Genomic DNA, 107736 nt, shown 5'->3' on the forward strand with positions numbered 1-107736 from the left:
AGGTTACTTGTGGTGGTAGGGGGATGGGGGGGGTGATGTATTCGTACTTGAACGGCACAAGGATAAATACCACACAGAGCGCTGCAAACGTGTTGTTGTATCACCTCGGGACATCTATTTGTATCGGCTCTGTGTGATGTTGTGGTGCAGCGCCTCGTAAAGAAAGTGCTAGGCTATGTCCATCGCGTTATTAACCCTTTCACTGCGACACTACAGAAGGTTAACCCTTTTCACTACCACACGACAAAGGGTTAACCCTTTCACAACCCACGTTTAACCGTCTGTAGTGTGGTAGTGAAAAGGGTTAAAGGGAAACTACACCCAATGAATGAATTCATAAATGTTATTCCTATAGTCTTAAGACAGTCCAAACGATATTAGTGAAAAAAAAAGAAAGAAAAACTAACTCCCGAAACCGAAAAACGATAAAGTGCTAAAACTCACATTTGTGATGTTATCAAGTATAAAGTCTGAAGGTGCTCAACAGGGAGATGGATACAATTTCTGTTCCAGAACTGCGAACGCTCCAATAGAATACAGTTCATTTGTGTATAAAAACTCAAACAGACATTCTGCGGGGGTCCACCAAATAAAAAAAAGTTTCTTGTGGATCATTAAAGAAAAACTCCACCACTCGCCACTTCAGCCTCTGATTCTTGGGTCAGGAATCTCACTTACGATTTTATACGATAGTGATTCTTGGTGTCGTGTTTTAATTAAAGGTTTTTTTTAATCAATACTATCTGCAAACAATTATGTGAAGGAGTAAAGCTCAACAAGCCATTACGAGGTCTGGCCATTTATAACTGCTATCTTGAAAAAACTATTAAAGATAATCATAAAATTCAATCAAATGTCTTCAGGGATCTTAAAGCCGGCAAGTAACTGTCCAAATGTTAGTACCTGGTTGTATTATACTGCCCTGCAGAAGCTACCTGCACTAACTAACTAAATCTTTTTCAAAATGGAGTTGTAAGTGAAATTTAACTTCTCCATTATGTGTCATCTTGTGACAAAGTTCAATCTTGCTCTGTTTTAGAGAAAAAGGGTATAGCTTCTGAATTGTGACTCTGATATTCCAAGAGATGAACACAGTGAACCTAGAAACATGTGGTCAGGTGAGAACAGGAGACCCGGGCGCAGGTGCTCATCTGACAAACCTTGCACTCGATTGAACGATAAGAAGTTTGATCGAGCTTAAAAAGAAAAAAAATAATCAATTAATAAATTGAAATAAATAAATAGAAAATGAATTGTGATTTTCCTTCGACCCTCGTGGGCGGGGGGGGGGGCGGTGTTGGGGGGGTCATCCTAGGCTAACTGGGGGGTCTTTACTTAGACACCACTTTTAAGTAACTGAGGCCATCCCTGTGAAGGTGAGAGCGCTTCATACGTCTCCTGCCGAGTGGTAGGCAGCGGAGGACGGCCTCTGTCTCGGAGGCTGGGGGGGGAGACACTGGGGGAGACACTGGGACCCCGACGACAGACAGCTGGAGGAGGACGAGGTGGAGACGTGTGGAGGCTGCGGTGCTTGGTACCTGTGTGGAGGGTTAGGGTTAGACAGACAGACAGAGTGAGGATGTTAACTTGGCCAAATAAACCAATCGCTTGAGAAAAAAAAAGTGGTTGAAGATTACAAATGTGAATAATAATTGTTTTGTTATTTTCTTTTAGAATACTGTTTTGGAGTCTTCATTTTGTTAAGAATATAGGACAGGCATATATGAGCATTATGCTTCAGCACTGTATCCATGTCTCCAACCACTGCACTTTTACTGTCTTATTGTTGTCTCACTGTTTTCTCCTGTTTTGCACTTATTTATTTATTTATTTATTATTATGTTATTCCTATTTGTGAAAAAAAAGAAAATCTTGCACTGTAATGTCGAATCACGTTCCATTTGTATATACAGTATGGTGAATAAAATAATCTGAATCAGAATCTGAACAGAATGTATATCCTGGACCGTATTTTATCATTTATTCTTATTCTTATGCATGACTTTTGTTTCTGACTAATGTGTTTACTGTGAGTGATCTGTAGTGCTGAATTTCCTTCGGGATAAATAAAGTATTTCTATTCTATTCTATTCTATTCTATTCTATTCTATTCTATTCTATTCATAGTGCAGGGCTTTCCCTACACAGTGGTACAGGGGTGACCACTATGACAAAGCACCAGCGCCACCATGTGGTTTTGAAGAAAAAATACAATAAATGTATGTTTATTTGGGCCAGTTTAGAAACAGACTCATTTACATTTACATTTAGTCATTTAGCTGAAACGCTTTTATCCAAAGCGACTTACAAGTTCTGTACAACAAGTCATCAGGAAGGAAGGGCACGACTATCAGCTGAGTAACAATGTTCATCAAAGTGTTGAGTGCTACAGTGTAGGTTAGTTTATTAGGACACGTGCATGACAGTAAGGTTAGTTAGGGTTAGATATCTTTATTTAATTTTTTATTTATTTACTCATCATTGTCTAACTAATACATTATTGCTTGGTCCTCTGTTCCTCTGTGTGTGTGTGTGTTTTCGTGTTCAACATTAAACTATTATGCAACCTTATACACTACTGTTTTTAAGTTGCAGGAACTTACAGCAAATGGCTTTCTTTATTGCAAATGTGTTTGCCTCCTGGCTGGGGGACACAGCCCCCCTCCGGACCACCCCCCCCAGAGTTGAGACTCAGCACCATCTTAACCCTTTCACTGCCACACGACAGCCGGTTAACCCTTTCACTGTGACAATACAGAAGGTTAGCCCTTTACTATCACACAACCGACGGCGATGCTCCATCATTAGCATCATTAGCTCCGCATTTGCATAATGATGGAGCATCGCCGTCGGTTGTGTGATAGTAAAGGGCTAACCTTCTGTCGTGTGGCAGTGAAAGGGTTAATGATTAATGTAAGTGAATAGTGGGGTATAAGGCCGAAAGAAAGAGAGACAGACCACACGCTCTAATGTTCTACCGGACCGCGTTTCAAGCCTACTGTATATATACAGTATACCTTATATACCTACTTATACACCTGCATATAACCCATATAGCTCTGTATGATAGCATGTACATTAATGCTGTATATACCGTATACATATTTATTCTACCATATATATATATCTATCCACATCTGTCTGTACATACCTGCATATAGTCCTTGTTACATAGCTGTAGATACTATATCTGTACATATCCCTTTAAGCGACCTTGGGTCTTTTGAAAGGCGCTATATAAAATGAAGCTATTATTATTATTATTATTATTATTACCTACTCTTACTAGTTACGCTGCTGGCCAGTATGACTTACTACTACCATAGTGTATTTACCTGTATCACTGTACATATTAATACTACAACTCTGTACATCTGATTAGCACTATTACTCAGTAGTACTGAGTATTATTATTATTATTATTATTATTATTATTATATATCCTATACCCAGTTTAATCACCTGTGCCATTGTACTTTACTGTTACATTTGCACTCTGGTTCAAGTTCAAGTTTCTTTATTAGTTGTCATACAGAAGTACAGAATACTTTTATACAAAATGCTTCTTTCTGTTACCCTCCAGACTGTGCTAGACAAGTTAGTATAAAATAAAATAAGTATAGCAAGTATAAAATAGAAGTTGGAGGATGCCAAACTTCTTTTTGTTGTACTGTACGTCTTGTGCTGTATGATGACAATACATTTGAATCTAATCTAATCTACTGGCTCTTCATCATCAAACACGGGTCCCGATGAAGATCTAGGAGCAGAAGAGGGTGCGTTTTCCTTTCTCTCACTTTGTCCTCATGTCCTGCAGAGGAGGTGCCCTACTCCGGTACTATTCTATTATTATCCCTCCTGCCTGTACCCCCCCTCCCCCTCCCCCTCCCCATGCTGCCATGACACCTGCAGTTCCCCCAAGAGGATTAATAAAGGAACGCTTCACTTGACTTGTATTATCTTCTTTTAATGATCAGGAGAATGGGCCTGACGTGATGCACAGGAGCCAGGCCGACCCATAACCACCCTCCTCCAACCTACCACCCCCTCTTCCCCTGCCCTACATTCTTCCTCTCCCCCCTTCCCCCCCCCCCCCCCCCCCCCCCCCCCCCTCGGTTTCCCTCCCTCACTTCCCGACCGTCTCCCCTTCTGGCTCCTGTGTTTGTCGTCTGTTACTCGTGGGTTTATGTTCTTGTGTATTCATCATATTGTTCCCTGTGGTTCTTTGTTTCTTTGTTTTTTGCCTATTGTCAGCGACTTTGGGTCAATGAAAAGCGCTATACAAAATAAATGAATTATTATTATTATTATTATTATTATTATTATTATTATTATTATTATTATTATTATTATTATTATATGATTTATTATGACACTGCGGTTACTATGTTGTTACATATTATGTTGAGTCTCGCTGTGTGGACAGCAAAGAGTTACTGCACGTTAAAGGCCCGATCTGTGATCCAGATGTAAACAAAAGGGCAGCCCCACTGCTTGGGGGGGGGGGGGGGGGGGGGGGGGAATGAATTGAGACATATTTTCACTGTCTTGTCAGTTGCCTGTGTCTTGATACACAGGACTAACACTAGCCAACAGGAAAATATGAGTTTTTCATTTTACTTACTGTATTTTGTGGTAGTGAAAGAAAGGTTTGTTTCCGTAAAACAGACCTATATTTTGATTTAGGTTTATATATAATTTAGCAATTTAGTCATTTAGCTGATGCTTTTATCCAAAGTCAACAACAAGTCAGCAGGAGGGAGACATCTCTGGCAGCCAAGGGTCAGTGTTGGTCAAACAGTGTTGAACTTGAGTGTTACCCTCTGAGTGCACAGCGGTATAAACATACAAGACAGGTAGTATAAGGATAGTAGCATAGTAGTAAGGTACATAATAGTACAAAGAGGGTTAGAGGGTTAGTTTACATTTTCTAACATTTTATTTTAGGCCTACAAAGTGCACATTTTCCATCCACAAATCAAACTACTCAACAATATTCCGGTATATGAATAATAATACCTCACATTCATACGGTGAAAAAAAAGTTTATAATAGACCTATCTCAAACCACGCCCTCTTTCCTCGATCCTCCAATCGCAGCCGCCGCTTTCCGAAGCAACGGTTTGCGATTGGAGGATGGAGAAAAGAGCGAGTCAGTTGCGTGAGTATAGTAGTAGTACTCTCTGCCTTTAGCGTTCCCTCACCAGGACCTGGACTTGCGGAGGCGCGAGGCGGCGCCCCTCTCCCTCATCAGGGGCACCGTGGCCAGCGGGTCTCGCAGCAGCGGCCGGGGGCAGAAGGCCCGCTCCAGGTGGGCTCCGTTAAGGTTCAGGGTGAACATGGTGGGCGGACTCATGTCCAGCTCCAGCAGCATGATGTTCTCCGCCTGGACAGTGGGAACGGTTTTTTATTCGATTTGATTTAAAATCTTTATTTCGAAAAACATGTAAATACAAACAATATAGAACAAAAACAAATCATTGATCTCTAGCAATGCAACACATAAAATAAAATAAAAAAGAACATAACTCAATTTACATGTTCAAAAAGGAGTAGGAAGAAGACTTATTTAATCCTACCCCTCTTCCACTACTCAAAATGAATGTAATTCCTTACTAATTTAAAACCTTACAAAACAAATATAAATATATATATATGCAAAAGAAATTATAAAAATGTAAACATGAAAGAAAAAGAAAAAAAATGTAAACACCTGTGAATGTCAAATCCCTTCCTCATCCCTGTACCTCGTGAAAATTATGTAAGGGATAATGTATAGCTACGAGGTCATTGTCGCAAAATAATTGACCGACACGGAGTTTAGAACACGAGGCGCCTCGCAGAGGTGTTTTAAACGTCAGTGAAGGTCAATTATTTTGCGACAATGACCGAGTATAGCTATACATTATCCCGCTTATTACATGGCTAACTTACTAACAATATACCTAATTCATTTTACACCATCGACAAGACGAGATCAAATGCAGACGCAGTTGTTCTGTGGCTCTGTCAGCCCAAATAAAGTGATTATTATTATCGCCGGCAGCCGGCAGGTGTGTCTAATTGCACTGAAACAGTGTGTGTCAGTGGGGCTTGATTGCTCCAGCTGCGAAAAACAATAATCACCGGTGGTTATCGAAAAATTATTCACCGCTGTCAGGGGCTATTGACCAATCACAATCAAGCATTTCGGCGAATGTTAAAACGCCATGTAATAATTCTTTATAATTCAGTTTGAATTGTCTCATGTTTGGACATTGCTTTAGCACCACATTCAGATTGTTCCACAGTTTGCGACAGATGGGAGACATGGCGATGGACGGAGGTCAGTACGGGTCAGTACACCAGTCAGTACACCGGCAGCAGGTACACACGGGTCAGTACACCGGCAGCAGGTACAGTACGGGTCAGTACACCGGCAGCAGGTACAGTATGGGTCAGTACACCGGTCAGTACACCGGCAGCAGGTACAGTACGGGTCAGTACACCGGTCAGTACACCGGCAGCAGGTACACACGGTGTGGCAGGACTGGCCGTGAAGAGGAGGATGGTCCTGGTGTGACTGGAAGGTTGTCGGTTTGAATAAGTTACTCCTGTGCATCAGTGTTACATCTACTGTATGGCTGCTTGTTTCTTTTTCCTCATTATATACTGTTCATATGTTATTCTCCTCTCCTTTGCCTTCTTGGAATAAAAAGAAATTAAAAAGATTGTTCTTGTTATTGACTCTATTGTCAATCTTCCATGTTTTCGTTATAGTGTCTGCCTTATGTCTCTGATCCTGTTTTGTAGTTTATTTTCTAGACCGTGTTTTCATGTATTTCGTTCATATTGTTTATGGACAATGAGATGGGAGTGGAACTTTGGGCTTCGTTCCCTCCTAGCACTGTTTTTTTTTAAATAATGTGCTAAATAAATAAACTAAACTAAACTAATACCCCCCCCCACACACACACACACACCGACAGGGAAATCCAGGCGGGGAAAGTAAATGAATAACACTCTCTAACCCTCCTTCAGTGTGGGGGGGGATGTTGGGAACTGAATGAGTGTGTAGCAGCTGAAGAATACAATACAGACGGTTACCTTCTGTAGTGTGATAGTAAAGGGTTAACCTTCTGTAGTGTGGTAGTGAAAGGGTTAACGTTTAGGGCCTCGCCCCCCTGAATGTAGATCTCACTCCACCACTGTGTTTTTTTTTTTCTTTTTATCCACTTTTTTCTCCCCATTTTCTATTTTTCTCCCATCCCAATTTCGTATTTCCAATTCTCCCCTCCCCTGTCTTGAACGTTGCTAGACCATGCCCCCCACTGGTCGGCTGTAGTGAGGATAGAAGCCTTGCAGCACGTGTCCCCTCCGGTACACGAGGAGGCAGCCTGTCGCATCTTTTCACCGCAGCAGCTCGAACTCTCGGTGGCGAGGAGTAACGCGTGAGAGGCTCACGCTGCCCCCGATACTTCCTGTTTCCGCCGCACCGGCGTCACCTAACCGACCTGTAGGAGTCGCTGTCCACAACGTCCAATCCCCACCCACCGGCTTTCCCACCCTCTAACACTGCCAATTGTGTTAGTATGACGGCCGGCCAAGCCGGTAGCAAGTCAAGTCAAGTCAAGTCAAGAGTTTTAATTGTCACGGCATACAGGTATACAATGAAATGCGGGTGGTCTTGCCCGCAACGATGTGCAATACAGTGGTACATATAATAGAATCAAAAGAAGGAAACAACATTGTGCAGTAAACAGGTAACAGGTAACATGGAGTGACATCTCGGTATCTGTACATAGTTATTTACAGAGCATGTGGGGACATGCTAGTTAGCTTTGGTAGTGCAATACACTGTTCCTGTTATTCTAATTTAAAGTGTCCTTTCCTTTGGCCATAAGTGTGTGTGTGTGCGACATGAGTGTGTGCCCGCTCATGTTAAAGTGTTAAGTGGCTGCTTGTGTGTGAGCGTGCACAGTGTGCGTGTCGTGTGTGTGTTCATGTGTGCTTGTGTGTGGACAGTTCAATGTTCTGAGCACTCAATGTTCATTGTTCATGGCTCCGATGGCCTGGGGGAAGAAGCTGAGCCTAAGCCGCTCTGTCCTAGTAGCTGGGGTTCGCAGGCGCAGCAACGCCGAGAGCTGGGCTCGATACCAGCATCTCCTGCGTTAGTGGCGAGCACCTTGCCCACTGCGCCACTCAGCCGCCCTACTCCACCACTGTGTTTCCTAAAAAGATATAATTCACAAAACAACCCAACAAGGACCAACCTGGTATCTAGAAGGGGGGCCTGTAGCCGTGGCAACAGCCATCTGTGCGTATTGGCTGATAGGTCTCTTGTATCCCACCACAGAGGACGGCCTCCTCCTGACCTGAGTGGGTGTGCTGGCAGGAAGACACGGCGGAGGAAGGGTTAACACGTGGAGTGTCATGCCAGGAAGATGGAGATGTGCCAATATTATGTTACGCCTACTGTTAATATGAAATATGATAGCTGTTGTGAAAGTGAAAATGACCATGGCGTGTTGTTAAGGTGACTAGATGGATGGATGAACAGACAGACAGACAGACAGACAGACAGACAGACAGACAGACAGACAGACAGACAGACAGACAGACAGACAGACAGACAGATAGATAGATAAATAGACAGACAGACAGACAGACAGACAGACAGACAGACAGACAGACAGACAGACAGACAGACAGACAGACAGACAGACAGACAGACAGAGAGACAGACAGACAGACACACAGACAGACAGACAGACAGACAGACAGACAGGCAGACAGACAGACAGAGAGACAGACAGACAGACAGACAGACAGACAGACAGACAGACAGACAGACAGACAGACAGACAGACAGACTGATAGACAGGCAGACAGACAGACAGACACACAGACAGACAGATAGACAGACAGATAGGTTGTGTAGATTATTAATGCACATCTTAAAGGGGCCCTTCACCAAAAAACAATGATGTATTTTGCACATTATCTCTCACATCCAGAAACTCTAAACCGCTTTGCACACGTTAATTTAGTTTGACAGTTATTGAGAGTAAATGAGTTTGAACGTGGCCACCAGTGATGTCATCAGGGACAATGAATCCTTGTGTCGTGTTAATCACAGCACCATGAAATGATGTAGAGGAAAAAATAGCAATACCTCAAATTAATTTACTCAATAACTGTCAAACTCATCTGTGCAAAACGGTTTTGAGTTTTTGGATGTGTAATGTGCAAAATAAATCAGCATTGTTCGAGCACAATAACTGTCAAAACTGTCAAACTAAACCAATGTGTGCAAAATGTTCTTGAATGTGCAAAAAGAAAATGTTGGGGGTGAAGTGCCCCTTTAAGGCATCTGTTCTGAGCTCACATCACGAACCTCTCTGACGGGATGAAGGGTCGAAACCTCCACTGATCCTCCTCGCTGTCGAAATGCAACCTGTTCATGACCTTGTTCTTCTCCTCAGGAGGTATGAAGTTCTCGATCAGGAGATATCTGCAATCAATGCAACACTATGACGAGTAACACAACACAGCGTGTATACGTACGTGCACGAGACCACACGGGATACGTGCACGAGGCCATGCGGGATACGTGCACGAGGCCACACGGGATACGTGCACGAGGCCATGCGGGATACGTGCACGAGGCCACACGGGATACGTGCACGAGGCCACACGGGATACGTGCACGAGGCCACACGGGATACGTGCACGAGGCCACACGGGATACGCCCAGAGGCATCCCGAGGACTTCCGATTGGCTGCTGCATGTGACTGGAACACGTTACAAAACACTTAAACTCACTGCGCTCACATCGCTCACATCGCTCACTGCTTTTAAACTAAATCTGCAACAGATCTTAACCGACTGTTGCACCTGCTGACTAGCTCCCAATCGCACTCATAACCCTCAGACTCTTCTCTCCTCCCCCTAGGCCCCCTCACCTCCTCCCTCCCTCTCCCCCTGTCTTCTCTCTCTCTCCCTCTGGTTCTCACTCTCCCTCTGGTTCTCACTCTCCCTTTCTCTTTCTCTTTTTCCCTCTCTCCCTTTCCTTCTCCCCCCCCTTATTTATTGTTGTCCTTGTATGCTATTGCTACTGTCATTTTGTATTTTATTTATTTGTATGCATGTACTGTACATAACCTTGTTTTTGTTACAGCCTCCCCCACCCCCCTTCCCTCAAAAGGCCGTTGCTTTTTGGACAGGCTGCTTTTGTATATAAGAATTTTTTCTTAATTGCTTGCCTGGGTAAATAAAGGTTCAATAAAAATAAAATAAAAGGACACTCTTCTGCCGTTTAGAGAAGATCCTGACTTTGCCGATTACCTGGCAACCCACTCCTCTAGAAGAGAGATCTATAACCAACCCACTCCTCTAGAAGAGAGATCTATAACCAACCCACTCCTCTAGAAGAGAGATCTATAACCAACCCACTCCTCTAGAAGAGAGATCTATAACCAACCCACTCCTCTAGAAGAGAGATCTATAACCAACCCACTCCTCTAGAAGAGAGATCTATAACCAACCCACTCCTCTAGAAGAGAGATCTATAACCAACCCACTCCTCTAGAAGAGAGATCTATAACCAACCCACTCCTCTAGAAGAGAGATCTATAACCAACCCACTCCTCTAGAAGAGAGATCTATAACCAACCCACTCCTCTAGAAGAGAGATCTATAACCAACCCACTCCTCTAGAAGAGAGATCTATAACCAACCCACTCCTCTAGAAGAGAGATCTATAACCAACCCACTCCTCTAGAAGAGAGATCTATAACCAACCCACTCCTCTAGAAGAGAGATCTATAACCAACCCACTCCTCTAGAAGAGAGATCTATAACCAACCCACTCCTCTAGAAGAGAGATCTATAACCAACCCACTCCTCTAGAAGAGAGATCTATAACCAACCCACTCCTCTAGAAGAGAGATCTATAACCAACCCACTCCTCTAGAAGAGAGATCTATAACCAACCCACTCCTCTAGAAGAGAGATCTATAACCAACCCACTCCTCTAGAAGAGAGATCTATAACCAACCCACTCCTCTAGAAGAGAGATCTATAACCAACCCACTCCTCTAGAAGAGAGATCTATAACCAACCCACTCCTCTAGAAGAGAGATCTATAACCAACCCACTCCTCTAGAAGAGAGATCTATAACCAACCCACTCCTCTAGAAGAGAGATCTATAACCAACCCACTCCTCTAGAAGAGAGATCTATAACCAACCCACTCCTCTAGAAGAGAGATCTATAACCAACCCACTCCTCTAGAAGAGAGATCTATAACCAACCCACTCCTCTAGAAGAGAGATCTATAACCAACCCACTCCTCTAGAAGAGAGATCTATAACCAACCCACTCCTCTAGAAGAGAGATCTATAACCAACCCACTCCTCTAGAAGAGAGATCTATAACCAACCCACTCCTCTAGAAGAGAGATCTATAACCAACCCACTCCTCTAGAAGAGAGATCTATAACCAACCCACTCCTCTAGAAGAGAGATCTATAACCAACCCACTCCTCTAGAAGAGAGATCTATAACCAACCCACTCCTCTAGAAGAGAGATCTATAACCAACCCACTCCTCTAGAAGAGAGATCTATAACCAACCCACTCCTCTAGAAGAGAGATCTATAACCAACCCACTCCTCTAGAAGAGAGATCTATAACCAACCCACTCCTCTAGAAGAGAGATCTATAACCAACCCACTCCTCTAGAAGAGAGATCTATAACCAACCCACTCCTCTAGAAGAGAGATCTATAACCAACCCACTCCTCTAGAAGAGAGATCTATAACCAACCCACTCCTCTAGAAGAGAGATCTATAACCAACCCACTCCTCTAGAAGAGAGATCTATAACCAACCCACTCCTCTAGAAGAGAGATCTATAACCAACCCACTCCTCTAGAAGAGAGATCTATAACCAACCCACTCCTCTAGAAGAGAGATCTATAACCAACCCACTCCTCTAGAAGAGAGATCTATAACCAACCCACTCCTCTAGAAGAGAGATCTATAACCAACCCACTCCTCTAGAAGAGAGATCTATAACCAACCCACTCCTCTAGAAGAGAGATCTATAACCAACCCACTCCTCTAGAAGAGAGATCTATAACCAACCCACTCCTCTAGAAGAGAGATCTATAACCAACCCACTCCTCTAGAAGAGAGATCTATAACCAACCCACTCCTCTAGAAGAGAGATCTATAACCAACCCACTCCTCTAGAAGAGAGATCTATAACCAACCCACTCCTCTAGAAGAGAGATCTATAACCAACCCACTCCTCTAGAAGAGAGATCTATAACCAACCCACTCCTCTAGAAGAGAGATCTATAACCAACCCACTCCTCTAGAAGAGAGATCTATAACCAACCCACTCCTCTAGAAGAGAGATCTATAACCAACCCACTCCTCTAGAAGAGAGATCTATAACCAACCCACTCCTCTAGAAGAGAGATCTATAACCAACCCACTCCTCTAGAAGAGAGATCTATAACCAACCCACTCCTCTAGAAGAGAGATCTATAACCAACCCACTCCTCTAGAAGAGAGATCTATAACCAACCCACTCCTCTAGAAGAGAGATCTATAACCAACCCACTCCTCTAGAAGAGAGATCTATAACCAACCCACTCCTCTAGAAGAGAGATCTATAACCAACCCACTCCTCTAGAAGAGAGATCTATAACCAACCCACTCCTCTAGAAGAGAGATCTATAACCAACCCACTCCTCTAGAAGAGAGATCTATAACCAACCCACTCCTCTAGAAGAGAGATCTATAACCAACCCACTCCTCTAGAAGAGAGATCTATAACCAACCCACTCCTCTAGAAGAGAGATCTATAACCAACCCACTCCTCTAGAAGAGAGATCTATAACCAACCCACTCCTCTAGAAGAGAGATCTATAACCAACCCACTCCTCTAGAAGAGAGATCTATAACCAACCCACTCCTCTAGAAGAGAGATCTATAACCAACCCACTCCTCTAGAAGAGAGATCTATAACCAACCCACTCCTCTAGAAGAGAGATCTATAACCAACCCACTCCTCTAGAAGAGAGATCTATAACCAACCCACTCCTCTAGAAGAGAGATCTATAACCAACCCACTCCTCTAGAAGAGAGATCTATAACCAACCCACTCCTCTAGAAGAGAGATCTATAACCAACCCACTCCTCTAGAAGAGAGATCTATAACCAACCCACTCCTCTAGAAGAGAGATCTATAACCAACCCACTCCTCTAGAAGAGAGATCTATAACCAACCCACTCCTCTAGAAGAGAGATCTATAACCAACCCACTCCTCTAGAAGAGAGATCTATAACCAACCCACTCCTCTAGAAGAGAGATCTATAACCAACCCACTCCTCTAGAAGAGAGATCTATAACCAACCCACTCCTCTAGAAGAGAGATCTATAACCAACCCACTCCTCTAGAAGAGAGATCTATAACCAACCCACTCCTCTAGAAGAGAGATCTATAACCAACCCACTCCTCTAGAAGAGAGATCTATAACCAACCCACTCCTCTAGAAGAGAGATCTATAACCAACCCACTCCTCTAGAAGAGAGATCTATAACCAACCCACTCCTCTAGAAGAGAGATCTATAACCAACCCACTCCTCTAGAAGAGAGATCTATAACCAACCCACTCCTCTAGAAGAGAGATCTATAACCAACCCACTCCTCTAGAAGAGAGATCTATAACCAACCCACTCCTCTAGAAGAGAGATCTATAACCAACCCACTCCTCTAGAAGAGAGATCTATAACCAACCCACTCCTCTAGAAGAGAGATCTATAACCAACCCACTCCTCTAGAAGAGAGATCTATAACCAACCCACTCCTCTAGAAGAGAGATCTATAACCAACCCACTCCTCTAGAAGAGAGATCTATAACCAACCCACTCCTCTAGAAGAGAGATCTATAACCAACCCACTCCTCTAGAAGAGAGATCTATAACCAACCCACTCCTCTAGAAGAGAGATCTATAACCAACCCACTCCTCTAGAAGAGAGATCTATAACCAACCCACTCCTCTAGAAGAGAGATCTATAACCAACCCACTCCTCTAGAAGAGAGATCTATAACCAACCCACTCCTCTAGAAGAGAGATCTATAACCAACCCACTCCTCTAGAAGAGAGATCTATAACCAACCCACTCCTCTAGAAGAGAGATCTATAACCAACCCACTCCTCTAGAAGAGAGATCTATAACCAACCCACTCCTCTAGAAGAGAGATCTATAACCAACCCACTCCTCTAGAAGAGAGATCTATAACCAACCCACTCCTCTAGAAGAGAGATCTATAAATGGACTGCATTCATACGACGCTTTTATCCAAAGCACTTTCACCCACATTCACCCGTTCACTCACACACTGATGGTGGAGGCAGCCGTGCAAAGTGCCAACCTGCTCATCGGGAGCAGTTAGGGGGTTAAGTGTCTTGCTCAAGGACACTTTGACACGCTGCCGTGGGGAGGAGTGGGAATCGAACCGGGAACCTTTTGATTGCCAGACGACAGCTCTACCTCCTGAGCCACTGTCGCCCCTATCTCCATCTACAGGAGAACAGCTGAACAATTACGCAAAGCAGACACCAATCAATACCTCAAAGACACAAGTCAAGTGCAGGAACTCCACCAACCCTGCACCTATCAACTATCAACTATCACTGCCACCTATCATCTATCACCTATCACTGCCACCTATCACTGCCACATATCATCTATCACCTATCACTGCCACCTATCACTGCCACCTATCATCTATCACCTATCACTGCCACCTATCATCTATCACCTATCACTGCCACCTATCATCTATCACCTATCAACTATCAACTATCACTGCCACCTATCATCTATCACCTATCACTGCCACCTATCACTGCCACCTATCATCTATCACCTATCACTGCCACCTATCATCTATCACCTATCACTGCCACCTATCATCTATCACTGCCACCTATCACATATCACTGCCACCTATCATCTATCACCTATCACTGCCACCACATATCACATATCACTGCCACCTATCACCTATCGCTGCCACCTATCATCTATCACCTATCACTGCCACATATCACCTATCGCTGCCACCTATCATCTATCACCTATCACTGCCACATATCACCTATCGCTGCCACCTATCATCTATCACCTATCACTGCCACATATCACCTATCACTGCCACCTATCATCTATCACATATCACTGCCACCTATCATCTATCACTGCCTGCCACCTATCACATATCACTGCCACCTATCATCTATCACTGCCTGCCACCTATCACATATCACTGCCACCTATCATCTATCACTGCCACCTATCATCTATCACTGCCACCTATCACCTATCACTGCCACCTATCATCTATCACTGCCTGCCACCTATCACCTATCACTGCCACCTATCACTGCCACCTATCACCTATCACTGCCACCTATCACATATCACTGCCACCTATCACCTTCCAGGCACTGTACTCAGATCAGATGGTAGCAGCAGATCTGTGCGACGCGGGGCCCAGACTGCTGGCGCGGGGTAACAGGAGACACGGATCAATGAGGACAATCTGACGCATCTTCTGCTCCGACAGAATATCACACGAGGAGCTGCACTGGCAAACTGGCTGCACTGGTGTGGTCCTTGAGATGACTCTTCAAGGATGTGAGTCACTGAGTACAGGGAGGTGTAGTCTGACGTCACTGTAGTTTCCTACAGGGAGGTGTAGTCTGACGTCACTTTAGTTTCCTATAGGGAGGTGTAGTCTGACGTCACTTTAGTTTCCTATAGGGAGGTGTAGTCTGACGTCACTTTAGTTTCCTATAGGGAGGTGTAGTCTGACGTCACTTTAGTTTCCTATAGGGAGGTGTAGTCTGACGTCACTTTAGTTTCCTATAGGGAGGTGTAGTCTGACGTCACTGTAGTTTCCTATAGGGAGGTGTAGTCTGACGTCACTGTAGTTTCCTATAGGGAGGTGTAGTCTGACGTCACTTTAGTTTCCTATAGGGAGGTGTAGTCTGACGTCACTTTAGTTTCCTATAGGGAGGTGTAGTCTGACGTCACTTTAGTTTCCTGTAGGGAGGTGTAGTCTGACATCACTTTAGTTTCCTATAGGGAGGTGTAGTCTGACGTCACTTTAGTTTCCTATAGGGAGGTGTAGTCTGACGTCACTTTAGTTTCCTATAGGGAGGTGTAGTCTGACGTCACTTTAGTTTCCTATAGGGAGGTGTAGTCTGACGTCACTTTAGTTTCCTATAGGGAGGTGTAGTCTGACGTCACTGTAGTTTCCTATAGGGAGGTGTAGTCTGACATCACTTTAGTTTCCTATAGGGAGGTGTAGTCTGACGTCACTTTAGTTTCCTATAGGGAGGTGTAGTCTGACGTCACTTTAGTTTCCTGTAGGGAGGTGTAGTCTGACGTCACTTTAGTTTCCTATAGGGAGGTGTAGTCTGACGTCACTTTAGTTTCCTATAGGGAGGTGTAGTCTGACGTCACTTTAGTTTCCTATAGGGAGGTGTAGTCTGACGTCACTGTAGTTTCCTATAGGGAGGTGTAGTCTGACGTCACTTTAGTTTCCTATAGGGAGGTGTAGTCTGACGTCACTTTAGTTTCCTATAGGGAGGTGTAGTCTGACGTCACTTTAGTTTCCTATAGTGAGGTGTAGTCTGACGTCACTGTAGTTTCCTATAGGGAGGTGTAGTCTGACGTCACTTTAGTTTCCTATAGGGAGGTGTAGTCTGACGTCACTTTAGTTTCCTATAGGGAGGTGTAGTCTGACATCACTTTAGTTTCCTATAGGGAGGTGTAGTCTGACGTCACTTTAGTTTCCTATAGGGAGGTGTAGTCTGACGTCACTTTAGTTTCCTATAGGGAGGTGTAGTCTGACGTCACTTTAGTTTCCTATAGGGAGGTGTAGTCTGACGTCACTGTAGTTTCCTGTAGGGAGGTGTAGTCTGACGTCACTGTAGTTTCCTGTAGGGAGGTGTAGTCTGACGTCACTTTAGTTTCCTACAGGGAGGTGTAGTCTGACGTCACTTTAGTTTCCTATAGGGAGGTGTTGTCTGACGTCACTGTAGTTTCCTATAGGGAGGTGTAGTCTGACGTCACTTTAGTTTCCTATAGGGAGGTGTAGTCTGACGTCACTTTAGTTTTCTATAGGGAGGTGTAGTCTGACGTCACTGTAGTTTCCTATAGGGAGGTGTAGTCTGACGTCACTGTAGTTTCCTATATGGAGGTGTAGTCTGACGTCACTTTAGTTTCCTATAGGGAGGTGTAGTCTGACGTCACTGTAGTTTCCTATAGGGAGGTGTAGTCTGACGTCACTTTAGTTTCCTATAGGGAGGTGTAGTCTGACATCACTTTAGTTTCCTATATGGAGGTGTAGTCTGACATCACTTTAGTTTCCTATAGGGAGGTGTAGTCTGACGTCACTTTAGTTTCCTATAGGGAGGTGTAGTCTGACGTCACTTTAGTTTCCTATAGGGAGGTGTAGTCTGACGTCACTTTAGTTTCCTACAGGGAGGTGTAGTCTGACGTCACTTTAGTTTCCTATAGGGAGGTGTAGTCTGACGTCACTTTAGTTTCCTATAGGGAGGTGTAGTCTGACATCACTGTAGTTTCCTATAGGGAGGTGTAGTCTGACGTCACTGTAGTTTCCTATAGGGAGGTGTAGTCTGACGTCACTTTAGTTTCCTATAGGGAGGTGTAGTCTGACGTCACTTTAGTTTCCTATAGGGAGGTGTAGTCTGACATCACTGTAGTTTCCTATAGGGAGGTGTAGTCTGACGTCACTGTAGTTTCCTATAGGGAGGTGTAGTCTGACGTCACTGTAGTTTCCTATAGGGAGGTGTAGTCTGACGTCACTTTAGTTTCCTATAGGGAGGTGTAGTCTGACGTCACTTTAGTTTCCTATAGGGAGGTGTAGTCTGACGTCACTTTAGTTTCCTATAGGGAGGTGTAGTCTGACGTCACTTTAGTTTCCTGTAGGGAGGTGTAGTCTGACGTCACTGTAGTTTCCTATAGGGAGGTGTAGTCTGACATCACTTTAGTTTCCTATATGGAGGTGTAGTCTGACATCACTTTAGTTTCCTATAGGGAGGTGTAGTCTGACGTCACTTTAGTTTCCTATAGGGAGGTGTAGTCTGACATCACTTTAGTTTCCTGCACGGTCCACCCGTATAGGGATTTATCATCGGGAACATTTATTATCGGCTATTGTAATAATTCTGCCTCATGAACATTGGCAAGCTTTCCATTTTTCCACAAAATGAGTTCCCTTCTATCACTAACATTATTGTTTAAGCATTTTAGGTGAAAAATGTTAGTTAAAAGGTTGTTTAATTTGTCGTTAAAAAATAACTACACTCACCAGCCTGTCGTTCAGTGCTGTTGCCTGACACACGTCACGGCCATCGAGTAGTTTCTCAGTGAACTCAGAAAACATAAACGTTGCTATTTTGCTACTTTTCCGATTAATTCGAAAAAATGTTCATGTTGAGCTATGGAATGTGGACGAATACACACGGAAAGGTGCACCATGCCAACGTTCATGCTTTATTTGTTTTAAACGAGACGATTTAGAAACATGGACCGCGCGGGAAACAGCAATGACGTAACCACTCATACACCTGACATCTGCAAGCACCCTACGGACCTTTAAGGCCACGCTCAAAACACACCTAGCTAGGTCTGAGCTCCGCCCTGAGCGCCTGGGTACTGGACTTTCTGAGCGAAAGACCCCAGGCGGTCAGGGTGGGGGGTCAGACCTCCAACACCATCACCCTGAGCATCGGGTCCCCCCAGGGCTGTGTTCTGAGCCCCCTGCTGTACTCACTCTACACACACGATTGTGTGGCCAAGTTCAGCTCTAACTCCATAGTGAAGTTTGCAGATGACACAGTGGTGGTGGGGCTGATCTCGGACAACGACGAGAAGGCCTACCGGGAGGAGGTTGAGGTACTGGAACGCTGGTGCCAGGACAACAGCCTGCTCCTGAACATTGGTAAAACCAAGGAGCTGATCGTGGATTATAGGAGAGGACAGCAGGAGACGCACACACCACTGATGATTAACGGGGCCACCGTGGACAGAGTGAGCAGCTTTAAGTACCTGGGGGTCCACATCTCAGAGGACCTGACATGGTCAACACACATAGACACAGTAGTAAAGAAGGCGAAACAGCGCCTCTACCACCTGAGACAGTTAAGGAAGTTCAGAGTATCGGGGAAGATACTCCAGTCCTTCTACTCAGGAGCTGTAGAGAGCATCCTGACCGGAAACATCACTGCCTGGTATGGAAACAGCACGGCACAGGACAAGAAGGCCCTACAGAGAGTGGTGCGCTCAGCCGAGCGTACCACGGGTATTGCACTACCCCCCCTGCAGGTTCTATACAACAAGAGGTGCAAATCCAGAGCCTGCAGGATAATGAAAGACCCTCACCACCCCAATAACAGCCTGTTTCAGCTGCTGAGGTCAGGCAGACGCCTGCGAACCCCAGCTACTAGGACAGAGCGGCTTAGGCTCAGCTTCTTCCCCCAGGCCATCAGAGCCATGAACAATGAACATTGAGTCCTCAGAACATTGAACTATCCACACACAAGCACACATGAACACACACACGACACGCACGCTGTGCACGCTCACACATGAGCAGCCACTTAACACTTTAACATGAGCGGGCACACACTCATGTCACACACACGCACACTTATGGCCAAAGGAAAGGACACTTTAAATTAGAATAACAGGAACAGTGTATTGCACTACCAAAGCTAACTAGCATGTCCCATATGCTCTGTAAATAACTATGTACAGATACCGAGATGTCACTCCATGTTACCTGTTACCTGTTTACTGCACAATGTTGTTTTTTCATTTTTGATTCTATTATATGTTGTACCACTGTATTGCACATCGTTGCGGGCAAGACCACCCGCATTTCATTGTATATGTAACAGAGGCAACTCGCCCCTGCCACGAATTCGACCATGCCTTGAGTGGGAGTCGAACCCCAGGCGTCCGCACTGCGGGCGACATCACAAACCGCTGCGCCAAGAAAGGAATTCCCTCCTAAGCGCTCAGTTTGGATGCCTCTGGGGAGTGAGTTTTACACCCGTTACATATACCTGTATGCCGTGACAATTAAAACTCTTGACTTGACTTGACACCTGTTCACCATAAACAATCCATGAGCTCGTTTTTGTATTGTAGTACGTGTGGTGTATTATGTCTGTCTGTTCTCTATCTGCTTGGTTGGCCTGCATGTATTTTTTTCTGTTTTCATATTGTTCCTGTCTTTTTTGTTTCTCTCTCTTTCCCGGGATGCGCCCCGGGCCGATGTAACTATTGGTTGAGGGGCGCAATATAAATAAATGTATCATATCATATCATACATCTCCCTGTACCCCCCCCCCCCCCCCACTGGCAGAGTGGGTTCTGCTCACTTGTACTTGAGCTCCCTGGTGAGCTCCGTCTGCGTCTGCCCCCTGTACCCCCCCCCCCCTCTGCTCACTTGTACTTGAGCTCCCTGGTGAGCTCCGTCTGTGTCTGCTCCCTGTACCCCCCCCCCCCCCCCCCTGGCAGAGTGGGTTCTGCTCCCTGTACCCCCCCCCCCCTCTGCTCACTTGTACTTGAGCTCCCTGGTGAGCTCCGTCTGCGTCTGCTCCAGCTCCTGCCTGGTCATCACGTGCTCATCGATGACATCATCAATCTCCGCCTTCACCTGCTGCAGCTTGGCGTACAGCTGTGTGACGGGGGAGGGGAACACAACACAGTGTGTCTTTATGTGAATCTAGGCTGGTGAAGATATGCCTCCTAAAGTGTGTAGACGGAAGTACAGGAAGTACCGGCTACAGGCGTTCCGGTTTCGACAAAACAATTATAGAAACGTGTGAAATGCACAATATCTCCTCGTTTAAGCCACTGCAGCGGCTTTGCCTGAAGAAGTTACTACATGACCGGGACGTTCTATAGCTTGTTTGCCGACAGGATTTGGGAAAAGTTTGGTCCGTTCGGAGGCAGCTTCCAGGGGAAGTACATACACCGGACATTACCAGGCTTTATCTCACGGAGGAGATAGAACTGGGAACGAGGTTAATATGAATCATACGACTGTTAACCCTTTCACTGCCACACGACAAAGGGTTAACCCTTTCACAACCACACTACAGAAAGTTAACCCTTTCACTACCACACTACAGACGGTTAACTGTCTGTAGTGTGGTAGTGAAGGGGTTAACCTTCTGTAGTGTGGTAGTGAAAGGGTTAAAAGGTGCTGTAAGTGGTATTTTTTGGTTTGTTAAAATAAGTGGTCTACAGGTTAAAATAATAGTTCTATCAGCCATCACTGATATAGAGTGTCTGGTCAGTAACATGGGTCTCCCAGTCCCTCTGCTCTGCAGTAAACAGTCATCACTGATATAGAGTGTCTGGTCAGTAACATGGGTCTCCCAGTCCCTCTGCTCTGCAGTAAACAGTCATCACTGATATAGAGTGTCTGGTCAGTAACATGGGTCTCCCAGTCCCTCTGCTCTGCAGTAAACAGTCATCACTGATATAGAGTGTCTGGTCAGTAACATGGGTCTCTCAGTCCCTCCACTCTGCAGTAAACAGTCATCACTGATATAGAGTGTCTGGTCAGTAACATGGGTCTCCCAGTCCCTCCACTCTGCAGTAAACAGCCATCACTGATATAGAGTGTCTGGTCAGTAACATGGGTCTCCCAGTCCCTCTGCTCTGCAGTAAACAGTCATCACTGATATAGAGTGTCTGGTCAGTAACATGGGTCTCCCAGTCCCTCTGCTCTGCAGTAAACAGCCATCACTGATACAGAGTGTCTGGTCAGTAACATGGGTCTCCCAGTCCCTCCACTCTGCAGTAAACAGTCATCACTGATATAGAGTGTCTGGTCAGTAACATGGGTCTCCCAGTCCCTCCACTCTGCAGTAAACAGTCATCACTGATATAGAGTGTCTGGTCAGTAACATGGGTCTCCCAGTCCCTCTGCTCTGCAGTAAACAGCCATCACTGATACAGAGTGTCTGGTCAGTAACATGGGTCTCCCAGTCCCTCCACTCTGCAGTAAACAGTCATCACTGATATATAGTGTCTGGTCAGTAACATGGGTCTCTCAGTCCCTCCTGCTCTGCAGTAAACAGCCATCACTGATATAGAGTGTCTGGTCAGTAACATGGGTCTCCCAGTCCCTCCACTCTGCAGTAAACAGCCATCACTGATATAGAGTGTCTGGTCAGTAACATGGGTCTCCCAGTCCCTCCACTCTGCAGTAAACAGCCATCACTGATATAGAGTGTCTGGTCAGTAACATGGGTCTCTCAGTCCCTCCACTCTGCAGTAAACAGCCATCACTGATATAGAGTGTCTGGTCAGTAACATGGGTCTCTCAGTCCCTCCTGCTCTGCAGTAAACAGCCATCACTGATATAGAGTGTCTGGTCAGTAACATGGGTCTCCCAGTCCCTCCACTCTGCAGTAAACAGTCATCACTGATATAGAGTGTCTGGTCAGTAACATGGGTCTCCCAGTCCCTCCACTCTGCAGTAAACAGTCATCACTGATATAGAGTGTCTGGTCAGTAACATGGGTCTCCCAGTCCCTCCACTCTGCAGTAAACAGCCATCACTGATATAGAGTGTCTGGTCAGTAACATGGGTCTCCCAGTCCCTCCACTCTGCAGTAAACAGCCATCACTGATATAGAGTGTCTGGTCAGTAACATGGGTCTCTCAGTCCATCCACTCTGCAGTAAACAGTCATCACTGATATAGAGTGTCTGGTCAGTAACATGGGTCTCCCAGTCCCTCCACTCTGCAGTAAACAGTCATCACTGATATAGAGTGTCTGGTCAGTAACATGGGTCTCCCAGTCCCTCCACTCTGCAGTAAACAGCCATCACTGATATAGAGTGTCTGGTCAGTAACATGGGTCTCCCAGTCCCTCCACTCTGCAGTAAACAGTCATCACTGATATAGAGTGTCTGGTCAGTAACATGGGTGTCCCAGTCCCTCCGCTCTGCAGTAAACAGTCATCACTGATATAGTGTCTGGTCAGTAACATGGGTCTCCCAGTCCCTCCACTCTGCAGTAAACAGACATCACTGATATAGAGTCTCTGGTCAGTAACATGGGTCTCCCAGTCCCTCCACTCTGCAGTAAACAGTCATCACTGATATAGAGTGTCTGGTCAGTAACATGGGTCTCCCAGTCCCTCCACTCTGCAGTAAACAGCCATCACTGATATAGAGTGTCTGGTCAGTAACATGGGTCTCCCAGTCCCTCCACTCTGCAGTAAACAGCCATCACTGATATAGAGTGTCTGGTCAGTAACATGGGTCTCTCAGTCCCTCCTGCTCTGCAGTAAACAGCCATCACTGATATAGAGTGTCTGGTCAGTAACATGGGTCTCCCAGTCCCTCCACTCTGCAGTAAACAGTCATCACTGATATAGAGTGTCTGGTCAGTAACATGGGTCTCCCAGTCCCTCCACTCTGCAGTAAACAGCCATCACTGATATAGAGTGTCTGGTCAGTAACATGGGTCTCCCAGTCCCTCCACTCTGCAGTAAACAGTCATCACTGATATAGAGTGTCTGGTCAGTAACATGGGTCTCCCAGTCCCTCCACTCTGCAGTAAACAGACATCACTGATATAGAGTCTCTGGTCAGTAACATGGGTCTCCCAGTCCCTCCACTCTGCAGTAAACAGTCATCACTGATATAGAGTGTCTGGTCAGTAACATGGGTCTCCCAGTCCCTCCACTCTGCAGTAAACAGCCATCACTGATATAGAGTGTCTGGTCAGTAACATGGGTCTCCCAGTCCCTCCACTCTGCAGTAAACAGCCATCACTGATATAGAGTGTCTGGTCAGTAACATGGGTCTCTCAGTCCATCCACTCTGCAGTAAACAGTCATCACTGATATAGAGTGTCTGGTCAGTAACATGGGTCTCCCAGTCCCTCTGCTCTGCAGTAAACAGCCATCACTGATACAGAGTGTCTGGTCAGTAACATGGGTCTCCCAGTCCCTCCACTCTGCAGTAAACAGTCATCACTGATATAGAGTGTCTGGTCAGTAACATGGGTCTCCCAGTCCCTCCACTCTGCAGTAAACAGTCATCACTGATATAGAGTGTCTGGTCAGTAACATGGGTCTCCCAGTCCCTCTGCTCTGCAGTAAACAGCCATCACTGATACAGAGTGTCTGGTCAGTAACATGGGTCTCCCAGTCCCTCCACTCTGCAGTAAACAGTCATCACTGATATATAGTGTCTGGTCAGTAACATGGGTCTCTCAGTCCCTCCTGCTCTGCAGTAAACAGCCATCACTGATATAGAGTGTCTGGTCAGTAACATGGGTCTCCCAGTCCCTCCACTCTGCAGTAAACAGCCATCACTGATATAGAGTGTCTGGTCAGTAACATGGGTCTCCCAGTCCCTCCACTCTGCAGTAAACAGCCATCACTGATATAGAGTGTCTGGTCAGTAACATGGGTCTCTCAGTCCCTCCACTCTGCAGTAAACAGCCATCACTGATATAGAGTGTCTGGTCAGTAACATGGGTCTCTCAGTCCCTCCTGCTCTGCAGTAAACAGCCATCACTGATATAGAGTGTCTGGTCAGTAACATGGGTCTCCCAGTCCCTCCACTCTGCAGTAAACAGTCATCACTGATATAGAGTGTCTGGTCAGTAACATGGGTCTCCCAGTCCCTCCACTCTGCAGTAAACAGTCATCACTGATATAGAGTGTCTGGTCAGTAACATGGGTCTCCCAGTCCCTCCACTCTGCAGTAAACAGCCATCACTGATATAGAGTGTCTGGTCAGTAACATGGGTCTCCCAGTCCCTCCACTCTGCAGTAAACAGCCATCACTGATATAGAGTGTCTGGTCAGTAACATGGGTCTCTCAGTCCATCCACTCTGCAGTAAACAGTCATCACTGATATAGAGTGTCTGGTCAGTAACATGGGTCTCCCAGTCCCTCCACTCTGCAGTAAACAGTCATCACTGATATAGAGTGTCTGGTCAGTAACATGGGTCTCCCAGTCCCTCCACTCTGCAGTAAACAGCCATCACTGATATAGAGTGTCTGGTCAGTAACATGGGTCTCCCAGTCCCTCCACTCTGCAGTAAACAGTCATCACTGATATAGAGTGTCTGGTCAGTAACATGGGTGTCCCAGTCCCTCCGCTCTGCAGTAAACAGTCATCACTGATATAGTGTCTGGTCAGTAACATGGGTCTCCCAGTCCCTCCACTCTGCAGTAAACAGACATCACTGATATAGAGTCTCTGGTCAGTAACATGGGTCTCCCAGTCCCTCCACTCTGCAGTAAACAGTCATCACTGATATAGAGTGTCTGGTCAGTAACATGGGTCTCCCAGTCCCTCCACTCTGCAGTAAACAGCCATCACTGATATAGAGTGTCTGGTCAGTAACATGGGTCTCCCAGTCCCTCCACTCTGCAGTAAACAGCCATCACTGATATAGAGTGTCTGGTCAGTAACATGGGTCTCTCAGTCCCTCCTGCTCTGCAGTAAACAGCCATCACTGATATAGAGTGTCTGGTCAGTAACATGGGTCTCCCAGTCCCTCCACTCTGCAGTAAACAGTCATCACTGATATAGAGTGTCTGGTCAGTAACATGGGTCTCCCAGTCCCTCCACTCTGCAGTAAACAGCCATCACTGATATAGAGTGTCTGGTCAGTAACATGGGTCTCCCAGTCCCTCCACTCTGCAGTAAACAGTCATCACTGATATAGAGTGTCTGGTCAGTAACATGGGTCTCCCAGTCCCTCCACTCTGCAGTAAACAGACATCACTGATATAGAGTCTCTGGTCAGTAACATGGGTCTCCCAGTCCCTCCACTCTGCAGTAAACAGTCATCACTGATATAGAGTGTCTGGTCAGTAACATGGGTCTCCCAGTCCCTCCACTCTGCAGTAAACAGCCATCACTGATATAGAGTGTCTGGTCAGTAACATGGGTCTCCCAGTCCCTCCACTCTGCAGTAAACAGCCATCACTGATATAGAGTGTCTGGTCAGTAACATGGGTCTCTCAGTCCATCCACTCTGCAGTAAACAGTCATCACTGATATAGAGTGTCTGGTCAGTAACATGGGTCTCCCAGTCCCTCCACTCTGCAGTAAACAGCCATCACTGATATAGAGTGTCTGGTCAGTAACATGGGTCTCCCAGTCCCTCCACTCTGCAGTAAACAGCCATCACTGATATAGAGTGTCTGGTCAGTAACATGGGTCTCCCAGTCCCTCCACTCTGCAGTAAACAGCCATCACTGATATAGAGTGTCTGGTCAGTAACATGGGTCTCTCAGTCCCTCCACTCTGCAGTAAACAGCCATCACTGATATAGAGTGTCTGGTCAGTAACATGGGTCTCTCAGTCCCTCCTGCTCTGCAGTAAACAGCCACCACTGATATAGAGTGTCTGGTCAGTAACATGGGTCTCCCAGTCCCTCCACTCTGCAGTAAACAGTCATCACTGATATAGAGTGTCTGGTCAGTAACATGGGTCTCCCAGTCCCTCCACTCTGCAGTAAACAGCCATCACTGATATAGAGTGTCTGGTCAGTAACATGGGTCTCCCAGTCCCTCCACTCTGCAGTAAACAGTCATCACTGATATAGAGTGTCTGGTCAGTAACATGGGTGTCCCAGTCCCTCCGCTCTGCAGTAAACAGTCATCACTGATATAGTGTCTGGTCAGTAACATGGGTCTCCCAGTCCCTCCACTCTGCAGTAAACAGACATCACTGATATAGAGTCTCTGGTCAGTAACATGGGTCTCCCAGTCCCTCCACTCTGCAGTAAACAGTCATCACTGATATAGAGTGTCTGGTCAGTAACATGGGTCTCTCAGTCCCTCCACTCTGCAGTAAACAGACATCACTGATATAGAGTCTCTGGTCAGTAACATGGGTCTCCCAGTCCCTCCACTCTGCAGTAAACAGTCATCACTGATATAGAGTGTCTGGTCAGTAACATGGGTCTCCCAGTCCCTCTGCTCTGCAGTAAACAGCCATCACTGATACAGAGTGTCTGGTCAGTAACATGGGTCTCCCAGTCCCTCCACTCTGCAGTAAACAGTCATCACTGATATATAGTGTCTGGTCAGTAACATGGGTCTCTCAGTCCCTCCTGCTCTGCAGTAAACAGCCATCACTGATATAGAGTGTCTGGTCAGTAACATGGGTCTCCCAGTCCCTCCACTCTGCAGTAAACAGTCATCACTGATATAGAGTGTCTGGTCAGTAACATGGGTCTCCCAGTCCCTCTGCTCTGCAGTAAACAGCCATCACTGATATAGAGTGTCTGGTCAGTAACATGGGTCTCCCAGTCCCTCTGCTCTGCAGTAAACAGCCATCACTGATACAGAGTGTCTGGTCAGTAACATGGGTCTCCCAGTCCCTCCACTCTGCAGTAAACAGCCATCACTGATATAGAGTGTCTGGTCAGTAACATGGGTCTCCCAGTCCCTCCACTCTGCAGTAAACAGCCATCACTGATATAGAGTGTCTGGTCAGTAACATGGGTCTCCCAGTCCCTCCACTCTGCAGTAAACAGTCATCACTGATACAGAGTGTCTGGTCAGTAACATGGGTCTCCCAGTCCCTCCACTCTGCAGTAAACAGCCATCACTGATATAGAGTGTCTGGTCAGTAACATGGGTCTCCCAGTCCCTCCACTCTGCAGTAAACAGCCATCACTGATATAGAGTGTCTGGTCAGTAACATGGGTCTCCCAGTCCCTCCACTCTGCAGTAAACAGCCATCACTGATATAGAGTGTCTGGTCAGTAACATGGGTCTCTCAGTCCCTCCACTCTGCAGTAAACAGCCATCACTGATATAGAGTGTCTGGTCAGTAACATGGGTCTCTCAGTCCCTCCTGCTCTGCAGTAAACAGCCATCACTGATATAGAGTGTCTGGTCAGTAACATGGGTCTCCCAGTCCCTCCACTCTGCAGTAAACAGTCATCACTGATATAGAGTGTCTGGTCAGTAACATGGGTCTCCCAGTCCCTCCACTCTGCAGTAAACAGTCATCACTGATATAGAGTGTCTGGTCAGTAACATGGGTCTCCCAGTCCCTCCACTCTGCAGTAAACAGCCATCACTGATATAGAGTGTCTGGTCAGTAACATGGGTCTCCCAGTCCCTCCACTCTGCAGTAAACAGTCATCACTGATATAGAGTGTCTGGTCAGTAACATGGGTGTCCCAGTCCCTCCGCTCTGCAGTAAACAGTCATCACTGATATAGTGTCTGGTCAGTAACATGGGTCTCCCAGTCCCTCCACTCTGCAGTAAACAGACATCACTGATATAGAGTCTCTGGTCAGTAACATGGGTCTCCCAGTCCCTCCACTCTGCAGTAAACAGTCATCACTGATATAGAGTGTCTGGTCAGTAACATGGGTCTCCCAGTCCCTCCACTCTGCAGTAAACAGCCATCACTGATATAGAGTGTCTGGTCAGTAACATGGGTCTCCCAGTCCCTCCACTCTGCAGTAAACAGCCATCACTGATATAGAGTGTCTGGTCAGTAACATGGGTCTCTCAGTCCCTCCTGCTCTGCAGTAAACAGCCATCACTGATATAGAGTGTCTGGTCAGTAACATGGGTCTCCCAGTCCCTCCACTCTGCAGTAAACAGTCATCACTGATATAGAGTGTCTGGTCAGTAACATGGGTCTCCCAGTCCCTCCACTCTGCAGTAAACAGCCATCACTGATATAGAGTGTCTGGTCAGTAACATGGGTCTCCCAGTCCCTCCACTCTGCAGTAAACAGTCATCACTGATATAGAGTGTCTGGTCAGTAACATGGGTCTCCCAGTCCCTCCACTCTGCAGTAAACAGACATCACTGATATAGAGTCTCTGGTCAGTAACATGGGTCTCCCAGTCCCTCCACTCTGCAGTAAACAGTCATCACTGATATAGAGTGTCTGGTCAGTAACATGGGTCTCCCAGTCCCTCCACTCTGCAGTAAACAGCCATCACTGATATAGAGTGTCTGGTCAGTAACATGGGTCTCCCAGTCCCTCCACTCTGCAGTAAACAGCCATCACTGATATAGAGTGTCTGGTCAGTAACATGGGTCTCTCAGTCCCTCCACTCTGCAGTAAACAGCCATCACTGATATAGAGTGTCTGGTCAGTAACATGGGTCTCTCAGTCCCTCCTGCTCTGCAGTAAACAGCCACCACTGATATAGAGTGTCTGGTCAGTAACATGGGTCTCCCAGTCCCTCCACTCTGCAGTAAACAGTCATCACTGATATAGAGTGTCTGGTCAGTAACATGGGTCTCCCAGTCCCTCCACTCTGCAGTAAACAGCCATCACTGATATAGAGTGTCTGGTCAGTAACATGGGTCTCCCAGTCCCTCCACTCTGCAGTAAACAGTCATCACTGATATAGAGTGTCTGGTCAGTAACATGGGTCTCCCAGTCCCTCCACTCTGCAGTAAACAGTCATCACTGATATAGAGTGTCTGGTCAGTAACATGGGTCTCCCAGTCCCTCCGCTCTGCAGTAAACAGTCATCACTGATATAGTGTCTGGTCAGTAACATGGGTCTCCCAGTCCCTCCACTCTGCAGTAAACAGACATCACTGATATAGAGTCTCTGGTCAGTAACATGGGTCTCCCAGTCCCTCCACTCTGCAGTAAACAGTCATCACTGATATAGAGTGTCTGGTCAGTAACATGGGTCTCTCAGTCCCTCCACTCTGCAGTAAACAGACATCACTGATATAGAGTCTCTGGTCAGTAACATGGGTCTCCCAGTCCCTCCACTCTGCAGTAAACAGTCATCACTGATATAGAGTGTCTGGTCAGTAACATGGGTCTCTCAGTCCCTCCACTCTGCAGTAAACAGTCATCACTGATATAGAGTGTCTGGTCAGTAACATGGGTCTCCCAGTCCCTCCACTCTGCAGTAAACAGTCATCACTGATATATAGTGTCTGGTCAGTAACATGGGTCTCCCAGTCCCTCCACTCTGCAGTAAACAGTCATCACTGATACAGAGTGTCTGGTCAGTAACATGGGTCTCCCAGTCCCTCCACTCTGCAGTAAACAGTCATCACTGATATAGAGTGTCTGGTCAGTAACATGGGTCTCTCAGTCCATCCACTCTGCAGTAAACAGTCATCACTGATATATAGTCTCTGGTCAGTAACATGGGTCTCCCAGTCCCTCCACTCTGCAGTAAACAGTCATCACTGATATAGTGTCTGGTCAGTAACATGGGTCTCCCAGTCCCTCCACTCTGCAGTAAACAGACATCACTGATATAGAGTCTCTGGTCAGTAACATGGGTCTCCCAGTCCCTCCACTCTGCAGTAAACAGTCATCACTGATATAGAGTGTCTGGTCAGTAACATGGGTCTCCCAGTCCCTCCACTCTGCAGTAAACAGTCATCACTGATATAGAGTGTCTGGTCAGTAACATGGGTCTCCCAGTCCCTCCACTCTGCAGTAAACAGTCATCACTGATACAGAGTGTCTGGTCAGTAACATGGGTCTCCCAGTCCCTCCTGCTCTGCAGTAAACAGTCATCACTGATATAGAGTGTCTGGTCAGTAACATGGGTCTCCCAGTCCCTCCACTCTGCAGTAAACAGCCATCACTGATATAGAGTGTCTGGTCAGTAACATGGGTCTCCCAGTCCCTCCACTCTGCAGTAAACAGTCATCACTGATATAGAGTGTCTGGTCAGTAACATGGGTCTCCCAGTCCCTCCACTCTGCAGTAAACAGTCATCACTGATATAGAGTGTCTGGTCAGTAACATGGGTCTCCCAGTCCCTCCTGCTCTGCAGTAAACAGCCATCACTGATATAGAGTGTCTGGTCAGTAACATGGGTCTCTCAGTCCCTCCACTCTGCAGTAAACAGTCATCACTGATATAGAGTGTCTGGTCAGTAACATGGGTCTCTCAGTCCCTCCACTCTGCAGTAAACAGCCATCACTGATATAGAGTGTCTGGTCAGTAACATGGGTCTCCCAGTCCCTCCTGCTCTGCAGTAAACAGCCATCACTGATATAGAGTGTCTGGTCAGCAACATGGGTCTCTCAGTCCATCCACTCTCTGCAGTAAACACGAAATACATTTTCTGGTATCCAGTTCCCATTTTATCCAATCAGGAGAGAGAACTCCACACAAGTAAACAAGTAAAATAAGCTACCAGTGCAGTAAGAAAATCTGGCAAGTAAATAAAAACATATCTCCTGATTGGATAAAGTGGGAACAGGATACCAGGAAATGTATTTTGTGTTTACTGCAGAGCGGAGGGACTGAGAGACCCATGTTACTGACCAGACACTCTATATCAGTGATGACTGTTTACTGCAGAGTGGAGGGACTGAGAGACCCATGTTACTGACCAGACACTCTATATCAGTGATGGCTGTTTACTGCAGAGTGGAGGGACTGGGAGACCCATGTTACTGACCAGACACTCTATATCAGTGATGGCTGTTTACTGCAGAGTGGAGGGACTGGGAGACCCATGTTACTGACCAGACACTCTATATCAGTGATGGCTGTTTACTGCAGAGTGGAGGGACTGAGAGACCCATGTTACTGACCAGACACTCTATATCAGTGATGTCTGTTTACTGCAGAGCAGGAGGGACTGAGAGACCCATGTTACTGACCAGACACTCTGTATCAGTGATGACTGTTTACTGCAGAGTGGAGGGACTGGGAGACCCATGTTACTGACCAGACACTCTATATCAGTGATGGCTGTTTACTGTAGAGCAGGAGGGACTAAGAGACCCATGTTACTGACCAGACACTATATCAGTGATGGCTGTTTACTGCAGAGTGGAGGGACTGAGAGACCCATGTTACTGACCAGACACTCTATATCAGTGATGGCTGTTTACTGCAGAGTGGAGGGACTGAGAGACCCATGTTACTGACCAGACACTCTATATCAGTGATGGCTGTTTACTGCAGAGTGGAGGGACTGGGAGACCCATGTTACTGACCAGACACTCTATATCAGTGATGGCTGTTTACTGCAGAGTGGAGGGACTGGGAGACCCATGTTACTGACCAGACACTATATCAGTGATGGCTGTTTACTGCAGAGTGGAGGGACTGGGAGACCCATGTTACTGACCAGACACTCTATATCAGTGATGGCTGTTTACTGCAGAGTGGAGGGACTGGGAGACCCATGTTACTGACCAGACACTCTATATCAGTGATGGCTGTTTACTGCAGAGTGGAGGGACTGAGAGACCCATGTTACTGACCAGACACTCTATATCAGTGATGTCTGTTTACTGCAGAGCAGGAGGGACTGAGAGACCCATGTTACTGACCAGACACTCTGTATCAGTGATGACTGTTTACTGCAGAGTGGAGGGACTGGGAGACCCATGTTACTGACCAGACACTCTATATCAGTGATGGCTGTTTACTGTAGAGCAGGAGGGACTAAGAGACCCATGTTACTGACCAGACACTATATCAGTGATGGCTGTTTACTGCAGAGTGGAGGGACTGAGAGACCCATGTTACTGACCAGACACTCTATATCAGTGATGGCTGTTTACTGCAGAGTGGAGGGACTGAGAGACCCATGTTACTGACCAGACACTCTATATCAGTGATGGCTGTTTACTGCAGAGTGGAGGGACTGGGAGACCCATGTTACTGACCAGACACTCTATATCAGTGATGGCTGTTTACTGCAGAGTGGAGGGACTGGGAGACCCATGTTACTGACCAGACACTCTATATCAGTGATGACTGTTTACTGCAGAGTGGAGGGACTGGGAGACCCATGTTACTGACCAGACACTCTATATCAGTGATGACTGTTTACTGCAGAGTGGAGGGACTGAGAGACCCATGTTACTGACCAGACACTCTATATCAGTGATGGCTGTTTACTGCAGAGTGGAGGGACTGGGAGACCCATGTTACTGACCAGACACTCTATATCAGTGATGACTGTTTACTGCAGAGTGGAGGGACTGAGAGACCCATGTTACTGACCACACACTCTATATCAGTGATGACTGTTTACTGCAGAGTGGAGGGACTGGGAGACCCATGTTACTGACCAGACACTATATCAGTGATGGCTGTTTACTGCAGAGTGGAGGGACTGGGAGACCCATGTTACTGACCAGACACTATATATCAGTGATGACTGTTTACTGCAGAGTGGAGGGACTGGGAGACCCATGTTACTGACCAAGACACTCTGTATCAGTGATGACTGTTTACTGCAGAGTGGAGGGACTGGGAGACCCATGTTACTGACCAGACACTCTGTATCAGTGATGTCTGTTTACTGCAGAGTGGAGGGACTGGGAGACCCATGTTACTGACCACACACTCTATATCAGTGATGACTGTTTACTGCAGAGTGGAGGGACTGGGAGACCCATGTTACTGACCAGACACTATATCAGTGATGGCTGTTTACTGCAGAGTGGAGGGACTGGGAGACCCATGTTACTGACCAGACACTCTATATCAGTGATGACTGTTTACTGCAGAGCAGGAGGGACTGGGAGACCCATGTTACTGACCAGACACTATATATCAGTGATGACTGTTTACTGCAGAGTGGAGGGACTGGGAGACCCATGTTACTGACCAGACACCCTATATTAGTGATGACTGTTTACTGCAGAGCAGGAGGGACTGAGAGACCCATGTTACTGACCAGACACTATATCAGTGATGGCTGTTTACTGCAGAGTGGAGGGACTGAGAGACCCATGTTACTGACCAGACACTATATCAGTGATGGCTGTTTACTGCAGAGTGGAGGGACTGAGAGACCCATGTTACTGACCAGACACTCTATATCAGTGATGGCTGTTTACTGCAGAGTGGAGGGACTGAGAGACCCATGTTACTGACCAGACACTCTATATCAGTGATGGCTGTTTACTGCAGAGTGGAGGGACTGGGAGACCCATGTTACTGACTAGACACTCTATATCAGTGATGACTGTTTACTGCAGAGTGGAGGGACTGGGAGACCCATGTTACTGACCAGACACTCTATATCAGTGATGGCTGTTTACTGCAGAGTGGAGGGACTGGGAGACCCATGTTACTGACTAGACACTCTATATCAGTGATGACTGTTTACTGCAGAGTGGAGGGACTGGGAGACCCATGTTACTGACCAGACACTATATCAGTGATGGCTGTTTACTGCAGAGTGGAGGGACTGAGAGAGCCATGTTACTGACCAGACACTCTATATCAGTGATGGCTGTTTACTGCAGAGTGGAGGGACTGAGAGACCCATGTTACTGACCAGACACTCTGTATCAGTGATGGCTGTTTACTGCAGAGCAGGAGGGACTGGGAGACCCATGTTACTGACCAGACACTATATCAGTGATGGCTGTTTACTGCAGAGTGGAGGGACTGGGAGACCCATGTTACTGACCAGACACTCTGTATCAGTGATGGCTGTTTACTGCAGAGCAGGAGGGACTGAGAGACCCATGTTACTGACCAGACACTCTATATCAGTGATGGCTGTTTACTGCAGAGCAGGAGGGACTGAGAGACCCATGTTACTGACCAGACACTCTATATCAGTGATGGCTGTTTACTGCAGAGCAGGAGGGACTGAGAGACCCATGTTACTGACCAGACACTCTATATCAGTGATGGCTGTCAGAATGTAGAGCTATTTAACACGTAAAATAAAGAGTATTTAAATAGTGTTTAAAATGACAGTACTATCTTCCTGGACTTTTACTTTTAGACCGACATAGTACAATTTTACACTTACTGTATATTCTGGATATTATTACTGTATATTTTATATTAGAATGTAACATAGGAAATGTATATCCCGGAACATATTTTATTCTTAGGCTTATTTTTATTCTTATTCGTGACTTTTTGTTTTTGTCTACCTAAATGTTTACCGTTTACTGTGAGCGATCTGTACTGTAGTGCCGAATCTCCCTCTGGGTGAATAAAGTATTTCTATTCTATGTCTATTCTAACAAAGAATACCACTCACAGCACCTGCAGTACATCCTGTAATCAATAAATAAGGATAAACAGATTATTTCGGCTACTGCTGCTGCAGTGACGGTGGATGAGTCATCTCCAGGGTTAGGGTTATGAGTCATCTCCAGGGTTAGGGTTATGAGTCACCTCACCCTCTTCAGCTTCTTGGTCTTGTGGTCGACCTCCTGCTGCAGCGAGGAGAAGGTGTCCCTCATCTCCAGCGCCTCCTCGTCCTGCAACAGAACCTGCTGCTGGATCTCCCTCTCTCTGCGGATCTGAGGAGACAACGGCGCCACTGAGGAGAACATTCGAGGGTAGAACTAGATCAACTAAAGTTGTCGTAAAAAAAACATCGTTTACAATCCGTTTTGACCCGTTAGATTATTGTTTACTAGGGATGTTTGATATTGGCTTTTTTTTACCGATATCCGATATACCGATATTGTCCAACTCTTAATTTCCGATACCGATATCAACCGATACCGATATATGCGGGGTCCCCCCCCCCAAAACAGAATAATTTCAGGTAATTAACATTACATATCTCTTGTTGTGGAATTAACACAACATTATGCATACTTTTGACAATAAATAAAATAAGAATTTGTTCTTACTTGCTTGCCTGGGTAAATAAAGGTTAATTTCCGATATTACATTTTAATGCCAATATCGGCCGATAATATCGGACATCCCTATTGTATTTACATTTAGTCATTTAGCTGAACGCTTTTATAGTAACATGTTCATCAAACAGTGTTGAAACTTGGGTCGTACTAATATAGAAGATAAGTAAGATTAATCAGTGGAAGAGTGCATGATAGTAGAAGACAGTAAGAAGGTTGGTTTTTATTTTTATATTTTTTCAGATATTTCAGATATTGATTTTTTTTTTTTTTTTTTTTTTTATCTTTCTTCCCCTCCTTTTTCCCGATTTTTCTCCCATCCCACCCTTCCTGGTTGTTGCGTACTTTCCCCTACTGTTGGTCCGGGAGACCGGAGACTGTCACATGCTTTCCTCCGACGCATGTGCAGCCTGGGGCAGGCCAACCTGGCCGCGCAGGTTCTCACCGGGGAGAGTGTAGCGTGTGGGAGGCCACACTATCTCTCCTTAGTTCCAACCCTCGCTGTGCAGGCGCCCCGACCGAACTGTAGGGGTCGCTGTCCACAACGCCCAGGACCCACGCTTCAGCTTCCCACCCCCTGATACGGCCAATTGTATCAGTGTGAGAGGCCAGCCAAGCTGATAGCAACGCCGGGAGCTGGATTCGAACAGGCGAATCCAGTGTCTCCCGGTGTTGGTGACGAACGTAATCTCCGTGCGCCACCTGCCCCCCCAGATATTGATTGTTGATTGTAAATGGTAAATGGCTGCATTTATATAGAGCTTTACAATCTGTTCCTCACATTTGACCCGTTCACTCACACATTCACACACCGGGTGGCAACCTGCTCATCGGGAGCAATGAGGGGTTAAGTGTCTTGCTCAAGGACACATCGACACGCTGCCCCCGGGAGGGGCGGGAATCGAACCAGGCGACCACTCTACCTCCTGAGCCCTGATTGATTGATATTATTGATTATCATCGTCACCTGCTCTGCGATCTCTTGCCTCTTCAGCTCCAACATCTTCTGCTGCTCGTTGGTGTGGTCGATGATGTTCTTCCCCCCCACCAGCAGCTTGCTCTCCATGGCCTGAGAACAGAGATTGATTGATTGATTGATTGATTGAAAACTTTATTAACAGATTGCAGAATGGGTACAATACAGTACAGCTCAATACACACAATTGTTAAGGGGATGCAGACCAGAGAAAGACTTCCGTCTTGTTTACATCAGGGTCCCCCATTTTCAATTCATCTTAACATATATGACATACATGACATACAGATAGATAGGTAATTTAGTGTACATTGGAGGGGGTTGGGTTAGGACGTTTACAGGGGCCAGTTTCGAATTGCAGTCTCCCGTAGGTGTTCTTTGTTTGAAGAAAGAATTACACAAACATTCTGTGCAAGGCACAGAAAAACATGAAATGATTACAAGCATTCAGATTGACTTCAGCAAGAAATGCATAGTAATTTTACAATACATTTAGTTTATTGCCTCAACCACCACAGACAAAATCCTTAAACGGCCGTAAATGGCCTTAAGTTTCACCACTGGATTTGAAGAATAAACTAGCAAAACTCGAACTTGCAGGTGCATCTCATTGTTGACGTTATTGATTGATTGATTGAAATTTGTATTAACAGTTTTCAGAATGGGTACAATACAGTACGGCTCAATACACACAATTGTTAAGGGGATGCAGACCAGAGAAAGACTTTCGTCTTTACTCTTTTACACATAAACCTTCACCAATTCATGTCTCACCCATAACCTTAAAGAGAAAATCCACCCTAAAATAGAATTCCACATGTTATTTCTATAACATCGTACAGTTTGGGTGGGATTTTGGATTTATTTGACATGGTGTGTGGTATGAAATTCTTGCCAGCAGTAGTGTAATCGTTGAATAGCCATTAGCTGCCTAACCGAGTCCTGTGCTGCGGCCAACATGCCAACATGCCATCAATTATTCACAGGGAACTCTCCGGTTCCAGTGGTCGGCACACTGTCGCTTACTGTACTCAATGAAACCATAACAGACGGAAGGGTCCATCTACTGTATGGCTGCTTGTTTCTTTTTCCTCATTATATACTGTTCATTAATATGTTATTCTCCTCTCATTTACCCTCTTGTACTCAAAAAAGAAAAAGAAAAGAAAAATAAATTGTTCTTGTTATTGACTCGTGTCCATCTTCCATGTTTTCGCTATAGCGTCTGCCTTATGGCTCTGATCCTGTTTTGTAGTTTATTTTCTAGACCGTGTTTTCATGTATTTCGTTCATATTGTTTATGGACAATGAGATGGGAGTGGAACTTTGTACACAAGCCCTTTATAAATAAACTAAACTAAACTAAACTAAGGGTCATCACCACTTGTATCTATTGCTATGTCCGCCTACTACAATCTCATGAGCTGTCTAATGCCTGTCCCGTCTCCCTGTCCCCCTATGACTTGCTGTCCTGGAGTGCTGACCGGAGTGTCGGACGTCCCGTGACGAAGGCCGGGAGGTTGCGACCCCCTCTGCGTGCCCCCCTGTCTCCGGAGGTCTCGTAGTGGTGACCGGAGTGCCGGATGTCCCGCGATGATGTCGGGGAGTTCGTGACCCTCTCTGCACCGCCCCCTATCTCCCTGTCTCCGGCTGTCCCTGAGCAACGACCGGAGTGTTGAATGTCCCTTGACTAAGACGGGGAGGACGTGACCCTCTTTGCGCCGCCCCTGTGCCTCAAATAGATTGCTATCAGCTCTATCTTTAATCTTTCAAAATGTTCAGTTGCTATCGCTATCAGCTCTATCTTTAATCTTTCAAAATGTACAGTTGCTATCGCTATCAGCTCTATCTTTAATCTTTCAAAATGTTCAGTTGCTATTGCATGCACTCATCTGTGTTCCACTACACACATGAGTGCATGCTTACCAACTGTCCGTCTGCAACACTATTATCACCAACATCTAAGAAGGGAGATCCCCCCTTGAATGGCCCTTCTAAGGTTTCTCTCCTCCACACTGCCTGTGGAGCTTTTTTCCCTATTGTTAGGTTTTAGTGAGTTTTTCCTTACCTTCGCGTGGGGTATGTCTGGGAGTGTTGCATTCATTCATTTATTTGCATTTATTTTTAATTTGTTGGACCTTATGGTGTTTTTGTTTTGTTCTTGACTTATTGTTATGTTTCTTCTTGACTTGTTTAAAGAAGACCTGTACGGCCCATGGGGACATTAACGTGTGTTGTCGGGCCCTATAAATAAATTTGATTTGATTTGATTTGATCATGTCAGAATACCAGCGTTCTATACCAAGGAAACTACAGCAGGTCTGTGGTCTGATTGCACTGATGTCAGTGGGCTTGATTGGTCCAGCTGCGCACAGCGGTCATTATTACTCAGCAGAGGTCCGTTATCGAGTAATAACGGACCTCTGACGAGCGCTATTGACCAATCACAATCAAGCATTTCGGCGAATGTTAAAACGCCATGTAATAAACATAATTAGCATAGTAGGTAGTAGTATAAAAAATACACTTGGCACCAATGTGCGTTCACGCTCTACACAGTGACGCAATGACCCTTCCTTCTTTTATAGTTCCCTCGACTGTACACTCCACAGCGCGTCACCATGGTAACCCGTACCTTGTACTTCTCGATGAGCTTCTCCAGTCACCATGGTAACCCGTACCTTGTACTTCTCGATGAGCTTCTCCAGTCACCATGGTAACCCGTACCTTGTACTTCTCGATGAGCTTCTCCAGTCACCATGGTAACCCGTACCTTGTACTTCTCGATGAGCGTCACCATGGTAACCCGTACCTTGTACTTCTCGATGAGCTTCTCCAGTCACCATGGTAACCCGTACCTTGTACTTCTCGATGAGCTTCTCCAGTCACCATGGTAACCCGTACCTTGTACTTCTCGATGAGCTTCTCCAGTCACCATGGTAACCCGTACCTTGTACTTCTCGATGAGCGTCACCATGGTAACCCGTACCTTGTACTTCTCGATGAGCTTCTCCAGTCACCATGGTAACCTGTACCTTGTACTTCTCGATGAGCTTCTCCAGTCACCATGGTAACCCGTACCTTGTACTTCTCGATGAGCTTCTCCAGTCACCATGGTAACCCGTACCTTGTACTTCTCGATGAGCTTCTCCAGTCACCATGGTAACCTGTACCTTGTACTTCTCGATGAGCTTCTCCAGTCTCCATGGTAACCCGTACCTTGTACTTCTCTATGAGCTTCTCCAGTCACCATGGTAACCCGTACCTTGTACTTCTCGATGAGCTTCACCATGGTAACCATGGTAACCCGTACCTTGTACTTCTCGATGAGCTTCTCCAGTCTCCATGGTAACCCGTACCTTGTACTTCTCGATGAGCTTCTCCAGTCACCATGGTAACCCGTACCTTGTACTTCTCGATGAGCTTCTCCAGTCACCATGGTAACCCGTACCTTGTACTTCTCGATGAGCGTCACCATGGTAACCCGTACCTTGTACTTCTCGATGAGCTTCTCCATGGCCTCCTGCTCCTTCTGCATATCATCCACCACGTTCTTGTCCTTGCCATCCAGGTGCTTGAACCTCCCACAGCTGCCTTGGGTTTCTCCGGCGTCGCTCGACGACCAGGGCCTCTCGCGGTCCCCCTTCATAATAATAATAATAATAATAATAATAATAATAATAATAATACACTTTATTTGTACGGCACCTTTCATACAGAAACTGCAGCTCAAAGTGTTTCACGACAGAAAAGAAGACACAGGCATAAGACATAAGGCATAAAATGAGCACATAAAGTGCAGACATATAAAATCACAGTTTTTCACATTAGGGTCTAACGTCCCAACAGGACACCTAGTTTATGGTTTGATTCAGTTATAAATAGACAATAATAAAAAAGAGTAAGATAAAATAGACAGAGTAAAATAGTGCAGTGCAATAAAATTGTAGAATAGAATAGATACAAAAAAAAATATATATATATATATATTTTACAGTGTGTTATACCCACTCTGACCCCTCGACCCCTTGACCCTCCCTCCCTCCCGGGCCACGCCTCCCTTTACCTTCATGTAGTGCTCCACGTCCAGCTCCTCCGCCACGGCCTTCCACGCCTCCCCGAACTCCTCCTCCCCCTCCTCCCCCTCCTCCATGCCCATGCCCTCCATGCCCATGCCCGCCATGCTCTTGCTCAGCCTCTTGCTGTTCCGTCGCCTGCGCCTCCGCTCCCTCGCCAGCGTGCCTCGCTCCTCCAGCTGGGCCTTGAGCCGGGCGATCTCCTGCTGGAACTCCCTCAGCAGCGCCTCCTTGGGGTCCTCGTTGATGCGCGGCTTGTTCTTGATGTTCTTGGCCCGGGCAGCGTACCTACACATGGGGGGGGGGGGTCAAACCAACGGTGAGCGGTGCGTTCGCATGAGCAGCTTTTATCCAGAGCGCTTTACAATTTTTGTCGTTCCTCACATTTTTATCCGTTCGTCTCAAACATTCACTCACCGGGGCGGTCACAGTGAGCTGTGGTGTTCCACAAGGAAGCATACTAGGACCGCTACTATTCCTAATTTATGCAAATGACATGTCGTCAGCTTGTGACTGCAACTTGTTCCTGTTTGCGGACGACTCAGCCCTGCTGGTCTCTGACAAGAACAAGTTACAGGTTGAAAAAACCCTCAGCTCAGAACTAGGCAGAATCTGCATATGGCTCGCCGACAACAAGCTATCATTACACATAGGCAAAACAGAGTCCATTCTCTTCGGTTCAAATAACAAACTCAGCAAGACCGACGGCTTCTCGGTTACAGTGGGTGACAATATTGTCACAAGGAAAGATGAAATTACCTACCTGGGTTCCATCCTAGAGGCTAATCTTTCATGTGACAAAATGGCATCCAATGTAATAAAAAAAGTCAACCAACAAACTCGATTCTTGTACCGGATCTCCTCTCTGGTAAACAAGAATACCCTGAAGACTCTGGCAGGAGCACTCATTCAAGGGTACTATGACTATGCTTGCACCTCATGGTACCAAAGCACCTCAAAGGCACTAAAAACCAAATTACAAACATCTCAAAACAAACTAGTCAGACTACTGCTTGACCTGACTCCTAGAACCCACCTCACCCCTGCCCACTTTGACAACCTAGGATGGCTTAGAGTAGACGACAGAGTACAGCAACTTGCAATGGGCCTGGTCTACAAGATACACTACACGACCAAGGTACCCATGTACATGTCAAAATACTTCCCAAAGGTCAGTGAATACCACGATCACAACACCAGAGGGAGCTCCACAAATCATGTTCAACCCAGATTCGGCTCAAACAAGGGACTAAACACGTTTCGCAATTATGCCACATCAATGTGGAACGCCCTACCCAAAGCTGTAAAGGAATGTGAATCACTACCCACTTTCAAAACCACTCTCAAAGAACACCTACAGGAGACTGCAATTCGAAACTGGCCCCTACAAATGTCCTAACACAACCCCCTCCAATGTACAGTAAATGACCAAGTATGGTTGTCAATATTCCAATGTACAGTTTTTCTTGTAGAGTTGTACAGTGTTTCCCCCCCCCCAACCCCCCCCCCCCACCCACCCCACCTACCCAACCTCCCCCAATGTACAGTTTTTACGTCAAATGTATATACTCTTTTCTGGACTCTTTTTGTATCACAAACAGTACTGTATTTGCAAATCTGATATGTCATAAATTTATAGATGTAGCAGTACTGACTATCTGTATGTCATGTATGTCCTGATGAATTGAAAATGGGGGACCCTGATGTAAACAAGACAAAAGTCTTTCTCTGGTCTGCATCCCCTTAACTGTATTGTACCCATTCTGCAATCTGTTAATAAAGTTTTCAATCAATCAATCAATCAATCCACAAAATTCCTGGGGGTCCTCATTGATGAGTTGCTCAATTTCAAATGCCACATTAAATATCTATTAACAAAACTGTCCAAATATGTTGGTTTATTCTTTCAAATACGTTATTTTCTTCCTTTGCCTGCCCTTCTCACTCTCTATAAAACGTTGTTTGAACCCCACATTAATGACTGTAATGTCATATGATGCAACACTTACCCCAGCCATCTCAAGAAACTTGAATTTTTGCAAAAGAAAATATTACGAATTGTGTCAAGGTCCGGGTTTAATACGCCCACACGTCCTCTATTCCATCGCTTTGGTCTCCTGAGGCTTGCTGATTTTAATGTCCACCAAAAAGCTTCAATGATGTATCTAGTTGTGTATAACATGAATCCCAGACTGTCTGAGCTTGTCCCGGTCTGCCGTCCGCTGCACATCCACAACACTAGGAATAAGCATCTTATCTTTGGTAAGAGGAGAAAGCAAGCTCACAATGTGCCAGCCTAAGTATAGCATGCAGGGACCTGCAGATCTGGAACAAGCTCGACGAGAGTCTGAAACAGTCAAAATCCATCTCCACCTTCAAAAGGTCACTGAAAGAGAAATTGCTCAAATCATCTGTAAATAGTAACTAAACTTGGGAATATTATTGTCTGTAGTTATGTATGTAAGTAAGTAAGTATGTAAGCTTATGCATGTTATAAATGTTGTCCATATTTGGAGGCCATTATTTGTGATCAGACTCCCTCCAAAAGCTTTAAATAGCTTCTTGGGCACACAATGTTCCTGCGATGATGACATGAATGAATGAATGAATGAATGAAAAGTTTATTTTTGAACATGTACTTCTCCATATTTCTCCAAACAAATCACGGTATCTTGTTCCGTCAAACCAAACAATCATAACAACAAATTTAAAAACCATTAAAAAAAAACATTTAAAAAAATAAACAAATAAAAAGGAATTATAAACAAAAGGTCAAGAGCAATGTGTTTGGTTAGCAGACATGTCCAAAAAAGTAGAGGGAAGCTAAGCTTATTGATCCCTACATGTATCGTATCGTGTGTGTCTACACCCTAACCCAGACCAACAGTAGGGCAGCATGTGGTAGTCTACACCCTAACCCAGACAGACAGTAGGGCAGCATGTGGTAGTCTACACCCTCCCCAGACCGACAGTAGGGCAGCATGTGGTAGTCTACACCCTCCCCAGACTGACAGTAGGGCAGCATGTGGTAGTCTACACCCTCCCCAGACTGACAGTAGGGCAGCATGTGGTAGTCTACACCCTCCCCAGACAGTAGGGCAGCATGTGGTAGTCTACACCCTCCCCAGACCAACAGTAGGGCAGCATGTGGTAGTCTACACCCTCCCCAGACCGACAGTAGGGCAGCATGTGGTAGTCTACACCCTCCCCAGACCGACAGTAGGGCAGCATGTGGTAGTCTACACCCTCCACAGGCCGACAGTAGGGCAGCATGTGGTAGTCTACACCCTCCCCAGACCAACAGTAGGACAGCATGTGGTAGTCTACACCCTAACCCAGACAGACAGTAGGGCAGCATGTGGTAGTCTACACCCTAACCCAGACAGACAGTAGGGCAGCATGTGGTAGTCTACACCCTCCCCAGACCGACAGTAGGGCAGCATGTGGTAGTCTACACCCTCCCCAGACCGACAGTAGGGCAGCATGTGGTAGTCTACACCCTCCCCAGACTGACAGTAGGGCAGCATGTGGTAGTCTACACCCTCCCCAGACTGACAGTAGGGCAGCATGTGGTAGTCTACACCCTCCCCAGACCAACAGTAGGGCAGCATGTGGTAGTCTACACCCTCCCCAGACTGACAGTAGGGCAGCATGTGGTAGTCTACACCCTCCCCAGACCGACAGTAGAGCAGCATGAGGTAGTCTACACCCTCCCCAGACTGACAGTAGGGCAGCATGTGGTAGTCTACACCCTCCCCAGCATGACAGTAGGGCAGCATGTGGTAGTCTACACCCTCCCCAGACCTACAGTAGGGCAGCATGTGGTAGTCTACACCCTCCCCAGACCAACAGTAGGGCAGCATGTGGTAGTCTACACCCTCCCCAGACCAACAGTAGGGCAGCATGTGGTAGTCAGGAAGGGAATTGGCATAATGACTAAACTGGGGGTTGGGAGAGAAAAAAAGGTAGAAAGGCAACAAAATATAAATGTGGGGAACCTCCGGATTACCAGACGACTGCTCTACCTCCCGAGCCACCGTTGCCCCCCCCCCCATACCTCAGCGTGGTCAGGGTCTCGTCGTGGTTCTGGCAGGACGGCCCCACGGTGGCCATCATGACGGTCTTGGCGTTGCCCCCCAGTGAGTCCTGCAGCAGGCGGGTGAGCTTGGAGTCGCGGTACGGCACGTGCGTGCCCCTCCCGGCCACCAGGGCGGAGATCACGTTCCCCAGCGCCGACAGCGACAGGTTGATCTTGGCCGCCTCCTTCAGCCGCATGCCCTTGGCGCCCGACTTGCTCTGCCGCTCGCTGCCGGCCAGGTCCACCATGTTGAGCTTGCCGACGCGGATGTGGTCCTCGCCGTCGGCGCCCATCTCGCTGCACTCCACCGTGACCACGAAGATGGCGTGGGAGCGGGAGCTGCGCTCGTTCATGTGCGTGAAGCCCACCGCGCGCGACTGGCTGCCGATGCGCATGACGTGCTCGATCTCCGCGGCGTCCTTGGTGACCACGGAGGAGAGCGCTGGAGCGGGATCAGAAATCAGAATCAGAAATCAGAATCAGAAATCAGAATCAGAAATCGGAAATCTGAACCAGAAAAGTCTTTACCGACAAGTATAGTTTTCACATACAAGGAATTTGATTTTGGTCGTTTTTGGTGCGACGTTAACACTTTCCCCGCCAATCACGTTGTACGACGTGTTTCAAGTTCATGCGAATTCTGCCAATCCACGGCGTACGACGTTATTGAGATCATATTTCATATTTTCGCCATGTTATTCATAATTCCCTCACGGAGCCTGGTCTGATGCAGTGTGAGCCGGCACAACTCTGCAACGCTTCAATACTGCCCCCTGGTGGATGATCGGCGAGTTGCCAAACTGGAAATGGCCGGTTGGATATCGGTGCGTCTCCTAAATACGTCCGGCCACTCGCATATCGTCGCGGGACTCTAGCCACACACCGTGGATATGGATCGCTGCCATAACTCAATAATCGACATGATTTGGGCGTGTATTAGTATTATACAAACCGGAAATGGATCGACTCGATCCCCATCAAATAACTGGGATCTTTTTGCTCCAGTCTCATCGCCCAACGGTAAGAGGAGGCTGACGTTACTTTCAGCCTGTTTGTTTATTATTATCCATACAAACTGCTCGGATCTATATATCACCCATACTACATAAATGATTTAACGTCGGCCACGGAATTATAAACGACCCCCCCCCCGTAATTTATTTATTCTAGACGGTATTTTCGTATGAATGTGTGAATGAAAAAGTAAAACGTTCCTACATCCTGAACGATATAGATAATCGATGTTGAATGGGCCATAGTAAGGTCAATTTAGCAATACAATTTAAAAAGTTATAGCCCTGCAAAGAAGGTGAACATCTCCATAGACTTACAGCGCTGGCAGAGAGGGGCATGAGAGGGGCAAACTGCGTGGCAGGGAATGTGTTAATGGACAGACAATAAAATAAAAAGGTGGAATAAAATAAAATGGAATATCAACTAAATTAAAATAGAAGCACAGTAGAATAGAATAGAGTGATAAGATAAATAAAAACAACCCTTTCGGCACCTTTCACGTACACCCCGTAGTCCGGGTGCTCCTTGAGCTCCAGCCGCGTGTTGTTGTCCTTGCACAGCAGATCCCGGATCTCCTCCTGGTAGATCTCCAGGTAGGACGCGCGCACCAGGAACTTCTGGTTCTGCGTCCTGGAGATCTGCGTGAAGATGTGGTGGAAGGAGTTGGGGATGACCCCGGGGTCGTTGGAGACCCCCTCCATGGTGTACGTCTTGCCGGTGCCCGTCTGGCCGTAGGCGAAGATGGTCCCGTTGAAGCCCCGCAGCACCGCCTCCACCAGCGGCCGCACCTCGTCGTACACGTCGCCCTGCGTGGAGCTCCCGTCGAACACCGAGTCGAAGGTGAACGTCTTGCGCGGCTCGTCGGGCGGCGCCCTGGGGTCGCGCACCACCACTTGACCCAGCGCGGGGTCCACCTGCAGGATGCCCTCGCTGCCCTCCTCCCTCCTGCCCGGCGGCCGCACGCGGACCACCACCCGCACCGCCTCGCACGGCTTGGGCTGTTTATTAGACATGTTGTAGTTTGGATCCTTAAATAGCCATCATCATCATCCTCCTCATCATCATCCTCCTCCTCATCCTCCTCCTCAGCTCAGTGGTACCTCAGTGCGTCTGTCTGCAGTCTGTTGTAGTATCTTCCTGTACATTTCACATGCTACTGTACATGTCACTGTATATTGTATTACGTATTCTTACTGTGAGCGATCTGTGCAGGTGCCGAGTTTCCCTCGGGATCAATAAACATAATATACTTCTATTGTATTGGTCCTCGTCTGACGCACCTCGCCTCCTCTCTCACCCGGCCGCGGTCCGCTGTGGTCCCGTTATGTTGATCATGGTGATGGTGATGATGATGAAGGTGGGTCTCTCTCCTCCTCCTCGGCAGCGACCAGTGGTACGTGTTACAAAGGATGCTGAGGCGCCGCCCGCCAGCCAGCGCAGCCCTGCCCCAACCCACCGGTGATGTGACGCTCGCGAACGGTCCGATTCCTTTGAACTGCTCTTTAAAAAGAAGGGGGGGGGGAGGGATCAATAAGCTTATAGCTTCCATCTACTCCTTTTTTGAACATGTCAACTAACTAAATACATTGCTCTTGACTTGTTGTTTATCATTTTTTATTATTATTTTTTTATTATGATTGTTCTGTTTGACGGAGCTAGATACTGTGATTTGTTTGGAGGAATATGGAGAATACATGTTCAAAAATAAACTTTTTCCTTCATTCATTCATTCTTTGGTAGAACGAAGGGAAGAGAGTCATACTTGATGGTATAAGGATAATATAATATCCCTGTAGCTAATGCGCCAGCTTTCCATAGCCTATTTTCCAGTGGCGGCCCGTACCATCTACTGTTGGGTGGTCGCAGGGGGTTCACGTTAGGTCGAGTTGAAAATGTAACGTTAATAAATGCTCTGGAGCAATCTCTCTCTCTGTCTCTCGGATCAATCCTATAAAATAATTAACACATGTATATGTTGTCATTTTAAACAACTCACCATTCATTCATTCATCCATTAATTATGCATCAGCAGCAGCTAAATTAATGTTATAGTTCACAACACAGCAGCGCGTTTTGAAGCGCTATTATCATCTCAGCAAGGCAGCACCGTCAATACTTTCCGTAGGCGCATTTCTCGGAGACACAGGAACACAGCATCGCTGTGTTGAGAGAGGAGAGCGAGAGAGAGAGAGCGAGAGAGAGAGACTCACTGTTTAGTCGAAACGTCCAGGGCAGGAGGGCTTGATAAAGTGTATAATCCACTGTCCCACAGTCCCAGACTGTTGATGTATATCCAGACCACTGTCCAGACTGCATCCGCCATATAGCTTGTTGTTAGCACCACACAACACATAACACAAGTACTGTGATGATGTCTTTGCCCATTTCCGCGTTGAACAGACTGCAAACTACCTGGCGTTCTATCGCCCTGCTCTAAGACAAACTATAACCTTAACCAACTTTGAAAGAGTGCCTAAGCTTAACCGTCGAAAGAACTTGCCGTCACGCTCTAAGACAAATAGCTGCATGATCACAACAACACAAGTTACACAATAGCTACAACAGAAACTGTCGTCGGCCAATCAGAGAGCGTCTCCGTGAAATGCGGCTACGAAAAAAAAACTAGCGTCGGCCAATCAGAGAGCGTCTCCGCGAAATGCGGCTACGGAAATTATAGACGCTGCTAAGGCTGCTGGCTTAGACCGCTTCAAATCGCGCCCGGCTTCCATCATAATACATCATATTTCAACGCACAGCACGTTACGCACTGATTGGCTGCGACGGATACAGCGATGAAACAGTGACGCGCACTCAGAGCGCTATTGCGTCTAGCCCGAGACGAGAGAAATAAGGCTAGGAGAAATGAGGCTACGGTAACGGAACGTGAGTCACTTCCTGTTCAGTAAATATTATTCATTTTAAACATGTTTATATTATTTATAGAGCTATTAAAAAAAAACAAAAAAAAATAAACGTCTTGTTCTTCTCTTTTAACCAGGGGGGGCGGCGCCCGAGCACCTCTAGTGGCGAGCCGCCACTGCTATTTTCACTGTGCATCACTATGTATCTATATTATAGCTATGGAGACAATCACAATACGATGGTCATTTGACAGTCACTTTCTCCCGTCGAACATGGCCTTGCTGAGTTTGTTATTTGATCCAAAGAGAATGGACTCTGTTTTACCCAGGTGGTGTAATGATAGTTTGTTATCATCAGCGAGCCAGGTGCAGATTCTGCAGAGTTCAGAGCCGAGGGCTTTTTCAACCTGCATTTGATCCAAATAGTTGTATCCCATCATTATCCTAGTGATTATTCCACGATAAACCAAATCTTTTGATTTAAGACCAAGTAACCCCTGCCCCCCCCCCCATAAAATAAACAACATGAGCCATTATTTTTAGGCTCTTGGAAAAAGGGACGGAGCCAAAAGATCCGGCTCGTTTCAAAGAGCCGTAACGCCCATCACCCACGTAACGGTACACGCCCAGCCACCCTGCTGCGGACAATAGAGACACAGGACACGTGACTTTACACAACCAATTGGATTCGAGGAAAAAAAAACCTTTTCATGGCGCATCTATAGATCTTATTCTGCGATCGTTAACGAATTACACCCCTGATTGCCACAGTAAAAAAAACAAAAAAAAACAATGAATGAGAAGAACGACTGCGTTGATTCAATAACAAAATGTTTAATTCCACGGGTTCAAATATAATACATAACTGCAAAACCCATTAAATAAAGACTGTCAATAATATATATATAAAAAAAAAAGGGACACTCACTTCATCTCATTAGTCAGCATCGATTAACAACTATTAACATGCCAGGTGAAGAATATGAGAGAATCCTCTTGCGTCTAGATTTTTTATATTTATTTTTTTACACTTGCAATCCCTTAGGCTCCCGAGCCACACCCTTTTCTACAGTGCATCTTGTCAACAGGAAAACAAATTAATGTTCAAAGTACAAAAAAACAACAACTTCATAACCAATCCTGTTCATAATAACTCGGCATTCTGTCACCAGAAGACAATCTATTTTCTCTTTACAATTCATTCGACTGTTAGGCACGTTCTAGTGGCGGACTGCATGGAGTTCTATAGTGGTCTTTAGCAGAATAGTGTGGCTGGGTTCACTGGTGGAACCTCTTGCTGGGTTCACTGGTGGAACCTCTTGCTGGGGTCCTTGGCGTGCTCCAGCAGCAGCTGGCACGGCGTGAACTGGTTTCCGTAGACCGCCTCGTAGCGGCGCATCTTCTCCACCAGCTTGTCGGCGCCGAAGGTGTCAACGAACCGGAAGGGACCTGGAGGAGGGAGGGAGGGGGCGCCGTTGAGTTCACACGTCACGCGGCGGGAGGGACACCGTGATGGACACACGTCACATCATATATTGTAACGGAACGTAGACCAAATGCGTCCACATTTTTATAGGATTCTAGCACATTTTCATAACAATAGCGAATATTACCGTTTTCATTGAGGTTTCTTACAAATTAACGATGCTTTATGTTGTCCTTTATATGCCTATTATCATTCAAATATTAAATTGTACCATATGTCCCCCTTTTAAACATATGTAACGCTACCAGCGCACTTTTGTTAAGATAATTAGTTTACCATTCACGGTCGCTATACTGCGGTCGCAGTAAACAGTTTACCGCTGTTCAGATCACGTCGAAGAATAGATACATCCCAGTGACCTGTGACCTGTGCTAACGCTCATGGGAAATGTATTCATGTAGTTTTCAACATTTTCACCTTTTAATTTTAAACCAATGCTGCCATCTACTGACAACAGAAAGTGTCGTCTAATCGTCACCTTGAGAGCCGCTTCCGTGATTCCCACTTTTTACTGGGAGTGGGGCGTGGCCGTATTTGGTCCCAGACAATAAGAGTGGCTGCAATTGGTCACTGTGACGTTAGCATGCAAGTATCAATGGTACTAGGGGAGTAAATAACGTTTAAAAATGTTTTTTTAAACGTCCTAAAAAAAGTACGTTGTTGAGTTTACACGTCACGCGGCGGGACACCGTGATGGACACACGTCACATCGCTACCGTAATATATTGTAGCATGCAAGTATCAATGGTACTAGGGGAGTAAATAAAAAAAATAAATAAAAAAATTAAACTGTATGTTGATGTTTTTGTATATATGAAAGAAGACTTGGATGTTAGGTTTAGGAATGTGATCCAGACAGTTAATTATTATTATTATAATTCTGTCTCGACTCTTAACAAACCAAAACCAGCACAGACTACAATGTATGACGTATGATGCCAGTTAGGGCACCTTGTGTATACGGTTCACTTTTACTCAGTATACATTCAGATTCAAATTATTTATTGCCTATATTTATTATAATATAATATAACCAATGGGTCATATAGACTCTCATCTACACCTTTGTTTAAACAGTTTATTTAACTTATTTTTATATTCAGATCTGTAAATTACAATGTTTTATTACATTTATATTTTGTATATGTAAAAAAACCTTTTTTTTCATTTATATAATTTCATTGAGCTGGAATTAACACAACACAAGGATTCAACGTCCCTGATGACATCACTGGCGGCCACGTTCAAACTCCTTCACTCTCAAACTAATTGAACGTATGCTAAACTGTTTACAGTTCTTGGGTGTGTATTGGGACATTATGTGCAAAATAGCATTGTTTTTTTTTGTGTGGTGAAGTGCCCCTTTAATAAGAAACATTAGTGAACTCTGACCCCCAAGGCAGGGTGGGAAGCCCAGTCCAAACACGGCCCCGATGTCCCCCTCCACCGGGCCGTTCAGGATGCCTTCCTGCAGACACAGGACCGCCTCGTTCACGAACCGGGAGACCAGCCGGTACTGGACATCAGAGTCCGAAGACCTGGAGACGAGAGGAGAGGAGAGGGTGGGGAGAGGAGAGGAGAGGAGGAGAGGGTGGGGAGAGGAGAGGAGAGGAGAGGAGAGGAGAGGAGAGGAGGAGAGAGGAGAGGAGAGGGTGGGGAGAGGAGAGGAGAGGAGGAGAGGGTGGGGAGAGGAGAGGAGAGGAGGAGAGGAGAGGAGAGGAGAGGAGAGGAGAGGAGGAGAGAGGAGAGGAGAGGGTGGGGAGAGGAGAGGAGAGGAGGAGAGGGTGGGGAGAGGAGAGGAGAGGAGAGGAGGAGAGGAGGAGAGGAGAGGAGAGGAGAGGAGGAGAGGAGAGGAGGAGAGGAGAGGAGAGGAGAGGAGAGGAGGAGAGGAGGGGAGAGGAGAGGAGAGGAGGAGAGGAGGGGAGAGGAGAGGAGAGGGGGAGAGGGTGGGGAGAGGAGAGGTGAGGAGAGGAGGAGAGGAGGAGAGGAGAGGGTGGGGAGAGGAGAGGAGAGGAGGAGAGGGTGGGGAGAGGAGAGGAGAGGAGAGGAGGAGAGGAGGAGAGGAGAGGAGAGGAGAGGAGGAGAGGAGAGGAGGAGAGGAGAGGAGAGGAGGAGAGAGGAGAGGAGAGGGTGGGGAGAGGAGAGGAGAGGAGGAGAGGGTGGGGAGAGGAGAGGAGAGGAGAGGAGGAGAGGAGGAGAGGAGAGGAGAGGAGAGGAGGAGAGGAGAGGAGGAGAGGAGAGGAGAGGAGAGGAGAGGAGGAGAGGAGGGGAGAGGAGAGGAGAGGAGGAGAGGAGGGGAGAGGAGAGGAGAGGGGGAGAGGGTGGGGAGAGGAGAGGTGAGGAGAGGAGGAGAGGAGGAGAGGAGAGGAGAGGAGAGGAGGAGAGGAGAGGAGGAGAGGAGAGGAGAGGAGAGGAGAGGAGGAGAGGAGGGGAGAGGAGAGGAGAGGGGGAGAGGGTGGGGAGAGGAGAGGAGGAGAGGGTGGGGAGAGGAGGAGAGGGTGAGGAGAGGAGAGGGTGAGGAGAGGAGAGGGTGAGGGTGGGGAGAGGAGAGGAGAGGAGGAGAGGGTGGGGAGAGGAGAGGAGGAGAGGGTGGGGAGAGGAGGAGATGGTGAGGAGAGGAGAGGGTGAGGAGAGGAGAGGTGAGGAAAGGAGAGGAGAGGGTGAGGAGAGGAGAGGAGAGGAGGAGAGGAGAGGGTGAGGAGAGGAGAGGAGAGGAGAGGAGAGGGTGGGGAGAGGAGAGGTGAGGAAAGGAGAGGAGAGGGTGAGGAGAGGAGAGGAGAGGAGAGGGTGAGGAGAGGAGGAGAGGAGGAGAGGAGACGAGACGAGAGGAGAGTAGAGGATACGAGAGGAGAGTAGAGGATACGAGAGGAGAGTAGAGGAGAGGAGAGGAGAGGAAAGGAGAGGAGAGGAGAGGAGAGGAGAGGAGAGGATACGAGAGGAGAGGAGAGGAGAGGATACGAGAGGAGAGGAGAGGATACGAGAGGAGAGGAGAGGATACGAGAGGAGAGTAGAGGATACGAGAGGAGAGTAGAGGATACGAGAGGAGAGGAGAGGAGAGGAGAGGAGAGGAAAGGAGAGGAGAGGAGAGGAGAGGAGAGGAGAGGATACGAGAGGAGAGGAGAGGAGACGAGAGGATACGAGAGGAGAGGAGAGGAGAGGAGAGGAGAGGAGAGGAGAGGAGAGGAGAGGGGGATGATCACTTATTGTTATGTTTCTTCTTGACTTGTTTAAAGAAGACGTGTACAGCCCATGGGGACATTAACGTGTGTTGTCGGGCCTTACAAATAAATTTGATTTGATCATGAGATACAAGACCACTCTTAGACCTGTGGCCCAATATCAAACATCGGTGCATTCTTCACTGCAAGGATACCGAGCGTCTCCTTGATCACATCATACATGCAGCATTAGCCGCGGACAGAGACGCAGAATAATGTCAGCGGTGCAGTTCTCCACTCACACAGCAGGGTTTGGTGTCAGTTTGTATTTGTCAAGGATGTCCTCGATGTCTGGGTTGACGTCTTTGACTTTGAGGCCTGGCTGGTAGACGTAGCAACCCTTTCCCGATTTGCGACCTTTGAACGAAAAAGAAGTAGGGGATCAATACACCTAGGACAATGCTAGGACACATGGAAAATGACCATATAATATATAACAGACACACAAAGAAATGTACGGTATATAAAAAGGTATATGCCTGAATTTCCATGGGGATCAATAAAGGAATATCTTATACGTGTACCACCCTGCTCCAAGGAGGTGTATTGAAAAGTAGGTTCCGTAACATCCAACTAAAATGTAGGGCTGACCTCGACTAATCGACATATCGATCGAAAGGAGCCGTAGTCGACTGCCAACCTTAGTCGAATGCAAAAAAAAATCTAAAATAAAGTATAATAATTTTTTTCTTTTTTTTTGTACATCATTCTTTCCAAAAGAAAAGAGCCCTAGAAGCGTGGCTAACGCTAACGGTGCACATACCAGCGAGGCTAACTGCCTAAGAAAACAGGCACTGAAAGAGGATTTCACCATCTAATGAACACACTAGACTAGACAAATATCAAGCTGTATCCATCAGTGGACCAATTGCATGCTTTTGCACAGAGGACAAGAAGCCTTCAGTCGACTCCTTCAGACATTAAGCACCCCCACAGAGGACAAGAAGCCTTCAGTCGACTCCTTCAGACATTAAGCACCCCCCCCCCCCCCACAGCCCAAATGGAATGATCCAGAATTTTTATATATATAATTCTTTTTGCATTCGGGGGGTAGTCGACTATCAGACGAGTGAAAGAGGAATGGAAGCGTCGTTAGTGCGACAGTAGAGTGCGTAATAAATCTGTTTTGTGTCGGCAAGTGGCTCCCGTCTGCTATTATTACTGCACTCCTACACATACACCAATACTGTCAGAGTATTATTATTACTGCACTCCTACACACACACCAATACTGTCAGAGTACACCACTACTGTCAGAGTACACCACTACTGTCAGAGTACACCAATACTGTCAGAGTACACCAATACTGTCAGAGTACACCACTACTGTCAGAGTACACCAATACTGTCAGAGTACACCAATACTGTCAGAGTACACCACTACTGTCAGAGTACACCAATACTGTCAGAGTACACCAATACTGTCAGAGTACACAATACTGTCAGAGTACACAATACTGTCAGAGTACACCAATACTGTCAGAGTACACCAATACTGTCAGAGTACACCACTACTGTCAGAGTACACCAATACTGTCAGAGTACACCAATACTGTCAGAGTACACAATACTGTCAGATTACACCAATACTGTCAGAGTACACCAATACTGTCAGAGTACACCAATACTGTCAGAGTACACAATACTGTCAGAGTACACAATACTGTCAGAGTACACAATACTGTCAGAGTACACAATACTGTCAGAGTACACCAATACTGTCAGAGTACACCAATACTGTCAATACTGTCAGAGTACACCACTACTGTCAGAGTACACCAATACTGTCAGAGTACACCAATACTGTCAGAGTACACCAATACTGTCAGAGTACACAATACTGTCAGAGTACACAATACTGTCAGAGTACACAATACTGTCAGAGTACACAATACTGTCAGAGTACACAATACTGTCAGAGTACACCAATACTGTCAGAGTACACCAATACTGTCAGAGTACACAATACTGTCAGAGTACACCAATACTGTCAGAGTGAGTACACCAATACTGTCAGAGTACACAATACTGTCAGAGTACACAATACTGTCAGAGTACACCAATACTGTCAGAGTGAGTACACCAATACTGTCAGAGTACACAATACTGTCAGAGTACACAATACTGTCAGAGTACACCAATACTGTCAGAGTACACAATACTGTCAGAGTACACCAATACTGTCAGAGTACACCAATACTGTCAGAGTGAGTACACCAATACTGTCAGAGTACACCAATACTGTCAGAGTACACCAATACATACTGTCAGAGTACACAATACTGTCAGAGTACACAATACTGTCAGAGTACACCAATACTGTCAGAGTACACCAATACTGTCAGAGTACACCAATACATACTGTCAGAGTACACAATACTGTCAGAGTACACAATACTGTCAGAGTACACCAATACTGTCAGAGTACACCAATACTGTCAATACTGTCAGAGTACACCAACACTGTCAGAGTACACCAATACTGTCAGAGTGAGTACACCAACACTGTCAGAGTACACCAATACTGTCAGAGTACACCAATACTGTCAGAGTACACCAATACTGTCAGAGTGAGTACACCAATACTGTCAGAGTACACCAATACTGTCAGAGTGAGTACACCAATACTGTCAGAGTACTTCCATAAGACACCAATACTGTCAGAGGACTTCCATGAGACTGTGTTCACCTTTGAACCCCAGGTCCACCATGGTCTTCAGGACCTCCACGTTGCCTCACCTTTGAACCCCAGGTCCACCATGGTCTTCAGGACCTCCACGTTGCCTCACCTTTGAACCCCAGGTCCACCATGGTCTTCAGGACCTCCACGTTGCCTCACCTTTGAACCCCAGGTCCACCATGGTCTTCAGGACCTCCACGTTGCCTCCACCGAAGCGCGAGCCGAAGGCCTTGCCCAGGTCCTCGGCCACGTGTGCGGCCACGTCGATGCCCACCTCGTCCGCCAGCGTGGCCGCGCCCACGGGGAAGCCGAAGCCCGTGGTGAGGGCGTCCAGCTGCTTGGGACCGACGCCTTCCTGTGAGGAGAAGCCAGGGGTTAGATTTAGAAGAAGCTTGGAATAACTATTTAACCGTCTGTATCGTCACAGTGAAAGGGTTAACAGTTTGCTAGTTTGGTAGTGAAAGGGTTAACCTTCTGTATTGTCACAGCGAAAGGGTTAACCATTTTGTAGTGTGGCAGTGAAAGGGTTCTGTATTGTCACAGTGAAAGGGTTAACCAATTGATAGTGTGGCAGTGAAAGGGTTAAAGGACGACTCCACTTTTTTTGGAAATTAGCTTATTTAACATCTTCCCTGGAGTTGGACAAGAAGATACATACCTTTTTTGTCTCTGTGCGTGCATTTTAGCTTTGGGAATAGACGCTCCGTTAGCATAGCTTAGCTTCATCACTGGAAGTGGGGGAGGACAGTAGCCTTACAGTGCCTTACAGTGTATTGCAAGGTCTGACATTGACCAAACTTGATATGCATGACCTTGGTGGGCTCTAGGTCAACTCCTGAAAAGGGGGTCAATGTCAGACTTTGCAATCAAAGTTAGGGGGCTAATAACCCTTGCCATAATTTCAGTGCGCCCCCTAACTTTTGATTGCAAGGTCTGACATTGACCCCCTTTTCAGGAGTTGACCTAGAGCCCACCAAGGTCATGCATATCAAGTTTGGTCAATGTCAGACCTTGCAATACACTGTAAGGCTACCGTCCTCCCCCACTTCCAGTGATGAAGCTAAGCTATGCTAACGGAGCGTCTATTCCCAAAGCTAAAATGCACGCACAGAGACAAAAAAGGTATGCATCTTCTTGTCCAACTCCAGGGAAGATGTTAAATAAGCTAATTTCCAAAAAAAGTGGAGTCGTCCTTTAACCTTCTGTATAGTCAGTAAAAGGATTAACCATTTGCTAGTGTGGTAGTGAACGGGTTAACCTTCTGTATCGTCAGTGAAAGGGTTAACCATTTGGTAGTGTGGCAGTGAAAGGGTTAACCTTCTGTAGTGTGGTAGTGAAAGGGTTAACCCTTTGCCGTGTGGCAGTGAAAGGGTTAACCTGCTGTATTGTCACAGTGAACGGGTTAAGGTTAACCATTTGGTAGTATGGCAGTGAAAGGGTTAACCATTTGGCAGTGTGGCAGTGAAAGGGTTAACCTGAAAGGGTTAACCTGCTGTATTGTCACAGTGAATGGGTTAAGCTGAAAGGGTTAACCTGCTGTATTGTCACAGTGAACGGGTTAAGGTTAACCATTTGGTAGTGTGGCAGTGAAATGGTTAACCTGCTGTATTGTCACAGTGAACGGGTTAAGGTTAACCATTTGGTAGTATGGCAGTGAAAGGGTTAACCATTTGGCAGTGAAAGGGTTAACCTGCTGTATTGTCACAGTGAACGGGTTAAGGTTAACCATTTGGTAGTATGGCAGTGAAAGGGTTAACCATTTGGCAGTGTGGCAGTGAAAGGGTTAACCTTCTGTATCGTCAGTGACAGGGTTAAAAGCAGTGAGGGCGCAGGAGGGAGAACCACCAACACGCCAGATGTCAGCTTCTAGGGCTGGAGATATTAAATCATTTATTGCAAAAACTATAAAAATCCAGTAGAGATTCATCACATTGAACTGCTCGTCATTTTGCCAGATATTTGGGATAATACGAGCTTGTTATCAATTGTGTTCCCCGACATAATCATATCATAATTTCATCACGGTATGACCCCATTAAAAGAGAATATTGAATTATTGTCCAGTTCCAATTAAACAAACAGCTGTGTTGAGAAAGGAAAGGAAGTGGTCCTGCACGCCCACTGACTCCCGTGTTATGATTACAAAATTACTTTATTTAATAAGTATCAATTCAAGGATCATAATTACACAAGTAAAAGGCAGAAACCATTCTTGGCATTACAGTCACGTGATTCCAGATCGCTTCGACGTCGTTATCAGACCATTCGTTCACTCAGACATGTTTCAAACACAAACTGGTTGTGGTTAAAAATAGGCATGTCCGATATTATCGGCCGATATCGGAAAATATCGGTATCGGTTTTCAAAAAAAGATTTTTTTTTTCTTTTACATTTCTATAACCTTTATTTACCCAGGCAAGCAAGTAAGAACAAATTCTGATTTTATTTATTGTCAAAAGTATGCATAATGTTGTGTTAATTCCACAACAAGAGATATGTAATGTTAATTACTAGGGATGCTCGATATTGGCTTTTTTACAGATATTGTCCAACTCTTAATTTCCGATATCAACCGATACCGATATATGCAGGGTTTCCCCCCCAAAAAATGGAATAACTTCAGGTAATTAACATTACATATCTCTTGTTGTGGAATTAACATAACATTATGCATACTTTTGACAATAAATAAAATCAGAATTTGTTCTTACTTGCCTGCCTGGGTAAATAAAGGTTATAGAAATGTAAACAAAAAAATTAAAATCTTTTTGAAAACCGATAGATATTTTCCGATATCACATTTTAATGCCGATATCGGCCGATAATATCGGTATGCCAATAATATCGGACATACCTGTTAATTACCTGAAATTATTCCATTTTTGGGGGGGGGGGGGGAATCCCTGCATATATCAGTATCGGTTGATATCGGTATGGGAAATTAAGAGTTGGACAATATCGGTATAGGTAAAAAAGCCAACATCGAGCATCCCTACTTAAAAACAATAGTAGTGTGATTACTAGGGGTGTAAAAATGCATCGATTAATCTAAATGCATCGATATTAATGTGACGATTCAACTGCATCGATTTGAAAATGTTAGAATCGATTATAATCTAAATTAATCGAAATAAAGTTTATATATTTTTTTGTGTATTGTTTTTATTGATCTATACTCCATTCATGCTGAGTGAATCAGTTCCCCCAGCCACATTTGTGTATTCAAATTTTTTTGGAGAATTAACTGATAATCGAATCGTGGTCAAATGAAGAGATTTCATGACGCATTGAATCATTGCCTGAATAATCGTAATTGAATTTAATCATTGTGAGGTTGCATCGTTGCACCCCAGGTGATTAGAGTAGCGCCATGTCTGTTGAAATTGTTGCAATACATCTTCATTTATTCTTTTGATAGCAACGGCATCACACTGGAGTCAGTGAACTCTACTTCCTACGGCACCAACCAGGCAAGCAATATAGCAGGGGACGAGTCTAAAGAGTATTAACGTCAATTTCCTTTCACTACCATCTTTAAAATTAATTATTCATATATATTTTTATTTATTTAATGAAATTATTATATTTTTTATTGTACAAGAACAAAGAAAGCACATAAAAATGGTTGCATATTGCAGTGCAGGGACTAGAGGCAATAAACCCCAGAGGGGCTTATTCATGGCCTCTATCCAAATAGCAGGAGACAAATTAACAAGATTACAATATAAACAACAAAACACTGACAAAAACAACAATATTCCCACTAACCTGAAGTGCTCGGACTGCTTCAGCCAACATGGGAGCCAGACACCTGGTGGTGTAGAATCCAGGTCCATCCTGCAAGACAAACTCAAAATCACACCAAGCCTTCAGAAACACATGTCTGGCTGGTAATAACGTGAGAAACCCAGAACAGAGTATAAATGGAAAATGGCTGCATCTGTGTAGCTCTTTTATCCAACGCGCTTTACAATTTGTTCCTCACATTTCACCCGTTCATTCACACCGACGGCGGAGGAGACCATGCAAGGTGCCGACCCACACATCGGGAGCAGTTAGGGGTTAAGCGTCTTGCTCAAGGACACATCGACAAATTCGACACGCTGCCCGGGAATCGAACCGGGAACCTTTCAGACTACCAGACGACCGCTCTACCTCCTGAGCCACTGGTCGGCTGCCCCCCCCCCCCCCCCCCTGTATGAGATGAAGCTGCACACGAGAGTCCTCCAGACAGAACCGGTACCAGAACTCACCCCCACCACGATGATGACCTTGCCCTGCCTGAGGCCCACGGTACCAGAACTCACCGCCACCACGATGATGACCTTGCCCTGCCTGAGGCCCACGGCCACCAGAACTCACCCCCACCACGATGATGACCTTGCCCTGCCTGAGGCCCACAGCCACCAGAACTCACCCCCACCACGATGATGACCTTGCCCTGCCTGAGGCCCACAGCCACCAGAACTCACCCCCACCACGATGATGACCTTGCCCTGCCTGAGGCCCACAGCCACCAGAACTCACCCCCACCACGATGATGACCTTGCCCTGCCTGAGGCCCACGGCCACCAGAACTCACCCCCACCACGATGATGACCTTGCCCTGCCTGAGGCCCACGGCCACCAGAACTCACCCCCACCACGATGATGACCTTGCCCTGCCTGAGGCCCACGACCACCAGAACTCACCCCCACCACGATGATGACCTTGCCCTGCCTGAGGCCCACGGCCACCAGAACTCACCCCCACCACGATGATGACCTTGCCCTGCCTGAGGCCCACAGCCACCAGAACTCACCCCCACCACGATGATGACCTTGCCCTGCCTGAGGCCCACGGCCACCAGAACTCACCCCCACCACGATGATGACCTTGCCCTGCCTGAGGCCCACGGCAGCAGAACTCACCCCCACCACGATGATGACCTTGCCCTGCCTGAGGCCCACAGCCACCAGAACTCACCCCCACCACGATGATGACCTTGCCCTGCCTCAGGCCCACAGCCACCAGAACTCACCCCCACCACGATGATGACCTTGCCCTGCCTGAGGCCCACAGCCACGGCGGAGGCGGTGGTGTCGCGGGACGTCTGGTCCGTGGTGATGATCTCCAGCAGCTGCATCTTGTCCACCGGGGAGAAGTAGTGCATTCCAATGACCTGGAGGAGAGAACATTGTGTTCAAAATTAAACTCGTTCCATGAGGCAACAGACTGAACATTTACAAATTGACGACACGATCACAGCGTCGTTTACACAAACCTGCAACGGTCACCCAGCCTTTTAAGTCTGCGTCATTTCAATTTGGTTGTTTGATGCGTTTTAATGGCATAATTTCCATTACCTCTGTGATGCATGTATTGATTCATCAGTCTCTTCTCTATTTATTTATTTTTCCCAGTTACCCTTCGAGAGGTCCTTTTGTCCGCTCACCAGGCCGGCATTGAAAATAAGAATTCGTGGGAGCTCCAGTAGCTCACCGCGTACCTCGAGCGCTATTTCGGCGCCGGGGACAACCGTGCTCGTCACGGATCTGGGGTTAGCGAGTTCGATTCCCGGACTGCAGCCGTATCTTTCTCAGAGTGTCTTCCCCCCATCTGTACCCATTCAAACCTGTTTCTGTCGGTCATTCTTGATCAGAGAAAATGCGATAAACGCAAAAAAGAGCCAGCGGAATGGCCAAAGTTTAAAAAAAAGAAAATAAGAATTCGTTTTTAATTGACCTGCCTGGTTAAATACAATTAAAAAGAATAAACATAATGAACGTGCAACTTATTCACAGGGCGGCGGGGTTTGAAGGGTGTGAAGACACGAGTGTTTGATTGCAACAGTAACATTGTAGACATTTACTGGATCATTTCAAGACGTCACCCGTTCAATATTTAGAGGTCAATCACAGCAGTCAGTTTCATATTCTCTGTGAAAAGTAGGTCAATGTTTTACTTTATTCAGGGTATGAGAAGGTTTCAACATTAAATTCATAATTCTCAATTTAAGGCCTTTAAAAAAGGTATTAAAAAGTAATTTAATTTGCACAGGTATTAAATCTTTTGGGGGGGGGGGCAGCCCATCGGTCAGTATTATTTCATCTCCCATCCCAACAGCTGGGCTGCCCCCCAAAAGATTGAATACCTGTGCAAATGAAATTACTTTTTAATACCTTAAATTGAGAATTTAATACCCCGCAGATACCCAGTTTATTGCCGCTGGTTTATTTCCAGTTTATTTCAAACTCAAGCAAACAACCTCTTGGCCCCAGTTCTCACTGCTTGGAGTGAAGCTGCGTCCATCTCGCTCTGATCGCCTCTTCCCTGTGTATTTTGCACACAGTCACGCCGCCTCACGATGTTAAGAACAACAGTCCGTACCTTGTCGCCTCAAGACGTTAAGAACAACAGTCCGTACCTTGTCGCCTCAAGACGTTAAGAACAGTCCGTACCTTGTCGCCTCAAGACGTTAAGAACAACAGTCCGTACCTTGTCCGGTCTCTTGATGTTAAGAACAACAGTCCGTACCTTGTCGCCTCAAGACGTTAAGAACAACAGTCCGTACCTTGTCCGGTCTCTTGCTGGCAGCAGCGATGTCTTTGATGGGGAGAGCCGAGGTGTTGCTGGCAACGATGCAGTGTGGGGGGACCACCTGCAAAACACACAAACGTTTATTGGATCAATACAGATCATCTAGTTATCAATAACAGCATGATGCCCTCGCATATATAAGATAAGATCATCTTTTATTGATCTCCTTGGGGGAAATTCAGGAGTGGCCAATATGATCCTGTGTGGATGCAATTATATGGTGAAAGTGCCCCGTGATCTAATGAGATGATTCCCGATTAGAAAACGCCCCGTTATCAGACACGGTCAAAGCTCTCGCATCCTCAAGGACAAAAAATAACAGCGGACAGTGCCGGTTAGGCTTCGGGAGAGGTGTTAGTTGGAAAATGCCTAAGGCTAACCGGCACTGTCCACTTCCATTCATTGTGCTAAGCTAGGCTAACGTGCAGCCAGATAGCTTTCTACTGAACGCACAGAGAGGAAGCCGGTATCTATCTTCTTGTCTCTCTCTGGAGAAGACGGTAAGCTAATCTCCCTAAATGTTGGCTGTGTTAGGCAGAGGACCAGAGTTCAGCTCCACTCACCGCCTCGATCTCCTTCAGGACGGCGTGCTTGATGTGGATGTCCTCGAACACGGCTTCAATAACCATGTCCGCCTTCTCGAAGCCACTGTAGTCCAGCTTGCCGGTCATGTTGCACAGGATGGAGTCTCTCTCGAAGGACGTGATGTTCTTCCTTTTGGTCTTGTCGTTAAGACTAGTAGAATTATGAATAAATGGAGGAAATAAGTCAGCAGATTCATGGTGCCTCCTCCTCGACACAGTAATTCTCCACCTTCATTCTGATAAATGGTGCATTTATATACAACAGCTTTTTATCCAAAGCGCTTTACAATTTGTTCCTCACATTTTACCCGTTCACTCACACTGACGGCGGAGGCGACCATGCAAGGTGCCAACCTGCTCATCAGGAGCAATTAGGGGTTAAGCGTCTTGCTCAAGGACACTTCGACACGCTGCCCAGGAGGAGCGGGAATCAAACCAGGAACCTCTGGATTACCAGATGACTGCTCTACCTCCCGAGCCACTGTCGCTCCCCCTGATAACGGTTGTCCTAAAACCCACCCCTTGTAGACGTTGTCCTGAGACCCCCCCCTTGTAGACCTGCTGCTGTCCTGAAACCCACCCCTTGTAGACCTGCTGCTGTCCTGAGACCCCCCCCTTGTAGACCTGCTGCTGTCCTGAGACCCCCCCCTTGTAGACCTGCTGCTGTCCTGAAACCCACCCCTTGTAGACCTGCTGCTGTCCTGAGACCCTCCCCTTGTAGACCTGCTGTTGTCCTGAGACCCCCCCCTTGTAGACCTGCTGCTGTCCTGAGACCCACCCCTTGTAGACCTGCTGCTGCCCCCTGGTGCTCCTGAGACCCCCCCCATTGTAGACCTGCTGCTGCCCCCTGGTGCTCCTGAGACCCCCCCCATTGTAGACCTGCTGCTGCCCCCTGGTGCTCCTGAGACCCCCCCCTTGTAGACCTGCTGCTGCCCCCTGGTGCTCCTGAGACCCCCCCCTTGTAGACCTGCTGCTGTCCCCTGGTGCTCCTGAGACCCCCCCCTTGTAGACCTGCTGCTGCCCCCTGGTGCTCCTGAGACCCACCCTTGTAGACCTGCTGCTGTCCCCTGGTGCTCCTGAGACCCCCCCCTTGTAGACCTGCTGCTGCCCCCTGGTGCTCCTGAGACCCCCCCCTTATAGACCTGCTGCTGCCCCCTGGTGCTCCTGAGACCCCCCCCTTGTAGACCTGCTGCTGCCCCCCTGGTGCTCCTGAGACCCCCCCCTTGTAGACCTGCTGCTGTCCCCTGGTGCTCCTGAGACCCACCCCTTGTAGACCTGCTGCTGCCCCCTGGTGCTCCTGAGACCCACCCCTTGTAGACCTGCTGCTGTCCCCTGGTGCTCCTGAGACCCACCCCTTGTAGACCTGCTGCTGTCCCCTGGCGAGGCCTGACACGGTGGTGTCCTTCAGGATGGTGTGGATGCCCTTGTCCACGGTCACCTGGGCGATGCCCGCCCCCATCAGACCTGCTCCCAGGATGGCCAGGGTCCTGTTGAGACAACATCATGACACTTAGCCATCGCTCCAACAGGAAGAGGTAATGACACTTAGCCATCGCTCCAACAGGAAGAGGTAATGACACTTAGATTATCCTCAAGGAATCCTATATTCTTAGCTGATCAATTACAGTATATTGAAAATAGTTAGTCATTTCACCAGACAGACGCTAAGTGGTGACCTGGTTCTTCCTCGACCGAGGACTAATCATTTAAAAGGAAGACTAGCGGGCATCAATTTAGCAGCTAATGTGGATCCTAATAATAAAAATAATAAAACGGATAACTAGTTATATTTCGTATAGCTTTACGCTCTGCTCTATTGGAACCATCCCTTTAGTCCATTCTAATAATGAACAATTTTCACACACATGTGCACACCTAATTGCCTCCGCCTGGCCACACCCACATCCGCTCCTACATAAGCGGGTCGTGGCCACACCATCAGCTCCTTCCTTACTTTCACCACCGAAAAAGTGCCTGTGTACACCACTTTAGGTTTGGTTGCTAAGTACTTGTTGAAGAGAAGAGGAGCTGCGTTGACATTATATCTTTGTGTACTATTTTTCGAGAAAATAAAGCGATAATGTCTTCACCACTGGAGAGTAGAGAAGATGATGATCATCGCCGGCATTGCCTCCGGCTCTGCAGCTGGATACTATGCTTGGGAGGCGGTCGACTGTGTGAGGGCTGACGGCCTCTCTGGGCGGGTGATGTTTTTTTTGCGACGCGGGCTTCAGGTGTGTCAGTTGCGGGGGGGACAACTGCACAGCTTGCGTAAGGTCGGCTCCAGGCTAGGATCCTTTTTGCCCTCATAGCGGCGTGGAGGGGGTTCTAGTCTGATGCCCCACGATAACATAGACTCCTCCTTAGTGGACGTCTCTCTCGGGGACACTTACTCGACGTCTCTCTCAGGGACTTTACTTACTCGACGTCTCTCTCAGGGACTTTACTTACTCGACGTCTCTCTCGGGGACACTTACTCGACGTCTCTCTCAGGGACTTGACTTACTCGACGTCTCTCTCAGGGACTTGACTTACTTGACGTCTCTCTCGGGGACTTGACTTACTCGACGTCTCTCTCGGGGACTTGACTTACTCGACGTCTCTCTCAGGGACTTTACTTACTCGACGTCTCTCTCGGGGACTTGACTTACTCGACGTCTCTCTCGGGGACTTGACTTACTCGACGTCTCTCTCGGGGACTTGACTTACTCGACGTCTCTCTCGGGGACTTGACTTACTCGACGTCTCTCTCGGGGACTTGACTTACTCGACGTCTCTCTCGGGGACTTGACTTACTCGACGTCTCTCTCGGGGACTTGACTTACTCGACGTCTCTCTCGGGGACTTGACTTACTCGACGTCTCTCTCGGGGACTTGACTTACTCGACGTCTCTCTCAGGGACTTGACTTACTCGACGTCTCTCTCGGGGACTTGACTTACTCGACGTCTCTCTCAGGGACTTGACTTACTCGACGTCTCTCTCAGGGACTTTACTTACTCGACGTCTCTCTCGGGGACTTGACTTACTTGACGTCTCTCTCGGGGACTCCGAAGCGGTTCTTCTTGCAGGCCACCTGGCCGTGGTAGAGACCGATGAGAGCCTGGGACTCTGTGGTTCTCGCCAGCTCTCCGAAGTTCTGCCACACATGTGAGGAAGTGGTGACGTTACAACACATGTGAGGAAGCGGTGACGTTATAACACACATGTGAGGAAGCGGTGACGTTACAACACAGCCGTGGCTGCAAGGTTACTGCAAAACATATCTACCGATTTAAAAACCATATCTACTGATTTAAAAACCATATCTAGTCTACAGATTTAAAAACCATATCTACTGATTTAAAAACCATATCTACAGATTTAAAAACCATATCTACAGATTTAAAAACCATATCTACAGATTTAAAAACCATATCTACCGATTTAAAAACCATATCTACTGAATTAAAATCCATATCTACCGATTTAAAAACCATCTACTGATTTAAAAATATATCTACTGAATTAAAATCCATATCTAGCGATTTAAAATCCATATCTAGCGATTTAAAAACCATATATAGCGATTTAAAAACCATATCTACTGATTTAAAAACCATATCTAGTCTACAGATTTAAAAACCATATCTACTGATTTAAAAACCATATCTACAGATTTAAAAACCATATCTAGTCTACAGATTTAAAAACCATATCTACTGATTTAAAAACCATATCTACAGATTTAAAAACCATATCTACAGATTTAAAAACCATATCTACCGATTTAAAAACCATATCTACCGATTTAAAAACCATATCTACTGAATTAAAATCCATATCTACCGATTTAAAAACCATATCTACCGATTTAAAAACCATATCTACTGAATTAAAATCCATATCTAGCGATTTAAAATCCATATCTAGCGATTTAAAAACCATATATAGCGATTTAAAAACCATATCTACTGATTTAAAAACCATATCTACAGATTTAAAAACCATATCTACCGATTTAAAAACCATATCTATTGATTTAAAAACCATATCTACAGATTTAAAAACCATATATACAGATTTAAAACCAATGAAATTGTTATTCCCCCCACCCCTCACCTGAGATTCTGATTTAAAAACCATATCTACAGATTTAAAAACCATATCTACCGATTTAAAAACCATATCTACAGATTTAAAAACCATATCTACAGATTTAAAAACCATATCTACAGATTTAAAACCAATGAAATTGTTATTCCCCCCCCCCCTCACCTGAGATTCTGCCAGATATCCAGCCTCTGGTCCCTGTTCCACTCCAGTCTTCACACACTGAGGGAGAAGTTACAGCACTTTAAAAAACGATTATATCGACTGCTGTAGTGCGTTGGTCATGTTAAATAAAAAGTACATTAATGCAACTGCTTTGTGGTCAATTCTTAACACATTGTTTGCCAAAAACGTAGATCTACGTTTTTCTCGCGGTCGGTCTAAATCACATTGCATGCGTGCACGACGAAGGATAATAATGATGATCTATCATTGATTTCAGGAAGATCCGATAATCGGGCGAAAAACGACAACTTGTTTATTGAATTACACAAAAACGCTGTTAGTGTCTTTTCCCTGGAATTGCTCAGAAGCGGCCGGACTATGTTCATATTCAAAACGGTATAAAGCGGAAGTGTACGGATGAAAAAAGTATCAGTTTTTTGCCCGTTGACCAGAAGCAGCTCAATGAGACTCGAGGGCGTTATTAGACCCATAGCGATACTATAAAATATAGGTTTAGTTCTTCAAACTACAACTACGTTTACATGGGGTTAATGGGCGGCACGGAAGTGGTCACTTCCCGGAAGGGGCGTGGCACTCAATGTGTTGTGAACATTCATATTTTTTATAATCCACCAGGTTAGAGGGTTCCTTGTACAATTTACAGCATTAGTTCTGAGAATCTTTCATATCCAAGCAAAATTGGTATTATAACTGAAACATCCCTAACCGAATAAATATTGAAAATCGCATGGTGGAGATTTCCTACCAAGAAACATCGTTTTGTACAGTAGAGCACTTTGTCCAACTTCAACACAGATTAATTCATGCCATATGAAATTTCAAAATAAGAGCTTGCATATAAAAAACACTTACATCGATGATCTTCAGAGGCGCTGGATAAAGCCCCTTGCTCTGCTTCATGACTTTACTGGTGACAGTCTTGTAGATCTGCCCCCGCACCGCCTCGAAGCTCATGACGTAGTCTTGAACTTCTAGAAATGGAGAAAGAAAATTACCTCAACAAAATTTTCACATTTCATCAAGTGGAAAAACTCAATGAACTCAAGAGACACAAAGCACAGAGAAGAGCAGCCAGTTTCCTCTCGGTGCTCATGACACCAGACTGGACGGTTCCAGGGTTCACAGACATTGCTAAATGAAATTCAATTCAAGGACTTTCAAGTACTTTTCCAAGCACCGTTTTTAATTTTTAAAGGGCATTTAAAAAAGGATCCAATTTTTTGTATTATAATTTTTTAGAAAAGAAAAATCTGATCCAATATGTATGGCTTAAAACCAATTTCCGACAATTAGTTACACTTTACATAAATTTCTCGATTCCGAACAATTTTATCATGGATGAACAAAACTTTCAATGCAAATGGTTGATTTGAATTTCAAGGACTTTTTAAGCACCTTGTTGAAAAATGGGCCGTTTAAGAAATTCCAGGCCTTGACTTTTTTTTGTCACAAATCAAGCACTTTAAACACTTCAAGGACCTTGTGGGAACCCTGCTCATGTGTTCCACTCGGGGCGACTCACTCAGTGTGTTAAACTAACTCGGGGCTGAACTCACTCTCCATCAGGCCCTTGTCCTTGCTGAGGGGGATCTTCTTGGAGACGATTCCTCGAGCACATTCCACAGCCACCTCCTCCAGATACTCGATGGTCCGCTCCTCGGGGCTCCTCAGACCGGGCCCTGGAAGAACAGCGCGGAAGATAACGTCAGTGCATCGTCGGGATGAGGTATACATTTTATAAATTTTTTTTAAACATGTTCCACGTTTGTAGGAAATGCTCAGGTTTATTGGTGGTGGCGTCGGTGGAGGGAGAGTGGATTGGACGTGATGCATGAGATCCATGTGATGGAAAGACTGACGTATGAACTGAGACAACAGAGGGAGAGGTTTGAGCAGAGGTTCTGAGAGACGGTGTGAATTGGCGAGGCCCTCGAGGGCAGACTGAGAGAGATGTGGAGTGAAGGGATGTGGACGCCCCCATATTTGCTTAATTTTATTGTCATGTTTATCTTTATGTGCAAAAAAAAGAAAAACATGTAATAGAAAAATTAAGATGTTAACTAAAATGGCCATTTTAGTTCTCATTTTTGAGGACCGCATACTTTTTTTGCAAACCAAAACAACATACTTTATACTTATAGCACATGCATGAGCCTAGTCTCTTTTGAAAGATGACATTCTGAAGTTTCTGATTCCAGAATTTTTTTTCACTTTTAGTGCTAACGTAATAGAGTAGCATAGGTCTGAACTTGAGTTGTAGAAAAACTTGTTACTCAAGTTTTTCTGTAGTAGTTGGTCCAGAGGTAGTATTTCCCCAGAAGGTGGTACGGCTTACAAATCCAGACAGAGCCATAGCCTGAAGCCTTATGTAGTACATATCAAAATTTCATAAAGATCCATTCAGAAATGAGTGATTAGGTAAACTGTGTACAAAGAAAAACTTCAGACCTTCATTTGGCTTCCTGTTAAAGAATTTAGTTGTTCACCTAGATCCTTGATTCACACATCCCCACATGGGGTATCATTGGAAGCCACACTCATTGGCTACAACGATCCACAATCATTTTCGAGATTGGATCTAGATTGACGGAACTACTACAGCCTGAGTCGGGAGTGGTATTTTGCGCAATACAGTGTACTTTGCACAAGCCTCAAATACCGGCATGTAACTCGAGAACCTGAAAGGGCTATCCACAGGCAACAAATGGGGCTTTAATTCGATATAATATATATATATATATAGTATTACAAAATATGCACACCCGAGCCACTAGGGGTCGCCAAAGTACCAGTGGGCAAATAGTCCTAAAAAGGTCCCCGATATGGGCTGTCGCAGGCTAAGATATTAATTAAGGCTGAAACCAGAACAGTGTTGCTGCAGTTTGTCCCACATAGATTTACAGCCCGTAGTGCATTACTGACTCGGCTGCAACCGTTTTCATTTACCGCAGTATGTCACGGCTATACTGATTTGCAACATTTACATTGAGTCATTAGCATAGTAGGTAGTAATATAGACAAGGTAGATTCCTTCGTAGCAAAGTGCATACTAGTAGTGCATGCTTTTAAAAAGGGCCTCAAACACATCTTTAACATGCAGCGGCCCGGGAGAGGGCCCTCATGCCCACCGGCCCCCTCATGCCCACCGGCCCGGGAGAGGGCCCTCATGCCCACCGGCCCGGGAGAGGGCCCTCATGCCCACCGGCGGGACGCACACAGTCACGGCACTTTACGAGTGTCTAGTGGCTCGGGGCTGACCCAAGCCAACGCCCCTGACCCGAGCCAACGCCCCTGACCCGAGCCAACGCCCCTGACTCGACCAAATCTGTGCCTCGGTTCTCGAGTTACATAACGATATGTCAGGCGAGCGTCATTTTACACGGCGCGTAAAGATGACCACACCAGACTCCCGACGCTCCGGAACTGCCAATCATCCACTGATGGCGAAAATGATTGGTCAGCGTTATAGCCATTGAGTGTAGCTTTCCAATGATACCCCATGTGGGGGGGGGGTGAATAAGTGATCTAGGTGAAAGTTGACGAGCGAAAACCAGAAGTCAATCACACTTGAGAATGAATGGCCCGTGGAAATGGGAGTTCTGGAGGTTTATTTCATGTTCTTTTTTACTCTTTTGCTAGTTTTTATGTTCTTTTACACTGTAGCGCTTTGAGATTTGTTCCACAAATATAAAGCGCTCCTACAAATCGAATATATTATTCTTATTAGTAAAAGACCGCAGTAGTTTAGTTTTCCCCCCGTTTCAGATATTGATTGAAGGTGTGTTCCTAGCAGGTCCAGATGGGGCTCTCTCTCTCTCTCTCATGAAGCAGAAGCAGAAGCGTACCGAGCGGGTCGACCAGCTGGTGGATGAGGCCCATCTTCTTGGCTTTATCTGCGCGGATGTTCCTCCCCGTCAGCATCATGTCGAAGGCGCTGGGAAGGCCCACCTGAGGACCAGGACAGATGACTCTCAGGGGCTCGTACAGAAACAAGCATTTCATCATAAAGTATTCTGTATTTTATTGTATTTTATTGTGACAAATAAACAAACTTGAGTAAGCGGTTTGATAGCAAGTCAGGAAATGTCCATAGATTAAAAGGAACGAGTCAACATTTTGGGAAATTAGCCGTCTTCTCCAGAGAGAGACAAGAAGATAGATACCAGTGTGTTCAGTAGAACGCTATCTGGCTGCACGTTAGCCTAGCTTAGCACAATGAATGGAAGTGGACAGTGCCGGTTAGCCTAGGCATTGTCCAACTAACACCTCTCCCGAAGGCTAACTGGCACTGTCCGCTTCCATTCATTGTGCTAAGCTAGGCTAACGTGCAGCCAGATAGCTTTCTACTGAACGCACAGAGAGGAAACTGGTATCCATCTTCTTGTCTCTCTCTCTGGAGAAGACGGTAAGCTAAATGTCCCCAAATGTTGGCGTGTTCCTTTAACATATGAATTAGGGATGTCCGATATTATCGGCCTACCGATATTGGCATACAAATGTGATATCGGAAAATATCGGTATCGGTTTTCCCAAAAAAAAATCTATATTTTATTATTATTATTTTACATTTATTTAACCTTTATTTACCCAGGCAAGCAAGTAAGAACAAATTAAAATTGTATTTATTGTCAAAGTATGCATAATGTTGTGTTAATTACACGACAAGAGATATGTAATGTTAATTACCTGGGGGGGGAAACCCTGCATATATCGGTATCGGTTGATATCGGTATCGGAAATTAAAAGTTGGACAATATCGGTATATCGGTATCGGTAAAAAAGCCAATATCGAGCATCCCTAATATGAATTGATTGATTTCACATCAACAAGCTCAGGGACTGAAGCTTCATGTACAGGTTGTGCTGCTCTTACAACCACTGCACTAATACTCTCTCAAACATTCATGACACGACATAAACATTTGTATTAAACTTAGGAACGAGTCAACATTATGAGAAATGCTCTTACCGTCTTCTCCAGAGTTGGACAAGAAGGTAGATACCAGTTTCCTCTCTGTGCTGTGTTCGGTAGAAAGCCCTCTGGCTGCACGTTAGCCTAGTTTAGATCAAATGAAGGGAAGTGGATCTGGACCACTAGCCTCGATTAAAACTCAGGGGGAGATGTTTTTGGCCAATGGATAGGCTAGAATAGCTTTCTAATGAACGCACGGAGAGGAGATTGGTATCCATCTTCTTGTCCCACTCTGGAGAAGACGGTAAGCACATGTCCCATGATGTTGCCATGTTCCTTAAGGTGCCTGAAAGACCTCCTCACATGCCGTTACTCACCATCTTTGGGAGTCTCTGTGTGCCACCGGCTCCCGGCAGGAGGCCCAGCATCACCTCGGGCGTCCCAAGGACCGTCTTCTTGCTCTTTGTTGCGATCCTGTAGTGGCAGGCGATGGCAAACTGAAACACAGAGACTGCCATTAGATCTCTCTCTCTCTCTCTATAACTATACACTTTATTTGTATGGCACCTTTCATACAAGTAGAGGAAAAGCAGGAAGCCGGACCAGCACGCTCAGGTTTCAACAAGTTTTAATCGCAGCCGAATACAGACATGTTTCGGAACAGGTGTTCCTTCTTCAGTGTTAATGGCTAGCAATGTTAAGTTTGAAAAGATGGTGGCTATGTACAAGGTGGGCAGGAAGTGACATCAATACAGGTGTGCCTGGGATTGCTGGTCAACTTTGACCCTAGGAAGGACATTGTAATGTGAAGTCAATTAAAAAATTACAAAAAATTTGTTTAAATGACAGAAACAAAATAAACCATCTTTACCATAGCTAATAGGGCTAAATAAATGAGCCCATTGCAATATTTGCAAACCAAAATTCTCTTAAGTGATCTATCAAGAAATATCTACAGCAAGAATTTTGAGTCTCAATGAATCCAAAATGACATTGTGGTTAGAAGTGGTGGAGAAAATAAAAGCTAGCATATAATGGTAATGTCTGGTTAGGAGCGAGGGAAAATGGATGGATTATCCAATGGGGGGTCCGGGAGGGGGGGGGTACGAGCTAGAGCATATGTGTGTAGGTTTTTAGATAACAGGTATTAAGGACCTTGTTAAAAAAATATGTTTAAGGAATTCCAGGCCATGACTTTTTTTTGTCAAAAATCAAGCACTTCAAGGACCTTGTGCGAACCCTGTTGGTTCCACGTCTCACCTCCAGGCCTCCTCCCAAGCAGGAGCCGTTGATGGCGGCGACGATGGGCTTCGGGGAGTTTGCCACCTTCTCAAACATCTTCTGCCCTGCCTGGGAGAGGGCGGTCACCTCCTCCGCGCTGTTGCAGGCCTGGATCATACTGCAGAAAGACATCGTGGATGTTATGAAGTTATATATAAAATATGTTTCTGACATAACATAGTGGAGAGTTTGATATGATATGGATGGATCTTGATCTGCAGATCGATGGCAGAGTTTGGTGCAGCCTCGTAAACAGCACATTGTTTTGGTGGAGCTCTAGTGACATCTAGTGGCTGAAATTAATATTGCGTGTATGGATTAATTAAACTCTGGCTAAAAATCAACACCCCACTGACCTATGGAAAGATTAAAAACATGATTACAAATCTCTCCATTTCAGTCTGTGACTTGTTTAAAAAAAAATTACATCTGTGTTTTTGTCTTATTTATTCAATGAAAAGTCTGTTTTAATACGAGAGCTTGACCTCAATGATCTGTCCAGATTAAATAAAGATTGAATATTGACACGCTGGTAATGATCGTAAACGCTGGGTCAAAAAACAGACTTACGGAATATTCAGATTCCAGAAAGTTCCACAAATCACACTTTCCATTTAAAAAGTCTAACTCTTCTATAAATGTATGTGAAAACCCCACATTTACATGGTAAAAAGAAATGAGATTGGTGCAAAGATCCGTTTAGAAATCTCACTCAGTGATCAATAGGAGGGGGGGGCGATCAATACAGTAATAATATATGGCAATGTTTTGTGAGCCGATATTATATCAATACACTGACGCCACGTTAACACATTGAGTGCCACGCCCTTCCGGGAAGTGCATCTGGCCTTGCCGTCCATTAACCCCATGTAAACGCTCACCTTGTTTGTAGAGCTAAACCTATATTTTATATTATAGCTATGGATCTAATAGCGCCGTCGATTGTCAGTGAGTTGCTTCCAGTCCACATGCAATAAAAAGATAATTTTTTCATCCGTACATTTCCGTTTTGAATATGAATATAGTTTGGGTGCTTCGGAGTAATTCCAGGAAAAATACACGAAAATAGCGTTTTAGTGGAATACACTTATCACGTTGTCATTTTTCGCCTGATTATCGAATCTTCCTAAAATCAACACTAGATTATCATTATTATGTCTCCTCGTGCTCCCCCCATCCTGCACCCAACGGTAAACAGCCACACACACACAGCTTCAATCGCAGGAGAAAGAAATATCAGATCAACACAAGATTGGATATATAGAGTCCTTACCTGGTCTCTGATGTAATGCAAAAGAAATTATTCAATTATCTGATCGCCATTCCAGTTATCCACAGCGATCCTGTCTCCGACGTTATTGGGCATTGCACATGAACGGGCGGGCGGGGTCAGTTGTCCAAGCCATCCCTACAAGCGCGTGTTTTGCCGAAGTGTTTAGGACCCGCCCCCACACCGCAGCTCGGTAGAGAAAAGAAACATCGTTTCTAATGGAGCACAATAGCGGCCGAAGGCGTTGGAGGGCGGTATAAGACTGTCTGCCAGCTCGGACACACTCAGAACAGTATGCACAAGGTGCCGCGCTGAATTATGAATGGCAATAGAGACTAAAAGAAATACAGTGCCAGAAACGTAGATCTACGTTAACGGCACCCAAAGGGTTACGGCTGTACCCAACTCAGAATTCGGCAGATCAATACAACTATCAATATTATTATATTTTTTTTTTTTTTTTTTTAACTTCATTTTTTTAGCGTTTATCGCTTTTCTGGTCAAGCATGACCGACAGATGTAGGGTGAAACGGGAGAGAGAGCAGGGGAAGACATTCGGCAAATGACGGCGAGTCCGGGAATCGAACTCCGAGTCAACCAGATCCGTGACGCAGCACGGTATTCCGCGACGCAGCGCGGTACATGGTGTGCTACTGGAGCACCCCAATATGATTTGTTTTATATAAAAAAATATTAGAAGTCCATTAGAAGTTCTGGCTAAATACATAAGGCATGTATTTCAGTGCTAGCATACGTTAACATAGTCAAGTGCAACAGAGTCATTGCATTTTCCGAGCATTTCAAATCAATAAATCCGTTAAAGACAACTGCATACGATGCCAGACCGACAATTAGCCTGCATGTGCATTTGTCGGAATAATGAGTCAGAATAATGAGCTGCCGTTGCCGCGGTGATGTGAAATTTCCTGTGACTAATAAACTCATGACAACACTGTTATTACTGGTGACACTGGACATTTTATATAATGACGCTTAATATCCGCTGTGTCATTTTCAATGATTAGTATCCATTTGTTGGACAGACAAGAGTAGACGCTGTGTTCCAATTTAAAATAAACTAACTGACAGTAATACCTTCCATCACCTTTCTATCCGACAGATGTAGCCGTTATTTAGTGCATCGCTCCTACTGTATATACTGTTGCTGGTCTGATCCTCCTCTCCAGCTGTCACTGCAGTTTAAATCTACAAGATTTACAATCCTTGCATCCCTCTAGACCAGCGGTTCTCAAACTACGGGTCGTGACCCAAAGTGGGGTCGTGGGTAGTAGGTGACCGTGCGCATTGGCAAGTAAGAAATAAAAAGATCTATAATATTTATTTTTAATGTTCCGTCAACATATTTTGGCTAAATATGCCTCGTTTTAGAAATTTGTATTGATAACATAGTGATGTAATAACATTTTCTAATAAATATGCATGATCAAGTTCAACAACGTGTGCTTTTATTTTGATATTCCTTAATTCCACATTGAAATGACACGATACATAAAGTGTGGGGTCACCAAAAAAGTTCCTAAATAAAATGGGGTTGTGGTATAAAAAAAGTTTGAGAACCCCTGCACTAGACCCTTATTTTGCTTCTTCTTTTTTTAATGAACATGCAAATATTAACTAAATGGCTTTACTTTTTATATATACAAGACTTTATTTTTATTTTCTTTTATCATCTTTGTCCCCCTCCTTTTTCCGATTTTTCTCCCATCCCACTATTAGTCGTCATGCCAATTCCCAACCCCCTTCCTGGTTGTTGCGCACTTTCCCCTACTGTTGGTCCGAGAGGCCGGAGACTGTCGCATGCTTTCCTCCGATGCATGTGCAGCCAGCCGGCAGCCAGCCTGGCAACGCAGATTCTCACCGGGAGAGTGTAACGTGTGGGAGGCCGCACTACCTCTCTCCAGATCCTACCCTCGCTGAGCAGGCGCCCCGACCGAACTGTAGGGGTCGCTGTCCACAACGCCCAGGACCCACCCCCTAATACTGCCAATTGTATTAGTGTGAACGGCCAGCCAAGCTGGTGACAACGCCGGGAGCTGGATTCGAACACGCAAACCCAGCGTCTCCAGCGTTGGTGACGAACACAATCTCCGCTACGCCACCTGACCGCCCCAAGACTTTTTTTTTTAAACGATGGTTCAACTCTCAGAATCTCAGTGGACTGAGGAGTCTCCGTCTGTAGGGGGCGCCCTACACCAATCACTACTCCACAATGAGGTGAGCGGACTGAAAACGTCATCTTATAAGATCAACTAGATGATGAACAGTATATATTTTTTTTTATTGCAGATGTTAACAAAGTCTTCCGATGGGGACTCATTTTCGCAGTTGAAAAAAGGTAATAAATCGCAATATCTTGATATTACTATAGGGAGGTGTAGTCTGACGTCACTTTGGACCGCCCCGCGAGGTCCACCCGTACAGGGATCTATCATTGGGAAAATGGATTATCGGCTATTGTAACAATTCTGCCTCATGAACATTGAAAAGCTTTCCATTTTTGCACAAAATGAGTTCCCTTCTATCACTAACATTATTGTTTAAGCATTTTTGGTTGAAATAAAATTCGATTAATTGCGAATATTTTCATGTTGAGCTATAGATTGTGAATGAATACGCACAGAAAGGTACACCATGCAAATGTTAATGCTTTATTATAACGAGACGATTTTAGAAATGGGCAAATACGTTGCAATTTTGCGAGGTGGACCGGCCAGAAACAGCAATGACGTCACCACTACACCACCCTATATGCCGACTCTGGTAAGGTGATAATATTATGGTATGGCGACCCCCACCCCTAGGGGCCGGTGTGCAGTGGAGGTAGGGCTCTGATCTCACTTGATGTCGGCTCCTGCGATGAAGCAGCCGGGCTTGGAGGAGATCAGGACGGCGCTCAGAACCGCGCTGTTGGCCCAGATCTCATCCATGACCTCCGTCATCTCCTTCTGCATCTGGAGGGACAGAGTGTTGACCTGGGGGGGGGGGGGGGCGAGACGTGCAGCTTCAGATTAGATTCAAATGTATTGTCATCATACAGCACAAGTACAGTACAACGAAAAGAAGTCTGGCATCCAACCAGAGTGCAAATGTGACAGTAAAGTGCAGCAGCAATATACAGCTGATTAAACTGGGTATCAAATATATAAATTAGTATGACTGAGAGTAGTAATAATGATGCATGTACAGAGTTGTAATATTAATATGTACAGTGATACAGGTATAAAGACACTATGGTAGTAAGTCATACTGGCCAGCAGTGTGTAACTAGTAAGAGTAGGTAAGAGATATGTACAGATATAGATATAGTATTAATATGTACAGTGATACAGGTATAAAGACACTATGGTAGTAAGTCATACTGGCCAGCAGTGTAACTAGTAAGAGTAGGTAAGAGATATGTACAGATATAGATATAGTATTAATATGTACAGTGATACAGGTATAAAGACATTATGGTAGTAAGTCATACTGGCCAGCAGTGTAACTAGTAACTAGTAAGAGTAGGTAAGAGATATGTACAGATATAGATATAGTATTAATATGTACAGTGATACAGGTATAAAGACACTATGGTAGTAAGTCATACTGGCCAGCAGTGTAACTAGTAAGAGTAGGTAAGAGATATGTACAGATATAGATATAGTATTAATATGTACAGTGATACAGGTATAAAGACATTATGGTAGTAAGTCATACTGGCCAGCAGTGTAACTAGTAACTAGTAAGAGTAGGTAAGAGATATGTACAGATATAGATATAGTATTAATATGTACAGTGATACAGGTATAAAGACACTATGGTAGTAAGTCATACTGGCCAGCAGTGTAACTAGTAAGAGTAGGTAAGGGATATATACGAGTAGGTAATAATCAGATATAGTATCTACAGATATGTAAAAGGGTTATGTGCAGGTTTGTACAGACAGATGTGGATAGATATATAAATATATATATAGTATATTATACAGCATTATGGTGCATGGCATCATGCAGAGTTATATGGGTAAATGGTGCATTTATATAGCGCTTTACAATTTGTTCCCCACATTTTACCCATTCATTCACACACCGACGGCAGAGGCGACCATGCAAGGTGCCAACCTGCTCATCGGGAGCAGTTAGGGGTTAAGTTTCTTGCTCAGGGAGGAGCGGGAATCGAACCGGGAACCTCCGGATTACCAGACGACTGCTCTACCTCCCGAGCCTCTATCGCCCCCATATTATGAAGCCCCATTATATGAAGGTGTATGAGTAGGTATATAGAAGGATTATAATGCAGGTATATTCAGACAAGTATACATATGCAGTAAATATAAATGAATATATGCAAAGTAAATATATGATATTACATAGAAGTAAATATGTATATTCACTTCTACTAATAGCTCATTAATGATCCAGTGGATGACACACACCTTGGAGTTGGGGTCATTGATCCTGACCACAGCCACGTCCCCCTTGACCTCGTAGCTCACGTGGGTTCGGGCTGAAAACAGAAGAGATGAGAGGATTGAGATAATGGTGATGATGACGTCCCAGCATGCTTCACTTCACATTCACAGGATGTGTGGCTGGAGTGAGTGAGGGAGTGAGTGAGTGAGTGAGTGAGTGAGTGAGTGAGTGAGTGAGTGAGTGAGTGAGTGAGTGAGTGAGTGAGTGAGTGAGTGAGTGAGTGAGTTACCCTGCATGGCCGGAGCGACTGTGAAGGTACGGTAAGTGCTTCCTGTGAAGACAGCAAACAACATTATGAATGAATGGTTTATTTCGAACAATAAAAGTGTAATCAAGAAATAACAAAAAAAACCATACAAGGATCATTTGCTGTGAAAAGAAAAAATTATAATAAAGTAAGATTAAATAATAAAGGAATAAGACATTATTTTATCAGGTCCTGCCCCCTTATTGCAACAAACCCTTGACGTTTTCAAACAGTGTTACATTTTCTTCCAACAAAATCATCTGCAAACAAAATCGCTTGTCCATTCAATTCAATCCAAACCTTTATTTATTCTCGAAAAGGACAATCGAGGTCACCCTCATTTTCAATGTCGTCGAGACTTAAGACAATATAAAAATAAAAATGTACAATATAATAATAATAACTTGTGAAATAATCTATAGCACCTTTCACACATGGGCCGCAGCCCAAAGTGTAAGTCAATCAAGTTACTATATAATCATTACTGTTAATTATCAAAAAGCAATCGATAGTTCACAGGTCTAATTACAGCATAGACCAAACCCATGACAAGAGGCACAAAGCATAAATAAAGACTTAAAAGATCCAGTACAATGATGTTTTAATTCAGTCATAAATGGCTTATTGTGGAATGTTAATGTCATGAATATAATTGTTCAGCTTCAGATGTATAATTTGATTAGTTATAAGTGTTTTAGGTCATCCTCTCAGTATGGCGAGGGGGCGAGGCCTTCCGTTAATTGAAAGGAGATGTCAAGTTAGCATCAAATGTAAACAAATCCATGGGAGCAGCATGCTCGGTTGCTATGGGAGATTAACACGGGCTAACCTTATGCTAGCAGGGGATAAATACATCGTCACAGCTGCTGTGGATGTCTAGGTCATGTATGTCATAAATGTCATGATATATATCTGTATATCTGTATGTCATAAAAGTCATGATGAATTGAAAATGGGGGACCCTGATGTAAACAAGACAAAAGTCTTTCTCTGGTCTGCCTCCCCTTAACAATTGTGTGTATTGAGCCGTACTGTATTGTACCCATTCTGCAATCTGTTAAATAAAGTTTTCAATCAATCAATGTTTTGAACCACTAACATAACTGATATCATTAACAACAACTACTGACTGAAGATTGAAAAACAAGATTTTCCTTGTACTGAATCAATAGGAAATAAGGGAATCAATACGCTGCACAAACCAAACATGACGGTGGCTGTCGGACCATCTCCCTCCCAACCCAAATAACCTACAGTAGCGTACGGTTTATGATACAGAATACCCCGTGCCCAACTTTTGTGGGCCAGACAGATACTGTTACTTCTGTGACCTCAGAAGACTTGGGACCTCAAACGACACACAGCCAGGAACAAGCAAGGGCAGCCTGTGACCCCTCACCCAGATTCCCCGTCTACCACTATGACAGTGTCATCAGAACTAGCAGCTCCATTCCGCTGGCAACAAGAACACTTCCGGTATGGAAAAAAACGACTTCCAGCTTGGACGTTTAGCCTTCAAAATAAATGTGTGAGACTCTTAAATTTAAAAAGATATGCATTTCACGTTATTTTGTTTCATTTAACCATCATGATCAACAAATGAACAATCAGATCATTGATCGATGCCATAAAGCGTTAAAAAATACCATTTATATAAGCCTAATGATGTTTTGCTGTATAAATGACACTGTACTGTAGGGTTGCCGGGTGATGTGGAATTTTCCATGACTAATAAACTGATGGCAACACCGGTATTACCGGTGACACCGGACATGTTACAAAATGCTGCTCAATAGCTGTAGAGCGCTTACGGTACTTTGATCTTTAACGTTATGCGGCTACATTGATCCGCTGTGTCTGTGTCTACGTCAGTTTTTAATTAATTTTCAATGACTGGTATCAATTTGTTGGACAGACAGAGTTGAGGTTAGGTTCCAATTTAAAAATAAATCAACGGACAGTAATAGCGTCCGTCCAAAAAGAGAAACCTAAAAATAGCTGCTGTCCTTGGATAAACCTTCAGTTTATAATGTTGACCGACTTACACGCTTGATAACATGCTTGCTAGATCCACAAAGAAGGGATTGCACGGAGCAAGTTGCACCCTTACTTACAATTCATGATGAATTGAAAATGGGGGACCCTGATGTAAACAAGACTAAAGTCTTTCTCTGGTCTGCATCCCCTTAACAATTGTATGTATTGAGCCGTACTGTATTGTACCCATTCTGCAATCCGTTAATAAAGTTTTCATTCAATCAATCAATCTGCACAGTGATTGATTGAATGAAAATTGTATTAACAAGTAACAGTAACGTGGGTAACACAGACTACACCACAGCAAGTCTACTGTACTGGCGTTTTGAGCATGAATGCAGTGAGACGGGTCTACTTGGGCCGCGTCGGCATGAGAACTACATCACAGGGTTCAGGAACAGCTTTAACTAGACGACACCACCACCATCTAAGCAAAGGCTGTCTGAGAAATTATTGCTGGCTTTTAGAACCACCTATAACTGACAACAGTGTCTATTTCAGAATAGATTGGGCACTGTGTACAGGTGAGCCCGATGAAAGCTGTGGTCTTCCTCTTCCCCAACAGTGTGTCGGGTTGGGTACCGAACTCAGTACTTTTAAGGGTACCGATTCATGCTAGATCAATCGGTACCAAATCTCGGTACCTTTACATGTTTAGTATGAGAGTCTAGACAAGAGACAGAGACAGAATTCCAGTAACTGGTTCAAATGTAACAGTGTGCTATAGTTTCCATGCCGACAACAGTCCTAGCACTAGAATGGCTGATATTCCATACATCATGTATTATTCCATATACAGCCATAGAACAACATGAAAACACCTGTTGATGAGCCAGGTGCATTTACAGTTGCCCCTCACCTTGTTTGATATACACTAGGGCCGCACGATTTTGGGAAATAATCTAATTGCGATTTTTCTGACATATATTGCGATTGCGATTAAATTTGCGATTATACTTATTATTTTTTTTAACAGCCCCACAGAGGTTTATTGTAAAATGCGGCTTGCATCTGGCCTACGCGGTGGGTCTGTTCGGGACACCGAGCCTGAAAATGTTTCTTTTTACCCGGGAATCGATACCGGTACCCAACGGTACCTTTTTTTCTGTATCTCTCTCCCTCTCTGAAGTCTAAACTTCACAACACACAATCTAAAACCCCTCCCTACCTCTCCCAAACCGATCTTGTATCTCAATGGGACTTCCTGGTTAAATAATACAAAAAAAAAATAATAATGCGATTTGATAATTGCATCATTCGAAAATTGCGATTTGGATTTAAAATCGATTAATCGTGCAGCCCTAATATACACCTGTTAAAACTGTCCTCTACTCCCTATACCACCAGAGCTGCTCACCATGTCTCGCTAGATGTTCCCTGTGTGTCAACACCCCTCCTCTGGTCAGCCCTCCTTCCAGTTTGCTCCCAGCAGTTGGAACGAGATGCAAAAGACTTGAGATGAAAATGGACAAATTGATCCCCCTCGCTGACTTTTAAGGACTCTTGTGTTTATTATGACACACCTGCAACTGTCACCCAGCCTTTTAACTGTAATCGGTCTGTTCTGCTTCATGTTTTACATACCGTGTCATTTTATTTGCTTGTTTGTTTGATCTGTGTTCTAATTATTTCCCTTACCTCTGTGATGCATGTATCGTCCGTCTCTTTTCTATTTTATTACCTTTTATGTCCCCTTTCCCCCCCGTTACCCTCAGAGGGGACCTTGTGTCCTCTAGCCAGGCCGTCATTGTAAATACAAATGTGTTCTTAATTGACCTGCCTGGTTAAATAAAAAAACATATTTGTGATTAACAGACGTTTTCATGCGATTGGTGCCGTTTGCCATTCCATCGCATACACAAAATGGGATCTGTGAGTGAATCTCGTGGAAAAGTGAGATATGAATAAATATAGGCCTACACTTTTCTCTGACTGAACTTTCAAAGGGATTTTATTCTATAGTGTTCTATGGTTGTATATGGAATACATGCAATGTAGGTCATATCGGCCATTCTAGAGATAACATGGCTCAAGTAGACCAGTACAGAGTCCAATTAGACATACTTGGATATAAAAAGGAATATCTTATCTTTATACAGTAGCATGTGCACTCTGATAGAGCATTTATCCATTTAGGTACTGAAAAGTACTTTATGAAACCTTTTATATCCGTTATAATCATAAAACGTGCAACACAAACCTGATTTGTATTGCATAGGTTCGTTTGAATGCTTAGTTTAGTCGTTGTTATGAAAATATAAAAACAACTTGCACTCCGAATCGAGCAGAATCGTTCTTTTATTTTGGAAAAACCCAGACCGGAAGTCATGAGGTCGCTGCTTGCTGGCTTGACAGACCTGTCAGATGAATGGCAGCCTGCCGTCACGTTACTTCACCCACACTGTCTGCTTCTAAAACCCACAGAAGACGGGCATGGCTGCCATCAAATCAAGATCTAATGTTAACTTACCGACTGATACTACAAAGTCGTAGCGTCTAAACTCCTGAGCTGACGTTAGCACGATGCTATCGTTGAGGCAGAACCCCGGTGTATTGTGTAGCTCTGCGACCCAACCAATGTAGCTAACTAGCTAACTCCCGTTAACACCCAGCTAGTAGGCTGAGCGCGAGCCCTTCGTCCGGTTACCGTGGTGTAATTAACGACATGATATAAGAACAGAATACGTGACAGCTGTACCTGAGAGAAGAGCATATCTCTTTGATGATGTTATCCTGGAGAGAACGCCAAGGGCTCGAACACCAGCCATCTTGGGGAGGGAGGTCACGTTGAACGCAGTCTGGGACCGAGAGGCGGGATGATGATGACGCGTCACGCGCTGTGCTTCCTGCTACAACAGAGAGAAGCGACCGCGAGCTCAGCAGGAACCTCGTTCCCAGCTTTATCAGCTCAGCAGGCTTTACGCCTCATTGGCTGTACGTAAACAAACTCACAGCTCATTGGCTGGCTGACAGTGAACGTCTGAAACACCCGCCTTCCTTATGACGTCACACTAGCCATATCCCTATGGACACAACAGTCCAACCGACCCATTGATCTGCAATCTGTTAATACAATTTTCAATCAATCACTGTGCAGATTGATTGAAAAACTTTATTAACAGATTGCAGAATGGGTACAATACAGTACGGCTCAATACACACAATTGTTAAGGGGATGCAGACCAGAGAAAGACTTTCGTCTTGTTTACATCAGGGTCCCCCATTTTCAATTCATCATAACATATATGACACACACGACATACAGATAGACAGTACTGCTACATCTATACATTTATGACATACCAGATTTGCAAATACAGTACTGTTTTTGATACAAAAAGTGTCCAGAAAAAGAGTGTATATACATTTGACGTAGAGACTGTACATTGGAGGAGGTTGGGTAGGTGGGGTGGGGTTGGGGGGCGGGGGGGGGGGGGGGGCACACACACACACACACTGTACACTGTACATTGGAATACTGACAAAGCTATACTACTTGGTCATTTACTGTACAACTGGGTTAGGACATTTGTAGGGGCCAGTTTCGAATTGCAGTTGTAACTGGTCTAAAGGCCACCCTCTGTGTCGTCGTCGTGTAGTGGAAGTGAAGACTCAGTTGTGGCAATTCAGTGTTTTATTTCCCCTGTTGAAACATCCCACAGGTACATGTCAACACTTGGCCAGCAGATGGCGTCAATAACTTGCATAATGCCCTGTCAGCATTCCAGATAGTCTCTTTGAATGATACATTGAAATATCACAATAATAATAAAATACACAATGAAATAATACAAATTAAATAATAAGACATCTCCAATTACCTGTTGAAACATCCCACAGGTACATGTCAACACTTGGCCAGCAGATGGCGTCAATAACTTGCATAATGCTACAGTGGGGGAGAAATGTCACGCTGTGAGAAACGAGGCCTAACACACATTGCTCAGACCATAACCACAAACTCAGTCAGCATGTGTCGTACAATAGTTCGCCAACACAGCTAAACCACATTACAAAAAGTGCAAAATTGTCCATATTAACACAGTTACCACTATATACAACTCCGGTTCATTGCCCGGCAACTTATTTACAATAGTGCGTTCTTTTAGACCTGATATATTTGCAGACACTGAAAGCACGTCTTACCCCTGTCAGCATTCCAGATAGTCTGGCGCGAGAGGGGAAGTGCAAGGGGAAAAACGTCACTTCGGCAGGAAGTGACGACGGCTTCAAAATAAAAGACTATTAGAGTAAAAATAATAATAAACAATTAAAATAAAACGTTAGGGAGGGATCTTTGTGGAATACAACATTAGTATATTTTATATACCTGCTACACAGTCTCCCGTAGGTGTTCTTTGAGAGTGTTTTTGAAAATGGGTAGTGATTAGCCATCCCTATGAACACAACACAACAGTCCAACCGACCCATTATACTCCTTTTCGCGAATCTTCAAACTCAACCCGAATCAAAACCGGAAGACTTGTTTGGTTTTAAGGAATCGTTCGTCGTTAATCTCTATACATCTTCAATCATATACTAATTATTTAGTTGCACATAATCATGGCAAGCACAGATAGGAGCTTCTATCCCCAGGGCCCAGGAGTTCAAAACTTGTAATCCCTATTGATTGATTGATTGATTGATTGATTGATTGATTGATTGATTGATTGATTGAACATTTTATTTAACAGATTGCAGAATGGGTACAATACAGTACGGCTCAATACACACAATTGTTAAGGGGATGCAGACCTGAGAAAGACTTTCGTCTTGTTTACATCAGGGTCCCCCATTTTCAATTCATAATGAATTGAAATGAATGAATCCAAATCTGATCCAATCAGATAGGGATTAAAAGTTTTTAACTCCTGGGCCGGCCATCAGGATGCTCAATGAACAATGATTGAACAATGAACAATAACAGGCCATCAACACACCCACAGCACACACACACACTCACTTTAAATAAACAACACACTGTAGCACCCACTTTACCACACTTTACACTTTTACACTTTACACTTTATATTTATATTATTGGTAAGGAAATTGCACATCTCTCATTCCTTATCCCTTATTGCACCTCACCACCACAAGGTGGCACCACAAGCTAAGCTATACCTCACCATTTTTTGTACCAGATGTACATACTGTATATAGAGGTATACTGAACAATTGTTGTTTACACTTGTTTTTACTTGACTTCTTGACTTTCTATTTTATACTTATTATACTTATTTATACTATCTTGTTATCTAGCAGCACACTTTCAGGAGCAAAACAGAAAGAAACATTTCATGCAAAGTTTTCTGTATTTCTGTATGACAAATAATAAAGAAACTTGAACTATTATGCTATGTGTTTGTTCCAAATGTCACTATGAATTGAAAATGGGGGACCCTGATGTAAACAAGACGAAAGTCTTTCTCTGGTCTGCATCCCCTTAACAATTGTGTGTATTGAGCCGTACTGTATTGTACCCATTCTGCAATCTGTTAATAAAGTTTTCATTCATTCATTCATTCATTCATTCATTCATTCATTCATTCATTCATTCATTCATTCATTCATTCATGTGTACCTTCAAATAGCCATCAAATTATTAGAAAGCAATTACCTCATGCCAGCACAAGGTGGAGGCAAAGGACAACCATTACTGCAAGAAGCAATTATTTGTTTGTATAATGCAGTTATTTATTTATTTATTTATTTAAATGTTACTGCATTTTCATGTCTTAAAGAGATATCGGACCAAATTTACTTTTAGGTTGTGTAATTCTTCTCATTTTGTGAGTTATGATGAGTGTGCAAAGTGATGAACATGCTATCCTATCCTATACTATAATATTATCGAATGGCATTGGCTAAGATGGTAGACCTATTCCCATACATCAAACATTGACCTCCCCTATAGGTATGTGTTAATATGATTGTCCTTTCAACCATTAAAATTTGATGATGTCATAGGACTGCAATTTCTTGTTAAATTTAAGGGGAAATGTTTCCTTTAGCAGATTTACAACCTAAAAAAGTAGATTTCAGTGGAATACCTCTTAAACATAACCTCCATAACTTACTGTAGGTGCCCAGGCCCTGTCTGGTATAATACTCCCATCTTCATTCTGTTCACAACAAGAAACTGTATAGATTTACAGAGCAGTGTGATATTCACAGCACTGAAAATACACCAATTAACACGTTCTCAAAGAGGGGAAGGTGATCTATGTAGGCCGGGGATCCGGATCTATGTATACGCCTGAGGCTGTGATCCGCTGTGTCATATAAACGGGCTGAGCGAGACCGCCACGCAAGGTGTCAATCATCGGGAGCAGTTAGGGGTTAAGTGTCTTGCTCAAGGACACTCCCGGGAGGAGCGGGTACACTGTACCCTCTGACCACCAGACGAGCGCTCTGCCCCCTGAGCCACTGTCGCCCCTCGTACAGTATCTCCTGTAAAAGGTTCATTCATGTCAGCTCCCTCACACACTCCTCTCACGTGTCACACCTAGCGAGCGGGGCTTCAACAGTGGATGTATAGTGTTGGGAGTAAAACCACCTAAACTGTGTTTACCCATCTTTTTATCTGTGAAATGGTTCATCCACCTTTTAAAGTTGAAATCTTTATCATTTAAATCCATATTTATAGTGTATTTTTTGAGGAAATAAAAAACGAAATGAATACTATTCGAAAATAAATATATGTAACGGTTGTTGTGACAACGCCGTCACCTCAAACTTCGATGCCCCCGAGGGAGATTCGAACCCGGGTCTGCCACGCCGCGTGCAACAGCACAGACCGCTATACCAAGAAGTGAACTCACTGCTTTGTAACGTGTCTATGTGTCTTTTGAGGATGTGAGAGTGAGTTTAACCCACAGCACCGCTACTCACCCACAGCCCTGGCTTCGTGACTGCACTTCACGATACCATCCGTTTGATTGATTGATTGATTGAAAATTGTATTAACAGATTGCAGAATGGGTACAGTACAGTACGGCTCAATACACACAATTGTTAAGGGGATGCAGACCAGAGAAAGACTTTCATCTTGTTTACATCAGGGTCCCCCATTTTCAATTCATCATAACATATATGACATACATGACATACAGATAGACAGTACTGCTACATCTATACATTTATGACATACCAGATCTACAAATACAGTACTGTTTGTGATATAAAAGGTGTCCAGAAAAGAGTGTATATACATTTGACGTAGAAACTGTACATTGGAGGAGGTTGGGTAGGTGGGGTTGGGTGGGGCGGGGAGGGGGGGGGGGGGGGGGGGGGTTGGGGAGGGGGACACTGTACACTGTACATTGGAATACTGACAAAGCCATACTTGGTCATTTGGACTGTGATAGAGAGGCGCGCGCCTCTCCCCTCCCCGTCGACCAAGAGTGAATACCTGTTGTTTGAACGTGTAACACTAACTATATAACGTACTTAATGCCACAAAACGAATGCATTTGTTTATCTAGCCCCTTACGTGACTGCGGTGTGCAACGGCTATTGTTTATCATAAGTAGGAACTTTATGCAGTACTCAGTAGCTTGTTTATTTTCTTCTGAGTGCTTTGTTTAATTACATGTTTACATGAACAGCCACCACTGTAAACATCATGTTTTTTCACCAATAGATTATGCAATGCCGCCCTCCGTACGATCTATAATAATAATAATAAAAAAAAAATTATATAAATTTTTTTTTTTATAAAATTTTTTTTTATTAAAAAATTTACAAAAAACGAACGTTCGAACGTTCGTTCGGTAACCCTGGCGAACGTTCGAACCCTAAAAACAGGGTTCGGGCTCAGCCTTAATGTCCACACGGTTCTCGTCTAGGTCTCCTCGGGTGAAAGCGCCATGAAAGCAGCCCAGCCTGGATAAGCACTCTAGCTGATACGAGGAAGCGTTGGTGATGCTGGTCACTGTAGAACTTTAGCCGCACGATACACTATACACAAATAGACTATTACTGACTTAATAGAAATATGTCGCACTCGACGGTATAGCGCCAAACTCTGACAATTCAGTTATTAATTCGCACGCGGTCTCAATGCTCTATTTGGGGCCAAACAGGCCATACTTCACCGCACGGAGTATCGTGGGTGAGGCTTCAACTTATTGGGTAACTCTTGACTTCTGACTAAGTGCTTCTGTATTCACCTGCGCCGTATTTATACGTTAGGTGAACAAACTAGTGCCAACCTCATTTCTGTCTCGTAGCCCTGGGCAAGGCCGGGCATGCACAGACATGTCTTGACGGTGACTTTGAACCTGACTCTGGAGGCACGGCTCTGGCGCCTGTGGACCGCTGTCCAATAGGAGAATGAAATATTATGGTCTGTAATAGGCTAAAGGGATATTCCGTGTATATGTACAAGGAATATACAAGGGATATCAAACGATATACAAATACTATGCAATATATATCAATCAATAAATATATATATTCGGTTTAATCTGATCCTTTGTAACAGCCGCCCCCTAATTAGTCCCACCTAATTAGCTAAGCAGAGACAGATTAACCGCACTGTCCACTACTCAATGTCTGTTGTGAGGGGTCGGGCAGTTCACAAAGTCATGGGGTCATGGTCGTCATCGATAGTATCGGGGAGCCTTGGCAGTTCTATTAGCCTCGCCACGGGTCGGGTGTAGATCCGTCCTTGGACGAGCACTTCGGCTGCTCGGACCTTTCCGTCGGCACCGGTGATCACTTTGCTTACGCGGCCAGCCGGCCACATAGCTCGGGGTAGTGACTGGTCGATAATCATGACGACTGTTCCTTCTGTCAAATTGTCTCTCTCTTTCACCCATTTCTGGCGGGTCTGTAGAGACGGTAGATAGTGGAGTAGGAAGCTGTTCCAAAACTTGTCAGCCAATACTTGACTGTACCTCCACATTCTTCGGCCGTTCGCTTCTTCAGGCCTGTACATTGTCTGTGGTAGCGCGGGGTCCAGCCGCCCCATCAAGAGTGTGTTGGGGGTGACTGGGTCGACATCTGCTACATCACTTGAGACGTAACCGAGGGGCTTTGAGTTCAATACTCCCTCGATCTCCGTGAGGACTGTCATTAGGACTTCTTCCACCACGGTCTGGGCCCCAAGCACGGCGTACAGGGCTGTCTTTATTGAACGTACTTCTCGTTCCCAAGTTCCACCGAAGTGAGGTGCGTTCGGGGGATTAAACTGGAAGTCAATCTGGGATGGAGCGAGGTGGGTCTTAAGTTCTGGGCCCATAGCTTGGAAGCTCTCTCTCAGCTCTCTTTCTCCGCCTTTGAAGTTTGTCCCGTGATCAGACAATAATATAGACGGTTTGCCTTTCCGCGATGTGAATCTTCGGAAGGCCATAAGGAATGAGTCTGTGCTCATGGTTGGAAGGAGTTCTATATGCATCGCTCGGGTGGTCATGCATTTGAATACAATACCCCACCGCTTCTCGGTTCCTCTTCCTTTCTTTATATACAGCGGGCCGAAACAGTCCATACCGGTGGAGTGAAAAGGCTTGTCGCCGAGTCGGAGGCGACAGGGAGGTAGGTCAGCCATCCGGGGTATACTGGGCTGCGCTCGCCACTTACGACAGTCTAGACAGGTTCGCTGGAAGCGCCGCACTGCTTCTCTCCCTTGCAGTATCCAATAACGACGTCTGATCTCCGCGAAGACTCTCTCTGCCCCGGCGTGATGCACATCCTCGTCGTATTTCTTTATGATCAGCTCTGTGACCTTGTGTCGGCTATTTAAGACTATCGGGTACTTGACGTCATCCGGTAAGTCTGGAGCTCTCCGCAGACGACCACCCACTCTGATGAGACCATGGGCGTCGCTCTCGGGGGCTAGGTGGAGCAGTCTGCTGTCTGATGGGACGGGCTTTGCTCCCTGTAGACAGTCTAGCTCATCGGGGAACGAGTCTCTCTGGGCTCGTTGTAGTAGAAGAAGTTCTGCTTCTTCGTAGTCAGCTGCTGTAATGTCAGTAGTGAGCTGAACCTCTGGGTGGTGCCACAGGAATGTCTTTAGCTGCGCACTCTCTAGGGTGAGGCAATCGTCTATGTCGGGGTCTGTGGAGACGAGTGTGTTCAATCCACAGAACATAGATTTCTTGTTTTCGGCCTCCTCTTTACTCGCTTCCCGTGGGGTGGGTGTAGGCCACTCTTCTTCCGGGAGCTTGAGGAACTCTGGCCCGTCACTGTATAGGTTGTGAGGGGTGAGGTCATCCAGGGACATTCCCCGGGTGATGACGTCAGCTGGGTTGTGTTTTGTGTCCACATACCTCCAGCTTGCTACTTCTGTTAAATCTTGAATCTCTGTGACTCTGACTCCCACGAAGACCTTGTATCTGCACGAATCAGACCGGATCCATGTGAGTACTGTCGTGGAGTCTGACCACAAGATTGTTCTTTGCACCGGAATGGTGAGTTCACGTTGGATTAACGTGGCGAGTTGCGCTCCTGCTAGGGCTGCGCAGAGCTCTAGACGCGGGATAGATTGTTGCTTTCGTGGGGCTATTCTTGAGCGAGCCAGGATGAAAGCAGTATGTATTTCTCCTCCCTCCTCTCGGGCACGCAAGTAGGCCACCGAACCGTAGGCTACTTCGGAGGCGTCGCTGAAGACGTGCAGGTCCATCTGGCACGTCTCCGGCTTCACTGTGGGTGGGAAGTAGCTGCGGCGTATGTTGACGCCTGGGAGTGAGCTGAGTTCCGTCTCCCATTCTCTCCATGTGGATGCAAGGTGTTCGGGTATGGGGTCGTCCCAGCCGTCCTTGTCCCATAATGCTCTTACAATCATCTTTGCCCTGGTGGTGTAAGGTAGAATACATCCCAACGGGTCATATTGTCTGGCGAGTGTTCTGTATACACTCCGTCTGGTGGTCGGTAGTGCAGTCGACCTTCCCTGCTCCTTGGTCAGGGGTGTGTGTTTATAATGGAGCGAGTCTGTTTTGAAGCGCCAGACTAGTCCTAATGTCATTTCCTGGGCTTCTCCTGGGATGGTCGCCATCCAGGTCTCGCTGCTTGCTGCCTTGTCCTCGGGGGAGAGGCTGCGCAATACTTGCGGGTCGCTGCTGGCCCACTGCCTGAGATCAAAGCCGCCTTTGATCAGGGAGGCGCGGAGCTTGAGTAGAAGGGCCTCGGCTTCTTCTGGCGTCGAGACGCTTTGCAGACAGTTGTCCACGTAGAAACTATTTCCTACACTTTGTCGGACCTCTTCATCAGCTGCTGGGTCCTCTGCGACGTGTTTTTGCAGTGCAAACGTAGCACAGCATGGGCTGCATGTGGTTCCGAAAGGGAGGACTTCCCATTGATAGATGGCTGGTTGCTCATCTTCGATCCTCTCTCTCCATAGGAACCGCAGCAGGGGCTTGTCCTCCTCCACTAGTCTCACCTGCAGGAACATCCCTTTGATGTCGCCGCTGATGGCCACCTTGTCTTGGCGGAAACGTAGTAACACGCCTAGTAGAGAGGGGCCGAGTGTTGGGCCGGGCAAGAGCTCTTTATTCAGATTTTGTGATCCGATCTGGTAGCTGCAGTTGAACACAATACGATCCTTGCCGTTGTGGTGGACTTTGTGGTGCGGCACGTACCATGATTCGGTCGTCTGATCGGCCTCTTTAATGTCAATTTTCTTTATGTGTCCCGCTGTGATTAGCTTGTTAATCTCAGCGCGGTACACCGTCTCTTGAGCGGGGTCTCTGGCTAGGCGCCGCTCTGTGTTCAATAGATACCGCTCCGTCGCTTCTTTTGGGGCGTGGAAGGTAGGCATACCCTCTCGCCTCAGGAGTGGAGTTGCGTATCTCATCACTCTGTTGACTTTGACTCTCTTTGTCCCTTGCTCGAGGAGGGCTATAGCGTAAATGTCTTCCTTGGAACGAATGTCTTTCTTTTCGTTCTTAAAGGGCATTGTCTCTAGTGTCCATAGCCTCTCGACATGCTGTAGGAGGGTGGTGTCTTCTTCTGTCACTCTGGAGTGGAGGCAGTTAGTGGCTGCTGTTCGGTTAAGAGACTTAGCGAGGGGGCCTTGTAATGTCCATCCTAGGCGGGTCTCGACTGCTGCAGGACAGCCTCTGGGCCCTGTGTGGACCCGGTCTATCGGGACGATGAGGTCTGCATGGTCGGAGCCTATCAGCAGGGTCGGGGTGGCACCGTCTATGAGCGGTATAGGTAGTTGACGCAGGTGCACATATTTATCCATCAGCTTGGCGATGGGGTAGGTGTACTGCGACAGGCCTATTTCTTGGCTGGTGAAAGCGTTAGTAATCCTATACCGTCTCTCTGGCTTGCTGCGATAGTGAAGGAAACATTCTCGCCCTTTATCGTCTTTAGATCTCTTCTTATTGTCCGAATCGTCATCTGGTTTTCGCTCCCCCGCAGCCCCAGCTGGGCCGCAGCGGACGCGAGGAGAAGGGTCTTCTCTGACCCGTCGTCAAGGACGGCGTAAGTGTCCATGACCTTATCTTGGTAACTCAGTGTTACGCGGACCACCTTTAAGAGCACCCGGGCGCCCCCGCTGCTGGCGGGGTCAATGTACATAACACTTGCCTTTGTGCTGCTTGAGGGTGCAGGCTTTCTTCTGTTACTGTCGTGTAGGACATCTAGGTGGGCTCCGTCACACCGACTACACCTCTTCTTTAAGCGGCAATCGGCTGCCATGTGACTGCGCGCACATCGGTAACAGCGTCGGTTGGACTTTATCCATTGACTCACCTCGTCGGCGGTCATCTTCTTGAACGTGTCACATTGTGACAACCAGTGTTCCTTTTCGCAGTACGGGCACACCATCTTCCACTTCTCTTTCATCGAGGGGGTACTGTGGTTCTTGCTGCTCGGTACTGATTCTGATTGGTGCATGACGGTCACCAATCTTCGGCCATCGTTTGCTCTCCTAGGTCCCTCTCTGGAGCTTGGGGTGCTCCGCATGAACGTATCCAACCGTAGGCTGTTGACTTCTCTCGCCAGGAAGTCTGCTAGGTCTAGGAGGGATGGCTTGGGACCGTTAGGATCACGGTGGTCTCTTTGCCGCCTGAAGCGCTCTTGTCGGGCGGGCGGAAGCTTCTCTAAAATCCTCTCGACATTAGAGTTCGCGTACAGTTCGTGCATACCCTTTTCTCTTTGCGCCCCCAGCATCCCTACCAGGGATTGTACCTTGATAGACAGGTCATCTAGTGAGCGATTGTCTGTGGCTGGGGGTAGGCGGTCAATATGCCTTATCTCTTGTATTACGTAGTCCCATATGCGTCCATATCTTTGGTCGAGTGCTGCTAGAGCCGCTGTGTATGGGGTAGTAGAGGTGGCATAGGCCAGCGCTATATTGTGCGCTCGGGGCACCTTGAGGTGCTTCAGTAGGATAGCATACTTGTACGGTTCATCAGCTACATCGGACATCATTGTCTCTAAGCACATTCGTAGCTCCGTGTACTGTGCTCTGTTCTCGTGGGTGAAGTCCGGAAACGTCGGTGTGCCAATGTATGATGCCATGGATGGCTGGCACATCGGTGAGTGTTGGAAGAGAGGCCTCCTAGGCGAGTCTCCTCTTACGCCTCTTGGTGGGCTGGTACCTGCTGGGTACCATGGCCCGCGTATCCAGGTGTTGTTCCTCGGGGCTGGTCGTGCGTCAAGCTCACCCGTGAATTGAGTCGGGGGTCTGTAGCGCAGAGCCGCGGGGGTAGAGCCTGGGCTGTACTGGACCTCCTGGTCCTGTGGAGTACTGTGCTGCTGTCGGGCTTGACTCTCCTCCTCTCCCTCTTCTTCTTCCTCTGGCAGGTCCTCCAGATCCTGCAGTCGTCTATTTAGCCTCTCCGCGGTGCAGACCGTTTCTTCCTTGTAGCTGGGTCTCACTTGGACCGGTCGGGGAAGGGGTTCGGAGGGGGGTATAGGCTCTCTCCGGTGGTCGGGCCCAGGGTCGCCCGATCGGGTAGGGGAGGGTGCCCTTGACCCTTGTCTTGACGAGGCCCTGGAACCCCGTGCGGAGGGAGGGGGTGTTGCCCTGGTGATCAGCTGCTCCATTATCCGCGCTTGTAATCGGTCGCGCTCGGCTTCGCGCTTGGTGAGAGCGAGGTCGCGCTCTGCTTCTCTTTGGGCACCGGCAGCGGCGCGCTGGGCTTCGGCGGCGGCGCGCTGGGCTTCGGCCCGGTCCCTTACCATATTCTCTTCCGTCTGAAGGCGTCTAATCTCTAGACGTATACGATCTTCGTCGCTCCGTTGCTGCGCTTGAAGGCGGTCTCTTTCCATGGAAGAATGTTCGCGCTCACTAAGCGTCTGTGCTTGGAGTCGATCGCGCTCTGTTGAGGCTGCTAGGCTGGCGAGGAATGCCTGTGCCAGCATCTGTCCGCCTCGCTGGGGGAAGACGCTGGTTGAGGTGATCCGCTCCTGGCAGTACTCGTTGGAGATCTGTTCTCCTGTGGCGAGTCCTGGAGATCCATCTCCGGGGTGCTCTCCTCTTCTTGTAGCGGGTAGAGTTCCATCCCTGGAGAGCTGTCTTTATCCTGGAGCTCTCCGGGGACTACTTCTTCGGTCTTGGCGGGGGGTAAAGTCATGTCGGGTCCCTCCTGGTCCCTACCGTGAGCTTGGTCAGTTACGTTAGAACCCACTAGGGCCTCTATTGGCGGGGTAGCCTGGTCGATAGGGTCGGACATAATTTTACTATCTACCTTTTCCGCGTTTACCGTCTGTAGAAAGCTAGGTAGTATATTGGCAACGTAATCCTCTAAGTACTGAGGTGTCTGCCGTCTACGCTGCGGGCGATCTACTTTAGGAGAACCGTTTTGTGGAGTGTTCTTCATAGGCCATGTCAATATTAATACCACTATATTAATATTACACTAGTTACCCTCCGGCTCGAAGGACCAATTGTAACTGAGGGGTACAATTCCCTGACTGTATTGATAAGTATGGTATCATTAAACCACTACCGCTTTATGTACTTTAATTACTGGCCATACAGTACATGATATATAAATATAATGAACACTTCCCACAATGAACCGGTTCTACACAAAGTTGTCTTTAAGTATTTATTGCAGCAAAAGGTACATAATACTTCTTGGTCATACTTTGAATGCACTTGTAAGGCAAAGGAATGTGCGTAGGCAAATCAATAATGAATGTCCATTCTCTGGTTACGCAGGAGGTAATTATACAACCTGAATCTTAGGGAATTATATCTATGGTACACTAGTAATATATAGCGGGAGATACTGGAAGGGTCCCCCCGGTTGTAAGCCAGCAGGGGTAGAGGATCTGTTGGTAGTAGAGAGTCTGGTCAACGATGACTAAGGAGACTCCAAGTACAGGAGACGGTGCAATAGCCTCTTGATCCACAGACGAATACAGCCGTTCTCCGTAGACTGTAGCTCCACAGTGAAGAAAGCTAGCCGGCCTCAGGCTCTCTGAGGCGCCGACTCGACTGGTCTCCTCACAGGGTAAATCCAACACGTGTAGGCGTCGGCGATTCTCCGCTCCATAAATCACAGGACCAAAGCAAATACAATCCAGCCGCAAAAGGCTATGCAGTCGTCGGGTAGATTAATCCAGTGTACATGTCCACACGGTTCTCGTCTACTGTAGGTCTCCTCGGGTGAAAGCGCCATGAAAGCAGCCCAGCCTGGATAAGCACTCTAGCTGATACGAGGAAGCGTTGGTGATGCTGGTCACTGTAGAACTTTAGCCGCACGATACACTATACACAAATAGACTATTACTGACTTAATAGAAATATGTCGCACTCGACGGTATAGCGCCAAACTCTGACAATTCAGTTATTAATTCGCACGCGGTCTCAATGCTCTATTTGGGGCCAAACAGGCCATACTTCACCGCACGGAGTATCGTGGGTGAGGCTTCAACTTATTGGGTAACTCTTGACTTCTGACTAAGTACTTCTGTATTCACCTGCGCCGTATTTATACGTTAGGTGAACAAACTAGTGCCAACCTCATTTCTGTCTCGTAGCCCTGGGGAAGGCCGGGCATGCACAGACATGTCTTGACGGTGACTTTGAACCTGACTCTGGAGGCACGGCTCTGGCGCCTGTGGACCGCTGTCCAATAGGAGAATGAAATATTATGGTCTGTAATAGGCTAAAGGGATATTCCGTGTATATGTACAAGGAATATACAAGGGATATCAAACGATATACAAATACTATGCAATATATATCAATCAATAAATATATATATTCGGTTTAATCTGATCCTTTGTAACAACTACTACTACTACTACTACTACTACTACTACTACTACTACTACTACTACTACTACTACTACTACTACTACTTTGTGGTAGGAGTCGAGCTGTTCAAAGGGGTGGTGGCAGAGAGGAGGATGAGAAGGAAGCTGGCCGCCATCCTGGAGAACTCCTCCCACCCCCTCTACGAGGAGCTAGCCAAGATGAGGACCACATTCAGCCACACTTATACCTCCCAGACCCAGACACTCCACTAACCACCTCACTCAGCCAGTGCCTCGCGCCAGCGGCCATCGGGCTCCACCACCGTGGGCATGGACTGCTGCCAGCAGCTGGAGAACTAACGGCTGCAGAACTTGAGAACTATTAGGAACTGATGACCACTTCTTACCACCAAACCTGCTCGACTCATGTATCTGAACCTCCTCCTCCACCCACCTTACCTCCCACCTCTGTACCTCCCCCTCCCACCTCTGTACCTCCCCCTCCCACCTCTGTACCTCCCTCCCACCTCTGTACCTCCCCCCACCTCTGTACCTCCCCCTCCCACCTCTGTACCTCCCCTTCCCACCTCTGTACCTCCCCTCCCACCTCTGTACCTCCCCTTCCCACCTCTGTACCTCCCCCTCCCACCTCTGTACCTCCCCCTCCCACCTCTGTACCTCCCCTTCCCACCTCTGTACCTCCCCCTCCCACCTCTGTACCTCCCCCTCCCACCTCTGTACCTCCCCCTCCCACCTCTGTACCTCCCCTTCCCACCTCTGTACCTCCCCTTCCCACCTCTGTACCTCCCCTCCCACCTCTGTACCTCCCCTCCCACCTCTGTACCTCCCCCTCCCACCTCTGTACCTCCCCTCCCACCTCTGTACCTCCCCTCCCACCTCTGTACCTCCCACCTCACCTCTGTACCTCCCCCTCCCACCTCTGTACCTCCCACCTCACCTCTGTACCTCCCCTCCCACCTCTGTACCTCCCCTTCCCACCTCTGTACCTCCCCCTCCCACCTCTGTACCTCCCCTTCCCACCTCTGTACCTCCCTCCCACCTCTGTACCTCCCCTTCCCACCTCTGTACCTCCCCTCCCACCTCTGTACCTCCCCTTCCCACCTCTGTACCTCCCCCTCCCACCTCTGTACCTCCCCTTCCCACCTCTGTACCTCCCCTTCCCACCTCTGTACCTCCCCTTCCCACCTCTGTACCTCCCCTTCCCACCTCTGTACCTCCCCCTCCCACCTCTGTACCTCCCCTTCCCACCTCTGTACCTCCCCTTCCCACCTCTGTACCTCCCCCTCCCACCTCTGTACCTCCCCTCCCACCTCTGTACCTCCCCCTCCCACCTCTGTACCTCCCCCTCCCACCTCTGTACCTCCCCTTCCCACCTCTGTACCTCCCCCTCCCACCTCTGTACCTCCCCTTCCCACCTCTGTACCTCCCCTCCCACCTCTGTACCTCCCCTCCCACCTCTGTACCTCCCCCTCCCACCTCTGTACCTCCCCTCCCACCTCTGTACCTCCCCTTCCCACCTCTGTACCTCCCCCTCCCACCTCTGTACCTCCCCCTCCCACCTCTGTACCTCCCCTCCCACCTCTGTACCTCCCCTTCCCACCTCTGTACCTCCCCTCCCACCTCTGTACCTCCCCCTCCCACCTCTGTACCTCCCCTTCCCACCTCTGTACCTCCCCTTCCCACCTCTGTACCTCCCCCTCCCACCTCTGTACCTCCCCTCCCACCTCTGTACCTCCCCCTCCCACCTCTGTACCTCCCCTCCCACCTCTGTACCTCCCCTCCCACCTCTGTACCTCCCCTTCCCACCTCTGTACCTCCCCTTCCCACCTCTGTACCTCCCCCTCCCACCTCTGTACACCCAAGATTCATGATTCAAGAGTTTATTCATCACATACATACCAGGGCATACAGTGAAATGCGGTTGGCCATGCCCGCTTCGATTGTGCAATAAAACAATAGTAATAGTAGTAATAACTAATAATAATAAGATAACTAGAATAGGCATGATAAATAGACATGTTAATAAATCTCTTAAAGGCACCGGATCTGTTATAATGTCAGCCTTATATATACCTAGGATTAATATTGATGCAATATCTATGTTTTCCCACTGGAGGGAGTTATCGCTCAAGGGATATTATTTTGTGGACTACAGATATATACGTGAGGTATTTCCGTACCTGAGTTCTTACAGTACCTGTATGACTAACGTGCGCTGAGTGTAAGGCGCACCTGTTTATTGTATAAACCTTCCATGCTCCCGTTTCCAGTAAACTACCAAACCAAAGGGATCACAAGCGTGTCGTGTGTCTTATTTATTAATAGAGGTTACCACAGGATCCTATGTACATTTCTATACAATGTGCAGTTTTACTTCCATGTCCCTATGCTTGCTGTTACTAACTATACTATGCAATAATCACAACAAGTTATTTTCTTAAAGTGTCCCTTTTCCTTCCTTTAAAGTGACCCTTTCTTGTGTGTTTAAAGTGACCTGTGTTTGTGTGTGAGCGAGTGCAGAATGTTATGTTGTGTGTTCATGTGTTTCCCCAAGGGATGAATATCTTATCTTATATCTATTTGGTGTTACTACTACTACTATATCAATATATATATACTATATACCGTATGATGATGAGTCTACTTTACTGTCTCAAGAATGAAGGAGGCTGTGGCCACATGCTACAGGTGTCTGGCAGCCATCGTTGCTCTAAAGGAGGAGCTGGACATCTTTGACTTATGTGAGAGTATAGCCACATTCTCAGAGTACAAGGCATGATCTGAGGAACCAGCTGAACCCGGACATGACCCTTTAGTCTACTACCCAAAATGTCCCCGACATAACGATACTGCTCAATTTGAATCTTTATGGTCTGATCTGTTATGAGTTGATACTTGATAGTGTTTGTAGTCGAATTGTATTGACTATTTTGCTTCCACGGACCAACCAATGCTACCTGACATTTACATTTAGTCATTTAGCTGATGCTTTTATCCAAAGCGACTTACAAGTTGTGTACAAGTCAGCAGGAAGGGTCCAACCTCTGGCAGCTAAGGGTCAGTAAGATCGTCCGCCAGACAGTGTTGACCTTGAGTGCTAGTAGTAGTAGAGACATATTAGCATAGCAGATAGTAATATATAGGCAAGGTAGTACATGATAGTAGAAGACAGTACGAAGATGAATATACTTGATGTAGACTGTTATGGGTATCACACTGGTATGGCCTGTATGGCTCTCTTCTTTTTCCTTGTGTGAATGAATGAAAACTTTATTTAACAGATTGCAGAATGGGTACAATACAGTACAGCTCAGGGGATGCAGACCAGAGAAAGACTTTCGTCTTGTTAAGTTGTTTACATCAGTGTCCCCCATTTTCAATGCATAGTGGAGTGTAGCTTTTATGTATCGTATTTTTTCCCCTTCTTCATTTGAATATGATCATTTGAATCGATCGGCATAACCAGAAATACGTGGTGGAAGAATGAGTGAAACCTTGCCAGTGACACTTCACTGTTTAATACATGATTATAATACATCACACACACTATCATCACAACAGCGCCCTCTATCATTCAACGTGACGAACGACCGGCGAGTGAACTCTTCTGGTGGTGAGGGGGCGGGTCCCCATCCATCACTGACACCAGGAGGAGCCAATTGGACGTCAAGCTTCCACATAGCAACCCCAATCAGCGACGTAGGGGCGCTCGGTTGTGATGGTAGTGGTGTGGCGGCGGAGGAGGAGGAGGGACGGAGCGAGCGATTCAACAGCATTTCAACAAGCCAACATCTCGCCAGTTTATTAATACCTAACGTAAACATGCTTTACTAGCCAAATATCTCCAACTTAATAATAATAATACAGCACACGGAGGTTAGTTAGTGTTACACACCAAGGTGTCTCTGGGAAGACAGCTGAACTGGAACACGGAGTTACGATGCCGTCCCCGATGGAGGGGGGCTCGTCCAGAGAAGAAGAAGACCTGTTTACTGTGAAACACGAGCTGAAACACGGTACGTTGTAACTGTTAGCTACTGAACCCGTGTGTGTGTGTGTGTGTGTGTGTGTGTGTGTGTGTGTGTGTGCGTGTGTGTGTGTGTGTGCGTGTGTGTGTGTGCACCGTGACAGGCGACACGTGTGGCTGGACGTTAAGCTAACTGTCACTACTGTGATCCTTCCTAGTAACGATACTATGTCTCATGTCCCCCCTGAGGCCCCCCTGAAGTCTCCCCCCCCAACCCAACGAGGAAGGGGAAGCTAACGTGGTCTTATCTTATCTATCTAAGTTGGCTAGTACCGACATGTCAGCAAATAGCAAGATGTCAGTCAGTCGGTGTCTGCTGTTGTGTCTGCAGAACAACAAGTCAACACAAATAATAACTTGTCTATATCTTCTAACTATTGTCTGGTGTCTCATTATATACACAGTTCTTGCCTTTTGTAACGTCACTCCAGAAATCGGTAATATTATTATTTATTACAGGCAATGTTTTGAATGTGATAGAAATCCCATGAATTCATTATATGAATTGAAAATGGGGGACCCTGATGTAAACAAGACAAACGTCTCTCTGGTCTCTGCATCCCCTTAACAATTGTGTGTATTGTACCCATTCTGCAATCTGTTAAATAAAGTTTTCATTCATTCATTCATTCATTGCAGTCCATTTACCGTGTTTTCTTTTATTGTGTCATTTAAGCTCCACAAATACTTGATAACAATTGGGGTTCAATATGCTGTTGCATTGCCTACTGTTTTGCTGCTAATCTTATTATCCCGCTGAATGACAATGCTGCTGCTTCCATCATCAACATCCAACTCTCAAGCCTTGGAAACGGTAAACATTGATAATACGGACTCGGTAGCGGCGGTCATCATTATCAGCATGGCTGTTTTATTTTGGTTTGGCTTGGCCTTGGTGTGTGAGTAGAGTAGCAAGTGTACCCAACACACACACACACACACACACACACACACACACACACACACAGGCGGGCTTGTTGGACATGATGGCTCCGATTCCAACTCTGGCTCATAATGTACTTTTCAGGCACCAACATGACTAGACTGCAACCCCCCCTCTTTATCATTACATTTACATTTAGTCATTTCGCTGATGCTTTTATCCAAAGCGACTTACAAGTTCTGTACGACAAGTCATCAGGAAGGGCACAACTCTATCAGCTGAGTAACAATGTTCATCAAAGTGTTGAGTGCTACAGTATAGGTTAGTATATTAGGACAGGTGCATGACAGTAAGGTTAGTTAGGATTAGATTTTTTAGATAATGGTTGAAGAAGTGCGTTTTTAGTCGACGGCGAAAGATTGGACGGGTGGGTAGTTCATTCCACCATTGTGGGGCAAGGACTGAGAATAGGCGGCTTCTCTTTGATGACCCTCCCGGAGCTTGGATAGGAGTAGGTCTGAGGCGGCCAGAAGATGCAGAGCGTAGGGGTCTTGAGGGTGTGTAGTTAGAGACCATTGACCGGAGGTAGGCGGGAGCGGTTCCCTTTTGCCGCACGGTATGCTAGGTCGAGGGCCTTGAAGCGGATACGTGCAGCAATGGGGAGCCAGTGCAGGTCCCTAAGAAGTGGGGTGACATGGGCCGACGTCGGTAGGTTTGAGATCAGGCGGGCCGCTGCGTTCTGAATGAGTTGAAGAGGCTTAGTGGCAGTGGCCGGGAGGCCAGCGAGCAGTGCGTTGCAATAGTCGAGGCGGGAGATGACTTGATTGGACGAGGAGTTGGGTGGCTTCTTTTGTCAGGAAGGGGTGGATCCTTCTGACGTTGCTCAGGAGGAATCTGCAGGTTCTGGTTGTCACTGCGATGTGAGCAGAGAAGTTGAACTGGTCGTCGAGGACAACACCAAGGTTCTTGGCGGTCGGGGACGCGGTCACAGCTGCATTCTCGACTGTGATGGAAAGGTCGGTTAGGGGGGAGGATTTGGCCACCAGGTGGAGCAATTCTGTTTTGCTTAGGTTCAGTTTGAGGTGGTTGGTCGTCATCCAGGCGGAGATCCGCTCAGAGACGTGGATATCTGAGGGAGGGAAGGAGAGGAAGAGTTGAGTATCATTGGCATAACAATGATACGAGAAGCTATGAGACGTGATAATGTTACCCAGTGATTTAGTGTAGAGGGAGAAGAGAAGGGGTCCTAGGACCGAGCCCTGTAGTCCAGTCATTATATGAAAAAACCTAGGACAAATTGCAACAGTAGCAAACTCAACTGATTTTGTATCCTCATTATGTCCTTAGTGAGGGAAAAAAAGTCCCAAGGAATCCCATCATGGGAAAGTTTTGAAAACGACCTATTATATTCATATCGAAAATTTTACTTTTAGATATCACTAAAAACTCACAAGCTGATTACACACACAAAGACAAGAAAAAAAGTCAATCACAACTTCATTGAATTATTCTGTTTACTCATGCAAATCACACATTATCTTATTTGATATGCACCAATTAGCATACACGCCAGAACTAATCAAAACATTTGATAAAGACATTTTTTTCTTCTTGGAATATTAGTAGATAGGCTCTGTGGAGCTCAGTCCACGAGGATGGGGCTCAAGGGTTTATGTCCGTGGGGATAGGTCCATGGAGATGGGGTTTTTTATAATAGACGGAAACTACATATTTGTACAGCATAGGGCTGGGCGATATGACCAAAAACGTTATCGCGATAAAATTATAAAATTATTTTCATATAATTCGATATCGATAATTATCGTCGATATAATGTCCGTCAAGTTTAATTAACTTCTTATGCTGCTGCGAATGTCTCAAGTCGAGTTGATGTCGTCATCAGTCCGCGCACGTTACACGTTAAGCAAGCGGAGTATCTCATGACAATAAATATGACACTAAAATACTCTCTTCCGCCACAATATATTGAAACGAACTGTATACCCCACACTACTATAAACGTGGCCTCAGAATTCAAAACACACACATACTCGGCACGTAAATATATAAAACGTCGCCGTGCAAGCTAATTAGCCTAGCAAGCCTGTAGTATCTAAGCGCTGTATTCCATGACAATGTGCTAAATATTACACTAAAATACTTCCGCCACAATATATTGAAACGACGTCCACTGTATATCCCCACTACTATAAACGTGGCCTCAGAATTCACGTCACACACATACTCGGCACGTAAATATATAAAACATCGGCGTGCAAGCTAATTAGCCTAGCAAGCCTTGTTGAGTGAGTCCTACCTCCTTCCGGGTATATTTCGCTCTCGGCCATCTCCTTCACTGATTGGTTGTTAGCTGTTGTGCGTAAACACGTCATCACGTAACGTTGGTTGTTGTTAGTGAGTGAGCTGAGCCGAGGCTGAACGGAGCCAAGCTTGGAAAATCGATATATCGAAACTTTGCGACCACGTTTCATGTTTATTTCGAGGAAATAATTTATCGCGATAGTTATCGTTATCGTTTTATCGCCCAGCCCTAGTACAGCATGGAAAACACTACATGATTCTTGCACAAAACTACATGGGCTTAACATAAATTTGGTATGTCTGTATAGGGGAGGCTTGTAGGTACCCATGTAACCCATTTTTATTAACATATATTGAGGTAGAAGGCCAAGGGACCATTTGAAAAATGGTGATGGCCATATTTCCCTCCCCAAAAAATCGTCTTAACTTTGAATAATTAGGTATGTAGCCCCCTTTCCAATGAGGTAACATGACATGGTTGGTCTCATTGGAAACCCGAGGTTGTCTAGAATCAAATGGTATCTTTACTTTTGAGCTACCTCAAAATTTGAACGCGTCACAATCTCTGAAAGACAGTGTCGTCAGTGATCCTGCCAGCAATCAAGTACATTGAAAAAAAACACATTTCCCATGATGGGATTCCTTGGGACTTTTTTTCTCTCACTAAAGACATATTGAGGATACAAAATCAGTTGAGTTTGCTAATGTTGCAATTTGTCCTAGGTTTAGCCTAATTCTGGCCTATAATGACTGGACTATAGGGGTAACAAAACATTGAAAAAAAACACATTTCCCATGATGGGATTCCTTGGGACTTTTTTTCTCTCACTAAAGACATATTGAGGATACAAAATCAGTTGAGTTTGCTAATGTTGCAATTTGTCCTAGGTTTAGCCTAATTCTGGCCTATAATGACTGGACTACTGGGGGACACCCGTCCGCAGGGGGCGGGTGGCCGACAGGGTCCCTCTCCATGACACTTGGTAGGAGCGGTCGTTGAGGTATGATGACAGCCATGTCAGCGCAGAGCCAGCCACTCCCATTCCTGCGAGGGCCGCGAGGAGGATCTGATGGTTGACTGTGTCGAAGGCTGCAGATAGATCTAGGAGAATCAGGACAGAGGAGAGGCCTTTCGCTTTTGCTAAGTGAAGTGCCTCTGTGACCGCAATGAGGGCCGTTTCTGTGGAGTGGCCAGTCCGGAAGCCAGACTGATTAGGGTCTAGGAGGTCATTCTGTAAGAGATGAGCAGTAAGTTGGTTGGATACAAGTGTTCAAGTGTTTTAGAAAGGAAGGAGAGAAGAGAGACAGGACGATAGTTGTCATTATTTACGGCCCTGCCCGAAATATGTAGTTAGTCTAGTTGTCGTCGCCACTCGTGTATTTTCTGTACAGAATTCCACACGGCACCTGAAGCCTATAGCAGCCACTGAACCATGTTACTGTAGCTCCACGATAATAATATATAATAAACTGGACTTTTGAAGAAGTCTTTATTCATCATGCAGTGACACGCATGCGATGGGCGGCACAAACAGGAACACACTCATGACTTTTTTTTGGGTCGCCGATGCCAGTAATAATCGATAAACCTTCGCAAATGATAAACCTTCACCACAGCAATCGAAAGGGCAGCGGATCCTTGCACATTCAAAAAGACACAAATCCAGTTCCTCTTAACTCGGCAGCAGTTGGTTCAGAAACGGTTTTAGTACTTAACAGGTTTTTTTTTAATAATTTCCAGGATTCAGCGACGACCGGGGCTACTGTCTGTCGAGCGCCTGCCTGGATGTGTGACCTCTTGGGATGTATTTTAGTCTGCAACTTGTTGTTGTCGTGTGGAAAGTGAACAACTGTTTTATGGAGGATGGCGCTGCAGGTTAATGAGTCTCTTAAGTAGAGCCTGCGCTCCTATAGGTACGATGAGTTACGATCCAGTTGATCTATTAATAAACCACGCTGTGATGAACCTGGGACCCGGCAGGGCGAGTTCGTCACGTTGCGTAACCTGTAGTACCTCTCTCTTAAACCTTAAAGTGATACTTGTGATGTGTGGAACCCCGGCCCTATTCCCCCCCCACTCGCCCACGATGCTGGTCGGGAGAGAGTCCTCCTTTTCTGGGCACGTTTCAGCGTGTTCGTACCCGCGGTGAGATTGACCTCTTGACCTCGCTGACCTCGCTGACCTGTGGGTGGCCGGAGCTCAGGGCTGCGCGCCCCGAGAAAAGGATTCCACCGTTCGACATCATCATCGTGGATGAGTACGAAACGGCGCTTGTGCCCCCCCCCCCCCCCCCCAAAAGTCGGAACTATCCCTTTAACGGTTGAAGAATGATGTGCAATCGAATTGCTTCATAGCTGCAGAGTTTCTTCTCGTTCTCATGAGAGAGAGTGAGAGTGAAAGAGAGAGAGAGTGGAGGAAAAAGAGGAAATCGGGCGCCTTCATCGGTTCCGTATAGCAGCCTGTTTCCAGAGTGTGTGTGTGTGTGTCTGTCTGTCTGTCTGTGTGTGTGTGTGTGTGTGTGTGTGTGTGTGTGTGTGTGTGTGTGTGTGTGTGTGTGTGTGT

General features: G+C 46.0%; 3 protein-coding genes across 3 annotated transcripts in view; 1 reads left to right on the forward strand and 2 right to left on the reverse strand.

The window, feature by feature from the left end:
- Positions 1 to 1387: 1387 nt before the first annotated feature.
- On the reverse strand, positions 1388 to 46863 carry kif3cb (kinesin family member 3Cb; the record flags this gene model as incomplete). Its single annotated transcript, XM_084310312.1, has 11 exons — positions 1388 to 1538; positions 5205 to 5386; positions 8253 to 8367; positions 9377 to 9493; positions 20661 to 20779; positions 35236 to 35358; positions 36674 to 36775; positions 40173 to 40241; positions 40785 to 41046; positions 44816 to 45278; positions 46344 to 46863. The coding sequence occupies 11 exons, from the start codon at positions 46861 to 46863 to the stop codon at positions 1388 to 1390; spliced, it is 2223 nt and encodes a 740-aa protein (XP_084166438.1).
- Positions 46864 to 49525: 2662 nt separating this feature from the next.
- Positions 49526 to 84614, reverse strand: hadhab (hydroxyacyl-CoA dehydrogenase trifunctional multienzyme complex subunit alpha b). Its single transcript, XM_084311540.1, has 20 exons — positions 84455 to 84614; positions 79702 to 79743; positions 79436 to 79506; positions 77860 to 77993; positions 73710 to 73848; positions 72827 to 72946; positions 71383 to 71485; positions 69094 to 69216; positions 68390 to 68508; positions 67517 to 67573; positions 66289 to 66398; positions 64613 to 64747; positions 63240 to 63411; positions 62651 to 62737; positions 61118 to 61258; positions 59865 to 59933; positions 56255 to 56450; positions 53658 to 53772; positions 51590 to 51735; positions 49526 to 50160 (listed from the first exon to the last, which is right to left on the reverse strand). The coding sequence occupies exons 1-20, from the start codon at positions 84522 to 84524 to the stop codon at positions 50015 to 50017; spliced, it is 2295 nt and encodes a 764-aa protein (XP_084167666.1). The 5' UTR covers positions 84525 to 84614; the 3' UTR covers positions 49526 to 50014.
- A 17267-nt stretch (positions 84615 to 101881) lies between these two features.
- Positions 101882 to 107736, forward strand: part of LOC311225108 (uncharacterized protein) — a gene marked incomplete at its 5' end in the record, with an annotated part of 24983 nt that continues 19128 nt past the window's right edge. The window contains one exon of the mRNA XM_084310313.1: positions 101882 to 101957. Coding sequence (XP_084166439.1) covers positions 101882 to 101957 — 76 coding nt within the window. The remainder of the gene's footprint in view (positions 101958 to 107736) is intronic.

This window comes from Notolepis coatsorum, assembly GCF_963971535.1.
Source record: "Notolepis coatsorum genome assembly, chromosome: 3".
Lineage (NCBI taxonomy): Eukaryota > Metazoa > Chordata > Actinopteri > Aulopiformes > Paralepididae > Notolepis > Notolepis coatsorum.

Coding starts and splice junctions, on each gene's coding strand:
- hadhab (XM_084311540.1), bottom strand. CDS start 84,524: ATGGCTGGTGTTCGAGCCCTTGGCGTTCTCTCCAGGATAACATCATCA. Junction 71,486..72,826: donor CACAGAGACTCCCAAAGATG/GTGAGTAACGGC, acceptor CCTGGTCCTCAG/GTGGGCCTTCCCAGCGCCTT. Junction 68,509..69,093: donor GGACAAGGGCCTGATGGAGA/GTGAGTTCAGCC, acceptor CTCCATTTCTAG/AAGTTCAAGACTACGTCATG.